The 144,179-nt window shown below is 46.6% G+C and overlaps 1 protein-coding gene across 2 annotated transcripts; it reads left to right on the plus strand.

Moving 5' to 3' along the window:
• The first annotated feature begins 20,080 nt into the window (after positions 1-20,080).
• LOC119972555 (polyribonucleotide nucleotidyltransferase 1, mitochondrial) lies at positions 20,081-116,337 on the plus strand. Of its 2 annotated transcripts, XM_038809446.1 has the most exons (29): positions 20,081-20,305; positions 36,568-36,713; positions 37,227-37,287; positions 38,321-38,395; positions 38,470-38,575; positions 40,709-40,758; positions 42,859-42,922; positions 46,471-46,518; positions 57,181-57,294; positions 58,343-58,529; positions 66,620-66,671; positions 66,762-66,819; positions 67,981-68,077; positions 70,586-70,688; positions 73,212-73,282; positions 82,995-83,031; positions 84,623-84,689; positions 84,792-84,881; positions 85,785-85,838; positions 87,625-87,734; positions 89,768-89,839; positions 92,410-92,473; positions 92,555-92,638; positions 94,143-94,226; positions 110,432-110,538; positions 110,640-110,695; positions 112,612-112,690; positions 112,862-112,909; positions 115,891-116,337. In XM_038809446.1, the coding sequence occupies exons 1-29, from the start codon at positions 20,216-20,218 to the stop codon at positions 116,044-116,046; spliced, it is 2,430 nt and encodes an 809-aa protein (XP_038665374.1). In that variant the 5' UTR covers positions 20,081-20,215; the 3' UTR covers positions 116,047-116,337. The 2 variants fall into 2 exon arrangements, with proteins under 2 accessions (XP_038665374.1, XP_038665384.1); XM_038809456.1 differs by lacking the exon at positions 36,568-36,713 and having other exon boundaries at positions 115,891-116,076.
• Positions 116,338-144,179: the final 27,842 nt, after the last annotated feature.

A 144,179-nucleotide genomic window follows, 5' to 3' on the forward strand; every position in this document is an offset into this window, starting at 1 on the left:
GTCTGCCGAAAGTAAAGATGGCGGCGCCCATGGATCGCACATGGAGGGTGGCGCGGCAGCTGGGGGTGGCCCCAACAGGCAGCGCTGCTGGGCCTAGAAGATTTGGGGGGGTGGGGGGTCGGGCCTGGCAGGCTTTTGCGAAGTGGCCCTTCTTCCCACAGCCGTTACAGGTTGCGTTCCGTGCCGGGCAGCATTGTCAGGGGTGATTACTCTGGCCGCAGAAGTAGCACCTCGGGCCTCCGGCATTGGCGGGCCTCTGCGTGGCGCAGGCTTGTGTTTCACCCGGGTCGGTTGATGGCTGCGCCCACGAGGCCCACGAGGGTGCTGCGCGGTCGGAGGTGTAGGCCCCCATGTTCTGGGAGGCCAGCTCCAGTGAGTTGGAGAGTTGGACTGTCTCTGGAAGGCCTGTTGTATTTTATATTTTCCCCGCGTCTTGACTGTGATAGAGAAATACAAACATGATTCATTAGGTAAGCAAAACTGAACTTTATTTCCGAATTTGAACTGACTGCTAGCAGTAAATGGCTGATACTTGGAGTCGGAAAGCAGTCAATTACAAACTGCTGAGTCCGTCCCAAGTCTGCGATATTACAGAAAAGAAGGCGATTCTTATACATTATAGGATCAAGATAACATGAATACAGCTTGGTCAGGAATTTGATTGAAAGTAAAACATGAGTAATAATCGTTACAATGGCGTCACCCTGCTGACCTTTAGGGGACTTGAGTTTCATATCATTATCTTGTCTTTGTTTTAAGAAAGGGAAGAAGTTGTTTAGGAACAGGAAGAAATAGTTGTTCAGCTTGTTATGTATTGAGACTACATTTAGGCTCATGATGAAAACACCTTATCTTAGAATTTTAGAGTCACTCGATTCTTAGGTCAAGTCGACCTCGGCTGTGTATATCTGTGTATTTTGAATCTGTGCCTTAGGTTAAATTCAATTGTACCAAGAAGACTTGACTAGTTTTCCCATCATGCCATTATTTGCTTCACACAATACCACAGCCGAGTATCCCCCCTTCTAATAATCGCTGGCGGATATAGTTCGAGTGCATGCCCGCGACGTAGGCGTTTCCTGATCAGCAGCTCTGTGTGCTGGGTAGCCGATATCGCCCGGCAGTCACAGTTCCGGCAGAGGATGCGCAAGGCACGCAGGAATTTCGCGAATGATTCCCCAGGGCATTGGCGTCTCTTGGCGAGGAGCTGCCTAGCATATACTGGTTAACAGATTTCACGAAATGTACTTTTAGCAGCGTTATTGCCTCCGCGTACAAGAGGGCGTCCCTGATGAGGTTAAAGACTCTTGGGCTCACCCGTGCCTGGAGGACCTGCTTCTTCTGGAGGTCTGTGAAGTCTTCATTGAAGGATGCGAGGTACGCCTCGAAGTAGCTGAGCCAGCGTAGTGTCTCTGTAGTGTCGGCTGCTTGTGGGTCCAGTTGCAAGCGATCAGGCTTGAGTGAGGAGTTCATCTTGAGTGAAGAGTCCATCTTTAGAAGTTTAATGTATTAAATTGATACACCATCAATAATAGACGACGAGTGATAAATGTAACTGAGGCTTTAATACACGAGACAGCAATCCTCCTACCTCTGGACCTGAACTGGGTCCAGAGGTGGAGACTTGCCACTTTTATACAGAAGCCCGAGGGGAGGAGCCACAGGCGGAGCCAGCCTGGACAAGCCCAGGCATGTATGATACAGTGCAATGTATATAATACAATAACGTGGTTTACCACAGGCCCATCCTCATTTCTAATCTCCTCCTGGCATATAACCTCCCAAGATGTCTGCACAGTTTTTATTCCAGCAGATTGAGCACCCCAATTTTAATCGGTCTACCAGTCTTCAAATGGGAACCTACTCGGTATACGGGTTCTGTATTCAACAACGAAACGTATCCATTGAGAGAAAAAGATGACTTATCTCGAGCCACAGCCTCACAATGTCACAAAGCATTTAATAATCAGTTAAGTAGACTTCCGGTGTCATCTATGAAGGAGTAAGTCGCACATTTGGTGGCTCCCGGTCTGGTCGGACTTTTGGACCTTTCCCCCGGACCTATTTCTGGTTTTAAATGGTAAATTCGACGGCTGAGGCAATTGGGAACCGTTTCCATGTATCGGTGTATGGAGAAAAGAACCAGAAGTGCACAAAAAGCCAGAAATAGAAAGGTGGGCAAGAGCTGTGCTGAAGCTGCAGCTGGAGTTAGCATGGCCGACGACCGGACCCCTGGGGTGTCGGCTTAGCGATCAACGGAGCAGTTGATGCAGGTCATCCAGGACGGCTTTGCCAAGCACAAACGGGACTGCCTGGACCCGATTAGAGTCAAGTGATGGGCTGGAGCACAGATTGGACGTCCAGGATCGGGAGATCCAGAAGGTTGAGAAGGCTGGGCTGAGCAGGAGGAACATCAACAGCGGTGGAGCTGGAGGTGGGGATGCTGCGGGACCAGCAGAAACGGCTTCTGGGGAAGGTGGAGGACCTAGAGAATAGGTCCCTTCAGCAGAACTTAAGAATTGGCGGGCACCCAGAGGGGTCTGAGGGAGCTGATGCTGGGGCATACGTAGGCGGTATGTTTGAAAAGCTGCTGGGGTAGGGGACATTCTCCCGACACTTGGAGGTGGACAGGGCATACAGAGCACTTGCGAGGAAACCGCGAACAGAGGACCCTCCAAGGGCAATGGTGGTGAGATTCCACAGGTTCCTGGACAAGGAATGAAGGGCCAAGCGAACGCAGAGCTATAAAGGACAACAGTATCCTGTGGGTGTACCAGGACCTGAGTGTGGAGGTGGCCAGGAAAGGTAGAGTATGAGAGTAAACTTGCTCAGAATATAAAAACAGACAGTAAAAGTTTTTAAAAATATATAAGACAAAAAAGAGGGGCTAAGGTAAATATTGGTCCTTTAGAGGATGAGAAGGGAGTTTTAATAATGGGAAATGAGGAAATGGCTGAGGAACTGAACAGGTTTTTTGGGTCGGTCTTCACAGTGGAAGACACAAATAACATGCCAGCGACTGATAGAAATGAGGCTATGACAGGTGAGGACCTTGAGAGGATTGTTATCACTAAGGAGGGAGTGATGGGCAAGCTAATGGGGCTAAAGGTAGACAAGTCTCCTGGCCCTGATGGAATGCATCCCAGAGTGCTAAAAGAGATGGCTAGGGAAATTGCAGATGCACTAGTGATAATTTACCGAAATTCACTAGACTCTGGGGTGGTCCCGGTGGATTGGAAATTAGCAAACGTGACGCCACTGTTTAAAAAAGGAGGTAGGCAGAAAGCAGGAAATTATAGGCCAGTGAGCTTAACTTTGGTAGTAGGGAAGATGCTGGAATCTATCATCAAGGAAGAAATTGCGAGGCATCTGTATGGAAATTGTCCCATTGGGCAGACGCAGCATGGGTTCGTAAAAGGCAGGTCATGCCTAACTAATTTAGTGGAATTTTTTGAGGACATTACCAGTGCAGTAGATAACGGGGAGCCAATGGATGTGGTATGTCTGGATTTCCAGAAAGCCTTTGACAAGGTGCCACACAAAAGGTCGCTGCATAAGATAAATATGCATGGCATTAAGGGTAAAGTAGTAGCATGGATAGAGGATTGGTTAATTAATAGAAAGCAAAGAGTTGGGATAAATGGGTGTTTCTCTGGTTGGCAATCAGTAGCTAGTGGTGTCCCTCAGGGATCCGTGTTGGGCCCACAATTGTTCACAATTTACATAGATGATTTGGAGTTGGGGACCAAGGACAATGTGTCCAAGTTTGCAGATGACACTAAGATGAGTGGTAAAGTGAAAAGTGCAGAGGATACTGGAAGTCTGCAGAGGGATTTGGATAGGTTAAGTGAATGGGCTAGGGTCTGGCAGATGGAATACAACGTTGACAAATGTGTGGTTATCCATTTTGGTAGGAATAACAGCAAACGGGATTATTATTTAAACGATAAAATATTAAAGCATGCCGCTGTTCAGAGAGACTTGGGTGTGCTAGTGCATGAGTCACAGAAGGTTGGTTTACAAGTGCAACAGGTGATTAAGAAGGCAAATGGAATTTTGTCCTTCATTGCTAGAGGGATGGAGTTTAAGACTAGGGAGGTTATGTTGCAATTGTATAAGGTGTTAGTGCGGCCACACCTGGAGTATTGTGTTCAGTTTTGGTCTCCTTACTTGAGAAAGGACGTACTGGCGCTGGAGGGTGTGCAGAGGAGATTCACTAGGTTAATCCCAGAGCTGAAGGGGTTGGATTATGAGGAGAGGTTGAGTAGACTGGGACTGTACTCGTTGGAATTTAGAAGGATGAGGGGGGATCTTATAGAAACATTTAAAATTATGAAGGGAATAGATAGGATAGATGCGGGCAGGTTGTTTCCACTGGCGGGTGACAGCAGAACTAGGGGACATAGCCTCAAAATAAGGGGAAGTAGATTTAGGACTGAGTTTAGGAGGAACTTCTTCACCCAAAGGGTTGTGAATCTATGGAATTCCTTGCCCAGTGAAGCAGTTGAGGCTCCTTCATTACATGTTTTTAAGGTAAAGATAGATAGTGTTTTGAAGAATAAAGGGATTAAGGGTTATGGTGTTCGGGCCGGAAAGTGGAGCTGAGTCCACAAAAGATCAGCCATGATCTAATTGAATGGCGGAGCAGGCTCGAGGGGCCAGATGGCCTACTCCTGCTCCTAGTTCTTATGTTCTTATGAAAAGGGCAGGCTTCAACCAAGTTAAGTCAATCTTCTTCAAGAAACAGGTGGAGTTTAGACTGCTGTATCCGGCTCATTTCTGGGTCACATATGAGGACCAGCATCATTATTTTGAGTCGCCCGAAGACGCGCTGGACTTCGCAAAAAGAAAAGGACTGGTGGGGGGCTGAGAACTCTTGAACTTTGATGCAACTTGTTGGCTTATATTGGGTCTCTTTTTTATTTTTTCTGTTCTGTTTTTAAGTTCTGTTCAAGAAGGGAGGGAAGTTTTTTCGTTTTCGGGTTTTCTTTTTGATGGATGTTGGCAATGTCTTTTTCTTTGATGTGCACTTTTATGGGATGGAGGTTTGGGTTTCGATGTTTGTTTTTTTTTCAGCTGGGTGATTGTGTGGGGATTGTTAGATGAGGGAATTTGTTTGTATGAGCGGGGGGGGGAGTGAGGGAACAATAGGTGGGAGACTTTTTGGCGCCGGGGGCGGGGGCCACCAAGCTAACTGGATAAGCTAGCTCACAGAAGCACAGTGGGGGGGTGTGCATAAGTTTAGTTTATTGAATGGGTTAGGTTTCAGAGTGGTGTTACTAGAGGGGGAAGTGGGGGTAGTTGTTCTGCTGATGAGGGAGGGACTTCGGTTGAGGGACAAAGAGGAGGTCGGTGGCGGTGCTGCTGGGGGGCGGGACGGAGGAGTCGCAGTGCATGGGCTGAAAGCGGGCCCAAGAAAGGGGATGGCTGATCGACGGAGGGGAGCCCCCCCGCCCCGGCCCCCCCCTCCCCCCCCCCCCGCAACTAGGCTGATCACCTGGAATGTTCGAGGATTGAATGGGCTGGTTAAGAAGGCACGTGTGTTCGCGGACCTGAGGGGACTGAAGGCAGACGTGGTAATGCTGCAGGAGACGCATCTAAGAGTAGTGGACCAGGTTAGATTGAGGAAAGGCTAGGTCAGTCATGTCTTCAACAGGCTGGATACAAAGACTAGAGGGGTTGCGATCTTGATTAATAAGCGGGTGATATTTGAGGTGGGTAGAATAGTTTCGGTTTTGGGGGATCGATATATTATGGTTAGTGGTAAGCTGGAGGGGATGAAGGTAGTGCTGGTTAATGTACATGCGCCAAATTGGGATGACGTGGAATTTATAAAGAGGATGTGGGGGAAGATGCCAGATCTGGACTCGCACAAGCTGATCATGGGAGGGGACTTTAATACAGTTATTGATCCCGGCCTGGATCGGTCATGCTCGAAAACGGACAGGGTGCCAACAATGGCAAAGGAACTGAAAGGGTTCATGGAGCAGGTAGGGTGGGTGGATCCATGGAGATTTAGGCAGCTGAGGGTGAAGGAGTTCTCCTTCTACTCCCACGTGCATAAGGTATACTCTCAGATGGATTTCTTTGTTTTGGGTAGGGCCTTGCTGGCAGGGGTGATGGACACGGGGTACTCACCCCGATCACAATCTCGGACTGTGCTCCACACTGGGTTGACCTGCAGGTTAGTAAAGATAGCAATCAGCGCCTGCAATGGAGGTTAGATGTAGGCTATTGGCGGACGAAGCGGTATGCGAGGGGCTGAGGAAATGCATATACAAATTTACCTGCAGGTAAATGATATGGGGGAGGTCTCAGCAGCAGTCGTCTGGGAAGCGCTGAAGGCAGTGGTGAGAGGAGAGCTGATCTCGATCTGGGCTCACAGGGACAGGACAGACAGGCCAGAGGTGGACCGACTGGTAAAGGAGATGCTACAAGTCGACAGGAGGTATGCGGAGACTCCAGAGATAAGGCTTTTAAGGGAACGGCTGAGGCTACAGGCGGAGTTTGGCTTGTTACATACAGGGAGGGCAGTGGAACAGCTCAGAAAGGCGAGGGAGGTGATCTACGAGCATGGTGAGAAGGCCAGCAGGATGCTTGTACAGCAGCTCAGAAAGGCGAGGGGGGTGATCTACGAGCATGGTGAGAAGGCCAGCAGGATGCTTGCACAGCAGCTCAGAAAGGCGAGGGGGGTGATCTACGAGCATGGTGAGAAGGCTAGCAGGATGCTTGCAGAACAGCTCAGAAAGAGGGAGTCAGCTAGAGAAATAGGGAAAGTTATTGACGGGGATGGGAACTTAGTTGGGGACTTGGCAGGGGTGAGTAAGGCATTTCGGGATTTTTACAGCAGGTTGTACAGGTCGGAACCCCCTGCGGAGCAGGAGGGGATGAGGAACTTCGTGGAGGGGCAGACTTTCCCGAAGGTGGACAGGGAGCTGGTAGAAGGACTGGGGGCCCCAATCAGGTTCGAAGTGATAGTGGAGGGCTTGAAGGCCATGCAGTCGGGTAAAACTCCGGGGCCGGATGGGTACCCAGTGGAGTTCTACACAAAGTTCTCCGGGATATTGGGACCGGTGCAGATGAAGGTGTTTAATGAGGCAAGGGAAAGAGGGGTTCTGCCCCAGACGATGTCACAGGCCACTATTTCGCTAATCCTGAAACGGGACAAGAACCTGGAGCTATGTGGGTCTCACAGGCCGATTTCCCTGTTGAACGTAGACATCAAACTGTTGGCCAAAATTTTGTCCTCCAGGATTGAGGATTGTGTATCATAAATTTACACTGCAGAAGGAGGCCATTCGGCCCATCGAGTCTGCACCGGCTGTTGGAAAGAGCACCCCATCCAAACCCACACCCCCACCTTATCCTTGTAACCCAGCAACCCCATCCTACACTAAGGGCAATTTTGGACACTAAGGGCAATTTAGCATGGCCAATCCACCTAACCTGCACATCTTTGGACTGTGGGAGGAAACCGGAGCACCCGGAGAAAACCCACACACACACGGGGAGAACGTGCAGACTCCGCACAGACAGTGACCCAAGCCGGCAATCGAACCAGGGACCCTGGCGCTGTGAAGCAATTGGGCTAATCACTATGCCATCGTGCTGCCCTCACTATGCCACTGTGCTGCCCATACCGAATGTCATTGTGGAGGATCAGACAGGGTCCGTTAAGGGCAGGCAGCTGGTGGCCAATGTAAGAAGGCTGTCAAACGTGATCATGATGCCACCAGAAGGTAGGGAGGCGGAGGTAGTGGTCGCGATGGAAGCGGAAAAAGCTTTTGACGAGATTGAGTGGGATTATTTATGGGAGGTTCTGGGGCGGTTCGGATTTGGGATGGGCTTTATTGACTGGGTCAGGTTGCTGTACCAGACTCCTGTGGCACGTGTATGGACGAACAGGACGGCTTCGGACTATTTTAGACTGCACAGGGGAAGAGACAGGGATGCCCCCTCTCCCCACTGTTGTTTGCGCTGGCTATAGAGCCGCTGGCAATTGCTCTGAGGGCCTCAAGGGGCTGGAAGGGGCTGGTCCGGGGGGGGTGGTGAAGCAGAGTCTCGCTGTATGCGGACGACCTGCTTCTGTATGTTTCAGATCCAATTGAGGGGATGGGAGAAATCATGAGACTTTTAGGGGAATTCGGCCGGTTTTCAGGGTATAAGCTTAATATGAGGAAGAGCGAGATGTTTGCGGTACAGGCGAGGGGTAAGGAGAGGCGACTGGGGGAACTGCCATTTGGATTGGTAGGGGACAGTTTCAGGTACCTAGGTATCGCGGTGGCGCGGGATTAGGACCGGCTATATAAATTGAACTTGGCCCGGTTGGTGGATCAGATGAAAGATGATTTCCGGAGATGGGATGCGCTCCCCTTGTCTCTAGCTGGTCGAGTCCAAACGGTGAAAATCTCGAGATTCCTGTTTGTATTTCAATGTCTCCCCATCTTCATTCCGTGGTCCTTTTTTAAGCGGGTCAATAAAGTTATAGCGGGCTTTGTATGGGGGGGGGGGGGGGGGGGGGGGGGGGGGGGGGGTGACAGGTCCCGGCAAGTGAGGAGGATAATGACTGGAATTGACTGGAAAAGATATAGTTCGAGTACATTAGATGGGTCGTTCTTTGTACAATGTGTGCAGGAGGGTTTCCTGACACAATATATTGACAGGCCAACAAGAGGCGAGGCCACATTGGATTTGGTTTTGGGTAATGAACCAAGCCAGGTGTTAGATCTGGAGGTAGGTGAGCACTTTGGAAACAGTGACCACAATTCGGTGACCTTTACGTTAGTGATGGAAAGGGATAAGTATACCCCGCAGGGCAAGAGTTATAGCTGGGGGAAGGGCAATTATGATGCCATTAGACATGACTTAGGATGTGTAGGTTGGAGAAGTAGGCTGCAAGGGTTGGGCACACTGGATATGTGGAGCTTGTTCAAGGAACAGCTATTGCATGTTCTTGATAAGTACGTACCAGTCAGGCAGGGAGGAAGGGGTCGAGCGAGGGAACCGTGGTTTACCAAAGAAGTGGAATCTCTTGTCAAGAGGAAGAAGGAGGCCTATGTGAAGATGAGGCGTGAAGTTTCAGTTGGGGCGCTTGGTAGTTACAAGGAAGCGAGGAAGGATCTAAAGAGAGAGCTGAGACGAGCAAGGAGGGGACATGAGAAGTCTTTGGCAGGTAGGATCAAGGAAAACCCAAAAGCTTTCTATAGGTATGTCAGGAATAAAAGAATGACTAGGGTAAGAGTAGGGCCAGTCAAGGACAGTGGTGGGAAGTTGTGTGTGGAGGCTGAGGAGATAAGCGAGATACTGAATGAATACTTTTCATCAGTATTCACTCAAGAAAAAGATAATATTGTGGAGGAGAATGCTGAGACCCAGGCTATTAGAATAGATGGCATTGAGGTGCGTAGGGAAGAAGTGTTGGCAATTCTGGACAAGGTGAAAATAGATAAGTCCCCGGGGCCTGATGGGATTTATCCTAGGATTCTCTGGGAAGCCAGGGAAGAGATTGCTGAGCCTTTGGCTTTGATTTTTAGGTCATCATTGGCTACAGGAATAGTGCCAGAGGACTGGAGGATAGCAAATGTGGTCCCTTTGTTTAAGAAGGGGAGTAGAGATAACCCCGGTAACTATAGGCCGGTGAGCCTAACGTCTGTGGTGGGTAAAGTCTTGGAGAGGATTATAAAAGATACGATTTATAATCATCTAGATAGGAATAATATGATTAGGGATAGTCAGCATGGTTTTGTGAAGGGTAGGTCATGCCTCACAAACCTTATCGAGTTCTTTGAGAAGGTGACTGAACAGGTAGACGAGGGTAGAGCAGTTGATGTGGTGTATATGGATTTCAGTAAAGCGTTTGATAAGGTTCCCCACGGTCGGCTATTAGTTATTACATGGTTATTGCAGAAAATACGGAGGCTGGGGATTGAGGGTGATTTAGAGATGTGGATCAGAAATTGGCTAGTTGAAAGAAGGCAGAGAGTGGTAGTTGATGGGAAATGTTCAGAATGGAGTTCAGTTATGAGTGGCGTACCACAAGGATCTGTTCTGGGGCCGTTGCTGTTTGTCATTTTTATAAATGACCTAGAGGAGGGCGCAGAAGGATGGGTGAGTAAATTTGCAGACGACACTAAAGTCGGTGGAGTTGTAGACAGTGCGGAAGGATGTTGCAGGTTACAGAGGGACATAGATAAGCTGCAGAGCTGGGCTGAGAGGTGGCAAATGGAGTTTAATGTGGAGAAGTGTGAGGTGATTCACTTTGGAAAGAATAACAGGAATGCGGAATATTTGGCTAATGGTAAAATTCTTGGTAGTGTGGATGAGCAGAGGATCTCGGTGTCCATGTACATAGATCCCTGAAAGTTGCCACCCAGGTTGATAGGGTTGTGAAGAAGGCCTATGGTGTGTTGGCCTTTATTGGTAGAGGGATTGAGTTCCGGAGCCATGAGGTCATGTTGCAGTTGTACAAAACTCTAGTACGGCCGCATTTGGAGTATTGCGTACAGTTCTGGTCGCCTCATTATAGGAAGGACGTGGAAGCTTGGAACGGGTGCAGAGGAGATTTACCAGGATGTTGCCTGGTATGGAGGGAAAATCTTATGAGGAAAGGCTGATGGACTTGAGGTTGTTTTCGTTAGAGAGAAGAAGGTTAAGAGGTGACTTAATAGAGGCATACAAAATGATCAGAGGGTTAGATAGGGTGGACAGCGAGAGCCTTCTCCCGCGGATGGAGGTGGCTAGCACGAGGGGACATAGCCTTAAATTGAGGGGTAATAGATATAGGACAGAGGTCAGAGGTGGGTTTTTTACACAAAGAGTGGTGAGGCCATGGAATGCCCTACCTGCAACAGTAGTGAACTCGCCAACATTGAGGGCATTTAAAAGTTTATTGGATAAGGATATGGATGATAATGGCATAGTGTAGGTTAGATGGCCTTTAGTTTTTTTCCATGTCGGTGCAACATCATGGGCCGAAGGGCCTGTACTGCGCTGTATCGTTCTATGTTCTATGTTCTAATGCTTGAGCGGAGTTGGGGAGAGGGAGGGCTGGTGCTGCCGAATTTTAGCAATGGTTACTGGGCGGCTAACATAGCCATGATTAGGAAGTGGCCGGTGGGGGTGTCGGCATGGGAGCATATGGAGGCGGCTTCATGCAGCGGCACAAGTCTGGGGGCGCTGGTAACTGCGCCTCTGCCATTCCCGCCGGCGCGGTACTCCACCAGCCCCGTGGTGGTGGCAGCCCTGAGAGTCTGGGGCCATGGAGGAGACATGTGGGAGCAGTGGGAGCATCGGCCTGGTCCCCAATCTGCGATAACCACCGGTTTTCCCTGGGGAGGATGGACGGAGTGTTCCGAATATGGCGGAGAGCGGGGATTGAGAGGATGGGGGAACTTGTTTATAGAGGGGACCTTTCCGAATATGAGGACGCTGGAGGATAGAGGGGACCTTTCCGAAAATGAGAGCGCTGAAGGAGAAGTTTGCATTGGCGGAGGGGGAATCGAATTTCGATATCTGCAGGTTGGGGACTTTCTGCGTAGACAGGTACCAACCTTCCCACTCCTGCCGCTAAGGGGAATTCAGGACAGGGTCGTTTCCAGACGATGGATAGGTGAGGGGAGCATTTCTGACATTTATAAGGAACTTATGGGATCAGAGGAGACGCAGGCCGAGGAGCTGAAGCGAAAGTGTGAGGAGGAGCTGGGGGGAGAGATAGAGGAGGGCCTTTGGGCAGACGCGTTGAGTAGAGTCAGATTAGCGTAGATTAGGGGGTTAATTAAGTTAATTAATGGTGGGACCTGTTGCGGAGGGAGGTGGTATTTCCACTATGTTTATATTTTCATGTACATTGTTTATATTGCTGCTGTTACAATGCCAAAAAATACCTCAATAAAATATTTATTTTAAAAAAATAATCAGTCAAGTAATTTTTGAAACATCATCACTGTTGTAACAAAGGAGAGCAAAGCAGTCAATTTGTCCATAGCAAGGTCAATAAACAGCAATGAGATTCATGAACGGTTTCTTCTTGAAGTGACATTAGTTGAGAAGAAATATTGTCCGAGATGCTGGGAGAAATCCCTGTTCTTCAAATACTGCCATGGGATGTTTTTTTTATGTTCAACAGAGGGCACAGTCCTGGTTTAATATCTCATCCAAAAAAGGCGCCTCCAGCAGTTCAGCACAATGATGGTACTGCACTGAAATGTCAGCCTAGATTTTACACTTAAATCACTGGCACTCCCACAACTTTCTGACTCAGAGGTTATAATGCTATCACTGAGAAATGCTTGACACCAAATTCAGCCCAATTATCATCTCATCCACATGCAAGTCATTTCCAGCAGGTCACAATTCCTGCTGTCCAAGCTGAGAGAAACCAGCAGTGAGCAGGGAACAAACCTAGAAGCTTGCTGATCTGTATGGTTCAGACCACATTATGTAATGAATTTATAGTCTGAGCAATCAGAAAGTCCTTTCCATTATTTATTTATTTTCAGGGTGCTAGTGGATGTTTTATGGCATTTCTCATGGGTGGTTTAGAATACAGTGGTGTTATTTTTAAAACTACTGCTCTTGATAGTCAAGTCCTGGTATCTCCAAGTACATATGGGCTCTGATGGGATAGAATCATTAATAGGAGTGGACCTGTTTTAAAAAATCCGACAAAAGACCACTTACCTCATTTTTCAAATCGAGGTAACTTATAATAATATAATAATCGTTATTGTCACAAGAAGGCTCACATTAACTGCAATGAAGTTACTGTGAAAAGCCTCTAGTCACCACATTCCGGCATCTGTTCGGGTACACGGAGGGAGAATTCAGAATGTCCAAATTACCTAACAAGCACGTCTTTCGGGACTTGTGGGAGGAAACTGGAGCACCCGGAGGAAACACACGCAGACACATGGAGAACGTGCAGACTCCGCACAGACAGTGACCCAAGCCAGGAATCGAACCTGGGGCCTTGGTGCTGTGAAGCAACAGTGCTACCCACTAACTTATTCGACACCTAGCCTTTGGTTTTGGTCATCCATCATTTTTTCTGGATTCATAAATCTTACTTTGGGGGACAAAATGTGGCAATACTTCAGCTATATCGTGGCCCGGGTATGTTGATCTGATAGTATCAGCAGGTGAATGCAATACCCTGATTGACAATTTGAGAGTGATGCAATCATTAAATCAACGGTGCCATAGTACAAACTTATTTACACAAGGAGTCACTGTTGATCAGACGGCCATTCCTACTGCGAGCAAATGTGAGTCACCATCAATAGTCTGAAGCAGAGGCTGGGGGGTAAGCCTACTGTAGTGATATGCCTGTAAGCAATATCATAGCTGGATGATGTAGCGGTGCAGACACACCATGCGGTCTCAAGACCGTGGTCATGTGACCATATAAGTGGAGAAACATTTGGCCATCAGCAGATGGTTGTAGGAGATGGTAGTAAAATATACAGCTGAAAAGTCATGCTAGGTGTAGTTCCAGAGGACTATAAAGAAACTCCATGATAACGTGTTCTGTAACAGATCGTTATCTTACCACGTGTAATAAAGATCCTGATTTGGACAAAGTGGTAGTCACCACTGATGTATTATATTGTATATATGGGTTTTACAGTAAGGCCCCTGTACTACAGGTATGGGGGTAGATCCCTGCCTGCTGGCTCCGCTTAGTAGGTGGAGTATAATATGTCTGCTCTCTGTAGAGCAGCCATTTCGTCAGCTGCTGTAGGAGGCCATACATCTCTGTGTAATAAAGCCTCAATTACATTCTACTCTCGTCTCAACGTAATTGATAGTGCATCAGACAAGTCGACATGTTTGGTGGAAGCCTTAGCAAGACACAGAAGACTAAACACAATATAGTACCAAGAGTGTTGAAGATTTAAAGATAATGACGGTAGTGACAGCGTTAGGCATTCGGCTGGAAGACCAAACTGGTGAACTGCAGCCTGAGGCGATTCAACGCGCTAGAAGATGCTGAAGCTCGAGATGAACAGACTGAGAGCCTCCTACCAGCTTCAGATGTCCAGTAATGTAGATGAGAACTGGTGGCTATTGAAGCAGCAGTTCAAACTTTATGTTTCGGCCCTAGGTCTACAGGCCCAGCCTGATGAAGAGAGAGAGAGAGAGAAATACAGCACAGAACAGGCCCTTAGGCCCACGATGTTGTGCCGAACTTTTATCCTAGGTTAATCATAGAATTTTGGACACTAAGAGCAATTTATCATGGCCAATCCACCCAACCTGCATATCTTTGGACTGTGGGAGGAAAGGCGACTTGCGTACTGTTAACGGTGGCAGGTCCACAAGCAATTGAACTGTATCACTTGTTTTTGTTCGATAATGAGGAGGATCGCAATAAATATGATGAAGTTGTGAGGCACTTCGATAAACATTGTTCCCCTAAAAAGAATGACACGTTTGAGCAATACATGTTCGGTATGTGTACCCAAAAACCTGGTGAATCATTTAACAGTTTTGACACTGATTTGAGACTGAAGGCCCAGTCATGCAACTTCAGCAACCTGAAATCTTTGTTGGTCCATGACCAAATTGTCTTTGGTGTAGCTGATGATAAGCTTCGAGAAAGGTTATTGCAGGAAGAAGATTTAGTGCTGGAACAGGCAGTGAACATTTGGCAGGCGACCGGGTTAGCTGCACAGAAAATAGACGCACTCTGCTTGAAAGATTTTGGCACCAACTCGGAAGAAGAAGTAAGCACTATTGATGCTGTGAAGCACGTCATGAAGAAATGTGTTCTCAGTGCAGACGGCCATTTTAAGCAGCCGACCAGGTGCCGCCGCCATCATCTAATTGGCGCTATCATCTAAAAGGGCTAAATTGCCCTTAGTGTCCTAAAAAATAAGGTTAATGGGGGTTGTTGGGTTACTGGTATAGGGTGGATACGTGGGCTTGAGTAGGGTGATCATTGCTCGGCACAACATCGAGGGCCGAAGGGCCTGTTCTGTGCTGTACTGTTCTAAAAAAAAAAAAAAATCTTGTGCCAAAGGTGTGGCACTCGAAATGCCCCACAGCAATGTCCGGCCTTTGGAAAAGTTTGCTCCAGATGCAGCCGCATTGGGTATTTTGCAAAACAATGTTTTGCGCGCTCTACAATGGACGATGCACGAGCGGTGCATGCAGTGTATGAGATAACTACTGAAGAACAGTTTTTCATCAATCTCATTGCAGCAAGGAACCAGAAGAGTCCAAACAAGAATGATGAAAACAAAATCTTAAGGAAGACTGAAGTTAGTAAGAACTTTCTGGAAACCTTTAAATCTAAATATAAATCGATGGTAGCACTAAACAATTCTCTAATACAATGTGACTTTGACCCTGATGCGACCATCAATTCACTCAAGACACGAGTAGAAGTAAACTGTGGCTTTAATCGACTTGCAACTGAGCCTGCCTGCGACCAGATGAACTGAAGGCAGACAAGTCCGGCGGGGGTGACGGGTCTATAAGTTGAGTCGGTCCGGTGCTCGAATCGTTCGCTGGGATCGGTGGAGCACCGGGGTTGCAGCCGCTTCGGATGGCTGTGTGCTGATGTCCGGTGTGAATCTGAGGGTGGACTCCGGGGGTGGTTCTTTCTGAGCTTCGTTCCTGACCGGTGTGACGGGTGAAAGGGGGCGCAGGAAACCTGTAGGCGCGGGGCGCAGGGCGTGGGGGGTCGGGTGGGGTGTAGTGTGAGGGGTACCTCGGCGGTGGTGGTGGTGGTGGATCCTGCAGGCGCCAGGTCCCGGAGGGAAACGGTGTCCTGCCGGCCGCCGGGGTGTTCGATAAATGCGTAGTGGGGGTTTGAATATAGTAGTAGGACCCTCTCTACCAGCGGGTCTGTTTTATGTGTCCGGACGTGCTTCCGAAGGAGGACAGGGCCCGGTGTCCTCAACCAGGATGGAAGCTAGGCCCCCGTAGTGGTACCCCCAGGGAAAACAAATAATCGCTCGTGAGGAGTCTGATTAGTGGCCGTACACAGGAGGGACCTAATTGCATGGAGCGCGTCGGGGAGGACCTCCTGCCAGTGGGAGGTCGGGAGATTCCTGGACCGTAGGGTCAGTAGGACGGACTTCCAGACCGTCGCTTTCTCCCTCTCCACCTGCCCGGTCCCCCTGGGGTTATAGCTGGTAGTCCTGCTCGAGGCGATGCCCTTGTCGAGCAGGTACTGACGCAGCTCGTCGCTCATGAAGGACAAACCCCTGTCGCTGTGGACATAGTTAGGGAAACCGAACAGGGTGAAGACACTGTGCAGGGCTCTGATGACTGTACGGGAGGTGATATCGGGGCACGGGATGGCAAACGGGGTAGCGAGAGAATTCATCTATGATGTTAAGGAAGTACACTTTACGGTTGGTCGAGGAAACGGGCCCTTTGAAATCGATACTCAGTCATTCAAAGGGCCGGGATGCCTTTACCAGGTGGGCCTTGTCTGGTCTATAGAAGTGCGGTTTACACTCCGCGCAGATCGGGCAATTCCTGGTGACAGCTTTAACCTCCTCGGTGGAGAAAGGCAGATTGCGGGCCTTGATGTAGTGGGCAAGCCGGGTGACCCCCGGGTTGCAGAGGTCATTGTGGATAGCCTGTAATCGGTCGTGCTGGCGCATGTGCCGCGGGACAGGGCATCTGGGGGCTCGTTGAGCTTCCCCAGACGATATACAATGTCATAATTATAGGTGGAGAGTTCGATCCTCCACCCCAAGATTTTGTCATTTTTAATTTTGCCCCGTTGCGAGTTGTCGAACATAAAGGCAACCGATCTCTGGTCGGTGATGAAGGTAAACCTCCTACCTGCGAGGTAGTGCCTCCAGTGCCGTACACCTTCCACAATGGCTTGAGCTTCTTTTTCGAATGAGGAGTGTCGAAGCGCCGAAGCGGAGAGGGTTCGGGAAAAGAAAGCTACTGGTCTCCCTGCCTGGTTTAGAGTGGCAGCGAGAGCGACCTCTGAGGCATCACTCTCCACTTGAAAGGGGACGGATTCATCCACCGCCCGCATGGCGGCTTTGGCGATGTCCTCCTTAATGCAGTTGAAGGCCTGGCGGGCCTCGGCTGACAGTGGAAAGAGTGTAGTCTTAAATAGTGGGTGGGCTTTGTCTGCATATTGGGGGACTCACTGGGCGTAGTAGGAGAAAATTCCAAGGCATCTCTTAAGGGCCCTGGGACGGTGAGGGAGAGGGAGTTGTAAGAGGGGGCGCATATGGTTAGGGTCAGGCCCTAGGAACCCGTTTTCCACGATGTAGACGAAGATGGCTAGTCTGGTTGTGCGGAAAACGCATTTCTCCTTATTGTATGTGAAGTTGAGATTTTGGGCGGTTTGGAGAAATTGGTGGAGGTTGGCATCGTGGTCCTGCTGGTCATGGCCGCAGATGGTGACATTATCCAAGTACGGAAACATGGCCCGCAGCCCGTACTGGTCCACCATTCGGTCCATTGCTCGTTGGAACACCGAGACCCCATTCGTGACGCCAAAGGGGACCCGGAGGAAATGGAAGAGGCGGCCATCCCTGAATCTAGTCGAGGCACAGAGCAAAAAGGAAGAAAAACAAGAGGCCGGAACATAAAACAGTCTTCGAAGATGTTAGCAACAGCTTGAGGAATGCACAATGATCTGTGCAAAGGAGACGGACACTGACCAAGCATATCATGTTTATGAACACCCTGGTAAAACTCATTCACTTTGTTAGGCAAATATCATGCTTGTTTAAAGTTAAAAGATCAATGTTGCTTGTAAACATATCTCAATGTTTTGTGAGGAATATGGTGATATGCCTGTAAGCAATATCATAGTTGGATGGTGTGCGACCTCCAAACAGCAGGTGGTGTTGCAGACACACCATGGGGGTCTCAAAACCATGGTCATGTGACCAGGGACTCTCATATAAGTGGAGACACATCCGCCATCGGCAGATGGTTGCAGGACATAGATCTGAACAGTCGTGCTAGATGTAGTTCCAGAGGAGTACAAAGAAACTCCATGATAACATACCCTGTAACAGGTCGCTATCTTACCATGTGTGATTCAATAAAGATCCTGGTTTGGACAATTCTGTGTGTTTGGTGGATTCCTTAACAAGGCATAGAAGACCAAACACAACATATGCCACTTTCCAGAAAGGTATGACTCCTATTTGCCTTAATGCCATACAAAGATAATTCAGCCATCAGTGACCTCCATGTCCAATACTTAAAAGAATTTTAAAACCACATAACAGCCATCTTGATGAATTCAGACTGCTGAATTACAATGATTTTATGCCACGCACATGTTCCTACAAGCTGAGGTACACTAAATATGCTTGTGATATGACTATTACAGAAAGCAGAAATGAGATGAAACTGTCATCTTTTTGGTCTAGCTGGATTCAGTTTAAATTCCAGAAATTAAAGGGTGATTTTCTAGTAAATCCTGCCAGCCCTAAAACTTTTGGGCTTGGTTAGTGCCATATCAGTCAGGTGAGTCAGCCTCCAAAGTGGCAAATCAGGGCTCAGCTTAGAAAGAGGAAATCTAACTCTTACTTTTGCCAGCTCCTTTCACACTCCTTTCATGGAGAAGTAAATTGGCAACACAACATGCAACGCATGCAAAAGGTTTCAAAGCCATTGCCCCTTGCTAACCCCTCCAGAAAAATTGTCAATTACTCAGGCACTGATTATAAAGAAATACAAAACCATAAAAATTCCTCGAAGGTATAACACAGAAATAGGCCATTCAGTGTTTGCCCTCCATGCAAGCAAACAATTCTTTTTTTTTAAATTTAGAGTACCCAATCTTTTATTTCCAATTAAGGGGCAATTTAGCATGGCCAATCCACCTACCCTGCACGTCTTTGGGTTGTGGGGGTGAGACGCACATGGACACGGGGAGAATGTGCAAACGCCAGACGGGCAGTGACCCAGGGCCGGGATTGAACCTGGGTCCTCGACTCTGTGAGGTAACAGTGCAAACCACTGCGCCTTTCTGCCCTCAAGCAAACAATTGTAACTCTATTTAGCACTGTATGCATACCAATGCAGTTCCAGTTCTGATGAAAAGTTACCAAAAACAAACGTGAACTCTCCCCCTCTCTCTCTCTCTCTCTCTCCAGATGCTGCCTGCCTTGCTGAGTATTTCCAAAATATTCTGCTTTTATTTTCTCACCCACAATTATCCTTCGTCCTCCTATCCAAACCAAATCTTGAATGTTGGCAGCTTTTGCTTGAATCACTAATAAAGTGTTTCACAATTCATAATAATAATCTTTATTAGTGTCACAAGTAGGCTTTCATTAATACTTGCAATGCAGTTACTGTGAAAATCCCTTAGTCGCCACACTCCGGCACTTGTTCAGGTACACTGAGGGAGAATTCAGAATGTCCAATTCACCTAACAAGCACGTCTTTCAGGACTTGTGGGAGGAAATCGGAGCACCCGGAGGAAACCCACACAGACACAGGGAGAACGTGCAGATTCCACACAGACAGTGACCCAAGCCGGAATCGAAGCTGGGACCCTGGCACTGTGAAGCAACAATGCTGACCACTGTGCTACCATGCAATGGGGAGTGAATATGCTCAGTGTGATGTTCTTTGCTTTCTTGGTAAAAGATAGCTTTGAGGTGTAGTGTTCAACAAAGAACATCAAGCTATGTTGATTAACAAAGCTAATTTATTAAAACTACTCATAATTAGATTCAAACATCTTATTAAGATACAAAGGTTTCTAAATAAACTAAACTATAATTCTATCCGCAGATCTCCTGAATACACAAGTACCTTCTATCCCACCTAATCCCAGAGTCAAGGTTGATCACCATCTGGTGGTTGGAGGCATTTATATAAAATTGTTAAACCTTCATTTACCATACAATAACCATATTGTAACACTCAGCAGCAACCACATCTCTATTGTTCTAAACCAAAAAACTGAAAGTTGCATTTTATCATTTCAGAAATGTATTTTTGTCTCGGAAAAAATACAAAGGAAGCAAATTAAATTACAGAGATGAGGAAATGGGAATTAGAAAATTAAAGAGAGAGTAGGGAGATGTTATCAGGGTTTCATTGGATGTGAGTGAGCCAATGGGAGGCGGGTTTATTGGGAGGTGTGTGTCATGGCGGCGCCCTGTGTTGGGGCCATGAAGTTGCTGAAGTTCTCGGGATTCTGCAGCTCGTCACCCTGGAGGCTGTCAGCGCTCAGGAGCCCCTTGCTCTGGAAGTCCAGCACGGGATGGAGACGGCAGCCGTTGAGGCGAACGCATCAGCATTTGTGGGCCAGCAACGCGGTCCAGGGCCGAGTCTCTGTGGATCAAGGCAGCAGGTGAGTGAGCCCGGCTGGGAAAGTCCGGCGCCTCAGTGCAACAGAGCGGTCAGTGTGAGGCACTGGGGACGATCCTGTTCAGGGCAGGATCTTTTAATAGAGAGGCGAGGTGGATGTATGGAGCAGGTAAGGAGCCGAGCAAGAACTGATCGAGCAGGCAGGTGAATGGACAGTGTTTGGGGAATACCTAATTGCAGGGATCATTGTAGTGGTCGATACTGGATATGTGATTCTTGCTGTTGTCGTGTCTGGCTCGGAAAAATCAAAAGTTAACAGTATGTGAGACTTTGTGCAAGGGAAAACCTGGGTGTGTATTTGGATATCAATGCTTATGGAAATATGATTTAGTATTTTGATAAATAAGAGGAAAGTTGAGCGGCTGCAGGACATTGGGTGTGTGTGGGGGGGGGGGGGGGGGGGGGGGTGAACAGCCAGCTGTCGTGGTGCACATAGGCACCAATGATATAGGTAAAAAACAGGTTGAGGTCCTACAAGCGGAATTCAGGGAGTTAGGAGTTAAACTAAAAAGTAGGACCTCAAAGGTAGTAATCTCAGGATTGCTACCAGTACCATGAGCTAGTCAGAGTAGGAATGTCAGGATAGATAGGATGAATGCGTGGCTCGAGAGATGGTGCAAGAGGGAGGGATTCAAATTCCTGGGGTATTGGGACCGGTTCTGGGGGAGGTGGGACCAGTACAAACCGGACGGTCTGCACCTGGGCAGGACTGGAACCGATGTCCAAGGGGGGGTGTTTTCTAGAGCTGTTGGGGAGGGTTTAAACTCATGTGGCAGGGGGATGGGAACCGATGCAGGAAGTTGGAAGGTAGTAAAACAGGGACAGAAGCAAAAGGAAGTAAGGGGAAAAGTGCAAGGCAGAGAAGACATAGTCAAAAATCAAAAAGGGCGACAGTACAAGGTACAGTGACTGAGGGGAGCTCAGTCAATAGGCCCAGTAATACTAAAAGGAATAAAACTGGAGATGTTAAGATTCAAAACAGAGGTAAAAAAACCCAACATAAGTGTACTTTACCTGAATGCTCGTAGTATTCGATATAAAGTAAATGAGTTGATGGCACAAATCATCGTGAATGACTATGATTTAGTGGCCATTACTGAAACATGGTTAAAGGATGGTCACAACTGGGAGTTAAATATCCGAGGGTATCAAACTATTCGGAAGGACAGAGTGGATGGGATTAATGGTTATGGTGTTCGGGCCGGAAAGTGGAGCTGAGTCCACAAAAGATCAGCCATGATCTCATTGAATGGCGGAGCAGGCTCGAGGGGCCAGATGGCCTACTCCTGCTCTTAGTTCTTATGTTCAATGTTCCAAGAATAAGAGTGCACTCCTGGTAACCAAAGGGATGTTGGATGGAAAGGTTATTGAGGGTTGAGGAGATGAGCTTGTGCTCCAAAGACCTTCGTCTGAGTGGGCTGGCATGGAGGTTGATGAGACGAAAAGAAAAGGTACATAGTATTTGGCGATTGTGATAGTTAGCTTAGTTCACTTGATAGAATACATACAATGCAGGAGGAGGCTATTCGCCCCATTGAGTCTGCACCGACCCTCTGAAAGAGCACCCTATCCCCGTAACCCCACCTAAACCACAAATCTTTGGACACTAAAGGGCAATCTTAGCTTTGCCAACCACCTAACCTGCATATCTTTGGATTGTGGGAGGAAACCGGAGCACCCTGAGGAAACCCTTGCAGATACAGAGAGAATATGCAAACTCTACATAGACAATCACCAAGCCGGTAATTGAACCTGGGTCAATGGTGCTTCGAAGCAGGAGTGCTACCACTGTGTTGCCCTGGCATGATGTTGTATTGAAGGTACCTTTTACCCTTTAGTAATTTTAAACACCTCTATCAAACCATCCCCTCCATCTCCGAATCTTCTCTAATAATAACAGCTTATATATTTAAAACTTCCTTCATATTTTTTATTCCGCTCACAAGGCAACATTTGAGTCTTCACTTGGAATCTAAAACAAAACTACTGAACAATCTCAGCAGGTCTGACAGCATCTTTGGAGAGAGAAAGGAGCTAATGTTTTGAGTCTGGATGACTTTTGTCAAAGCTCTTCCGCATGCTGATTGGATTTGGATTTATTGTCATGTGTGCTGTGGTACAGTGAAAAGTATTCTGCGTACAGTCGCGACAGATCATTCCATACATGAAAAACATAGGACACACGATAAATACACAAAGTAAATACATAGACATAAACATCGGGTGAAACATAGAGTAATGCTACTCAGTAGAGAAGATGCGTGGAGAGATCAGTTCAATCCATAAGAGGTTCATTCAGGAGTTTGGTAACAGCGGCATTGTTTTGCTGGCATTGAGAGAGAGATTGTTGTCGCTACACCACAACACTAGGGTTCTATCTGCATCTGCTGTGGACCGGTTGTGGTGGTATGCGAATTGCAGTGGACCAAAGCATTCTGGGAGTATGGAAGTGATGTGTCTCATGACCAACCTCTTGGTTCCAGGCCCAACCACATTCAGCTGCTTCATTAATGACCTTCCCTTCGTGGGGTCAAAATAGGGATGTTCGCTAATGATTGCATAGTGTTTAGTGCCATTCACCATTCCTCAGTCAACGAAGTAGTCCGTGCCCATGGACAGAAAGGCCTGGACAGGACTCCAGCTTGGGCTGAAAAGTGGCAAGTGATATTCATGCCAAACAAGTATCATGTCTCAAAGAAAACTTAGCAATCTCCTTTGACATTTAGTAGCAGTATCACCAGCATTGAGTCCCCACACCCAATATCCTGAGGATTTATTGTCAGAAACGTAACTGGACCAGCCACATAAATATTGTGGCTATGAGAACAGATCAGAGACTGGAAATTGTGTAGCTCCACAAAGCCAGCCCACCATCTACAAGTCAGGAGTATGATGAAATACTCCTCACTTGCCTGGATAACTGCAGCTCCAAGAAATTCTTTTTAAAAATTCTGTACCATTCAGGACAAAGCACCCCATCGATTGGCATCCCATTTACCATTTTAAACATTCATTTCCTCCACCACCAGTGCACCAGGACAGTAGAGTGTACTGCAGCAATTCCTCAAAGCTCCATCGATAGCACCTTCCAAAACATCGACCTTTACCACCTCGAGAGCAAGAGCAGCAGGCTTATGGGGACACCATCATTTACATGTCGTCGTTCCCCCCCCCACTACCCCCAAGTCACACATCATCCAGACTTGGAAATATATCGCCACCGTTCCTTCCTCAATACTGGATTGATACAGGGTGCCATCCTAAAAAATCCCCCTCTTATCCTAACTCTCCGTCTTTTATCAGTTAACCAGTCATTTATCAATGGCAAAATACTACCCATAACACCATGGGCTCTTATCTTATTATGTAGGCTTTTGTGCGGTACCTTATCAGATGCTTTTTGGAAATCCAAGTGTATTACATCGACTTGCTACCCTTCATCTACCCTGCTCGTTACCACCTCAAATAATTCTCATAAATTTGTCGGGCGCGATTTCCCCTTCATGAAGTCAAGCTGACTCTGCTTGATTATGTTATGCATTTCTAAATGCTCTGCTATTACATCCTTTATAACATATTCTAACATTTTCCCAAGGACACAAGCTAACTGACCTATTGTTAGTTTTTGTTTCTCCCTCCTTTTTTGAATAAAGGTGTTACATTGGCAGCTTTTCAATCCTCTGGGACTTTTCCAGAATTTAAGGATTCTTGGAAGATTACGACCAGTGCATCCACAATCTCTGTAGCCACTTCCTTTAATATCCTGGGATGCAACCCATCAGGTCCAGGAGAATTATCGGCCTTCAGACCCAATAGTGTCCCGAGTGATTTTTATTGCATTTATTTCCTCCTCCTCCTTCTTCTGGCCCTAGATTATTTATTTTTGGAATGTTATTGGTGTCTTCCACAATGTTCCACCACATTTCTCTAACTCCTCTGCCATTTTCCTGGTTCCCTGTTACTGTTTGCCCCAATCTCATTCTCTAAGGGGCCTATTTTCACTTTGGCCTTTCTTCCTTTTTATATATTTAAAGAAACTCTTGCCGTCCATTTTTATATTATTTGCTGGTTTCCCTTCATAGTTTAGCTTCTCCTTCCTTATTTTTTTTTGTTAATCTTTTGCTGATTTTTTTAACTTTTCTGGCTTACCACTAATCTTTGCCATATTTAATTTTTTTTCTTTCAGTTTAATACTATCCTTCACTTCTTGGTTAACCATAGTTGACTTATCCCCATCCTAAAATGCTTCTTCCTCACTGGGATGCATTTTTGTTGTGAGTCATGAAATATTTTCATAAATGTCTGCCATTGCTAGTCAACCGTCTTTCTTGCTAAACTCCTTTCCCAGTCCACTCTTGCCAACTCTGTCCTTATTCATTTATATTACCCTGATTTAAGTGTAGCACAGTTGTTTCTGACCCAGGTTTCTCACTCGCAAATTGAATGCTAAATTCTACCGTGTTACAATCGCTGCTTCCTTGGGGATCGTTTGCTCTCAGATTTTTTTATTAAACCTTTCTTATTGCACATTACCAAATCGAAAATAGCCTGATCCCTGGTTGAATCCACAACATATTGCTCTAGGATTATATAAAATGAGCTATGATCTGATTCAATGATGGAGCAGACTCAATGGGCTGAATGGCCTACTTCTGTTCCCACGTCTTATGGTTCAAGATGGCAGCTCGAGGCCACCTTGCTAAGCACAGTATGGCTAGCAATAACTGCTGGTTTTGCCGTCATCATCCTCAATAAATTACAATGCTTCCAATTTTAGTATCATCAGCATATTGTATTGGTAAACATTAGAAATGAGGTATAGTTTTAAATGGCTTTAAGTTAATGTTTTAGTGCCCAGAAGCGTAAACCTATAGTTAGATTCATGTTGAACAACGGTGTTTGTATGTATGGGAATTGGTTAAGTTCAAACTGTGTTTCTATTGCCTGGAGAGGACTACGCACGCAGAATAAATAAAAGACGGAAGCATGTGGGTGTTGCTTAGCAATTGGGACCTAGTAAGGTACATAGAACATACAGTGCAGAAGGAGGCCATTCGGCCCATCGAGTCTGCACTGACCCACTTAAGCCCTCACTTCCACCCTATCCTCGTTACCCAATAACCGCCCCTAACCTTTTTGGTCACTAAGGGTAATTTATCATGGCTAATCCACCTAACTTGCACGTCTTTGGACTGTGGAGGAAACCAGAGCACCCGGAGGAAACTCACGCAGACACTGGGAAACGTGCAGACTCCACACAGACAGTGACCCAGTGGAGAATCAAACCTGGGATCCTGGCGCTGTGAAGCCACAGTGCTATCCAGTTGTGCTGCCCCGAATCTTTTTAAGTTTTAGCTGAATTTGTGGCAGTTGTAGACAGGATTGAGGATGTTAGCATCTCTCAACTCTGTCCGAAGCTAAATCGGACAGGACAAGAGCTGCAAAGAGGCAGGCTTCCTAAAGTACAAGTTACAGTCCCGATAACCAGGGAATTGGGACTGGTTAAGACAACTGGAGTCAAGAAAACAGAGGCAATGGTATTGTTCAGAAGAATTCAAGGAAGAGTGAACAAAGTGTTCTGAGTTAAAGAGAGAATTGCAATGGCCAGATTTAAAGTGGTTCAGCAGTCTTCAAAGGGAAAAAAAGGCAGCAAGATGGCGCCGGAGCAAGGCGACTCTGCAAGCTCTCCCCCAATGCTTATGTAGTTACAGTGTATATCTTGTTATGCCCTATTATGTTTTCTCATGTATTTTCTTGAATTTTGTTTAATTCCCTTTTCTTCCATGTACTGAATGATCTGTTGAGCTGCTTGCAGAAAAATACTTTTCACTGTACCTCGGTACACGTGACAATAAACAAATCCAATCCAAAACAAATGTCTGATGCCATTTAAAGGCAGTCTGGGAATGGTGAATTAAAGCAATTGTGAGCAGTTTGCAAAGCAGTCAAGACAAAGGAACTGTAGTAATCCACGGGAGGCAGGAGTTCCGTCACCACACCAATATTTATTTACAATAACGATATTACAGGAGCAGCTACAAACAGTGCTCCTAGCAGTCCAGTCAACTTAAGACTGGCTCACAAAGCCTACACAGGTGATTATATGGGCCCCCTCAATGAGCTATCATTGAGGGAGCTCATACTCCAATGGCCAACAATAAAGCCAATTGGAGTTCATTACAGGAACCCTAAGGAGTTGGTGTGAAATCCTGGACTGGATTTTGTGTTCAAAGTGGAGTGGATGCTTTGCTTAAAAGTGTCATTTAGAGAACCTGGTCCAGATTTTGGAATGCAAATCGTTAAACGGAACCTTTTATGAGAGAAGATTTTAAAGTGTGTTTAGAAGAGGATGTAACTAGTCGAGTTGACGAGGGGGAGCCAGTGTATGTGGTACATCTGGACTTTCAGAAGGCTTTTGACAAGGTCCCACAGAAGTGATTAGTGTGTAAAATGATTTAAATGAGGGAATGTAATATGTCCAGATTTGCAGATGACACCATGTTGAGTGGGAGGGTAAACTGTGAGGAGAATGCAGCGATGCTTCAGTGTGATTTGGACAAGTTGAGTGAGTGGGCAAGGAATGACAGACGCAGTATAATTTGGAGAAATACTAGGCTATATACTTTGGTAGGAAAAATGTGAAGGCAGACTATTCTCTGAATGGCCAGAAATTAAGCGAGGAGAATGTGCCACGAGACCTGTGTGTCCTCATACACCTTGAAGGTAAACATGCAGGTACAGCAGCTGTAAAAAAGGCAAATAATGTGTTGGCCTTCATAGCAAGAGGATTCTAGTACAGGAGCAGGGATGTCTTGCTGCAATTATGCAGGGCCTTGCTGAGGCCACACCTGGGATATTGTGTGTAGTTTTGGTCTCCTTATCTGAGGAAGGATGTTCTTGTTGGAGAGGGAGTGTAGCGAAGGTTTACCAGACTGATTCCAGGATGGCCAGACTGGCGTATGAGGAGAGATTCATCAGTTAGGATTGTATTCACTGGAGTTCAGAATAATGAGAGTGGATCTTATAGAAACCTATAAAATTCTAACAGGGCTAGACAGGGTAGATGCAGGAAGGATGTTCCCGATGGCAGGTGTGTCCAGAACCAGGGGTCACAGTCTGAGGATAGGGGATATACCATTTTAGGAAAGAGATAAGGAGACATTTCTTCACCCCAAAATCAAAGGATATGGGGGGAAAGCGGGATTAGGCTATTGATTTGGATGATCATAATGAATGGCGGAGCAGGCTGGAAGGGCTGAATTGGCTCCTCCTGCTTCTATTTTCAATGTTTCTATTTTTTTGGAATGGACTTGGAAACGCTTACATGACAATCATCTGGGGGGATTCTGGGGAAGCATTCATTTGGGGTTCAGAGTGGAGAGGGTATTTGTCCACAGTCATCTTGTGTGCTTAAAAGGGACTTTGTGTTAATGAGACCATTGTAGATTAAAATGATTTAGTAATCTGTGTTAACCCTAAAACCTGTGTGTAATTGTTAAGCAAAGTGGGGGAGTAACCTGTGTGTAATTGTTAAGCAAAGGGGGAGTAAAGCATATTGTATCATCCAGATTTTTCATGTTTAATAATTTTTGGGGGGGGGGGGGTAAAACTCATATCATAGAATTTACAGTGCAGAAGGAGGCCATTCAGCCCATTTGAGTCTGCACTGGCCCTTTGGAAAGAGCACCCTACCTAAGCCCACACCTCCACCCTATCCCTGCAACTAGTAACCCCATCTAACCTTTATTTTTGGACAAAAAGAGCAATTTAACATGGTCAATCCACCTAGGCAGCAATGTGCACTACTGGAGCCATCTTATCAGCTCAGCAATTGCCCATTTTGAAAAGCACAGAAAGACAATTATAAAATCGTCCAGCTGACAAAAGATTTTTTTTTTCTTTTGAGCTTTGACAAAGGGTCATCTGGACTCAAAACGTTCGCTCTTTTCTCTCCCTACAGATGCTGTACGACCTGCTGAGATTTTCCAGCATTTTCTCTTTTGATTTCCAATTCCAGCGTCCGCAGTGATTTGCTTTTATATTTTTTTCTTCATATCTCAACTGTGACAGTGTGAAGTGGGCAGTACGGTAGCACAGTGTTGCGTTACAGTGCCAGGGCCCTAGGTTTGATTCCCGGTTTGGGTCACTGTGTGTGCGGAGTTCCATGTTCTCCCCATGTCTGCGTAGGTTTCCTCCGGGTGCTCCGGTTTCCTCCTACAAGTCCTGAAAGACGTGCTGTTAGGTAATTTGGACATTCTGAATTCTCCCTCGGTGTACCCGAACAGGTGCTGGAATGTGGTGACTAGGGGCTTTTCACATTAACTTCCACAGTAAGCCTACTTGTGACAATAATAAAGATTATTATAATGAGGACAGACAATATAAATTAAATGGTACAATTTTAAAGGGTATGCAGGAACAGAGAGATCTGGGGTGTATGTGCACAAACTTTGAAGGTGACGGGTCAGGGTGTGGAGGTTGTTTTTCAAAAATGGACTTGAGGGCCCAATCTAACCAAATTCATTCTAAGTGTGGTAGCGAACGAGAATTGTCGGGTGTTTCTCGACGACCGACCCGGTAAGGCTATCACTGGTGTCCAACATGAATTAGGCCACTTAACGATACCCCGTGGCTTTACACCGCAAATTTCTGTCCCGCCAGTTTATTTGCCAGGACTACACCCGGCAGGTCCTCGCGAACGGTGGGGAGCAGCATTTGAACCTTCCCTGCAGAGTAAACCCCAGACAGCACCCAGCCATGCCACTGCACAGACCAGTGCTGCAATTCTAGGATGCATCCCTGGCCAGGCTTATGAACACTGTGGAGTCCAGGAGGAATACCCTGTTCTCCCGAGGGGATCAGAGGGTCAGCCATAGGGCAGCCAGTGCTGCCTGGGAGATAGAGGCAGCGGCTGTCAGCCTGGGGAGTATGGCCAGTAGGACCGCCACCCAGTGCCACAAGAAGCTCAACGACCCCCACCGCATGGTTGAGTAGTCACTGGTCCCCTGGCATCAGTTCCGCCAGCAATCTTTTTTTTTCTTTTTTTTCCCCCACCCTCCCAACACAATGCTGCATCCATGCCCCAGCACACCATGGCACCCATCAGCACACCCCACCCATGCCGACAGTGCTGCACATATCTGTCCATTGCCATGCCCCTGCTCGCCCACGAAGCATGTAGCTTACAATGCCCACTATCTCTCTGTCCTCGTAGGAGAACTTGGCACACAATCAGCGGGAAAGGGCCCAATGGGCAGCAGGCTGCCGGACCTCCTCACCCCCTATGGGAGGTTGTTCATGCCAGTATGATGATCCTTCCCTCTCGCTGACGACATGTCCTTTCTCACACAGGATCTCCAGCTGGCAATACCGCCCCTTCCCTTCCCCATCTCCCAAGAGAACGGAGAAGAGACCCGGGGATGCCACCATCAATGCATCATGGCTGTCATCCCAACCCTCCACCAGCGCAGAGAGACACACCTCGGTGGGCGAAAGCAGTGGACTGGCTTCTGGGGCACATTCCGGCGAACACCTCACAGTTGCAGATGCACATTAGGTGGAGGCAGGAATGCCCAGGTGAGGCGGCACTCATCGGTCTGCTGGATCCCAGGATCCAGCTGAATCCCAGTCAGATGCTGAGCCTTTGGACCAGGCTATTCCGGAACTGATGCAGTCGATAGGGTGTAGCCGTGAGATTTAGAGAGGGATGTCAGCAACATTCCAGGTCCATAGCCGATTGAAAGTCCAAAAGGCTATGGGCGCAGGAGATAGCACCAGCAATGCATGGCACCGAGGCCAACATTGCTAGGGTGATGACCATAGTGGAGAGCTTGGAGCACGCGTCAGCAGCAGGAGTGGTGGTATCCAAGGCGATTTTCAGTCTGTGATGGTCATGGACGAGGGCCTCGACAGCATGCCCCGGATGCTGGGGGACGTCCCTGACACGGGTGGACATTTCTGAGGAGCTACGGAGCATGTATCAGTCTCCGGTGGGCAATGCCGAGGCACTGCAGAGCATGTTCCAGATACAGATGGACATTGGCGACGCGCTGCAGAGCACGGCCCGCTCACAGAGAGACATCGAGGAGGGCATTGGTACCATGGTGCAGACATTGAGGAGTCGCCAGGCCTAGCAGAGCCAGATGACGCAGGGGCATCTGGTGCTCAATCCAGCTGCTCTTCCATTCCGAGGTGACCCCTCCCCCCAGGGGCCTACCGGCACCGATCGGAAGGAGGAAGCGCTGGAGGTCGACCCAGAGCTTCCCTACATGGAGATGACGACAGCCGCCAGCTCTCCCAAGTCCAACCCCCCACCCTTGACAACAGTATATCTTGGGGTCAGTATGCAGAACAGGGTGGCACAGCCAGGCATGTGCCACCACTACTTCAGCCATGTCCCTCCAACCCCAGGCCATCAGGGGATGTCCAGTAGGGGCATTGAAGGCCACAGGATGTGGTAAGCACCAGGCTGCTTCCGCCCCTGATGTGCACCCTGGGGACACACCTATACGCAGTGGTAGAGCACAGTGGGCTAAACACATTGAGGATCACTGATAGGGCACAGGTTGGGAGGGAGGGGGGGGGGGGCACCATCAGAGGCTAGGGACAGTTGAGGTCACTATTGTACTGTACACCATTAAAACGGGTTACACCCGAGACATGTGAAGCCTCCGTCACGTTGTTCTGGCTACTCACTACCTCGGATCCCCACAGCAGCCGTTCCGCTGGTTTCACGTTTTTAAATTGCTGTGCTGAACGGTGCCCGTGTTACCACCCACTGTGGAGGCGGTTAGATCACACATGGCCATTCAATAGGGGGTCCTTCCCGGTAATAGTATTGGAATTGAATTTAATTGGTGATTATTAGTTCCTCACCACACCGCGGCAGCATCCTGATCTCGCCAACGGGAGCAGGCCAGTTAAACCGGAAACTATTGGCGCCTGGTGTGATTTCGGCCTCTCCCGCTATCCAGCCGGCTGCTGATTTTCGCACCTGGCACAATGAGGCTAGTCAATCGCGCCCTCTCGAGTGCTAAAGCAAGGAAATTATGCTTACATTTTGTAAACTACTGTTTCGTTTTGAGCTGGAATACTGTGTTCAGTTTTGGATGTCGTACTTTAGGCAGGATATCAAAGCCGTTGTTGTAGAAACATTTTACTTGAACGATGCAAGGGATGAGGGACTTCAGTTCAATGAAGAATTGGAGAAGCAGACAATGTTAAGAGGAGATTTTATACAGGTGGTCAAAATCATGAAAATTTTGATTGGTTAAATAAAGGGAGACCGTTTCCAGGAGGAGAATGGACTTAAAGTGATTCGTAAACAAACCCGTGGCAACTTGCATTAACCTTTTATTTTAAATAGCGAGCTATTAAGGTGTGGAAAGTACTTCCTGGAAACAGATGGAAACAGATTCAATAATGACTTTCATAAAGGAATTATATAAAACTTGAAGTGAAAGACTCTGTGCAGGGCTCTGGGTGGGGAAAGCAGAGGACAGGGTCTAATTAAATAGCTCGACCAAAGATCTGGCACAAAGGGCCCAATGGCTGCTACCTGTGCTGATACTATGGAGAGGATGTTTGAAGGAAAACATTTTAAAAAAAATCTTTTTAGAATTCTGAACTCCAAAAGACTCAAAATTCAACAAAGAATTTGCTTTCCAACAGTTACTTATAATTTTGGAACAGGAGTAGGCCACTCGGCCCCTCGAGCCTGTTCTGGCATTTAACAAAATCATCACTGATCTAATTGTAACCTCAGCTCCACTTCCGCACCTACCTCCTATAACTTTTTTCCCCCTTTCTTATAAAGAATTCATCTCCCTCTGCCTTAAAAATATTCAGACTCTGCTTCCACTTCCCTTTGAGGAAGAGAGTTTCAAAGACTCACAACCCTCTGAAAGAAAAATGTTTTCCTCATCTCTGTCTTAAATGGGCACGCCCTTATTTTTCAACCCTGGTTCTAGATTCTCCCACAAGAGGAAACATCCTCTCGACATCCACCCTGTCAAGACCCTACAGGGTCTTGAAGGTTTCAATCCAAGTTGCCTCTCCAGCGGATACATGCCTAGCCCATCCAACATTTCGTCATAAGACAGCTCACCCATTCCAGATATTAGCCTTGTAAACCTCTGAATTGGTTGCCATTGACATCCTTCATTAAATATGGAGGCCAACACTGTGCACAGTACTCCCGGCATGGTTTCGCAATGCCCTACATAAATTAAACTAGACTTTGCTACTTTTGCATTCAATTCCCCTCGCAATAAACTATAACATTCTGTTTGCTTTCATAATTACCTGCTGGATCTGCATACTGACCTGTGCATTCATTCACTAGACACCGAGATCTGCCTCTCCGAGCTCTGCAATCTCTCACAATGTTGATAGTATGCTTTATTTCTCCTGTTAAAATCGACAATTTCACATTCTATTCCATTTGCCAGATATTTGTCCACTCACTTAACCTATCTATAACCCCTTTGTGATAAAAGTAAAGCACCCCGGATGCTGAAAATCTGAAATATGAACAGAAAATGCTGGATGAACTCTGCTGGCCTGACAGCATCTGTGGAGAGAGAAACAAAGTTAATGTTTTGAGTCCATATGACTTCAAATCCATTTGTAGCCTCCTTATGTCCTTTTCACATCTTACTTTCCGACCTGCCTTTATGGCATCAGCAAATTTAGCAACTATACATTTGGTCCCTTCATCCAAGTAATTCCTGTCACTTTAGGGGAGCCGGTTTAGCTCACTTGGCTAGACAACTGGTTGGTGATGCAGAGCAAGGTAGAGCAGCACGGGTTCAATTCTCATACCGGCTGAGGTTATGTCTTCTCAACCTTGTCCCTCACCTGAGGCGTGGTGATCCTCAGGTTAAATCACCACCAGTCAGCTCTCCCCCTTCAAAGAGGAAAGGAGCCTATGGTCATCTGTGACTACTTTACCTATCATCCAAATCAGTATATATCAATTGTAAATTGAGACCTTAGCACTGTGGCACGCCACGCTTTACATCCTGCCAACCAGAAAAATACCCTTTGATGCCTACCCTTTGTATCCTGTTAGCTAATCTCCTTTCCATGCTAATATGTGACCTCTCGCACCATTAACTTTTAATTTCTGCAATAACTTTTGTTGAGGTACCTTGGGCTGGATTCACCAAAAATGGGGCTATGTCCCCACGCCAGCGTAAAAACGTGGGCGTTTCACTCTTGACTTTCCTTCAAATGGTCGAGAGCGATACTCCTAACTGAAAGGGGCTGGCAGGGCCCCAAAGTGCTTCTCGCAGCTCTAGCTATGGATACAGGCCCCACTTCCGGTCCGGAGTCCGCGCATACAATTGGCGGTGACCTGCAGCGGCCGCCCCTTGCACCATGGCGGACTCGGACCGCAGAGCGACATCCCAAATGTCGGCATCTCCGAGATGGTGCATGCCCGCGGATTTGAGCTGCCCGAATGCCGCCCCGGCCGCCCATGAGGCCCCCCCTCTGCTGCTTGATCGTCCCCCCCCCAACCAGGGAGGCCGCGGACTGAGTCCGCAGCTGCCACCCGATGTTCCCGACAGTTAAAATCACTGGTTAGAATCACGCCGTCGGGAACTCGCCCAGTTTTGCCCAAAGAATTGCTGGGGGGGGGGGGCCATCTGTCAATGGCCCCCCCAGCCCCGCCGCGTAATCCGTGCGCGGGCGATTCTCCGGCGCCGGCCACGATCTCCGCGTAAAATGGATTCTCCGCCCCTGCGCCAAACGCAATTTTGCACGGGATGCGGAGAATCCAGCCCCTTTTCTGAAAATCATCTTCTCAAAATCTAAATACAGTACATCCACCAGTTTCCCTTTATCCACAGTAAATTAGTTAAACTTGATTGCTTTTCACAAAACCATATTGACTTTGCCTGATTACCCTGATTGTTTTTTTCCAACTGCCCTGCTATAACACCTTTTATAATAGCTTCTAGCATTTTCCCTATGACAGATATTAAGCTAACTGGTCTTTAGTTGCCTACTTTTCTGTTTCCCTTTTCGAATAAGGGAGTTACATTCGCTATTTTCCAATCCCCAATTCTAGGAAATTTTGGAAAATTAAAACCAACACATCAGTTCTCTCTCTAGCCACTTCTTTTAAGACCCTCGGATGAAATCCATCAGGACCCGGGGAATTGTCAGCCTGCAGATCCAATTTTCCCAGTACCACTTCCTTAGTGATTGCATTTTTTCTGAGTTCCTCCCTCTGTTTACTTGCTATAAATATGGCGGTCAATATGGTCGCCTTCCTTAATCCTAATTATGTTTACTTTCAATCGCCAGGTATCTCTCGATACTGCCACAAGGTTCAACCCGAATACCGATCAAAGAGCCAATACACCAGTCAGTTAGTTCAAAGTCAATACTATTTATTTATACACACACAGTAAGATCTACTCATGCACAACAGTACTACAAACTAAACTATCGCCTACGCTAACGCCTATGCTTAACTTCGGGTGCCCACTCAGTCAGAGGAACAATAGCCATTGTTCCGATCTGAGGCTGTTGGGTTCGAAGAGCTAACAGGAGAACAGCTAAGGTCGTCCGTCTGGTAGCGAGCGTTGACCTTGAACTTACTTGCTTCTGGTGATGCTGGTGGATGGGTCTCTCCACTTGAGAGCCAAATCCAAGTGAGCAAATCTCTCGTGGGGGTTCTAGGTGGGCCTTAAACTTGGTCCCAATTAATTGGGCAGCTTCTTGATCATTGCCATCGATCTAAACTAATAAAGGGGTGGGTGCCCTGATGACTGGTCATGTCTTAAGTGGCCGTTGGCCTTGCTTTGTTTGTGTCTTTCGGTTGGGGTACTGGCGCCGGGATGTCTGCCACAATATCAACTACCTGAGTGTTAGTCCTTTGTTCCTCGGAGATGGGCCATCAATATGCTAATCGATCCATGGTTTCGATTCCGTCTGGTAACTGCTTCCCAAATATACATTCAGGCTCTGTCCTGCTGTTGTTTAGTATTGTCCACATTTCCCTAGAGTCTCTGTGAGCGTCCATTTTGTATTCTGAAAGTGGCCATCCCAGATGGCTACACCTCGCTTCCATTTCCTGATTTACAACTATTTCTGAGGTATTATTATATCCGCTTTAGTAAAGACCGTTGCAAATTACTTGTTCAGTTTATCTGCCATCTCCTTATTCAGTTCATCTGCCATCTCCTATTTTCTATTATTAATTCCCCAGACTCACCTTTTCTAGAAGCACTGCTCACTTCAACTCTTTTATCCCTATTTTAAATAGTAACTGTTTCTAGAAACTCTTACTGTCTGTCTTTGTTTTTAGCCAGCCTGTACTCTTGTAATTTTTCCTTCTTTATCAATCTTTTCATGGAAGCCCACCAAAGAATCGGTCACAGCCACCAATTCACCCCAGGGCAATATCCGGTCTCTCCCTCCAAGATCAATGGAGCTACCAAACATGAAACATTTTCCATGCCTGGGGAGCCACCTGTCCTCTAAGGCTGACATTAATGCGGAGATCCAATATCGTATCCAATCCTCGAGTACCTCCTTCGGATGCCCAAGGACGAGGGTTTTGACAACTGCGATATCTATGCTATCACCAAAATCCTTGTGTGCAAGACAATTATCCTCCCAACTCTTCTGTACGGCTCATCGAGTCTGCTCTGCCATTCAATCATGGCGAATAGGTTTTCATTCCCATACTCCTGCCTTCTCCCCATAACCCCCTTATTAATCAAGAATCTATCTATCTCTGTCTTAAAGACACTCCATGACTTGGCCTCCATAGCCTACTGTGGCAAAGAGTTCCACAGATTCACCACCTCTGGCTGAAGAAATTCCTCCTCATCTCTGTTTTAAAGGATCGTCCTTTCAGTCTGAGGCTGTGCCCTCGGGTTCTAGTTTCTCCTACCAGTGGAAACATCCTCTCCACATTCACTCTAGCTAGGCCACTCCGTATTCTCTAAGTTTCAATAAGATCCCCTCTCATCCTTCTAAACTCCATTGAGTACAGACCCAGAGTCCTCAATCGCTCTTCATATGACAAGTCCTTAATTCCAGGGATCATTCTTGTGAACCTCCTCTGGACCCGATCCAAGGCCAGCACATGTTTCCTTCGATACAAGCCCCAAAACTGCTCACAATATTGACCAGAGTCTTATACAGCCTCAACAGTACATTCCTGCTCTTGTATTCTAGCCCTCTCGACATGAATGCTAACAATACATTTGCCTTCCTTCTGTTCAGCTTTGGTCTCCTTATCTAAGAAGATATATACTTGCTACAGAGAGAGTGCAGCGAAGGTTCAGCCGGCTAATTCCTGGGATGGCAGGATTGTCGTACGAGGCGAGATTGGGTCGGCCGGACCTGTATTCACCGGTATCTAAAAAAATGTGAGAGGATCTCATTGAAACATATAAAACTCTGACAGAGCTGGACAGACTGCTTGCAGGGTTGATGTTCCCCCTGGTTAGGAGGCCTAGAACAAGGGGTAACAGTCTCAGGACATGGGGTAGGCCATTGAGATGAGGAGAAATGTCTTCACTCAGTGGGTGGTGAACCTGTGGAATTCTCTACTACAGAAGACCGTGGAGGCCAAGCCATTGAATATATTTAAGAAGACATTAGATTTCCAGACACGAAAGATGTATATGGTATATGGAGAGTATATGGAGAGTATATGGAGAGAACGCATGCGTATGCTGTTAACATATAGAATGAGCCATGATCATATTGAATGATGAAGCAGGTTTGAGGGGCTGAATGGCCTACTTTCTATGGGGCCTATTTTCTGTGAGAATGAGTGAAACGTTTCCGTGACCTGAAAGATTATCCCAATTAATTTTGTAATAAACTAAAGATAAATACTGCTTTGTTTACTGTATTTCATCCTTTTGTTACAACAGAAAGCTTGAAATCTCCACAGGGAAGCTTGCCAGGTTTGCAGATGGCTGTGCTATGGTGCAGGTAAACTAATCTTTAGAATTTCTGTATAGAGTTAAATTAATTTGGTTCTGACCAGTAGGAGTTGAAGCATTGCAATTTCATAAGCACTGCTGGTTACATTTGTTAATTTGTGGTGAATTGTGATGTTTAATTGAGAAATATCACAATAGAGTGTACAATTGCTACTATGTTTCAGCAATAAAGTGAACAGTTTGAAAAATCCTTGCTCTATTGATCTGTTCAAAATTTGGCGAACAGAGAAAAATTGAAGGAAAATGTAACAAGGTTCCAATTGTATTGGCAATTTCTTTTTTTTTATAAATTTAGAGTACCCAATTCTTTTCTTTCCAATTAATGGGCAATTTAGCGTGGCCAATCCACCTACCCTGCACATCTTTGAGTTGTGGGGTGAGATCCATGCAGTCACAGGGAGAATGTTCAAATTCCAAGCGGACAGTGACCGGGGCCAGGATCGAACCCGGATCCTCAGTGCTAACCACTGTGCCACCCAGTATTAGCAACCGATAGATCGGTTTTTAATTAGTAGTGGGATGAAGGGTTGTGGGGAACGGGCAGGAAGTTGGCAATGAGGCCAAGATGAGATCAGTCATGATTGTATTGAATGCGGATCAGGCTCAAGGAGCTGAATTGCCTACCCCTGCTCTTAGTTCTTATGTTCTTACGTTATCATGTAAGGTTTTGGTTTGAAATCCATTAGTGAAGTGTCTGCTTTGCAAAAAGCTGGCTGTAGGTTCAAATTAATCACTCACTATTGCCACTTAGGGCTCAGCTAAGCTGATTGATGAAGGATATTGTATCAACTTGTCCAAGTGCTCAGCTTTCTGATGGCCAAGAAACGCCAAATTGTGCAGTCCAGAACAATTAAGAATAAGTAAAGCAAATGATTGGCAATAAAATTGAGAGAAGTTGCAATTAATATGAAGTTTGAAAGGAGCCTCTAACCGACGTATGATAATATTTGTTTGCTTCGTTGACAATCTGGAAAAGCGTTCAGATTATAAGTTGGTGATTTTTTTTCTTTCTCACTTTGAAGTTAGGAGACACATCAGTGATGGTTACAGCTGTCAGTAAAACAAAGCCTACTTCATCCCAATTTATGCCATTGGTGGTAAGTTTTCATAATATTTTGTATTTGGTTGATATTGCAGAATGTGCTGGAGACTAACTCATTTTTCTTATCAGGTTGATTACCGTCAGAAAGCTGCTGCAGCAGGAAGAATACCAACAACCTATTTACGAAGAGAAATAGGCTACACGGATAATGAGATTTTGACCAGCAGAGTAATTGGTAAGATTACCTAATATAGAGTAGGCTTATTGCAGCAATATTTTCAAGTATATTTCTACAAATCATTTGTACTTACAGTGACAGTTTTACATTTTTGTATCCAATGAACGCAAAGAATTAACATTTTATAGATATGTATTTTCTGAAATGTTTATATTTCTAATGCTTCGTTTTCCAAATGAAAATTATTTCTAAATGTCGAAACATATTTTATTACTGAAATTTGTTGGGTACATTTTGTGGACTTCAGCAAAACAAAATTGGATTGAACTACAAAAATGCTGGATTTGATAATAATTACCTCTATCAGTGAACCCAGTGATCCCAATAGAATAACTACGGTTCCACTTTTAACTACCTACAGTCAGTTGCTCTACATGGGTTAGCTTTTATGATTTTAGTTAGCACTTTTGAGAGCAGAGGAAAAGACAGATAATTTGAGTAGAAAGCGGCTGCAAGGTGTGTGCCAAAGGCAGATACAAAGCAGCACTTACAGTAGCAGTTAGTGAAATCTTTGGCACATTCCAGACTATTTTCCCAGATTTACCCAGTGGGAGGAAGAGCATGAAGGTTTAGTAAAGCAGGAAGATAGGACCAAATGTAAGATTTATTTTAGAACATAGAACATAGAACACTACAGCGCAGTACGGGCCCTTCGGCCCTCGATGTTGCGCCGACCTGTGAAACCATCTGAAGCCTATCTGACCTACACTATTCCATTTTCATCCATATGTCTATCCAGTGACCACTTAAATACCCTTAAAGTTGGCGAGGTCTACTACTATTGCAGGCAGGGCGTTCCACACCCCTACTACTCTCTGAGTAAAGAAACTGCCTCTGACATCTGTCCTATATCTCTCACCCCTCAATTTAAAGCTATGTCCCCCTCGTGTTGGTCATCACCATCCGAGGAAAAAGACTCTCACTGTCCACCCTATCTAACCCTCTGACTATCTTATATGTCTCTATTAAGTCACCTCTCAGCCTTCTCCTCTCTAACGAAAACAACCTCAATTCCCTGAGCCTTTCCTCGTAAGACCTTCCCTCCATACCAGGCAACATCCTAGTAAATCTCCTCTGAACCCTTTCCAATGCTTCCACATCCTTCCTATAATGTGGTGACCAGAACTGCACGCAGTACTCCAGGTGTGGCCGCACCAGAGTTATGTACAGCTGCAGCATGACCTTGTGGTTCCGAAACTCAATCCCCCTGCTTATAAAGGCTAGCACACCATATGCCTTCTTAACAGCCCTATTAACCTGGGTGGCAACTTTCAGGGATTTATGTACCTGGATGCCGAGATCTCTCTGTTCATCTACACTACCAAGAATCTTGCCATTAGCCCAGTACTCTGCATTCCTGTTACTCCTTCCAAAGTGAACCACCTCACACTTTTCCGCATTAAACTCCATCTGCCACCTCTCAGCCCAGCTCTGCAGCTTATCTATGTCCCTCTGTATCCTATAACATCCTTCAGCACTATCCACAACTCCACCGACCTTCGTGTCATCTGCAAATTTACTAACCCATCCTTCTACACCCTCTTCCAGGTCATTTATAAAAATTACAAACAGCAGTGGCCCCAAAACAGATCCTTGCGGTACACCACTAGTAACTGAACTCCAGGATGAACATTGCCATCAACCACCACCCTCTGTCTTCTTTCAGCTAGCCAATACTGATCCAAACCGCTAAATCACCTTCAATTCCATACTTCCTTATTTTCTGCAATAGCCTACCGTGGGGAACCTTATCAAACGCCTTACTGAAATCCATATACACCACATCAACAGCTTGACCCTGATCCACCTGTTTGGTCACCTTCTCAAAAAACTCAATAAGGTTTGTGAGACATGACCTACCCTTCACAAAACCGTGTTGAGTATCGCTAATCAACTTGTTCTTTTCAAGATGATTATAAACCCTATCTCTTATAACCTTTTCCAACATTTTACCCACAACCGAAGTAAGGCTCACAGGTCTATAATTACCAGGGTGTGTTCTCTTACCATCAGAATTATTATCCCATTTTAAATAATTCCAGCAGCGAGGTTTTTGTGAATTTTCAAGGCTGTCTTAATTTACGATATTGAAAACATTACCAATTATTTGTTTTCTGTTGCATTCTTCAGACCGTTCAATCAGACCACTATTTCCTTCAGGCTACTTTTATGATACACAGGTAAGTTGTGGATAAAATTAATAGTTTTGCCATATTGTTAGGCTAGACTACTTTGAAACTGCCAGGGGCAGAAATATTTGTGCTTTCATACTGCCCGTGATTATTATTATCAGGTGTGTTTTGTATGTAACGAGTGTGTGTTCTCTTACCATCAGAATTATTATCCCATTTTAAATAATTCCAGCAGCGAGGTTTTTGTGAATTTAAAAGTAAATAAGTACTGTTATTTATTATCACATACTTGCCTGTTTTAAAATAAAATGTGACATTTCACTAAATCATCTCTCCAACACTGTCACTCACAAAGATTAGAGACAGATGAGGATAAAAACAGTACATTTACACATTAAGATTGTCTCAGTCTTGAGGACGGCACAGTGGCGCAGTGGTTAGCACTGCTGCCTACGGCACTGAGGACCCGGGTTCGATCACGGTGCCAGTCACTGTCTGTGGAGTTTGCAAATTCTCCCCATGTCTGCGTGGGCTTCACCCCCATAACCCAAAGATGTGCAGGTTAGGTGGGATTGGCCATGCTAAATTGCCCCTTAATTGGAAAAAAATGATTGTCTCAGTCTCTTTTGCGTCAGGCCTGTAGTTTCTTTGTTGAGTTGATGCTTTGGTTGAAGTGAGGGACCTTATGGAGTTTTTACACCTCGAGAAAGTGTTCACCGTGAGGGGTGCAATTGAAGGGTTCAACAAAAGATGGCAGTTGTTAATTTTTGTACTTCTAAAGAGCTGGTCACCGTCAACTGTTAGGAAGAGTGGGCTAGTGTTTTGGGGGTGTTGTGGGTACAGACAGTATTGTTTTTCTTTGTTTTTCTGTTTTAGTGTTATGTACTTGTCAAAAAGGATGAAATTATATATTTTTTTTTAATGGTTTGTTTATCGCCGTGGCTGCTTAGTTGACCTGCAGCTAGTTCAATGGTTGTCTGATGGATTTCCGTCCATCCAGAAGAAATATGTTCAGCATATTTATAAAAATATTTTGTATATATTTTACATATTCCAATAACAGTTAAGAAAATCTTAGCTCAGGTTTGTCCTAAAGGGCAGGAATGCAGCGCTTAATTAATCCTACACAAACTCTGTAAATTCTACCATTCAATCACACAAATATTGCTCACACTGGGACCAAAAGAGCACTTTAAAAAAATATATATATTGTTGTCTTTCCTCCATCGTTCTGGGAGAGGTACTGTAGACCAGGTAAACTAGGCTGAAATGTTTATTACCAGCAGGGCAAACAAACCCCCAACATAAGTACATTCACTTCGCATTCACTCCAAAAATTGAGAAGCAGCAGCATCTTAACTCTAAAGGTCACCCTTCTGCCCCTCTTCAACAACAATACATATAGGAATTATTTGCCAACAGTAAATGATGTGTTGGCTGGACCTGACCATGTGGATTCCCTACCTACAGACATACCCACTGGCCTAACCGCCAAAGGAACAAATAGACTTCCCACTCACACAAGATTAAAATGTCAGTGCTGCCTAATATCTGACAAAACATTTAATACTTCCTCCTCCCTCACCCGTGACCCAGGGAGCTGACTAGGAATCATTGTTGCCCTTCATTGTCGATCCTCATGTATTCAATGTCTGTATCCAAATATTCTGATTCCTACCACGCAAGCTTCAATATGTTGCTCTGAATTCTACAGTGGCCTGAGAAATTATATAAATTCCAGTACCGTTCAATAAATCTTTCTGACTCAAATCATATTAAAATAATCTTCAGTGCTGTTGTAATATGTTTGTCACGCTGCCCAATTTAATGGATTAACTAAAGCTTTTCTACATTGCAAAGGTGCCAGAGAAGAGTTTCAATTCAAAGTAAAGTGCCTTTGTATAAAAAAAAGGAAAACTTATTGACTTTTTTAATAAATGGCAATGCCAAACTTAATCACATTTGCACAAGTTCTTCAGATGATATTTTAAAACATTGAAATGTATACTTGAAGTACCCCTGTACTTGCTTGCAGCCTCCTTGGAATTGCCTGTTACTGCACATACAAAGCATAAACATTTATTTGCAGAAATGTCACTAGTCAGAGGTCTAAGAACGTAACCATTCATGTTTCTTTCTTTGTGTCAGATTGTTTGTAACCTGCTCGCTGTGGATGGTGTCAATGATCCTGACATACTTGCAATAAATGGAGGTAAGTAAGAACGTACTTGGGAGTAGTTACTTCTATTTGTTATTGTTCAGGTGGGAGAAGGCTTATTAAACAAACTACTCAGAAATAGGAAAGCTGAACAAATGGTGAAATCTTGCATTCCTGCACTGTCAGCCAATGTTTCTGTAAGTGACCCTTGGAGCAAAAACACTGTACCAGTAAAGAGTACCAAAGGTGACAGGACTTTACCACCCTATATGCATCGCTGATGATGATAAATGTTGAAGACACTTCCTTTAAAGTCTCTTATGTCAAGGTCTAACAAAGCAATTTGAAATGAAGTATTACATAGCAATTTTAATGTATGTCAGACTTTGTGCTATGAACTTGTAAACACTAAGAACTTGATATAGTTTGGTACAGTGCTGAGAATGTTGAACATACCACTATATAGAGTGGTTGTGGTGAATAGCATCGATCCATTTCAGAAGAAGCTAGGTAAGTACATGAGGGGTTGACTGTGCCCTGTCTTCGACCACCTAGGGGTCTCTCTTCTCCTCCACCCCCCCCCCCCCCCCCCCCTCCCCCCCCCCCGGTGCCCTGTCCTTCGACCATCTAGGGGTCCCCTCCCGCCCAGGTGCTGTTATGCAGTGCCTGGTCTAGACCTTGCTGGCGTGGCCATTAGTTCCTGAGCCCCGGGACAATACGGCGCATGCATACTTAAATGAGCGGTATGGCTCATTTAAATATGTTAATCTGGATCCAGTTCACGAGGTTTGGATGAATCTCACGAGACATCTCGAGCTTTGAGAATCTCGCAAGAGGCCTCTTGCAAAATTCATCGGCCTCCTTCCGCCACCAGGTTGGGAGCAAAGAGACCGTTTAATCACACCCATTGTTTTTTCCCTTTGAAGGATGTATGATATATGAGCGTGAGGGTCACCTGTCATCCTGGTTTGGCAAAATCCATATTGAGTCAGTAATGTGACATTTGATTTTTGCATAGACTTATCCTTTTTTGTGCTATAATCCTTGCAGTTATGAGGAGGGAGTGCATTTTAAACAATTCTTACCTCGTTTATAAAGAAGATGAGCCGAGCCACGGCAGGATGGTGGGTGGATGGGTTTGTGTGGTGGTGGGTGATAGGGTTAGATAAGGCTTCACTTGGATTGAGGAAAGCCTCCAGTTCTAGCTATCTGTGTTTGGTTTTTACTTTGCATTTTTATTATTGAGAATCCGTGCTTATCTTCTGAGAAAGCCCGGACAGGCCACGTATTCAAGAGAGGGCTGCGTTCCCTGTGATTCTTCTTTGTTGTTGGCATCTCTGGAGTTGTTGGAGCAGAGAAAAATGAGTGGTGACACGTCCTGGGTGTTGTCGATTGATCCGTGCTCAATTTGTCTGTGTGAGAGCCTCTATGCTGTGGATCTGCGTTGCTGGAGCCCTTCTTTGTTTTGAGGGTAGGCTTAATGGGGGAGATAGGTGCCCTCCTCCAAGTGGTCTTGTATGGTGGCTTCCTGAATGTTCACCTCATTGTAGTCGGGCCTTCCATGGGGAGGCTGTGTTTTTATCTCTGTTGAGGAAGTGCTGCTCTTGTTGCTACAATTGGAGATGGCCGTGACCGGGGCACCAGGCCCAAGAGAGGACGAACATGTGGCGAACTCTTCTTCTTATGCTTAGGGTTTTCGCGCTCTTTTGGGCAGTCCTTCAGTTTGGGCCCCACTAATTGTGAGATCCCCGATCACTGTGTTCGATTCCTAACCAATAAGTGGGCGGGGATCTGGATGGCTGGGTGTGTCCCAAGTGGTCACTGACCCCGTATTTTGGGTTTCCCTTGAACAGGGAGTGGCGCCCAAATGTCTGGGACTGTACCGGTCGCTCGAGTACCAATCCTTTGTTTTGGTGAAGATGGGCCATCAAATGTTAATCGGCCCCACTAAAATGCTAATTGGTCAGAGTTTCGATATCGTCTGGACTTCTTGCTTGCAAATATGCATTTCAGGCTCTGAGCCTGCCTGAGTCTTGCCTTGTCCATTTTACCCGTCAGGCTTTGCGAGTTTCTCTGTACCTAGTTGTAAGTGGCCATCCCAAATGGCTACAGTATCCTGTTACCTCGTTATGTTTGGGGCGTTCCTTCTTAGCCGGGATGTTACAAGAAGCTGAATGAGGTTTGAACAAGCAGATTTTTCTCTTCATTGTCTTATGGTGAGGGACGTGCCATGGAGCATCATGGGTTGGTGGCTGTGTCCTTGTCATTTTTATCCTGAGATCCTCAGCTCCTGGTAGTTTTCCTTTTTTATCCTGTCTCGGTCCGTTTGGTGGGAGGGGCTGACCTCACTGACTATAATCCAAACCTATTGCATGAATATTTGCTGATTCTGAAATATGTGGAATGATGATCGCTCTGTACTGCGCCTGCGTTTGGGGCTTTGTTGCGTTGTGGGGCATTATGTATAATAACCTTTTCGAACTATTGTTCTCGTGAATTTTCCCTGGATTTTTTTTTCTGTTATTGTGGGGTTCAAGAATCAGTGATGGGCTCTTACAAGGGCACAAATAGGCCTGATATGCAAGTGGATGATATTACAGCATGTTATTGGTGCCTCTGGTATTGCTGGATTTGAGAGAGGTATGTTCTGGTGCACGCCTGACCATGGCACGTAGGTCTTATCCTGAATTCACATGGTCATTGTGCGCAATCGCTGCATGGGAAGGTGTGCACCATTTTGCCATGTTTCCATGACCTTATCTTTCTCCTCCCTTGTTCTCTAGTAATACATATAGGGGCACCAATTTGAGTCCAATGATTGTACTGGGCCGGGGGCAGCACGTTGGGGCAGTGGTTAGCACTGGGACTACGGTGATGAGGACCCGGGTTCGAAACCCGGCCCTGGGTCACTGTTTCTTATGGAGTTTGCACATTCTCCCCCTGTCTGCGTGGGTTTCATCCCCACAACCCAATGATGTGCTGGTTAGGTGGATTGACCACACTAAATTGCCCCTTAATTGGAAAACAAATAATTGGGTATTCTAAATTTGAGAAAAAAATGATTGCACTGGGCCAACTGCATTGCTGTGCTCTGCTCCCCTGTGTCAATGTGTGTTGAGTCATTTTTGCTGTGCTGTACCGTTCCTTTGGTTTAGTTGCGTTATTTGGTAAAATGGAAAAACGTCAATAAAAATACTTCTTTAAAAAATCCAGTTCGATCGGGCAGATTTCTTTCAGATTTTTGTTGGCTGCTACGCAAATTAGTTTAGCGGAAACGCTTTTCATGAAGGACAGTTTGTGCTGGAATCATCAATCGTGCTCAAAGTAAAAACTCTGCATCTCTGTAATTTTCACTTAAAATTTCTCACACTACCAGTCGCGCCTGTGAATTCTACGGTTATAAAGCCAAAAATAAGCTCTGTGTCATAGCCCAAGTTTTGAAGAGAAAAATTATCTTTGCACTGCTTTTCATTTTTGCAGCAGCCCTGATAATACTGAAATATAAATAATTAGTTGATTGGTTTCATGTTATTTTTAATGCAGCCAAGAGGTTTTTTCCAGATATGCCATTCTCAAACTTCTTCCATTCTTTGTTTTGACAGCCTCTGCAGCCTTGGCATTGTCTGACATACCGTGGAATGGTCCCATAGGTGGGTAAACTTTTAAACAGGCGCTTGTGAGTTCGACCTGCATTCATGGAATACCATATTGATGGACATGCCATTGTGTTATAAGATGATGAGATGCTGCATAATGTTTGCAATTACCCCATGAAGCAAATTCCAATTCTCATCAAAAACTCAGTGAAGAAAAGTTTGCAAATTGTCCAATTGAAGTACAGAATATAGACCTTAAGATAATCTGATGGCCAATTGATTGCAAAATTGGCAGAGTTTTAGGATCAGGTTGTTTATCCATTTCTCAGCAAACAAAGCTTGGAAAGCTAGTTGAATGTATAGTGTTCTGCCACCCAACTAAAATGGGGACTTCCTGTAAACCAAGCCAAAAACTTCTCAGGACAAAAACAGTAGGTCCTGGTAAATGGGTGTTTTTCAAACTGAAGGTTGGTAGACAATGGCGTTCCCCAAGTTTCAGGGCTAAGACCACTGCTTTTTAAGAAATATGTATGTTACTTGGATGTTGGAATATGGGGCGGGATTCTCCGTTGCCCGTCGTAACGCGGGTTTCCGGCGAGAAAAATCGGTGTTAATGACTCCGGCGTCGGGGCCTTCTTTAAGGCCGCTATTCTCCGTTCCCGGAGGGGCTAGCAGCTGACTGACGCGATACGCGTCAGTTTCACCAGCTGCGGAAGTGGTGAGACCCGGCGTTTTTTGGAGGATAAAGAGGAGAGAGACAGACCCGGCATTTGGGGGGGGTGAGGGGGGGTGTGTGTTCCGCATTTGGGGGGGGGGGTGTGTTCCGGCATTTGGGGGGGGGGGGTTGTGTTCCGGCATTTGGGGGGGGGGGGGGTTGTTCCGGCATTTGGGGGGGGGGGGTGTGTTCCGGCATTTGGGGGGGGGGGGGGGGTGTGTTCCGGCATTTGGGGGGGGGGGGGGGCGGTGGTGTGTGTGTTTCCGGCATTTGGGGGGGGGGTGTGTGTGTTCCGGCATTTGGGGGGGGGGTGGGTGTGTGTGTTCCGGCATTGGGGGGGGGGGGGTGGGTGTGTGTGTTCCGGCATTGGGGGGGGGGGGGGTGTTCCGGCATTGGGGGGGGGGGGGGGGTGTTCCGGCATTGGGGGGGGGGGGGGGGGGGGGGTGTTCCGGCATTGGGGGGGGGGGGGGTGTTCCGGCATTGGGGGGGGGGGGGTGTGTTCCGGCATTTTGGGGGGGGGGGGGTGTGTTCTGGCATTTTGGGGGGGGGGGTGTGTTCTGGCATTTTGGGGGGGGGGGGTGTGTTCTGGCATTTTGGGGGGGGGGGGGTTGTTCTGGCATTTTGGGGGGGGGGGGGTGTTCTGGCATTTTGGGGGGGGGGGTTGTTCTGGCATTTTGGGGGGGGGGTGTGTTCTGGCATTTTGGGGGGGGGGTGTGTTCTGGCATTTTGGGGGGGGGGTGTGTTCTGGCATTTTGGGGGGGGGGGTGTTCTGGCATTTTGGGGGGGGGTGTGTTCTGGCATTTGGGGGGGGTGTGTTCTGGCATTTGGGGGGGGGTGTGTTCTGGCATTTGGGGGGGGGGTGTGTTCTGGCATTTGGGGGGGGGGGGTGTGTTCCGGCATTTGGGGGGGGGGGTGTGTTCCGGCATTGGGGGGGGGGGGGTGTTCCGGCATTGGGGGGGGTGTGTTCCGGCATTGGGGGGGGGGGTGTTCCAGCATTGGGGGGGGGGTGTGTTCCGGCATTTGGGGGGGGGGTTTGGGGGCAGCGGCGGGCAGAGAGGGGGGGCGACGGATGCCCGGGGCCAACGCACCGTCGCCCCCCCCCCCCCCTCTGTACGCCGCTGCCCCTACCCCAACCCCCTCCCCTCACCACCCCTACCCCCTTCACCACCCCTACCCCACTCCAACGCCGCACCCACCCCCCACTAACGCCGCACCCCCCCCCCCCCCACTAACGGAGGAAGGAAGGGGGGGAGGAGGAAGGAAGGGGGGGAGGAGGGGGGAGGAGGAAGGAAGGGGGGAGGAGGAAGGAAGGGGGGAGGAGGAGGAGAGGGGGGGGGAGGAGGAGAGAGGGGGGGGGTGTGGGTACCGGCCTTCAGAGGGAGGGGGACGGGGTGTGGGTTGCGGCGTTGAGGGTGGGGGGTTGCGGCGTTGAAGGGGGGGGGACCCGGCGTTGAGGGGGGGGGGGGACCCGGCATTAAGGGGGGGGGGTTGCGGCGTTGCGAGAGATGGGGGGCGGCGTTGGAGGGGGGTAGGGGTGGTGGGTAGGGGCGTTGGAGGGAGGTAGGGGTGGTGAGGGGGGGGGTGGTTAGGGTAGGGGGCAGCGGCGTACAGAGGGGGGGGGGCGACGGTGCGTTGGCCCCGGGCATCCGTCGCCCCCCCCCCTCTGCCCGCCGCTGCCCCCAAAACCCCCCGATGCCGCAACCCACCCCGCCCCGATGGCCGCAACCCACCCCCCCCAATGGCCGCAACCCCCGATGGCCGCACTCCCCCGATGGCCGCAACCCCCCCGATGGCCGCAACCCCCCCGATGGCCGCAACCCCCCGATGGCCACAACCCACCCCCCCGATGGCCGCAACCCACTCCCCCGATGGCCGCAACCCCCCGATGGCCGCAACCCACCCCCCCCGATGGCCGCAACCCCCCGATGGCCGCAACCCACCCCCCCGATGGCCGCAACCCACCCCCCCGATGGCCGCAACCCACCCCCCCGATGGCCGCAACCCACCCCCCCGATGGCCGCAACCCCCCGATGGCCGCACTCCCCCGATGGCCGCAACCCCCCCGATGGCCGCAACCCCCCGATGGCCGCAACCCACCCCCCCGATGGCCGCAACCCCCCGATGGCCGCAACCCCCCCCGATGGCCACACCCCACCCCCCCGATGGCCACAACCCACCCCCCCGATGGCCGCAACCCCCCGATGGCCGCAACCCACCCCCCCGATGGCCGCAACCCCCCCGATGGCCGCAACCCCCCGATGGCCGCAACCCACTCCCCCGATGGCCGCAACCCCCCCCGATGGCCGCAACCCCCCGATGGCCGCAACCCACTCCCCCGATGGCCGCAACCCACCGATGGCCGCAACACCCCCGATGGCCGCAACCCCCCGATGGCCGCAACACCCCCCCCCCCATGCCGCAACCCACCCCCCCCCCCCCCCCCCCCCCCCCCCCCATGCCGCAACCCACCCCCGACACTGAACGGCGTCAACCATCATCAATGGTTGACGCCGTTTTAAATCAACTGTGATTTTCGCCGACGTGACCCGTGGCCACGTCGGCGGGACTTCGGCCCATCCGGGCCGGAGATTTAAGGTCAGTGCAAATAAAATGAAATCCCGCCGGCGCCAGCTGTTTTCACAGGCTGCCGGCGGGATTTGCACAACGCCGGTTTTTTACCGGCGGGAGAATTCGAAAACCTGCGGGAGCGGAAATAACGCCGCTTCCCGCCAATTCTCCGACCCTGCGTGGGGTCGGAGAATCCCGCCCATGGTGTGAAGTCTAAAAGTTTTCCAATGATACCAAACTTGGAAGTGTTGCAGACAGTGAGGAAAATACCAACTGCAACAGGACATAGATGGGTTAGCAGAATGGTAGGCAAGTGGCAGATGGAATTTGATGCAAGGAGGTGTGAGGTAATGTACTTTGCAGAAGGAATAGGGGCAGGTAAATGACAGTTCTATAGAGTGTACAGGAATGGAAGGACTTTGAGGTTCAAGTGCATGGATCTTTTATTGAGCGAGTAATTAGCAAAACATGAGGGGCGGGATTCTCCTTCCCAACCAGCCCCATTGTCCAATGCAGCACGCCCCCACCGGCAGCGGGATTCTCCGTTCCCGCAGCCAGCCCCATTGTCCAATGCAGCACGCCCCCCACCGGCAGCGGGATTCTCCTTCCCAGCCAGCCCCATTGTCCAATACAGCACGCCCCCCCACCGGCAGCGGGATTCTCCTTCCAAGCCAGCCCCATTGTCCAATACAGCACGCCCCCCCACCGGCAGCGGGATTCTCCTTCCCAGCCAGCCCCATTGTCCAATGCAGCACACCCCCCACCGGCAGCGGGATTCTGCTTCCCAGCCAGCCCCATTGTCCAATACAGCACGCCCCCCACCGGCAGCGGGATTCTCCTTCCCAGCCAGCCCCATTGTCCAATACAGCACGCCCCCACCGGCAGCGGGATTCTCCGTTCCCGCAGCCAGCCCCATTGTCCAATGCAGCACGCCCCCCACCAGCAGCGGGATTCTCCTTCCCAACCAGCCCCATTGTCCAATGCAGCACGCCCCCCACCGGCAGCGGGATTCTCCGTTCCCGCAGCCAGCCCCATTGTCCAATGCAGCACGCCCCCCACCAGCAGCGGGATTCTCCTTCCCAACCAGCCCCATTGTCCAATACAGCACGCCCCCACCGGCAGCGGGATTCTCCTTCCCAGCCAGCCCCATTGTCCAATGCAGCACGCCCCCCACCGGCAGCGGGATTCTCCTTCCCAGCCAGCCCCATTGTCCAATACAGCACACCCCCCACCGGCAGCGGGATTCTCCTTCCCAGCCAGCCCCATTGTCCAATACAGCACGCCCCCCACCGGCAGCGGGATTCTCCTTCCCAGCCAGCCCCATTGTCCAATACAGCACGCCCCCACCGGCAGCGGGATTCTCCTTCCCAGCCAGCCCCATTGTCCAATGCAGCACGCCCCCACCGGCAGCGGGATTCTCCGTTCCCGCAGCCAGCCCCATTGTCCAATGCAGCACGCCCCCACCGGCAGCGGGATTCTCCTTCCCAGCCAGCCCCATTGTCCAATGCAGCACGCCCCCCACCGGCAGCGGGATTCTCCTTCCCAGCCAGCCCCATTGTCCAATGCAGCACACCCCCCACCGGCAGCGGGATTCTCCTTCCCAGCCAGCCCCATTGTCCAATGCAGCACGCCCCCACCGGCAGCGGGATTCTCCTTCCCAGCCAGCCCCATTGTCCAATGCAGCACGCCCCCCATCGGCAGCGGGATTCTCCGTTCCCGCAGCCAGCCCCATTGTCCAATGCAGCACGCCACCACCGGCAGCGGGATTCTCCTTCCCAGCCAGCCCCATTGTCCAATACAGCACGCCCCCACCGGCAGCGGGATTCTCCGTTCCCGCAGCCAGCCCCATTGTCCAATGCAGCACGGCCCCCACCGGCAGCGGGATTCTCCTTCCCAGCCAGCCCCATTGTCCAATGCAGCACGCCCCCCACCGGCAGCGGGATTCTCCTTCCCAGCCAGCCCCATTGTCCAATGCAGCACGCCCCCACCGGCAGCGGGATTCTCCTTCCCAACCAGCCCCATTGTCCAATGCAGCACGCCCCCACCGGCAGCGGGATTCTCCGTTCCCGCAGCCAGCCCCATTGTCCAATGCAGCACGCCCCCCACCGGCAGCGGGATTCTCCTTCCCAGCCAACCCCATTGTCCAATGCAGCACGCCCCCCACCGGCAGCGGGATTCTCCGTTCCCGCAGCCAGCCCCATTGTCCAATGCAGCACGGCCCCACCGGCAGCGGGATTCTCCTTCCCAGCCAGCCCCATTGTCCAATGCAGCACGCCCCCACCGGCAGCGGGATTCTCCTTCCCAGCCAGCCCCATTGTCCAATACAGCACGCCCCCCACCGACAGCGGGATTCTCCTTCCCAGCCATCCCCATTGTCCAATGCAGCACGCCCCCACCGGCAGCGGGATTCTCCTTCCCAACCAGCCCCATTGTCCAATGCAGCACGCCCCCACCGGCAGCGGGATTCTCCTTCCCAGCCAGCCCCATTGTCCAATGCAGCACGCCCCCACCGGCAGCGGGATTCTCCGTTCCCGCAGCCAGCCCCATTGTCCAATGCAGCACGCCCCCCCACCGGCAGCGGGATTCTCCTTCCCAACCAGCCCCATTGTCCAATGCAGCACGGCCCCACCGGCAGCGGGATTCTCCTTCCCAGCCAGCCCCATTGTCCAATACAGCACGCCCCCACCGGCAGCGGGATTCTCCTTCCCAGCCAGCCCCATTGTCCAATGCAGCACGCCCCTACCGGCAGCGGGATTCTCCTTCCCAGCCAGCCCCATTATCCAATGCAGCACGCCCCCCACCGGCAGCGGGATTCTCCTTCCCAGCCAACCCCATTGTCCAATACAGCACGCCCCCACCGGCAGCGGGATTCTCCTTCCCAGCCAGCCCCATTGTCCAATGCAGCACGGCCCCACCGGCAGCGGGATTCTCCTTCCCAACCAGCCCCATTGTCCAATACAGCACGCCCCCACCGGCAGCGGGATTCTCCGTTCCCGCAGCCAGCCCCATTGTCCAATGCAGCACGGCCCCACCGGCAGCGGGATTCTCCGTTCCCGCAGCCAGCCCCATTGTCCAATGCAGCACGCCCCCACCGGCAGCGGGATTCTCCTTCCCAGCCAGCCCCATTGTCCAATACAGCACGCCCCCACCGGCAGCGGGATTCTCCGTTCCCGCAGCCAGCCCCATTGTCCAATGCAGCACGCCCCCCACCAGCAGCGGGATTCTCCTTCCCAACCAGCCCCATTGTCCAATGCAGCACGCCCCCACCGGCAGCGGGATTCTCCTTCCCAGCCAGCCCCATTGTCCAATGCAGCACGCCCCCCACCGGCAGCGGGATTCTCCTTCCCAGCCAGCCCCATTGTCCAATACAGCACACCCCCCACCGGCAGCGGGATTCTCCTTCCCAGCCAGCCCCATTGTCCAATGCAGCACACCCCCCACCGGCAGCGGGATTCTCCTTCCCAGCCAGCCCCATTGTCCAATACAGCACGCCCCCCACCGGCAGCGGGATTCTCCTTCCCAGCCAGCCCCATTGTCCAATACAGCACGCCCCCACCGGCAGCGGGATTCTCCTTCCCAGCCAGCCCCATTGTCCAATGCAGCACGCCCCCACCGGCAGCGGGATTCTCCGTTCCCGCAGCCAGCCCCATTGTCCAATGCAGCACGCCCCCACCGGCAGCGGGATTCTCCTTCCCAGCCAGCCCCATTGTCCAATGCAGCACGCCCCCCACCGGCAGCGGGATTCTCCTTCCCAGCCAGCCCCATTGTCCAATGCAGCACACCCCCCACCGGCAGCGGGATTCTCCTTCCCAGCCAGCCCCATTGTCCAATGCAGCACGCCCCCACCGGCAACGGGATTCTCCTTCCCAGCCAGCCCCATTGTCCAATGCAGCACGCCACCACCGGCAGCGGGATTCTCCTTCCCAGCCAGCCCCATTGTCCAATGCAGCACGCCCCCCACCGGCAGCGGGATTCTCCTTCCCAACCAGCCCCATTGTCCAATGCAGCACGCCCCCACAGGCAGCGGGATTCTCCGTTCCCGCAGCCAGCCCCATTGTCCAATGCAGCACGCCCCCCACCGGCAGCGGGATTCTCCTTCCCAGCCAGCCCCATTGTCCAATGCAGCACGCCCCCACCGGCAGCGGGATTCTCCTTCCCAACCAGCCCCATTGTCCAATGCAGCACGCCCCCACCGGCAGCGGGATTCTCCGTTCCCGCAGCCAGCCCCATTATCCAATGCAGCACGCCCCCACCGGCAGCGGGATTCTCCGTTCCCGCAGCCAGCCCCATTATCCAATGCAGCACGGCCCCCACCGGCAGCGGGATTCTCCTTCCCAGCCAGCCCCATTGTCCAATGCAGCACGCCCCCACCGGCAGCGGGATTCTCCTTCCCAGCCAGCCCCATTATCCAATGCAGCACGCCCCCACAGGCAGCGGGATTCTCCTTCCCAGCCAGCCCCATTGTCCAATGCAGCACGCCCCCACCGGCAGCGGGATTCTCCTTCCCAACCAGCCCCATTGTCCAATGCAGCACGCCCCCACCGGCAGCGGGATTCTCCTTCCCAACCAGCCCCATTGTCCAATACAGCACGCCCCCACCGGCAGCGGGATTCTCCTTCCCAACCAGCCCCATTGTCCAATGCAGCACACCCCCCACCGGCAGCGGGATTCTCCGTTCCCGCAGCCAGCCCCATTGTCCAATGCAGCACGCCCCCCACCGGCAGCGGGATTCTCCTTCCCAGCCAACCCCATTGTCTAATGCAGCACGCCCCCCACCGGCAGCGGGATTCTCCTTCCCAGCCAACCCCATTGTCTAATGCAGCACGCCCCCCACCGGCAGCGGGATTCTCCTTCCCAGCCAGCCCCATTGTCCAATGCAGCACGCCCCCACCGGCAGCGGGATTCTCCTTCCCAGCCAGCCCCATTGTCCAATGCAGCACGCCCCCACCGGCAGCGGGATTCTCCTTCCCAGCCAGCCCCATTGTCCAATGCAGCACGCCCCCACCGGCAGCGGGATTCTCCGTTCCCGCAGCCAGCCCCATTGTCCAATGCAGCACGCCCCCACCGGCAGCGGGATTCTCCGTTCCCGCAGCCAGCCCCATTGTCCAATGCAGCACGCCCCCCCACCGGCAGCGGGATTCTCCTTCCCAGCCAGCCCCATTGTCCAATGCAGCACACCCCCACCGGCAGCGGGATTTTCCGTTCCCGCAGCCAGCCCCATTATCCAATGCAGCACGCCCCCCACCGGCAGCGGGATTCTCCATTCCCGCAGCCAGCCCCATTGTCCAATGCAGCACGCCCCCACCGGCAGCGGGATTCTCCTTCCCAACCAGCCCCATTGTCCAATGCAGCACGCCCCCACCGGCAGCGGGATTCTCCGTTCCCGCAGCCAGCCCCATTGTCCAATGCAGCACGCCCCCACAGGCAGCGGGATTCTCCTTCCCAGCCAGCCCCATTGTCCAATGCAGCACGCCCCCCACCGGCAGCGGGATTCTCCTTCCCAACCAGCCCCATTGTCCAATGCAGCACGGCCCCACCGGCAGCGGGATTCTCCTTCCCAGCCAGCCCCATTGTCCAATACAGCACGCCCCTACCGGCAGCGGGATTCTCCTTCCCAGCCAGCCCCATTGTCCAATACAGCACGCCCCCACCGGCAGCGGGATTCTCCTTCCCAGCCAGCCCCATTGTCCAATGCAGCACGCCCCTACCGGCAGCGGGATTCTCCTTCCCAGCCAGCCCCATTATCCAATGCAGCACGCCCCCCACCGGCAGCGGGATTCTCCTTCCCAGCCAACCCCATTGTCCAATACAGCACGCCCCCACCGGCAGCGGGATTCTCCTTCCCAGCCAGCCCCATTGTCCAATGCAGCACGGCCCCACCGGCAGCGGGATTCTCCTTCCCAACCAGCCCCATTGTCCAATACAGCACGCCCCCCACCGGCAGCGGGATTCTCCGTTCCCGCAGCCAGCCCCATTGTCCAATGCAGCACGGCCCCACCGGCAGCGGGATTCTCCGTTCCCGCAGCCAGCCCCATTGTCCAATGCAGCACGCCCCCACCGGCAGCGGGATTCTCCTTCCCAGCCAGCCCCATTGTCCAATGCAGCACGCCCCCACCGGCAGCGGGATTCTCCGTTCCCGCAGCCAGCCAATGGGGTTTCCCGTTGTGTCCACCCCACGCTGTCGGAAAACCCGTGGGTGTAGGTGTACTGTCGGCGAAGTAGAGAATCCCACCAATGAAGAACCCTGCAGGAGATCTTTGGCTTTGTTAATAACGTTTTTTGAGTACAAAAATAGGAAAGGTTATGCTGCACTTTTATAAAACTCTGGTTGGAACCACAACTAGAATATTGAATCCAGTCCTGCTCACCACACTTTAGGAAGGATGTGAAAGGCATTTAGATAGTACAGAGGAAATTTTCCAGAATGATTCTGGGGATGAGAGATTTTAGTTTCAGGGTTAGGTTGGAGAAGTTGGTGTCGGTCTCCTGAGAGTGAAGGAGATTTGATAGCGGCCGAGTAGATTATGCCAGGGTTAGATAAGGTGGACAAAAAAAAGTTGTTCACATCAGCTGATGGTACAAGGACTAACGGGCAAATATTTAAGGTTTTGTGCAAGAAATGCTCAAAGGGATGTGAGAAAGACATTTTACGCAGTGATTGGTAATGACCTGGAATTTGCTGCATATAAGAGTGATGAAAGCAGCAATGATAAATTATTTCAAAAGGAAATTAAATGGGTATTTGAGGAAAAGAAACTTGCAGGGTCACAGGGTAGAATGGGACTGATTTAATTGCTCTTCAGAAAGCCGGCATGATTTGATTGGTCTACAGAGAGCCAGCATGGACTCAATGGGCTAAATGGCGGCCTCCTGTGCAGTTATGACAATGAATTTGGATTTCAAGTTCCAGTGATTTTTTTTTTTCAAGTTTTTATTTTAGGGTAGCACTGTTGTTTCACAGCGCCAGGGTCCCAGGTTCGATTCCCGGCTTGGGTCACTGTCTGTGCGGAGTCTGCACGTTCTCCCTGTGTCTGCCTGGGTTTCCTCCAGGTGCTCCGGTTTCCTCCCACAAATCCCGAAAGACATGCTGTTGGGTATTTTGGACATTCTGAATTCTCCCTCCATGTACCCGAGCAGAATGTGGGAACTAGGGGCTTTTCACAGTAACTTTATTGCAGTGTTAATGTAAGCCTATTTGTGACACTAATAAAGATTAGTATTATTATTATAAGTTGTCAATAAGCCAACACCTACAAGCTTTGAATATAGCTGCTTGGGAAACTAATATGCATTCACTGAAATATTTACTTTGCGAGTAATTTTCATTAATACTATATCGGCATTTATTGCCATTACTATTAACTTTACTTTGCACATAACATCTGCAGTGGGTTGTTTAAAAGTGACACTGTATTCTGCAACATCTCTTGCAGGTGCTGTGAGAGTTGGTCTTGTAGATGGAGAAGTTGTAATTAACCCAACTCAAAAAGAGATGACGTTAAGCACTTTAAACCTGGTGCTGACTGGTGGACTTCACAACCAAGTTGGTAAGCATTTGATCTTTTTTAGGCACTTGTTGTCTGCTAATAAAAATTGTATATGCAGTAAAATAATTGCACCCTTTTAGGCTTTCTAACTACATAAAAATTGTATTGCTCTGTTTTGAAAGTCCGAATGGATGGTGAGAGATTTGAGGTTGCGTTTTATGGCATTTAGTGCGTTTTTAAATCATTATAAAATCTGGCAGCACTGTGCACTTAATATTCCATTTATTAGTTTGACTGTTTTTATTTTATTTTTTTAAATGTACTATTTTGTTACATCCATTAAGTGAGGAGGAGATTTTAATTGCAAATGTAGTACACAAGAAAAAATGCTAAGCAGTATTGTAATATTTATGCAATTTAAAATTAGTCCTAAGCAGTGAACTTGGATAGTGTAGAGCATTTATGTACTAACATGAAGCGCTATAGAGTGTGTAGGAGTTCACTATCTTGTTTTTCTACTTGATAAATCTCAAATCTCCCCCACATTTTTGGGGTGATTAGTTGCTTTCTCCATAGAAAGAATTAAGGGGGAGAAAAAGCAGCCAAATCATCTGGGTTATGCAGTTTGACTCAGTTTTCTCATTGGTGGATAAATTGCCTTTCAGTCCAGTCATTTTGGGCAGGATGCATGGTGGAATGATCGCATAAATCTAAAAATGTTAACAGTTATGCGATTGACTGTATACTCTATACACCATTCTGACGTGATTTTGAATCCTGCATGCAGTGCAGGAAATATTTTGGGGCACTTCATCAGTGCATAATGTCAGAATACAACTATTCATTTTGTTTTAAAGTCCTGCAAAGCACCAAAATACTTTGACTCTCCACCATACAGAGTTCAATTTGTTTGTTCAGTTTTGATTGCCTAAACCTTATGCAAATCCAATTACACATTCTTGTATATTGGCAGTAGTGTTTGATACTTCAAATAATTTTGAAAACCTGTTGAAGAAATAATGATATTTCCTATGTTTGCCATTCTGACCTTCTCCAATACATAAATAAATCAAATAAAGTTTCAAATCATTTTCTCCCCCTTTGCCAGTCATGATGGAGGCAGCAGCAGAAAATGTGTTGCAACAGGACTTTTGCCACGCTGTCAAAATGGGCATCAAACACACGCAACAAATCATACTGGCCATTCAGCAACTAGTAAGCGAGCACGGAAATCCCAAAAGGACACCGCAGAAGATGTTTGTCCCTTCTACGGAAATAGTGGAAATTGCAAGGCAGTAAGTTCTGGGATTCTGAAAATGAAATGAAATGAAAATCACTTATTTTCCCGAGTAGGCTTCAATGAAGTTACTGTGAAAGCCCCTAGTCGTCACATTCCGGCCCCTGTTCGGGGAGGCTGTTACGGGAATCGAACCGTGCTGCTGGCCTGCCTTGGTCTGCTTTCAAGGCCAGCGATTTAGCCCAGTGTGCTTGAAAATTGCAATACTTCATGAATGTGAATGACCTATATCCACAGAATTGCAGACACAAGTTGTCAGGGTATTTTGCACCAGTTAAGGAATGTTCTGACCATTACTACTGAGTGACTCCAACCTGAAGCACCAAATACTGCGAGGAACTGTTAAATGTAATAATAATAATCGTTATTGTCACAAGTAGACTTACAGTTACACTGAAATGAAGTTACTGTGAAAAGCCCCTAGTTGCCACATTCCTGCGCCTGTTCGGGTACACAGAGGGAGAATTCAGAAATCCAATTCACCTGACAAAACGTCTTTCGGGACTTGTGGGAGGAAACTGGAAAACCCGGAGGAAATCCACGCAGACACAGGGAAAATGTGCAAACTCCACACAGACAGTGGCCCAAGCCGGGAATCGAACCCGGGGCCCTGGAGCTGTGAAGCAACAGTGCTACCCACTGTGCTACCTTGCTGCCCAGTGAAATAATTAATGTGAAGATATAATCATGTTCAGACACGAGCAGCATTATGGTCTTGAAAACAGAATGTAACTATCCATACCACCTTATTATCGAAACAAAATGAAACCATCTTTTGAAAATTTGTTATTTTTACTTTTGTGGAGGATTCTGCTTCCATTTTTCTGTGTTTGGTCAACATCCTTGGAAGAACTGTTTTAGAGGAGTGAATGTAGACCCTTGAGCAGAATATCATAATGGTGTTGCAACCGATTGTACCATGGATTAGTGGCCTCTGAGTTTGTGCCTGAAATCCCTGATACTGCTCATCAGAGAAGTACCAAATATCAACCAGTTGCTTTGCCATAGAAAATAGGAACATTTGCATGGTGCTTTTGCACTCAATAGTTCATGAGCAAAGGTGCCTTCAAGTTGGCATCCGAGGATACGGTGTATTCATAAATGTGAGGCGTCACCACAGTTCTGAAATCCAGGGTGCAACTGCACAAAGCAACTTCTGCATTCATTTTCCTGGAGGAGACTGTCTTAACCTGTGGGCAATTTTGTAGTTGTACGTATATCTCTTGCAGGTTCTGCTGTTTATACTTGGGAATCTATCCAATAGAGGTTTCCAAAGTCAGTTGTTCTCCTGAATGCAGAAGCAATAAAAGAGGAAGAGTTGTCAGTGGGTTATTCTTGCATACCTCTTAGTAGGACATGGAGATCTATGAGGGAATGAGAAAGTAATCAGGAAGTAATGCACCACATATACTGAACAAACATTTGTGCTTGAAATGAGAAAATTGTCAAAGTCTGTTAACTATCTGATGGGAAGTTACCTCCTGTACATTGATAGGCTGAACAACACAGTTTGCCCCCTTGTTACCTGCCCTTGTAGTTTTGTGCAAGAATTATTTAAAAACATAAAGGGACAGTGATCTTTGCATAGGATTGCTGTTTTAACCAAAAATGCAGGGAAACCTACCCTCAGACAACATTTTGAACAGTAACTATAGTTTATTCCTTTGCCTCCACTCCATAAATATTGTTTATTTTTCTTTTATACTTATCCACAAATCTGCTCATCAATGTGAGGAGCTGATTTGCGTGACATTTTGTAGTTCTGTGTATTCATTTTTACCAGTTGGATTGATGCAACCTCCCTAACAACACAGTTCGCTCCCTTGTTACCTGCACTTGTAGTTTATGCAAGAATTATTTTAAAACATAACCATAATGAAGTTTATGATGAAGCTGATGAAGTTTAAATGTTTACAAAGCGGAATGTAAAATAGTACAATGTTACATAATATGAGCTTTTTAAATTAATAATTTTCGATATTTGTAGACAATTTATTCTCCATTGATGCCAAAAACACAAAATACTAGACGATCTCAGCAGATCTGACATCATCTGTGGAGAGAGAAGGGAGCAAACGTTTTGACCCCCCCTTTTTTTTGTTATTCGGGCTCCATCTTGGGCCCTTTCTTCCATCATATATGTTGCAGTCTCTTGTTTTGCCCCATTGCTTTTTTGGAGGGGTGCCCTCTGACTCCCCTCCTCACTCTTTTCCCATGTCTCCTCCTGATATTTTCCTGGGTTCCTTCCTTGCTGCCCCCCTCCTTTGTTCCTATGGGCTCTGTGTGGTCCTGTCTGCCCCCAGTGCCCCCCCACCCGCTCCCCCTTCCCTTCCTATCCACTATTGGCCTCTAACATGTCTTGCAGCAGGCTGATGAATAGCCCCCATGCATTGTGGAAGTCCTCGTCCGACCCTCAGATGGTGTATTTGATCTTCTCCAGGTGGAGAAATTCCAACAAGTTTGTCAGCCAGTCTGCAGTTGTGGGTGGTGCTGCTGATCGGCAGCCGAGCAGGATTCTCCAGCGTGCGATTAAGGAAGCAAAAGCAAGGGTATCTGCCCTGTTCCCCAAATGTTGTCCTGGCTGGTCTGATACCCCGAAGACTAACACTCTCGGGCACGGCTTCACCCTCACCCCCACAACTTTGGACCTCGCCTCAAATAAAGCTGCCCAGAACCCGACAAGTCTGGGTCAGGCCCAGAACATATGGGTGTGGTTGGCCGGGCCTCCGTGGCATCGTTCACACTTGTCCTCCACCTCCGGGAAGAACCTGTTCTTTCGGGTTCTGGTTAGGTGAACTCTGTGCACCACTTTAAACTGCATGAGGCTTAGCCTTGTGCAGGAGGAGATGGAGTTAGCCCCACTTAGTGCTTCGTTCTAGAGTCTCCACCCTACTTCCGTCCCTAGTTCGGCTTCCCATTTCTGTCTTGCTCCGTCTAGTGGTGTTCCCGCCCTTTCTAAAAGTCGTCAGTAAATGTCCCCTTCTTCTCCATACTGCCTGCTTCAAGCAGCTCCTCCAGCACTGTGTCTCTTTGGCCCTAGGGTACCTTGTCGTCTTCCTGTGGAGAAAGGTTTTAATTTGTAAGTGTTGGAGCTCCTGTCTATTCGATAGTTCCAGTCTCTCCGTCAGCTCGTCTGGGGTTGCGAGTTTGTCTTCCATGTAAAAGTCCCTGATTGCTAGCGCCACCCCATCCTGTCTCCACTCTTAAAAGTGGCGTCCAGCATGGCCGGTGGCAATTTGTGGTTACTGTAAATGAGGGCCATGGTGGACACCTCAGTTCAGCCAAAATGTTGTCTCATCTGGTTCCAGGTTTTTAGCATGGCTACCACCACTGGACTGGACGTGTACTTTGACGGTGGGGAATGGGAGGGCTTGGAGGAATTGTTCCTGTGCAGGAAGACACCTTCATTTTCACCCATTCTTTGCTCGGCTCCCTTACCCATCCCTTCACTCTCTCAGCTGTGGCTGCCTAGTGGTAGTATTGCAGGTTCGGATGGGCTAGGACAGCCGCGTTTGTTCTCCTCTGCAGTGTTGTCTTGGGTATGGGGATTCATGGATTCTTCCTTTTCCCCACCCCACACACGCGTGCACACACATACACTCAAACGGCATAATCATTTTATCTGGTGATGAAGATTGGTATGGATCTAAAGGAACCTTAGCACTACGTTCATCTTGATCGTCTACACCTTCCCTGCCGGGGAGAGTGAGGGTGCATCCCATCTCTGTAGGTCCTTTTGTCTTCCTCCACCAGACTGGTCAGTTTCCACTTGTGGATCCGTATCCAGTCATGGATCCCAAGGTAGCGTAATTTATTTTAGGCTAGTTTGAAAGGTAGACCCTCCAGCTCTGTCCCTCCCCCGTTCGGGTTCATCGGGAATACCTCACTCTTACCCAGGTTGAGTTTGTAGCCCAAGAAGGCCCTGAACTCTTCCAGAAGCTTCATGGTTTCCTTTGAGCCGTTTTGCAGATCTGAGACATAGAGGAGCAAGTCATCCATATAGAGTGAAACTCAGCTCTCTGCCTCCTCTTTAAATGCTCTTCCAGACTCTCGCATCTCGCAGAGTGATCTCCAGGGGTTCACCGACCAAATGGAACAGGAGTGGGGACAGCGGGCATCCCTGCCTTGTGTCTCTGTGCAACTGGAAGTATTCAGAGCTGGGGGCGTTGTACAGGAGTTTCACCCATGAGGTGAACATTGTCCCTAGCCCAAACTACTCCAGTACCTCTATGAGGTACTTTTCAAAGGCCTTTTCTGTGTCCAGAGAGACGATCGCCTCTGGTGTTCTCTCCTCAGATGGGGTCAGTATCACATTCAGCTGCCGTCTGATGTTCGCAATTAGATGTCTAGCCTTGACAAAACCAGTCTGGTCCTCTGCAACCACTTCTGGTACACAGTTCTCTAGTCTCTTGGCCAGGACTTTCATAGGTATTTTTGCATCTACGTTAAGCAGCGAAATGAGTGGACTGCACGGTGGTGCAGTGGTTAGCACTGCTGTCTATTGCGCTGAGGACCCGGGTTCGATCCCAGCCCCGGGACACTGTCATGTGGAGTTTGAACATTCTCCCCTTGTCTGCGAGGGTCTCACCCCCACAACCCAAAAATGTGCAGGTTAGGTGGATTGGCCACACTAAATTGCCCCATAATTGGGTAGTCTAAAAAAAATTTTTAATGAGCAAAATGGGTCTATATGAGCCGCATTCCGTCGGGTCTTTGTGTATCTACGCAGCACGGTAGTACAGTGGTTAGCACAGTTGATTCACAGCTCCAGGGTCCCAGGTTCGATTCCCGGCTTGGGTCACTGTCTGTGCGGAGTCCGCACGTTCTCCCCGTGTGTGCGTGGGTTTCCTCCGGGTGCTCCGGTTTCCTCCCACAGTCCAAAGATGTGCCGGTTAGGTGGATTGGCCATTCTAAATTGCCCTTCGTGTCCAAAATATGTTAAGTGGAGGTTACGGGGATAAGGGAGATACGTGGGCTACAGTAGGGTGCTCTTTGTCAGGGCCAGTGCAGAATCGATGGATCGCATGGCCCCCTTCTGCACTATAAATTCTATATGGTGGCCTGTGTTAGCGGAGGAGACTGGGTGCTCCTTGCTAGTGAGGCTGCGAACATCTCCCTTAGGTGAGAGGCCAGAGTTGGAACAAATTTTTCATAGAAGTCCGCCAGGAACCTGTCTGGTCCCAGCGACTTCTCCACCAGAATGGTGTTGATGCCCTGTATGATCTCTCCCAGTCCTATTGGTGCTTCCAGTTCCCTCTGTCTATCGTCTCCCACAACTGGCATGTCCAATCGATCGAGGAACCGTTTCATCCCGAGTTCCCGTCGGGGGTGCTCAGAGGTGAACAGTCCCCTGTAGAAGGCCTCAAATGCTTGGTTTTCCTTTTTTGGTTCGGTTACCAGACCGCATCTGCTATCCTTTTACCTGGGCTTTCTCCCTCGTGGCTGCCTGCTTTCTCAGTTGGTGAGCCAACAGGTGGCTAGCCTTCCCTCTGTGTTTATAAAAGATTCCCTGTGTCTGGCAGAGTTGGTGCACTGCTTTCCTGGTGGAATCGGGTTAAAGTCCTTTTGTAGCTTTTTTTTCTCCGCCAGAAGCTCTACGGTCGGGGTCTCGGAATATCCACTGTCGACCTTCAGGATGGAGTCGATCAGTTGCTATCTGGCTTCCCTCTCTTCCCTGTCTCTATGAGCTATGTAGGCAATAATCTCTCCCCTAATCACCACCTTCAGTGCCTCCCAGAACGTGGAAGGTGAGACTTCCCCATTCTGGTGGTAATGTACTAGCCTATGGCCTATGGTGTTTTCTGGCAAAAGACCTTGTTGGCGAAAAGGTCCATGTCCAACCTCCATGTGGGGCGCTGGGCACGGTCCGTCTCCAACCTTGCATCCATGTAATGTGGAGCGTGGTTGGAGATGACTATCGCGGAGTATTCCACTCTTACTATTTCTGGAAGCACAGATTTCCCCACACAAGAAGTCGATACGGGTATATACCTTGTGTACCGGTAAAAAGAACGAGAATTCCTTCTCACCGGGGTGTAGGAAACACCATTGGTCCATTGTCCCCATCTGCTCCATGAATGCTCCCAGTCCCATGACCATACCTGTCTTTTTCTCTGTTCTGGGGTTTGATCAGTCCGGCAATGCCCCCCCCCCCAAAATGATCGGTCGGTGTGTGCTGATGTCTGGGATTTCCGCCATGGTCTTCTTTATAAAATCCGTGTCGTCCCCTTTGGGTAGGTACACGTTTACCAGGACTACGCTGACCATGATGTATCGTCCCCCTAGATCAGGAACCGTCCTCTTGCTAATCAGGGTAACTACCCCCCACCACCCTCGTCCCGTAATATGAATGGTACATCTGTCCCACCCAGCTGTTCCTCACCTGCAGTCGGTCCTTCTCCCTCGAGTGCGTCTCTTGGAGGAAGATTATGTCGGCTTTCAAACTTCTCAAATGGGCGAAGACTTTGGATCTTTTCACTGAGCCCTAAGTCCCTTAATATTGCAGGTGATAATCCTGGCGTGGAGGTTTCTGTCCCCTCCCCGCGAGATCAACCATACTTACCTGGTGGAGGCGCCACTGCACTCCGGGGTTTCCCTTTGTTCTGAGGCTGTCCAAAATGGCTGCAGTCAGCATTCTCACCATGAGGCCGGGTCCCCTGCGCTCAGGAATTTACCTTTGTCCGGGGGCACCCAATGTGGCCGCCAACTCTGTACACACGTGGGTGTGCCCCTGCTCTCTGGGGTTTCCCTTTGCTCAGAGACTCCCCAACGTGGTTGCTTGCGACGCCATCTTGTTCCCTCAACCTGCACCTTACCTGATGAAGCCAATCTGAGAAACATCCCTTTCTTATCCTTGTGATTCCCCTTCTCTCCTTTGATCCCCATCCTTGTCCCTGTGTTTCCCCCCTCCCCCCTTGCCAGAAGCGCTGCAACCCGCCCCTTGCTTTTGTGCTTCTTAGCGCTGGCTTTCTCCATTGTATGTTGACCCCCATCCCGGGGCTGATCTTGCTCCTTTCCAATGCCCGCTAATTAGCTGTTCCCTCTGTCTCCTCTTCACCCTCTCCTGCTTTCCGCTGCCCTCGCCCTTCCCTCTGGTCTGACGTTTCTGTTCAGAGCGAGGCAGTGCTGTCCCACATGATCATAGTGTATGTCCATCATAGTTCTTTTGCCCTTTTTCCTCCTCAGCTTCGTCCTCTATGCTGCCTTTCCTGCCCCTTGTCCAGGCCATTCATCTGAACAAATGCGTCACCTCTGCCAGGCTGTTGAATAGTGTTCTTTGTTTTGGAACGTGACCCAGAGCCTGGCAAGGAACAGCATTCCAAATTTCACTCTGCTCTTGTACAGGGCCGATTTCGCCAGGTTGAAATCGGCCCTGCGCTTTGCCAGGTCTGTCCCAGGTAGACCCGGATTCTATGTCCTTCCCAGCTGCTTACCTTCGTCTGCCTTGCCCACTGCAGGATCCTCTCCTGATCCTGGTAATGAGGTAGTTTAGCAATTATCGCCCTTGGATCCTCTCCCTTTCTTAATTGTGGGTGAGATAAGTGCGAATTTTCAAGCTAATTTCGACTAAAAATGCCTATCTTCTTGTGGTCTGGAGGAGAGCCACCTGATGTGTGACTGCTCAACACGTCACCGTTGCCGGAAGTCGTAACTCCGTAAACATTGATCTCTGGGTGGGTTTGCGGAGAGATCTGTGGGATCCGTCTTGGTCCATCTGCCATTCAGTGTGCAGTGTTGACCACAGATTACTTGTTAATTCACATTTACCTCATGTTAACCCTGAATGTTAGCAAATAAGATAGATATTGTAAATTATTTTATTTTTCTGACCATGTATAGTAAAGTTTATTTTCTTTGTTAAAAAACTGGAATCTTATGGCTTTATTCTCTTGGCCAGTGTCTTGAATCTTAAATTTTGTCCACTTTAAACAAAAAGTTTTGGTTCTTAATTGGATTGAACCAAAAGCTTTGGGCAGCCTAGTCCAGGATCGTAACAGTGTATTCCAATTAAAAATAAGTTACAGTGAGGTTTATCATTCATGAAATATTATAGCAAAGGCTGTAAAATAATTTGCTTCTGTTCTTCAGGCTTGCTTCTGAGAAGGTCCGTGGAGTATTTTCAGATTTCACTCATGACAAAGTGAGTCACTCTTCACTTGTAATGCTAAGTGTTAATTTTAACTACCTAACTTGGTTTTTAAAATTAAAATGATTTTACTTTATAATTAAGGTTTCAAGAGATGATGCCATTAATAAAGTCAGGCTTGAGACAGAAGAACAGTTAAGAGGTATGATTTTGCTTGTAATCAGAAAAGCCAACAATTTATTGAGCACTGTTTTAGCATAATAGAATGATAATTGTTGTACAATGTTCTATTTAAAATCGCAGCAATAGTCTGCAACAAACCCAGATATGATATGAGGACTGGGGACGATATGTAGTGGTAATGTTACTGGACTTCAAACCCAGCTGTGGCAGTTAGGGAGCATTTAAATTTATTTAAGACCCCAAGACTCTTCAGACAGCACCTTCCAAACCTACAACCACTGCCATCTACAAGGACAAGTGCAGCAGACGTATGGGGACACCACCACCTGGTATTTCCCGCCCAAACCAAACATCATCCTAACTTGAGACTATATTGCCATTCCTTAAGTGTCGCTAGGTCAAAATCCCTTAAAGCACTGTGGGTGTTCCTACACCGCATGAACTGTGGCGGTTCAAGAAGGTAGCTTGCCGCCACCACCTTGAGGGCAAATTAGGATGGGTATGCAATAAATGCTGGCCCAGGCAACGACACCCACGTCCCATTAATTAATACATATATCTGGAATAAAATATTAGTCTCATATGAGACTATCGGATTGTCATAAATCCCACCTGATTCACATATCCTACAAGGAGCAAATCTCTCATCCTGACCCATACATGTGATTTCAGACCAATATGGTTGACTTAAATCTCCTCTGCAGTGGCCTAGCGAGCCACTCGGGTGGAGTTGACTCACCACCACCTGCTGAAAAATGAAATGAAATGAAAATCTCTTATTGTCACGAGTAGGCTTCAATGAAGTTACTGTGAAAAGCCCCTAGTCGCCACATTCCGGCGCCTGTCCGGGGAGGCTCAAGGTCCATTCGGGATAGACAATGAATGCTGGCTTTGCCAACGATGCACACATCCCAAAAACAAAGTTTTAAAATAATCCCAAGGGTGGAAAGCATTAAGTTGGCGACCAAAATCCCATTGCCTCCATTAAATACCACCAATGGTGCACATTATCTAATTCCTTTCATAATTCGAAACAGCAATCATGTTATTTCCATGAAACATTTGCATTACCAATTTACATTTTAAGGACTATTTTTCTACTTTAAGCTTTGGGTTTTGAACTATTCCCTGATCTAATAATAGCCTTGTAATATGTTGCTAAATCCATTTTCTCTTCCAGATAAATTTTCTGAGGCAGAACCGTATGAAGTAATGGAGGCATTTAATGTAGTTTCCAGAGAAGTTTTTCGAAATATTATTATGAATGAATATCTAAGGTAAAACATTTCTTTGGTTATTTTACTAAGGTAAAACATTTTTAATGGTTATTTTACTACATTATAATATGTTCAAAAGAACAATAGTTTTTGGGCATTAAAATACATTTTAAAGGAACAGTTCACCACTCTCCCACTGGTCTGTTCGGGGCTTCTTCGTATTTGCCTTTTTATAGCAGCAAAGTGTTGATTGAAGTATGGTGTATTTCAACTTTAAAGTATTGTCATATAAATGAGTAATGCTTGAAGATTGTTCTATAATTATGATATAAGCAAGAAAACATATAAATCCACTTAACAACAAATCTGGTGCCGAACACTAAAATACAGCTTCGTAGATATGTAATTTGTCACAAAAATTGAGTTACTCCTTAACGTAATAACTGGCTGTCATTCAGATAGTAATTATGTGATTCATGCTAAATTTAATTTGTTTTTAACTCTAGGCTCATTGCTCATTCACTAAAACTTAAGGTTTGAAAAAAATCTTACTAAATCCATCAATTGGTTGAGTGAGATAATTGCTCAAAATTTGCAACTTCAGGTACCCAAATGTGTTTTGGACTGTCAGCAGCAAACACACTGAACAGAGATAAGGAGCGGGATTCTCCAATAATGGGGCTATGTCCCCATGCACGCGGACAAATGCGCGTGAATCACTCTGGACTTACCTGGAATAAGTCCAGGGTGATTCTGCGATTTGCAAGGGGCTAGCAGGGCCCCGGAGTGCTCCTCGCAGCTGTGGCTGTCGATACTGGGCCCTGCACTTCCGGTCGGGGTCCGCTCATGGGTGCGCCGCCACGCACGACATGGCCGACCCACACCGCAGTCCGGCACCAAGAAGATAGGCCCCCTCCAGATCGCACGCACCCGTGGATCAGTGCCTCCCGATCAACAGCCTGGCCGTCCTGGAGGCCCCCCCCCAGTGAATGATCCCCCCTCGCCCCACCAGGGCTGCCGCGGACTGAGTCCGCAGCTGCCATGCCGGGTGGAACCATGAGAGAACCACGCCGGCGGGAACTCGGCCAGCTGCACCTGGAGAATCGCTGCGGGGGCCTCTTTCAATGGCCCCCGACCGGAATCACGGGAGCAGTGTCGGACCCGATCACGGGTCTGACGCCCATTCTCCGTCCCCACGCCGAGTGCGATTTCGGCTTGGAGAATCCCGCCGAAGGTGTTACACCTTCGGATGAACAGATAGAACTTTTTTTTTTGCACATCTTCTGCCAAATAATCTTAAAATAGCATTGCATGTGACTTGGAAGGTAATCTGCTTTTGCACTTGGCTTTGTTATAATGAACGGGCACTGGCAATTTTTCCATTATTTCATTTTTACGGGATGTGGGCATCGCTGGCTCGGCCAGCTTTTGTTGCCCATCCCTAATTTCTCTTGAGATAGTGGTGGTGGTAAGCTGCTTCCTGAACCACTACAGTCCGTGTGGTGTAGGTACACCCACTGTGCTTTAGAGGGAATTCCAGGATTTTGACCGAGCGACGGTGAAGAATCGGCGAATAAATTTCCAAGTCAGAAAGGTGAATGACTTGGAGGGGAACATCCAGGTGGCGGGGTTCCCACCTGCTCTTGTAGCCACAGCATTTATATGGCTAGTCCAGTTCAGTTTTTGGTCAATGGCAACCCTCAGGATGTTGATAGTGGGGGATTCAATGCTGGTAATGTCATTGAATGTCAAGGGCCAATGATTTAATTATCTCTTATTGGTGATGGTTATTGCCCAGCACTTGTGTGGCACAAATGTTACTTGCCACATGCCAGCTCAAGCATGGGTATTGTCCAAGTGGCTGTGTTACTGGGCTAGCAATCCCACATTGACATGTTGAAAATTTGAATTAAATTAATCTGGCACCAGGAACAGGGCAAGGAAATATGATGGATTCTGTGGGGAAAAGAAAACGGAAGGAAACGTGATCCCAGTTCCACATTACATGATTGACTCTTAATGTCCTCGGGCCCACAGCCCAAAATCAAAGAAAAGAGAACAATAATTTAAAAAGAAAAACAAGAATTCTATTACTAGGTAGAATATTAATTGTTGTTTGATGTTCATCAAATTACTACTTTGACATTAAGAGATTAATTCTCCTGTCAACACCGTAAAAAACTGTTTGGAAGTACACATGAGTAACACGAGACCTTAGGCGATTGTTTTATCTGGAATGAATTTCAACCTGCGTTCCATAGTTGAAAGCACAGTTTGTACATTGTACCACACCCACTCTCTTTAAACTGCTGCTCATTACTGACTGGCTTGGTTAACCCTTTGGGTTCATGGCATAAAGTCGATTTTATCAGAAAGGAGTTGTGTATTTTATAATATAACAGGTCAAAAATTATTCTGCGCTTAAATGAATGTTGTCAGATATAATTAGAAAAAATATAAAGAACTGATTCATAATAACCTTAGAAAATTTCTATGTTGTAACCTTATTTTTAATATTAAAATGTTGTTTAAATCTCCAAAGGCTTAGCACTTTCCATTGTATTGCAGATGTGATGGTAGAGACTTGAGATCGCTTAGGAACATCAGTTGTGAAGTTGATATGTATAAACCTCTTCATGGATCTGCACTGTTTCAGAGGGGACAGACACAGGTATTAAATAAACTAAAATTCTATCCAGGAGAAAAATGTACCTTTGCCAACATGTGCATGCCAATATTTGATCTTGTTAGGAAAACAAAGGTAGTTTAAATTGGTAAACATTAGAAACAAGGTATAGTTTTAAATGGCTTTAATTTAATGTTTCAGTGCCTGGAAGGGTGAAATCTATAGTTAGATTCTTGTTAAACAGAGGTGTTTGTATGTGTGGGCGGTTGGTTAAGTTCCAACTGTGTTCTATTGTGCTTGGAGAGGGCTTTGGCATGAAGAATAAATAAAAGGCATAAGCACATGGGGTTGCTTAGCAACTGGAGGTCATTGTAAGCATTTAAAAAAGTTTTTTGTTTTAGTTTTAACTGAATTTGTGGGCAGTTGGAGACAGGATCTTGGGGAGTGAACGTCTCTCAACTCTACCAGAAGGAAGACTGGACAGGACAGGAGTTGCAAAGAGGTTGGCTTCCTAAAGTACAAGTTACAGTCCAGATAACCAGGAAATTGGGACAGAAAAAGTAGTTAAGACGACTGAAGTTAAGTAAACAGAGAACAAGATATTGTTCAGAAGAATTCAAGGCAGAGTAAATAAAGTGTTCTTGATTAAAGAGAGAATTGCAGTGGCCAGATTTAAAGTGGGACAGCAGCCTTCAAAGGTAAAACAAACGTCTGATGCCATTTCATGGCAGTCTGGAAATCAAGAGTTAAAGTAATTGTGAACAGTTTGCACAGCAGTCAAGACAACAAAATTCTAAAGGGGTTGGTGTGAAATCCTGGACTGGATTAGCTGTTAAAAGTGGAGTGGAATCTTTGTTTGAAAGTGTAATTTGAAAAACCTGGTCCGGAATTTAGGATGTAAACCGCTAAGGGAAGGCATACTTATGAAAGAAGATTTTTGTGTGTTTTTGGGAGTGGGTTCGGAAACTCTCACATGACAATCATCTGGGGGAATTCTGAGTGGACATCCACAAACATTCACTTGACATTCAGAGTGGGGAGCATATTTGCCCACAGCCATCTTGTGTGCTTAAAAGACCCTTTGTGTTAACAAGACCATTGTAAACTAAGATGTACTTTGTAATAAGTGTTAATCCTAAAAACTGTGTGTAATTGGTAAGCAAAAAGGGGAGAAAAGGCCTCTTGCATCATAATCCATGTTTTTCAGGCTCAATAAATGTTTCTATCTTCTTAAAACTAATTAACAATCCTACAACTCTGCTCCTCCATGTTTTATTTGGGAAAAAAAGTAAAAGTTACGATCTTTTGAGCCATGGTTCCATTCTGGGATCTTCCCGTGCAGTTAAAAAGCCAACTGGGATCGTAACAGTTTTAATGTACCCTCTATTCCTCAAAGTTAGTTTGGACTGTCTGACTTGAAAGTTTCAATTTTCTGAGTACAATATTTCCACATTGCTGTTCTACTTGGGCTAATTTGAATTTGTGCATAAGTTGAGTTTTACGGTGCAAAAAACATTTTTTTTAAAAACATTTAAATTATTGAAAGTAAACCCATATACAAGATTATGCTATAGGTATTGTCGAATCTATGCTGTTACTAAATATTTTTACTAACTTGCGCAAATGTTTTCTTACATAATAATTTAGCCAAATCAACGATATGGTATTGGCTTGTCACAATCAATAAAAATTTTAGGAGGAAATATTATTTTTTTAAATTGCAGGTGGTATCTTTGAAGTGTAAGATAGCATTATTTTGATTCTTCATGGCTCAGTGCCCTCATGCAGATTGGCTATACCATAAATGCTATGTGACTTCCAGGTTTGCTCCCCAGTTTGTGTCGAGGTCAGTGGAGAGCATGTCCCATTGGGATTAGCTTCAAATGCAGGGAATTAACAATCAGCCAGTATCATACTCTGGATAGCTATTTTGGGCAGCATGGCAGCACAGTAGTTAGCATGTTGCTTCACAGCGCCAGGGTCCCAGGTTCGATCCCGGCTTGGGTCACTGTCTGTGCGGAGTCTGCACATTCTCCCTGTCTCTGCGTGGGTTTCCTCTGGGTGCTCCGGTTTCCTCCCACAAGTCTCGAAAGATGTGTTGTTAGGTGACTTGGGCATTCTGAATTCTCACTCCGTGTACCCGAACAGGTGTATGAATGTGGCGACTAGGGGATTTTCACAGTAACTTCATTGCAGTGTTAATGTAAGCCTACTTGTGACAATAAAGATTATACTATCATTAATAACTCCTGCTACTCATGTGGGTGTTTGGAAATAACAGTTTCAGGCTTAACTGTGATATATTCTCTAATAGAGTGGACTCCTAAAACTCTCACATGAAGAATGGGCTTTTTTTAGATGAGATAGCAGAGAGCTGCGAGCACCTCTTGAACCCTGTACCCCAGCAAGCATTTCAAATCTTCAGGATAGAAGGGTAGAAAATTGGGTAGAGAAAGAACAACTTGTGTGCAGAAATTTCATCAAAATATATTTATTGCATTATTTTTACAAAAGGTTTATTTTGGGTACCACAAACAATGTCTTCAAATTATTTACCTTTCCTTCTAGGTTCTTTGCACAGTAGCCTTCGATTCTGTGGAATCAAGTATTAAAACTGATCTTATCACCACTCTTATAAGGTGAGCTTTGCAGGCACATCTCAGTGTATTTTGCTTCCCTGCTATTGAAAATAATTGCATTGTACCTAGCTATTTATTTATAAAATGTGCAATGTGTTAGATTCAGAAATTACAAAACACCTTAGCCAGGTTACTATATAAAAATAATTCACTGAAACATTTTTGGTGAAGGGGTCATGGCAGGATTTTATTAGCTGTTTTAATCCCTCACTGAAATGGATTCTGCAAAAAACAACACCCAGTTGTTCCAGACTTGTTCCACTCTAGCATTTACCATAATTTTATTCAAAACCTGGTGCTTCTCGGTCCCAAATGTAGGAGGGAAAGAATATCAGTCAAGAATCTTGCAGAAAGCTGTTAACGTTGAAATGTGGGACCAACTGAGAAGTATATTTACATATTTCTGATTCAGTCCTGAGCCTGTGTAAACTGTTAACGTTGACTGATCCTAGCAATCACATTTCAGAGCCTTGGTCTGGATCGTAAATGTAAACTTGCCAATCCTCTTTGCATGGGTACAGCAGACCATTCAATAGCGAGAGCACGTTCTGCCTTTCAATGAGATCATGGCTGATCTGTAATTTAATTCCATCTGCCTGCCTTTGATCTCTATCCCTTGATATCCTTACTTTGCAAAAATCTATCAAGCAAGTGAGACCCCATTGAGTTGCAGTTCCTCATGGCATGTGCGTCACCACCACCACCGCTCCACCTCCACCCACATAGACCACCAACCCTTCAACCCCCCCCCCCCCCACACTACCCTCTTCACTCCCATACTGCCACCTCTACCCCCACACGGCCCCCTCCACCCCCACGCCCTCCCCACGCTGCCTCCTCTACCACCCCGTGGAGCACGGTATCAAATCCTATCTTGACTTTCAATTGACCCAGCATCCACAGTCACTTTAGGGAGAGACTTCCATATTTCTATTACCTTTGTTTGAAGAAGTGCTTCCTGATTTCACTGTTGAATGTCCTTGCTCTAATTTTAGGAATTTCCCTCCTTTTCCGGATTAAGCACAGAGGAAATATCTATACCTTCTCTATCAAATTCTTTTGACACTTTCAACACCTCAATATCATCACCACTCAAACTTCTATACTCTAGGAAATGCAAGCCAAGCTTATGCAGCCTGTTTTTAACCCTGTAAGTCGTGGTATCATTCTGGTGCACCTGTGCTGTACTCCCTGCAAGGCATATATATCCTGTTATGACCAGGTGAGAAGGGGTGAAATGACTCAACTCTATTCAGTTTCAGTTGATCACAACAATGGTATAGGTTTCTTTTTCACTGTTTAAACTAAGCGATAAGGAGCCAATCAAAAAAGATTTACTGAAGTCACAAAAAGAGCAAATTTATTAACCACTAAACCCGATGCCATGCACATATGTATCAGATAAAGGAAATTAAGAGTCAGTAAAAATAATATATTGTTAAATGTCCTTTGATTGTCCCGGAGGCATAGATTTTTAAATATTGGAGCTGATCTGGATTAGTTGGTTTCGTAGATATGGTCAGATGTAGAGGATGATGCAATTATTAAGAGATCTCGGTTTGGTGGTAGATTTATAGTAAAGTTGGCTTCTGAACTGGCTAATTCACTTGTTCCAAAAGAGAGACACCAGCTTTCAAGCTATTTCTGTTGCTGCCAACTTTCTTGCAATCTCACTGCAGCCTGGCCTGAAAAACTTCATCCAATTGGTATTTTCAAGGAGTCTGTTTGTGGCAGCCATTGTTTCAATATCCAGCACTTTGTCTAAGGTAAAGGCATTAAAATGCAATGACAAGTTTTGATGGATCTCTGAATTAGAGGTAATGTGTCCCCCTTCACACTCTCCTGAGAGTATTTTTTTTTAATTTTTCACCTCCATCTTAGAAGGTGGGTTTGCATTTTTAAGTAGCTTGTTCTGCCTCGTTTTCAAAGTGCAAAATTTCCAGTCAGTTGAAAGTCGGAAAATCATCTTTTCCAAATTAAAGGGGTGTGGCCTCATGGCGATCCATCCTGAGGCGCAGTCCCAAAACTGAATGAAAATACTCCAGACTGGTCTATCGAGGCTCTGTATAACTGAAGCACAACCTCCTCCCCAATGTATTCCAGACCTCTTGAAAGTAAAGCCAACCTCCATTTGTCTTTTCTTTAATTATTTTTGGATCTGTCTACAAGCTATTAGTGATCTGTGTGCATGTACACTCAAATCATATTGCCCTTCCACAATTCTGATTTTCTCACCCTTAAAAAAAAAATGAATCTGATTACATTGAATAAATTCCAGAGCAGATGGCCTCACACTTACCCACACTGATCGCCATATGTAGGTTTACCACCACACCCCCCAACCTCGCATCCACTTAATCTGTCTATGTTCCTTTGTAATTTTCTGTTCTCATCTGCACAACTTCCTGCTTCTCAACCTAATATCAATCTACAAACTTGGATGTTCAAATCTCCATTCCTTCAAGTCTGTGATATATATATATGATGAAAAGCTGAGGTCCCAGTACTATTAAGATTTTAATGTAACAATTTCTATTGCCCTTTTGTTTTCAATCTGTTTGTAAATCAGCTTCAAATTAACTCACTTTTTAATTTACTTTTGTTCATACGAGACTTAATGAATTAAGGCAAGACAGTTCTCTTTGTGATGAAATAAATTCAGAAAGTTTATTAAAGAAAGATATATTATCAAACCTTTGGGCAACTTCTTTTACGATGCCAATCAGTTGCGTAATCCCTTTGAAATGCTGGTTACTACCGCAATCCCTCTGGTGCATGGTTTTTGCTCTTTAATTGACTTGTGGAAATTGTCACAAAGTAAGTACTCCTGAGTCTCCAATCGTGGCTTACAATGAACCCTTACAGGATCCCATTTTTATCCCTTTTAATACTGCTCTCGGTCAGGCACCTGTTAGCTTATTGATTGGTTCTCGCCGTTGTTACGTTAATTTAGTTAATCTTTAATTACACCTTCTATTGGTAACACCTCAGTTCAAAAGGACATCCATGGAATGCAATAGCTTCCTTATTTACTAACAATCAGATTATGAACAATGCACTTTATTCTTGAGGCAGTCATTGACAGGCTGTGGCGTCCTGTAACTTGTTAAAAGTTAGAAAGATTCCGTTGCCTGAACAGTTTCTGATAGTAGCATGTTGCAGAAACATTCACATTTATAGTGTAGTTATCTTTGAAGAAAAATTCCATCTTTCCGATGTACTTATTAATTACATAAATTCACTAATAACTTAGTCAAGATTCATTACTTTTTAATCATCTGTTTCATGAGTCACCTCATTGTCATTTTACTTTCACATCTAATTAGTGACTGCAGATGAGATGGTCATGCGCATGACTTCAGTATTTAGCAGGACACTCCAACCAGCTAAGTTTTTTTTTATAAATGTTTTTATTCAGTTTTCATATTTTATATTGAACAAATTACAAATTGTTAGGAGAGAGAAAAAAAAAAAAACAAACACGCAAAAATTAACATACATATTTACAGGTAAGCATCTTCGTAGTAGTAACTGCGCCCCCCCCCCCCTCAACATGTTTATTTAGTTTGGTTTTGGGCCTTAGCTAGCCATCGAACCCCCGTAACGAACCTGTAGCCCCCCCCCCCCCCCTCCCGCTACCTTCCCCCGACTATTCTTCCTCTTGTACATTGGCCACAAATAGGTCCCGGAACAGTTGCATGAATGGCTCCCACGTTCTGTGGAAGCCGTCGTCCGACCCTCGGATGGCAAATTTGATTTTCTCCATTTGGAGAGATTCCGAGAGGTCGGACAGCCAGTCCGCAGCTCTGGGCGGTGCTGCTGACCGCCAGCCAAACAGGATTCTACGGCGGGCGATCAGGGAGGCAAAGGCAAGGGCGTCCGCCCTCCTCCCCAGGAATAGATCTGGCTGTTCTGAAACCCCGAAGACCGCCACTATCGGGCATGGCTCCACCCTCACTCCCACCACTTTGGACATAACCTCGAAGAAGGCTGTCCAGTACTCCACGAGTCTGGGGCAAGACCAGAACATGTGGGCGTGGTTGGCCGGGCCTCTTTGGCACCGTTCACATCTGTCTTCCACCTCCGGGAAGAACCTACTCATACGGGTTCTTGTTAAGTGGGCTCTATGTACCACTTTTAGTTGCGTCAGGCTGAGCCTTGCGCACGTGGAGGTGGAGTTGACCCTATGCAGTGCTTCGCTCCAGAGTCCCCACCCGATCTCCATCCCCAGGTCGTCCTCCCATTTCCTCCTTGTTGCGTCCAGTACGGTGTCGTCCCTATCTACCAGTCGGTCATACATGTCACTACAGTTCCCTTTCTCTAGGATACTTGCGTCCAGTAGGTCTTCCAGTAGTGTCTGTCGTGGCGGTTGTGGGTACGTCCTTGTCTCCTTTCGTAGGAAGTTTTTGAGCTGCAGGTACCGTAGCTCGTTCCCCCCAGCTAGCTGAAATTTCTCTGTCAGTTCGTCCAGTGTTGCGATCCTGTCGTCCGTGTATAGGTCCCTGACTGTCAGTGTCCCCCCGTCCTGCCTCCACCTTTTGAAGGTGGCGTCGGTCAGTGCTGGTTTGAACCTATGGTTGTTGCAGATGGGAGCCCTGTTCGACATTTTGGTCAGGCCAAGTTGCTGCCGCAGTTGGTTCCAGGATTGGAGGGTGGCTGTCATCACTGGGCTGCTGGAGTGTTTTTTGGGTGGGGATGGGAGTGCTGCCGTGGCGAGGGCCCGGAGGGAGGTTCCCATGCAGGAGGCCTCCTCCGCACGCACCCACTCAGCTTCTGGCTCCTGGATCTATCCCCTTACTCGCTCGGCTGTTGCTGCCCAGTGGTAGAATTGTAGATTCGGGAGGGCTAACCCTCCCCTGGTTTTTGTTTTTTGTAAGACCTTCTTTGGGATCCTAGCATTTTTACCCCCCCATACGAACGCCATGATGAGTTTGTCCAGCGCTTTGAAAAAGGCCTTGGGGATGTAGATCGGAATGGATCTAAGCAGGAAGAGGAACCTGGGCAGTACGTTCATTTTGATCGTCTGAACTCTCCCCGCGAGGGAGAGCGGGAGTGTGTTCCATCTTTGCAGGTCCTTTTTAACTTCCTCCGTCAGGCTGGTGAGGTTCCATTTGTGGATCCCTTTCCAGTCATGGGCTATTTGGATCCCCAGGTAGCGGAATTTATGTCGGGCTTGTTTGAACGGCAGCCCCTTTAGTGCTGCTGCCCCCCCCCTTGCGGGTGTACTGGGAAGATCTCACTTTTGCTCATGTTGAGTTTGTAGCCCGAGAAGGCTCCAAACTCTTTCAGGAGCGCGATGATTCCGTCCATGCTGCTTTGTGGGTCCGAGATATAGAGGAGCAGATCATCCGCATAGAGTGAGACTCTGTGCTCTCTACCTCCCCTTCGGATCCCCCTCCAATTTTTTGCTGCCCTGAGCGCGATTGCTAGCGGTTCAATTGCTAGTGCGAACAGCAGCGGGGACAGTGGGCATCCTTGTCTGGTGCCCCTGTGCAGCTGGAAGTATTGGGAGTTGGTATTGTTGGTCTGTACACTCGCCATGGGGGCGTTGTACAGGAGCTTTACCCAAGCGGTGAACCCTGTTCCAAGCCCGAACCGCTCCAGTACCTCTATGAGGTATTTCCACTCGACTCTGTCGAAGGCCTTTTCTGCGTCCAGGGAGACGATCACCTCTTGTGTTCTCTCCCCGGAGGGGGTCATTATCACGTTCAGCAGGCGCCTGATGTTTGCGGTCAGCTGTCTACCTTTGACAAAGCCCGTCTGGTCCTCTGTGACCACCTCAGGTACACAGTCTTCTAGCCTTTTGGCTAGGATTTTGGCCAGTATTTTGGCGTCTGCATTCAGCAGAGATATGGGTCTGTATGACCCACATTCCGTTGGGTCTTTGTCTTTCTTAGGTATCAGCGAGATTGAGGCCTGTGCTAACGTGGGTGGCAAAGTGCCCCTAGCTAGCGAGTCTGTGAACATCTCCCGCAGGTGCGGGGCCAGCGCTGTCGCAAATTCTTTGTAGAAGTCCGCCGGGAATCCGTCCGGTCCCGGCGCCTTCCCCGCCTGCATGGAGCTAATGCTCTCCATGATCTCTCCCAGTGCTAGTGGTGCTCCCAGATCCCGTTTTCTGCCCTCTCCCACAACTGGTATGTTCAGTCCGTCAAGAAACCGGTTCATCCCAGCCTTCCCCGTTGGGGGCTCTGAGGTGTACAGCTCTTGGTAGAAGGCCTTGAAGGTTTTGTTAATCCTCTCTGGTTCTGTTTCCAACGTGCCTCTGGTATCTCTGATTTGCGCAATTTCTCTGCTGGCTGCCTGCTTTCTCAGCTGGTGGGCCAACAGGCGGCTGGCTTTGTCTCCGTGTTCGTATAGGGCCCCGCGTGCCTGGCGGAGTTGGTGTACTGCTTTCCTGGTGGAGAGCAGGTCAAAGTTCCTTTGTAATTCTTTTCTCTCCGCCAGGAGTTCTACAGTCGGGGCCTCGGAGTATTTATGGTCTACCTCCAGTATGGAGTCGACCAGCTTCTGCCTAGCCACCCTTTCCTCCCTATCTCTTTGCGCTTTGTAGGCTATGATTTCCCCTCTTAGTACGGCCTTAAGCGCTTCCCAGAACGTGGAGGGTGAGACCTCCCCGTTTTGGTTGATCTCAGTGTACTCCGCTATGGCCTGCGCTATCCTTTCGCTGAAGGCCTTGTCAGCTAGTAAGGCACCGTCCAACCTCCATTTGGGGCGCTGGGCCCTTCCCGTCTCTAGCCGCACATCCATGTAGTGTGGAGCGTGGTCTGATATCACAATTGCGGAGTATTCCACCTTGTCTATCTCTGGAAGCACCGTTTTCCCCACCACAAAGAAGTCAATTCTGGTGTACACGTTGTGTACTGGGGAGAAGAAAGAGAATTCTTTCTCCCCCGGGTGGGCGAATCTCCAGGGGTCTACTGCTCCCATCTGCTCCATATAGTGGCTGAGTTCCCTTGCCATGTTTGAGGTTTTCCCCGTTCTGGGGTTTGATCTGTCCGTCGTTGGGTCCTGTACACAGTTGAAGTCCCCCCCCATGATTAGTCGGTGCGTCGCTATGTCCGGGATTTCTGCCATGGTCTTTTGGATGAAGCTCGTGTCGTCCCAGTTGGGCGCGTACACGTTAACTAGAACTACCGGCGCCCCATCCAGGGCCCCGCTGACCATGACATACCGTCCCCCTGGGTCCGTAACCGTCTTTGTCGCCCTAAACATTGTCCTCTTGCCAATCAGGATCGCCACCCCCCTGGCCCTTGCCCCATAACAGGAATGATAGGTTTGTCCCACCCAGCCCTTTCTTACCCGCAGTTGGTCCTGCTCCCTCAAGTGCGTCTCTTGGAGGAAGACTATGTCGGCCCTCATGTTTCTAAGGTGGGTGAGGACTCTAGATCTCTTCACTGGGCCGTTAAGTCCCCTTACGTTCCAGGTGACTATTCTGGTGGGGGGCTTCTGCCCCCTTGCTCCTGTGGGGTTAACCATATTTGTCCGGTGGACGCGCCCCTGCCCTCTGGGGTTTCCCTTTGTTAGGGGGCCGTCCAGGATGTCCACTATCACTGCTCTCCCCATGCGGTCGGGTCCCTGCGCTCCGGGGTTCCCCCTTGTCCCGGGGACACCCGCCATGGCCGTCCACTGTGTGTCCGCCACGCGGGTAGTCCCCTGCACTCCGGGGGGCCCCTTCACCCACAGACCGTACTGGGTGGGTGCTTGCAGCAGTTCCCTGTTTCGAGCACTTGTCTGTGGCACTTTGTGGCCCTATTCCCTTACTGGCCTCTTTTGTCCCTTCGTCCCTGCATTTCCCCTCCCTGGTCTCTCGCCCCCCGAGTGCCCCCCCCCCCCCCCCCCCCCCCCCGCTCTATCCCTTTCGGGGATACCCCTGTATACCCCTCCATTGCCCCTCTCTCCCCCATTCCTGTCCCCATTTGCTCTCCCACCTTTGATGGGTGATCCCCCCCCCTCCCCTGCCTGGCGCCTTCCCCCCTGTTGGGGGTGCGCTGTGGCCCTGCTCTGTTGCGCGCCCCCTTCGCTAGCTTTCCTGCTAGCACGGTGGCTCCCCTCTCGGAGGTTGCTGTCCCGCTTCCCCTCTCCCCTCTCCAGTACTCCCGTTCCCTCGTGCCGGGGCCTGGCCTCCCACCTGGAGCGGGCCCTTGGGCATTGGGTTGTTTTTCGTTCTGGGTGTTCCTGCCAGGGGGGAGGGGGCTGGCTTTGCCTCGCCCCTCCCCACCCCCCCGTCGGCATGACGTATCTCCTTGCCATGGGCCCCTCGTCCCTACTTCCCATGGCGTTTTTCCAGCCCGTGCTCCTCGACGAATCTATTCGCCTCGGCAGGGGCTGTAAAGAAATATTCCTTGTGTTGGTATGTGACCCAGAGTTTTGCTGGGTACAGCATACCAAAACGTAAATAAGCCCCCCTGTCGCTGCCTCTCCTCTGCCGTCGCCGCTCCGCTGCCGCTCCTCCGCTCCGGCTCCTCCGCTGCCGCTCCGGCTCCTCCGCTGCCGCTCCGGCTCCTCCGCTCCCGCTCCGGCTCCTCCGCTCCGGCTCCTCCGCTGCCGTCCGGCCTGTCGGGGGGGGGGGGGGTGTTCTCCTTGTTTGGCGCTTGCGGGAGCCCCTCTCCCTGCGACCTCCTTGCTCGCCGCCCGGCCGAGTTCCCAACCAGCTAAGTTGAAGGAGTTTAGAATTGTCATTGCAGCCACTGACCTATTCCTGTGGATTTGAGATGGGCTTATTTCTGCAGCACCTCTTTAGATGTGTTGTTGGGGGCTGCAAGAGCCTGGAGGCAATGGTCTTCCCTTATGATAGCGGAAGATACCAACTGGGCCAAAGCAGGTGTAGTTGGAGATTGCTGAGGTGTAAACAGCAGGACCGTTGTACTGTACTCTTGGGTCCAGTGCAGTGAGCATTTTGTGAAGTCCACAGGGCAAGAAAGGTAAGTACAGTGGCGTATTGTCTTGCATCCAAGGTGTGTATCACTTCCAATCCCCTAATTTTTCCTTCTTGAGCTTAGTCCAGCTCATTATTCTTCGCACAAACTTATTTTAGGAGGTATCCATCCCCCTCTGGTAAGGGTTAATGTGGACATGCCGAATTTCCTTAGTTTCCTGAGGAAGTATAGGTGCTGTTGTGCTTTCTTGGTGATAGCGTCGACGTGGGTGGACCAGGACAGATTTTTGGAGATGTGCACCCCTAGGCATTTGAAACTGCTAACCATCTCCACCTCGGCCCCGTTGATGCTGACAGGGGTGTGTACAGCACTTTGCTTCCTGAAGTCAATGACCAGCTCTTTAGTTTTGCTGGCATTGAGGGAGAGATTGCCTGGTTTCACAGTGGTGGCCTGGCTATTGAGCCCACTTTTTCATTAAAATTTGGAGAGAGGGTGCCTGCATCTTTGAGCTCCCACTTTCTCATTTACCTGAAAAGGCCAACTCCTCCTCCTTTAGTGTTGGAGGGCTTCTTATCGATCAGCCAGCTTCAAGAACCTGCCCGCCATTCATCATTGGATGACAAGCCCATCCTCTGGCCATTAATTGGCCAAGTTGGAGTAAACACAACCGAGAGGTTGTTCCCCACATGCATTGGGCTTCTAATTCTACCATGGTGGTAGGTTTCTGAAGCCCACAGAGAAAATCCTGACTTGTGTCTGCAGATTGTGAGTTTCAAATTTTCCTGATAAATTGTTATGCTTTACCCAAACTAATGTTTTACTTTTTACTTCCACAGTGGGGTGAAAGAAAAAAATTTCATGCTGCACTATGAGGTATTGTCACCTTCTTCAACGTTCAAGATTACTGCAATAGATTTTAATTTGTTTCAATCATAAAGTACAGTTGAACTTTCACTGGATGTGATCGATCAGTGCTCTGTTTTGTTAAAGCAAACTCTAATATTTGTAACCTGCACCATATCCATAGATTCATACCCTGACATTTGTTTGCATAATTTTTCCCTGTAAGTTTCCTATAGATAGCAGATTTCCCAGTGTAAATGCATTTGCATTTAGAGATATGTACACAAAAGAAATCCATTCCTCATCGGACAAGTTAGCAAAAGATTTTAAATGGAGGGACATCTTTCAACTGATTCCACTGAGCAACAGTGAGAAGTTGGTAATGCAGATCTCACTTCTGCTTCAATAAAAACAGGAAATGCTGGAAAGTCTCAGCAGATTGGGCAGCTTCTTTGGAGACAAAGAGTTGACCCCTCGGGTCAAGGATCCCTCATTTCTGCTTTCTTTGGTTAAAATCCAACATAGTGAATAAAATGGCTGAAACCTATTTAGTGACTTTGTTATACCATTCCGTATCCAGCCTCTGCAACAAATGTTTATTTGAATAAAAATATTTGCCCATCTTACAAATCCTATGTATTATATACATATTTCATATTTTCAGCAGTTGTTTAATAATAATCTTTATTAGTGTCACAAGTAGGCTTACATTAACACTGCAATGCAGTTTCTGTGAAAATCCCCTAGTTGCCACATTCCGGCACCTGTTCGGGTACACTGAGGGAGAATTCAGAATGTCCATTTCACCTAACAAGCACATCTTTTGGGACTTGTGGGAGGAAACCGGAGCTGGCCTTGTTCTGCATCACAAACCAGCTGTCTAGCCCACTGAGCGAAACCGGCCCCCGGATTGACAGCAAATTGTTGGTACTTGCTGTTATTACCCCTCTAAAACAAATCGCATCTTCAGAATATAGGAATGTTTTGTATGTGCAGATAAGTGCAGAAGCCTGCAGTTGCAGTCTGTCACTCAGGGTTCCTATGACATTGCCTCTATCCAGCACATCCCCAACCCCAGTTGTTTTTTTGTTTCCCAGTTTGCGGGGGTGTTTAAAGCCCTTCCATGTAATTCACTGTTGAGCAGCCTGGTGACATCATGACTACTCCATGCTGTGAATGTCCAGTAAAGAAAGTTGCAGTACCACAACACAAGAGAGAGATGAAATTCTCACGAGAGTGGCAATATATACTTCATGGTTATTAGTAAATCACCCTCACCGCCACAGACTGCAAATTCCTGCCATTAACATATGCATGTGGCGAAAAGAGGATAATACCAAATTTCTAGTGATTTGTAGTCGGTAGTTAGGGAGAGCTACGGTGATCTACGTGCTTGCCACTTAATTTGGCAGGCCTTCCTGAAAAGAGACAATGTGAGCTCCCACCAGCTCTTCAGCTGGCAGACAAGACCCCCATCACCTCTTCAGTATCATCCAAGAGTGGGAAAAATGCATTAATGTTTGTTTTTGATATGCTTGCTTTGAATGCAATTATGCAAGTTTGTAATGTCCTTGTGAAGCATGTTTGTCCTATTCTAATAGCATCGTATTTGTTATTTCAGTTTCCGCCTTATGCAACTAATGAAATCGGAAAATTAGTTGGTCAGAATAGGAGGGAGCTAGGCCATGGTGAGAATGAAACATTCCATTTAATTCACAGAATTACTTTTTAAAATTTATTGTACGCCTTTATTAAAATATTTATTTCTATTAAAATTCTTATTGAATTAGGTGCTCTTGCAGAAAAAGCGTTGAAATCTGTGGTTCCAAAGGAATATCCATTTACAATAAGAGTAACTGCAGAAGTACTAGAATCTAATGGTAAGTTATTAAATGGATTGGCCATAAATTCAAACAATAACACCCTGTTTTCTTTAAACCCTTTTATTTAAATCCCTTTATTTATCTAATGGAACAATGTTCATAAACCTCTGTTTTGTTTTACATAGATGAGAGTTGTAAGTCTGTTGTATTGAAGACTGAAATAGTCAAGGCTTGCTCTTCTGTGCTGTGATTGATGTAACGGTGTCTGGAGAAACTGAACACCATCCCACACCCTGGAGATGGCGTTTCAGAGTCCGGGGAGGGGGGAACAAGAGATTTTGTAGTCCGGAGAAGAGAGACTGGAGATGGGTTTTTGAGTCTATGGAAGGGAGACTGGGGTTTCGGAGTCCACAATGGGGAGATTGGGGGTTTCAGAATCTGGAGAGAGGAGACTGGGGGACTCCGGGATGGGGAGACGGGGGAATTTGGAGGCAGGAACTAGAGGTCTGGATTGGGAGGGGGGCTCTGGGTAGGGATGACGGGCAAGGAGGTGCTGTGGAGGAGGTCGGAGGGCAGTGAGGGGAGAGTGTCATTAAGGCCACAATCTGGTTAGCATAATTTTATTGAATTGCGGAGTAGCTCAGTGGGCAAAATAGCCCTCACTTCTTGATATTATAATTTTTCACTTAAGGAATGTTTGGAACCTTAGAAAGTTCCTGATTTCCTTAAAACTGTAACATCACTAAGTACTCTGTTCTGACAAGGCATCATTGGCATGAAACATCGACTCTTTTTCAGTGTGCATATATACAGCTTAAAGTATTTGCAGTATTTTCTGTTTTTTCACATTTCCAGCAGACATAGTACTTTAATCTTGTCTTTGCGGTTGTGGTGTTTGGAGTTGGAATTAGGAGTCTAGTGGTCTGTTGAATCGTTAGCTTTGTCTTTTTTAATGTTTAGGTTCATCTTCCATGGCATCAGTATGTGCAGGAAGCATGGCCTTGATGGATGCAGGTAAAGTTCTTAATATCTTCATTTTAAGCTGAACTGAATGTTTCTTTTCTGCAGTAAATACTGCTAGAATATACAAAAGACTAGTGACTTTAAAGGTGGGATTTTCCTCAAAAGTGACTAACTCATTTTGGACACGGAAAATTGATGCAAATGCCATGATTCATAGTACAGCACAGAACAGGCCCTTCGGCCCTCGATGTTGTGCCGAGCAATGATCACCCTACTCAAACCCACGTATCCACCCTATACCTGTAACCCAACAAACCCCCCCCCCCCCAACCTTACTTTTTAGGACACTACGGGCAATTTAGCATGGCCAATCCACCTAACCCGCACATCTTTGGACTGTGGGAGGAAACCGGAGCACCCGGAGGAAACCCACGCACACACGGGGAGGACGTGCAGACTCCGCACAGACAGTGACCCAGCCGGTAATCGACCCTGGAGCTGTGAAGCATTTATGCTAACCACCATGCTACCGTGCTTCCATTCACAATCTTCCCACACTTGGTCATTTTTTTGGAGGGGGGCATGATTTCCCCAGCATTGTGATGGCGGGGCCCAAACACACCAACAAACCTGACTTCAGGGCGCCCTGTTCTCAAGATGATGTTGAAGACCCCCCCCCCCCCCCCCCCCCCCCCCCCCGCACCACCATCACAGACATCAGGATCCCGCAATACCCCCATCCATCAATGTTTACCAGTATCAACCCCTTCTCTTCCCCCGCCTCACCCCAGCCAAGAATTACTGGTGTTGTGGTTCTCCCAATAGGACACAGCCCTTCAGCACTGCGACTGCCAAGGGGCTACAATGACCTCCGAGCCGCCTTCGGTGATACCAGGTGTGCATTTGAGGAAGTTTTTCAAGCAAGCCACAGAGCTCTGTCATAATGGAGAGTCAAAGAAACTGAGGTCAGCCAGGCCTCAGGTGTGCAATCGAGGCAGCCCTTGAGAGTTAATGGGGCGTAAATAAACAATCTCTATAGGTCCTATGAAGCAGGCAGCAGCTGGCTAAACCAAAGGGTCCCCTAAAAATTAAAAATCAATGGGGTGTGAAATTGAATGTAAACAAGCAAGTACAAAGGGATAAAAGCAGACATACCGACAACATTGAAACTACAGAGTCCATTGGAGTGAAAAGCTTCTCCAAGAGACATGCTGCTGTGTCCTATGAGAGGCTTTTAGGACAGACAGGCTGCAACTGTGCTTTGCACTGTTATGGGATGTTAAACATAAAAGAAAGCAGGCTGCACAGATCCACTGCTATCCCATCCCGAGTGAGACCCCTGACCGTGCTCACTTGAAGGACCCCCCTTTCCCATGACATCTGGCCAGTAGCTGTTGTACTCTTGTGCTCCCTGGAAGTAAGTGGAGAGGGGTTCTCCTCCTTCCTCCCTCTTGTAGTCCATCGCATCTGGTCCATGTTTGTAAGGACCAGTTTTAATTGGCGCCCAGCTGGCATCCTGCTGGTGGGCGGGAAAGTTGTGCAAGGCCAGAAGATCTAACTTCAACCTTGTTAATGAGATTGAAATTCATTCAAATACATTTAAATCTGCTTCTCGCCATTTCTGGGTGTGATCCCATTCCCGCCAGCAGGAAGAACCCTGGGAGATTGTAAACTGTTTTGCGCCTGGTGCGAATCATTAGTCTACGCCAAATTTTCCCGACATAGAGGGATTTGCGCCAGGCGCAACGTGGCTGGAAAATTGGCCCCTAAGTATTTGTTTTGCACTTGGGTGGGGGTCACAATCTAATTTCGTTTTGTCGTTCTATTTATCCGACAGGTGTTCCGATTTCAGCTCCTGTGGCTGGTGTGGCTGTCGGCCTTATCACAAAGAAAAATCTAGACAAACCTACTGAAATCGAAGATTACCGTCTCCTGACTGATATTTTGGTTTGTTTTTTCTTAAGAATTGTTACAACATTTGCTTTATGACCCATATTGACTTGCATCTTTTTTTTGGAAATGGTTTTTATTATAATTTTTAACCATTTTTGTACAAAGCGTACAATAACACAGAATAACAACCAAACAGTAAGAACCTCCCCCTTCCCCTTGCAACATTATAACCTTGTTTTAATAGAAATTTAGAGTGCCCAATTATTTGTTTTCCAAATAAGGGACAATTTAGCGCGGCGATCCATCTAACCTGCACTTCTTTGGGTTGTGGGGGTGAAACCCACGCAGACATAGGGAGAATGTGCAAACTCCACACGGACAGTGACCCGGGGCCGAGATTGAACCCAGGTCCTTAGCACCTTAGGCAGCAGTGCTAGCCACTGTGCCACCATGCCGCCTCAACATTATAACTTCATCACTAAACCACCCCACCCCCCCACTCCTGAATAGTTGACAGTGGCCAACTCTTTAATATACATCATAATCTTTATTGTCACAAGTAGGCTTACATTAACACAGCAATTAAGTTACTGTGAAAATCCCCCAGTCGCCACAGTCCAGCACCTGTTCGGGTGCACAGCGGGAGAATTCAGAATGTCCAAATTACCTAACAGCACGTCTTTCGGGACTTGTGGGAGGAAACCAGAACATCCTGAGAAAACAAACGGCCACCATCCATGGTAAAACCTTTCCACCGGCCCTCTGACGGTAAACGTAACCTTCTCGAGGTGCAGAAACGCCAAGGCGTATGGCGGTGTAGCCGACCTCCAGCTCAAGAGGATCTGCCTCCATGCCACAAGTGAGGCAAAGGCCAAGACGTCTTCGCCTGCCCCTATCCGGAGCTCCAGCACATCCAAAACCCCAAAAATCGCCACCAGTGGACAAGGCTCGAATCCAATGCCCAAAATTGCTGACATGGTATCAAAAAAGACTTTCAGAAATCCAACAGCTTTGAGCACAATCAAAACATGTGAATGTGGTGCACTGGCCCCCTCAAACACCAGTCACATCTATCCTCCTCCACATCGAAAAAACTACTAATTCTGGCCTTTGTGAAGTGTGCTTAAAACACTACAAGACAAGGTCACATTCACCCTCCTCAGTGCCTTACTCCAAGGCTCCTCTCGAAGAACAGCTCCAGATCCTCTGCCCGCCTTGCCTTCACACCCTCAACCGAGCACATCTCTCCCCCCGCCCACTATCCACTGGTATATACCGAAGTACTGGCCACCTTTGACGCTGAGGAAGTTAAACTCCGCTCGAGCAAGAGAGTCTGCTGATTCACTGAAAAGGCTGGAAAATGCTTTTTGACCCAACTACGTACCTGGAGATACCTGAACCCATCAGCCCTTATTTCTGCTTCGGTTCTCCCAGGCTAGCAAACCAACCCTCAAAAACAAATCTCCCACCTCTTTTCCTTCCACTCCCTAAAGTTCACATCTGACCGGGCAGGCTCGAATAACTGATTTGCACAAATGGGAGTGAGCCTTAAGGCAGCTTTCAAACTGAAATGTTGACGGAATTGCCTCTAAATTTTTAATGTGGCTATAACCACCGGGTTGGTCAAGTGTTTCTTCAGCACCCGGGAGTGGAGCCGTTACCAACACTCCCAGGCGTGCACCTCTCTCAGACTCCGCTGCCACCCGGACCCACCGCTCCTCCGAATCCCAACACCACTCTAGCACTTTTTCAGCATTGTCCGCCCAATATTAAATTGAAAGTTTGGCACGGTCAAACCCCCTACTTGTCTCTCCCTCTGGAGTACCGTCCTCTTGATCCTCAGGCCCTCACCCGCTTAAATAAACCCAGTCGCAAGCTGGTTGATCTCTCTGAAGAATGCTTTAGGCAGGAACACCGGGAAATCTCAGCAAGATATTCATCTTAACCGATTGACTCGGCCACCAGGGATAGTGGGAGACTGTCCCACCTTTGCAGGTCGTCTTTAACCTTCCCCACCAGACACGTGTAGTTATTGACTTATATCTATGCCCATTCAACAACATTTTTCAAAAACATGACTCTTGCAGGGTATTGAGGATTATAATGGAGATATGGACTTCAAGATGGCGGGCACAAACAAAGGAATAACTGCTTTACAGGTAATTGTAGCATTTGCTCTACTGTTGATCATTTTAAATTGATGACCCCATGTCACAGTCCAGAGGAAATACACTATCTGTTTGCTTCATCATAGCTCTGAATCTTGGGGAAAAAAACTATGGAATCTCTTTTTAGCCTTCTCTGTCCCAATAAAAATCATCCAGTTTATCATTGCTGGTTCAGTGTCAATCTACACTGTGTGTTTTCTATAGTTTTAATGTCCTTTCCGTAATGTGCTCAAAACTGTAAATAGTGCTTCAACTATGACCTAACAATTACTTGTATCTCTTGATTTTATTTTTGCTATTGCTTTATGTTCTAATTTATAAGTTCAAAAGCCATTTTTTAGCAGCTTTAACTGCATTATATATAATGTGCTTGCGCTCCAAGGGCAGAAATTAATGCACCTTGCTCTGGCAGTTCAGTGATGGGTGGCTCACCATTTGGGGAAAACAGCAACCGAACCATCATGGGATTGCTTGCGGGTTTCTGTAGAGTTGGGGACAGCAAGGGGGGGGTCCTTTATTCAGAGGCACTCGGAGGAACCTGGCATGGGGAAGGGGGCGCGCTGAGAGCCAGCCCTTGCTACTAAACCCCCATCTCCCACCGCCACCCGCAATGACCCCTGTCCTACCATCACTCATCTGTGTCCTGGGATCCAGCAACGATACCGGACCTGGGTGGAAGTTGTAATGACAGCTGCTACCACCTCCTCAGGAGCACTATCATTCAATAGCTTTGCTGGCCTGTAATACATTAACAGTCCTCTGTGGGCTTAGGCCCCAAGGTCATTGTTCACGAGGAAGGGCAGATGCATGTCACTTAATACGGTGGGCCTTCCCTAAAAGAGGCTACAAAAAACTTTCACCAGCTTTCCATTAAATACCACGCCAGGTCCCTGTCCCTCCACACCTTTTGGGATATTTCCACTGTTATGCTCTCTCAAATTGTATTTCATCCCAGAGTACACTACCTCATGGTCTTGCACCTTAAATTCAAGCTAAGAAAAAAGATGAAAGGAACTTGCATTTGCATAACACCTTTCACCTTCACAACAAGATGCCCCAAAACACTTCAAAGTTGTATTTTAGGGAACACAGCAACCAATTTGCTTCCAGAATAATCCTGCAAACATTAGTGAAATATCATAGCTGGCAATTTTTGTTTCAGTGATGATGGTTGAGAGATAAAATCAATCCGATAACTGAAGATAATCTCTCGGTTGCTCTTCATATAATGTCATATGATCTTTTACGAAAGGGCTCGTGGAATCTACGTGTCATGTCTTCTCCGATGATACAAAACTGCCTCAGTTCTGCACTGAAATATCATCCTGCAATATGCGCACAAACCCCTGGAGCAAAATTCACAACTCTCTGGTTTTGAGGCAACAGCACTCCTGCTGAGCCAAAGCTGTCATTCACTTGCCCGAGATCATTTTTTCCAGTCCTATCAATACATGGCTCTTTCTGATTAAGTGCTTTAGAACCTTCTTTATTCCAAGTAATAATTGCCCTAACTCTGTATTTCCTATCCATCCATCATCCAAATTTCCATCTATGCTGCTAATTTTCCCTTGTACTGCTGAATTTTGTAACAAGCTGAGACACCTTATCAATGTTACTGAATGTTGAGTTGGGATACAAGAATGATTTTGGGATAATGTCACCTATATTTGTTTTAACCCTTTTAGAAATCAATGAAACACTGTGTAGCAGTCAAAGAAAGAAAGTTGAAAAATTTCTGTGGTAGCGTGGCTGTTTAAGAGGGGACTCCACAGACCATGTGACTGTCTCAAGTCTAATCGCGCGGGGAGAGCACAAACCACAGCCAATAGGGAGTTTGAGCAGGGCCCTGGGAGCAAGACTTCGGTTAGTGCGGACCAAGGAGCGAAGTGTTAATACCTGTTTAGTATTCTGTACCTGCTATCTATCTGCCTTTGCCTTTCATCAATAAATCCCTTTGTTAACTGCTGGTAGCCTCCAGGGTATGTCTCAAGCCACCACATTGGTGACAAAGTAAAAATTTTTGATCACTGCCGACAGTTGTTGTGACTGAGGGGGGACGGAAGGAACAATTGAGAAAGTAGTGAAGCTCCAGCAAGAGTTGGAATCATTTAAATTGTGAGTGAAAATGCTTATAATTGATAAATTCGACTCATTTGACTTGAGGGTTGACAATTGGAGTCAGTAGTACATTGAATCTTTTTTTACCACGAGCGAGATCACGGGCAAGATCAAGCAGAAGGTGATACTTCTGACAGCTTGCATGTCCCAAACGTATAATTTGATGAGGAATCTCACATCCCCAGAGACACCCGATTGGAAGATCCTTGACCAGACAGTAAAATTGGTTAAAGAAATTTCAACCCAAAGCCCTCGGTTATCCTCCAACATTATAAGTTTAACTTGGCAGTGAGGGACCATGGCAGTGAGGGCGGCACGGTAGCTCTCAGTGGTTAGCACTGTTACTTGACAGTGGCAGGGCTCCAGGTTCGATTCCTCCCCTGTGGATTTGATTCTTATAGTTTTTAGTGCTCCACTGAAAAATGTCATTTATTTTTCCTTAGGCAGACATTAAAATAGCAGGACTGCCATTGAAAATTATAATGGAAGCTATCCAACAAGCTTCAGGTAAACCTGCCATTCATCTCACAATATAACTGGTTTTAATTGCAATTTGCATTGTTCTAATATTGTTGCTTTTTCAACTAGTTGCCAAGAAGGAGATTTTGAGCATAATGAGTAAAGCAATTACTAAACCCAGAGAAAAAAGAAAAGAAAATGGACCCGTTGTAGGTAAGTTTATAACTCTCACTTTCAATACAAAATTACCTTTCTGTTTTATCATCTGTTAATGTGATTATTAGGTGCAATAGTATAATTTTTAAAGTGTGTTTTTAAAAGGATGTTCATACCTACAAAATGGTATCTAGCTGCAAAATAAAAATAAATATCTAACTTGGTCAACATGTGATGCTTTGAAGAATACTTCCTTTTTCATATAATTCTGACCGTAAGTCAAAAAACATTTAGTCGCGTGCATTTGAGATTTATGAAATTAACATCTAATTTTTAAAGTAAAATATTAGTTATACATCGATTAATTTTGTTCGGGATTGAACATTCTCCATTTTGCATTTATTTCTAATCTTCTGATTTTAAGATTAAACTCAAGAATTCTCTAAAAATTGAAAGAAATTAGGCTTAATTCTGGTGAAACATGTCAATGTTGGCATATGCAACTCTGTTGTGCCACATCCAGCTGTTTTTCCTGTTTTGCGCGAAGAGCACTTCATCTGTCAAGAATAAGGGGCAGCATCAACAGGGCACACCTCCAGTCATCTGCATTGCATCCAAGTGACTATACACTCGAATACAAGTAATAGGAGTAGACTATACGACCATTCAATATGATCATAGTTGACCTTGGGCTTCCATTTTCCTGACCACTTGCCATATCCCTTGATCCCTTGAAATACGAAAAATCAGTCCATCCCAGCTTAAATACTGTCAACGATGGAGCACCCATAGTCCTCCGGAGGTAGAGAATTCCAAAGTTTCACAACCCTTTAAGTGAATAAATCTCTCCTCATTGCAATCCAGAGTAGGCTCGAGGGGCTGAATCATTCCTAGTTTTTATATTCTTAGATTCACCAGCCAGTGGCAACAACCTGTGTCTACCTGTCAAACCCTTTAAGGATCCTCTAAGTTTCACTGAGATAATTCTCGTCCTTCTAAATTCCAAAGAAAATAGACCCAATTTATTCAGCCCCTCATCATAGGCCAACCCTCTCATCCCAATAACCAATCTGTTGTATTGCCTCCAGTGCAAGTATATCCTTTCTTTAGTATGGAGACAACTACTACACAGGTGTGGTCTCACCAAAGCCCTGTAAAATTATATCAAGACTTCCAATTCCTATACTCCAATCTGCTGGCAAGTAAGACCTATTTGCCTTCCAATTATTCAATATCTGAACATCAACGTTTATAGGTTTTATTTCTTTTAACAAAGGTCCATATGGCAAAAGGTCATCAGAATGCAGCTAAAGACCTACATTCACTTTCTTGACCATTAGACTTTGTGAGGACAACTATTTACCTTAAAATTATTTCATTTGTTCCTTCCAAAATTGTTTTGCTGATTAAATGTAAGGATTTGTAACAACCTTTTGTTTCAGTTTTATTCCAAAAAGCATGTACTTGCTTTTTGTCTGATTTTTGCCAGTTTTCTTTGGACTTCAATTCAGGAAAAAGTAAAACTTGAAAATCAGGAGGTGCATTTATTTGTATTTTTCAGAAACAGTGACAGTGCCAGTGTCAAAAAGAGCTAGGTTTGTTGGCCCAGGTGGTTACAACCTAAGAAAACTTCAGGCTCAAACTGGTAAGAATTAAGTTATGTCATGTGTTTACACAATGTTCCAAAGCACTTCACAGAATAATGGGTCAACTATAGTAACACCGAGCCAAGTGAGAGATTTAGAAGAATGACAAAAGGCTTGAGCATGGAAATAAGTTTTGAGAAGGTTTCTTACTCCGAAAAATAGGAAGACAGATTTAGAGAGGGCATTACAGAGGGCGGGGCTAAGCCACCCTAAAATGCCACGAAGGAGGGTACAAGAGTCCAGACAAAATGGAGTAGGAAGGGAGTAAAGTTTGTCGAAGGATGCAGAGTTAGGGTGGAGTAAGGCCATGGAGAGATTTTGCAACAAAAGATTCAAAATGTAATGCATTGGAGAATGATCAGAAAGCTGTGCGAGGTTGGCCCTTGGAGCAAATGGAAGTACAACAACAGCTCCTTTTTTGGATAAATTCAGATTTTGGAAAGGTGGCTAAAAGAAGGCCACCAGAGAAAGCATTAGAATAATCAAGGCTGGGAATGACTAAAACATGGTATGCATTTTGGGATTAAGCAGAAGTAGAAATTTTGGCCACAATTCCTTACAATCTTTCTTGGATATGTGGGTGATCCCAGAGGACAAAACAATTGCAATTGCTACAACCATGTTTTAAAAAAGCGGAGAGGAAGGAATAAAGCGAGTAATGTCGATGATGGGAAATATTTAAAGACAATAATCTGGGACAAAATTAATTGGCATTTGGAAAATTGTGGGCTGATAACTGAAAGCCAGCATATATTTGCCAGAGGAATAGCACAAATTCTTTGATGGATTAAAGGAGAGGTAGTTATTTGACAAAATAGACTTGTTAGTAAAAAAATTTAAATATGTTTTTATTTTATTTTTATTAATTTATAACAAACATAATATCAACACAGGGCAGCATGGTGATGCAGTGGTTAACATTGCTGCCTCAATGCGCGGCGGACCCAGTTTCAATCCCGGCCCCAGGTCACTGTCCGTGTGGAATTTGCACATTCTCTCCACGTCTGCTTGGGTCTCACCCCCACAACCCAAAAAGATGTGCAGAGTAGGTGAATTGGCCACGCCATATTGTCCCTTAATTGGAAAAAAGGAATTGGGTACTCTAAATTTATTTTAAAAAACACTAGCAACACAGAAAGCACATGCTACATAATGCAATATAAGAAAAACACAACCAGCCATGTAAATTCCACCCAACAGCGAAACACCCTTTCCGCAACAATAAGAACTAATTCCCCCCCCCCCCCCCCCCCCCCCCCGACCAACTCCATGATGGTGTACTTGACCTTCTCCGGATGTAGAAATTCCAAGAGGTCACCCAAGCAGACCATGAGAATGAAAATGAAATGAAAATTGCTTATTGTCACAAGTAGCCTTCAAATGAAGTTACCGTGAAAAGCCCCTAGTCGCCACATTCCGGCGCCTGTTCGGGGAGGACGGTACACTGCACTGGGCAGAGCTGCAGATCTCCATCCCAGCAGAACTCGCTTGCAGGCTAGTAACGAGGCAAACGCAAGAATATCTGCCTTCACCCCTGTCTGCAACCCCGGCAGGTCTGATAACCTGAAAATGGCCATCAAAGGACAAGGCTCCAGATAAATATTAAAAATAGCTGGCAAAGGGCAAGCACAGTGGCGCAGAGGGTTAGCACTGTTGCCTCACAGCGCAGAGGTCCCAGGTTCGATCCCTGCTCTGGGTCACTTTCTGTGTGGAGTTTGCACATTCTCCCCGTGTTTGCGTGGGTTTCGCCCCCACAACCCAAAGATGTGCAGGGTAGGTGGATTGGCCACGCTAAATTGCCCCTTAATTGGAAAATATTAATTGTGCACTCTAAATTTATTTAAAAAAAGAATAGCTGGCATGTTGCTAAAGAAGGAGATCCAAAAGCTTACCATCTTGGGACACGACCAATACATATGGGTGAGATTAGCTGGCCCCAGAGAACACTGTCCTCCACTCCCGAACAGAAACCACCACCACCGGGTTCAAAGAATACTTTACTGGAGAGAAGTGAAACCCTTAAGCTAGAGCCCCTCGAAAAGCTCGCCTCCACCTGTCCCCATATGGATCTCGGCTCCCCAATCTACTCCAGCACCTTCGCAATTTTGGCCACCAAATTGTAAAAGAGCAAGTTGGGTACTACTAACCCCCATCCCTCCCGACTGTTGTTCCCTCGGAAGGAATGCCCTTCCAATTCCAATTCTTGGCATCTTCCCAGCCCAAATGAAGGAGGCCACTAATTTATTAATCCTAGCAAAAGCAGATTTAGGGAGAAAAATATGGAGACACTGAAAAATAAATAAAAACTTTGGGAGGATATTCATTTTCATAGTCTGGATCATGCCTGCCAAGAACAGAGGGAGGTTATCCCACTGCTGCAAGTCGGATCTCGCCCTGCTCACTAGTCTAGTGAAATTTAATCTATGGAGTGATGGCCAATCATGGCCCACCTGGATACCCAAATAACAAAAGCTACCTCTGGCAAGATAAAAAGGTAATACCCCCAGATTGATTCCCCTCGTCAGGAGTTAACCGGAAAATATTCACTCTGCTCCAGGTTCGGCTTGTACTCCGAAAAGGAGCCAAAGCTCCTGAGTAACTTCATTATTTCATCCTTAGAGGAGACTGGATTCCTAATATACAGAAACAGGTCATCGGCATATGAAAACATCCTATGTTCCATCCAATCGCAGCACCAACGCCATAGCTAGAAGTTTGGCATCAGCATTCAAAAGAAATGTGGGTCGATACAGAATTGGCAACTAGGACGGATTTTCCGTACTTTATACAGAAAATCCATTCAAATATGGAAGTACGCTTTCTGTCATTGAAATAGGCAGAAGGAGGACTTCCGGTGGTGGCATGTAGAGGGGAAGAGAAGTCGCATGCTGAGCCGTGTTTTTAGGCATTTTAATGTCCGGTCCTGGGGGAAATTTGCAAATGATTGGGTGTAGGAAGGTATAACGAAGGCAAAGAATGTCAAAAAGTCAAAGGAAAACAGCCGAGAAGAAGGGAGGGAGTGAGGATCCACCATCGAGTGAGAGGGCCAGCCTGGGAGCTGGCAAGATGGCGGAGGCTGGACTGCTGGGTGGGGCCCCACTGCTTACGGTGGAGACGATGACTGACGTGATGTCCTTGGAGTCGGAGAAGCAATTCGCAAAACATATGGAGGTGTTGAGAAATGAGATGGTGGTGGCTTTAAAGGCATTGGTGGAGGAGGCAATTGCCCCGGTGAGGATGGCTGTGGCGAAGACATCGGCCAAGGTGAGGGAGCAGGGCAAGATGATGAAGGGAGTGGAGAAGGCCATGTCGCAGCACAGCGATCAGCTCACCTCGAAGGGGGGTGAGCTGCGGAGTGTAGTTGAGGCCAATAAGGGGATGCAAGCAAAGCTGGAGGACTTGGAGAACCGCTCGAGGCGGCAAAATACGAGGATTGTGGGCCTGCCCGAGGGGATGGAGGGCTCAAGGTCGACTGAGTACTTCGCCAAGAAGTTGACGGAACTGATGGGGGAGGGAGAGGAACCCTCTCAGTATGAACTGGACCAAGCTCATCGGTCGCTGAGGCCTATGTCAAAGTTGAATGACTTTGGCAAAGCAGAAGCGGGAGGTGCAGTGGGCTGGTGCTGATGTTCGCATTTGTCAGAACTTGATGGTGGAACTGGCAAAGAGGCGAGCGGCTTTCGGCCGAGTGAAGACGGCATTGTACAACAGTGGGGTGTGGTTTGGAGTAGTGTTCCCAGCGAAGCTGAGGGTGACCTACAACACCAGAGACTTCTATTTCGAGGCGGCAGAGGCATTTGTGAAGGCAGAAGGCTTGGGGCAGAAGTGAAGGATGTGACTGAAGAGGGGTGTGGACTGTGAAAGGGGAGTTGGGAGAGTGCATAAATGCAGTTTTGATCTATATTGTTACTTTTACTTCACGCTGTTATAGAGGTTAAGTTTTTAGTGTTATTCTTTGTTGCAATGTTTTTTTTTGCTGAGATGTTTGTGTTTGATTATTTTTCTTGGGACTGGATGGTGGGGGAGGGAAGGGAGATCCTGGGCTAGGACTCCCGTAGTAGCAAACTTAAGTGAACGGAGGTGTGGTGGGAGGAGGGGCTGCGGACATTGGAGCCTGACGAACAGGTTTCAGTGGCCTAGGAGGTGTGAAAAGATGGGGAGGGAGGGGATCGATACTGCGTGAGGATTTTTCGAAAGGAAGTGTTGGGGGGGTTTCTTGGAGGGGGCAGGGCCCGGAGTTATGATGATGCTGGATAGGAAGGAGGGGGTGAGAGACTCCTGGTTAGGATAGTTACGTGGAATGTGAGGGGGGTTGGGAGGCCCCATCAAAAGATTGAGGGTGCTGGCGCATCTGAAAGGTTTGAAGGCTGATGTGGCGAAGCTGCAGGAGATTCACTTGAAGGTGAAGGATCAGGTGAAGCTTAGAAAGGGCTAGGTTAGTCAGGTGTTTCACTCGGGATTTGATGGCAGGGTGCGGGAGGTAGCAGTCCTGGTTAGTAAAAGAGTGAGATTCCAGATGGAGAAAGTGGTAGCGGACCAAGGAGGTAGGTGTGTGATAGTGATAGGGGCATTGTAGGGGAGGTTGGTGGCGCTGGTAAGCATGTATGGTCCCAACTGGGATAATGTAGGGTTTGTAAAGAAGGTGTATGGGACCACCCCGACTTGGATTCGCATGAATTAATAGTGGGTGGAGTCTGGAACTTGATGCAAAAGGGGTGCAAAGGCGTTGGTTGGTCTAATAGTGGAAATGGGAGGAATGGACCCTTGGAGGTTTTTGCACCTGGGGAAGTGAGAGTATTAATTTTTCTCTTTGGTTCATAAGGTCTATTCATGGATTGACTTCTTTGTGGGGGGGAAGGCACTGTTGTCTGGGGTCAAGAGGTCGGAATATTCGGCAATTGCAATATCGAATCATGCACCGCATTGAGTGGATATGGTGTTGGAGAAGGGGGCAGTGCAGAGGCCGGGGTGGCGATTAGATGTGGGGCTGTTGGGGTTCGAGGGTTTTGTGATAAGATTGGGAAAGTCATTGTGGAGTTTAATTATACAAGGGAGGTTTCGCAGGCGGTGGTATAGGAAGCTCTAAAGGCGGTGGTGAGGGGGAAGGTGGTTTTGTTTAAGGCAAAGGTGGATAAGGAGGAGAGGGTGGAACGGCAAAGGTTAATAGATGAGATGTTGGAAGTGGATAAGAGGGCGGCACGGTAGAACAAGTGGATAGCACTGTGTCTTCACAGCGCCAGGGTCCCAGGTTCGATTCCCTGCTGGGTCACTGTCTGTGCGGGGTCTGTACGTTCTTCCCGTGTCTGCGTGGGCTTCCTCCGGGTGCTCCGGTTTCCTCCCACAGTCCAAAGACGTGCAGATTAGGTGGATTGGCCATGCTAAATTGCCCTTAGTGTCCAAAAAGGTTAGGAGGCGTTATTGGGTTACGGGGATAGGGTGGAAGTGGGGGCTTAAGTGAGTCGGTGCAGACTCGATGGACCTAATGGCCTCCTTCTGCACTGTAAATTCTATGATTGCACATTATTAAGTTTCAGCAGGATTTGGTTCATAAATCCATGTTTTACTTGTGGAAGCTGCGCTTTTTGCTGTGAGCATGAAACAAAAATGCTGAAAAAGTAAACCTGAATCATCATGCATCTATTTAACCATACCTTCTGCTTTCTACTTTTTGTGGCCATTCTTTTCTTTGTGCTCTTTTACCTTACTATCATAAACTCTAATTTGAACATCAAATCTGTTAGTGCAACTTCATGAAAATATTTTTTGAAAGAAAGAAATGCTGGGTTCCTTTTGCCTGTGTAGTTTCTTGTAAGAATTCAATCATGTTAATCAAGCGTTCAGGACAATTTTGAACTTCATGTAAAAAGGCGAAAGTTTTGTTCACATTTTCATTCTCAGATTTGCTGAATGTTTGAAACTTAATTTGAAAACACCCACTCATGATGGTATACATGTATGAAGCATTGGATTTTCATTTTCCATTTGTATTTTAGATTTGTGGAATAAAGGTGTAAAGCTGTACTTCAGGTTGGAGGGCAATTTTCCGTTGAAATGAAAATCCGTATTTTACTGCCAAAATACTGATTTTTGGTATCTGGAATACTGATTTATTTTGGGAAAAGTTGGCAGCTCTGTCTGGTGATCCACATTCCGTGGGGTCCTTGTCCTTCAAAATGAGAGATATAGAGGCCTGTAAAAGTGTGGCAGGTGAGAAACCCCGTGACAAGGAACCATTAAAAATGTCCATTATTAATGGCGCCAACTGGCTTGCAAACTTCTTGTAAAATTCGATGGGAAGCTCAAAAGGGCCGGGGCTGTTTGCATCATTCCAATACCCTTCAGTACTTCCTCAGGACTCGATGGGGCCTCTAGCTCCTCACCTCTCTCTCGGAAAGGACAACCCATCTAGGAACGCCGACAGGATCGAACAATAAACTTTGTGCACATGGGAGAAGAACAAAAAATCCTTGGGTGAAAAAACTGCCATGGATCTCCCCCCCCCCCCCCCCCCCCCCCCCCCCCCCCTCTCCCATATACTCCAGTGCATTGGCTACCCCTGAGAGAGCCACCGACTTAGACATGGATCAGGAAGGGAAGCAACAGTCTCCTAATAAATGCCATATCCTCCCAATTTGGCGTGTAGACATTTTACCAGTTCCACCAATGTACCCGCCAAAGACCCACTGACCATCACAAATCTGCCGCACCATGGGCCCTTCCATCAAAGCCCAAATGGCTATCCATTCCTTCTGCAGTCTCACGATAGCACAGTGGGGCAGGGGTCGTGCAACGCTTCCTGAAGTCAATAATCAGTTCCTTGGTTTTGCCAACATTTAGGGAGAGGTTGTTTTCTGCACACCATGCAAGCAGAAGCTCCCTTCTGTGGTCTGATTCGTCGTCGTTTGAGATATTACCCACCGCAGTCACAGTCATATCATCCGCAAACTTATAGATCGAATTGGAGTTGAATCTTGCCACACAGTCGTGTGTGTATAGGGAGTACAGTAGAGGACAGAGCACACATCCTTGCGGAACCCCAATGTTGAGGACTATTGTTGCCTATCCTGACAGATTGCGGTCTGTTGGTGAGGAAGTCAAGGATCCAGCTGCATAGGGTGGGGTGAAATCCAAGATTGCAGAGTTTGGTTATTAGTCTTGTCGGGATAATGGTGTTGAAGGCGGTCCTTTAGTCTATGAGTAGCAGGCTGATGTAAGTGCCCTTGTTGTCGAGGTGTTTGAGTGTTGATTGTAGGGCCAGGGAAATAGCAACTGCTGTGGACCGGTTGTGGTGATAGGCAAACTGCAGTGGATCAAGACCTTCTGGGAGGCCGGCATTGATCCGTCTCATGACTAGCCGCTCGAAGCATTTCATGAGGCAGTCTACCTTGTTCTTCTTTGGTACTGGTATTATGGTAGTCTTCTTGAAGGAGGTGGGGACCTCGGAGCAGAGGAGTGAGGTGTTGAAGATGTCTGCGGATACAATCGCCAGCTGGTCTGCGCAGGATCTGAGTGCTCACCCAGGGACTCTGTCATGGCCTGTCACTTTCTGCGGGTTCACTTTCAAGAAGGCAGCTCTTGCCTCTTGAGGCTGTAATAGTGGGTATGGGTGTGTCCAGGGCTGTTGGGGCAGGTGGCACTGATGTATTGGCTATCTGTTCAAAGCGGGTATAGAACGTGTTCAGTTCATTGGGGAGGGATACTCCAGCCCCAGAAATTCCACCTGGCCTTGCATTGTGGCCCGTAATCCCATGTACGCCCTGCCGTAGACAGCGTTTTATTAGTGCTGCGCTCATCCAAGCAAGTGCAGAGTATTCCAACAGACTCCTGACTTATGCCTAGTGGGCAGGCTTTGAGGACGGGGATGAATTACTCATTGTAGAATTCCCAGCCTCTGACCTGCTCTCATAGCCACAATATTAATATGCTGGTCCAGTTCAGTTTCTGTTCAATGGTAACCCACAGGATACCTAAGCTTCCTTTTCTGCATCTTAAGCATCTCTTAAGTATAGCTGCCCAATCCCATTTGTCAATCTAATTGTCACCCTTGTCATTTCAACAACTATCACAGAATGTAAAATATATACCAAACTGTGAGTTGACACAGTGTGTGCCTGTGATGATACCTTGAATGACATATAATTTTGGGACATTTGCCTTTATCCATCATCCATCCATCCCATCTCTCTCTCTCTCTCTCTTTCCCCCCCCCCCCCCCCCCCCCCCCCCCCCGGTGTAATCTATTTATATCAGGTATCATCTTTCAATGAATAGTGAATGAGAACAGGAGGCCTAGCAGGCTTATATGTCTCTTTCCTCAGACTGAAGACTGCTTAAAGAGTGCCTGCACCACACTAGCTCAGCTGAACTAACTTGCTATTAAACCTCGGGCCTTTCTGGTTTGGATGGATCTATTCCAAAGCCTGAGAAATGAATCATTTGAAATAAATATAGAATGACTTGCGTTTATACAGCTCTTGTCGTGATCTTGAACAGCCCAAAGAGCTCCACAGTCAACTAAGTATCTTTTGGAAGTGTAGTGAATGTTGATGCAAATGGTTTTTCTGTTTGTGCTGATATAAGCAAATGCCATTTTTTAAGTGGTTGTTTTTAGTGGGTATTATCGTAGTGCCTGCTGCTTATGCTAATTACATGTTTTCCAAAGATCTGATTTCACAGAAAGACGGAAATATATTCCTGACAAATCTCATGGAAGTCAAATGTCGCATGTGTCATACGATGGCAGAGGAAATTAAATCCCTATCAATTTTGTGGCTGTAGGTCAAGGTGACAAATAATTCCAGAACTTACTCTAGTAGAGGTGGCAATTATTTCAAAGAAGAATCCTTGTTCTCCCAGGAGGAGCACATTTAAATTTGTTCAATTAGCAATGTGCTTCTGAGTTGGCTCCTCAGGAGCAAGGGTTCGAAAATCATAGAATCGTAGAATTTACAGTGCAGGAGGCCTTTTGGCCCATCAAGTCTGCACCGGCCCTTAGAAAGAGCACCCTACTTAAGCCCACACTTCCACCCCATCCCTGTAACCCCAACTATCCTTTTTGGACACTAATGGCAATTTTAACACGGCCTATTGAACAACCTGCGCATCTTTGAACTGTGGGAGGAAACCGGAGCACCCGGAGGCAACCCATGCAGACATGGGGAGAACATGCAGACTACGCACAGACAGTGACCCAAGCCAGGAATCGAACCTGGGACCCTGGAGCTGAGAAGCAATAATGCTATCCACTGTGCTACCGTGCTGCCCATGTAGAAGGTCTGCTCCTGAAACAGGTTGATGGGATCATTCCCAGTTGAGGACCAGTAAGATAATTTTAGTGCTCTTTGTGAGAAAGCACATCTGTCCTAACTAAACCATGACTCCGAACTCTGCACTGCACACAAGTGTCACAAGATGTCCGATGTCCCTGGAGAGGAACAAACTTACAACATGTACTAGTATATTTGAGATCTTCTGTGACAGTACGCACCAGAGGCACTGGAGTATAAAATCTGTGTGGCCAACAACATTTCGATTTAATTTGATGAATTTTTTTGTTTGCTTGGACCCTTTTAAAAGGGGATAGTTTCAGTTAAATTGAAAGTTAATTGATGACACTGTCATCTTTGTTGACAATTAGAAAGAGAAGTATCGTTAATCATCATGTTCTATGCATGGGCATTGCTTTGCAAATCTGAGGACAAGAATTTTAACAGTATCAGCAAAAACTTCTGCTGCTGGACAAGCTCCTCTCTCTTCAGAGGCTTCCAGTTTTCTTCCAAAGAGTAGAAACTGACTTTCTTGTGTTTCTCAATTTCAAAGCAGCAATTAAGGCAGTCTCTAAGCTTGTACATGCTGCATCTGATTGAATAGGCAACACATCAGCAAAAATTTGACCCTTCCATGGTATCAAAACAGTTGACTTCGATTTAGGCATGCACTCCTACATGGCATCTATACATCATTCACACTGTGCCCCATTGAGTTGAGTGGCCTTTCCCACCCAAATGTGTTTCAGCATCTCCATTTCAAGGAATCTGCATGCAGATCTTCATCCTTTGCAATATAGGAATGGCAATAGGCGGTGTAGATTTTAACAATCGGTTAGTAATAAAAGTAATGTGCCTTTGATGTAAACTGCAAAACAACATTGTTATTGCAAAGGAGAGGCAGAATGAGCAGTTATCATTGCCCATTGAATATTTCAACAACACAAAGGATATCAATTATTAAATAGGATTGGACTTGAAAGCATCTTCCTTAAATCTTATGGGTTTTAATTTAATTTTACTAACATTTTAAATACATTTCATTACAGATTGGAGAAAAATGTATTTCATGGGGATCAGAATAGAACTAGTGAAAGTAAACTGGGAAATAATTGACAGAATAGCGGTAAGAAATAGCCAAAAAGGTGATCAGTAGAAATCAAGAGTAAGTATTTCACTCAGCAAGGACAAACTGAGAAAAAAATAAAACTCCATGGATGAATGGACATGAGGGTAAATTGAAACTAAAGAAAAACAAGTTACATCAAGTACATAGCTAACAGACGGGAGAACAAAGGGGATTATGAAGAGGTTAGGAAAGAAATTTAAAAAACAAATAGGTAGACACAGCGAGTCTACAAAATTAAACCATCAAAGAATGTTTTTTTAAAAAATAATTTATATTGAAAATGTTTTAATTTACACAACAACATCAAACCATACTAAAATACCAACGTATTAACAACAACTTAAGTTAACCCATTGTTAAGTTACACACCCGTAGCAAAAAACAATATAGAAACTATAGTTAGGAACACCCTTGGGTTGCTGCTGTTATTGACCAAGATACCTATCTTTGAGCCAGGAAGTCCAGAAAAGGCTGCCACCGTTTATAGAACCCTTGTACTGATCCCCTCAGGGCAAATTTAACCCTTTCCAACTTTATAAATCCCGCCATGTCATTGACCCAGGTCTCCACACTTGGGGGCCTCGCATCCTTCCATTGTAGCAAGATCCTCCGCCGGGCTACTATGGACGCAAAGGCCAGAACACCGGCCTCTTTCGCCTCCTGCACTCCCGGCTCCACCGCAACTCCAAAAATCGCGAGTCCTCACCCTGGTTTGACCCTGGATCCCACCACCCTCGACACCGTCCCTGCCACCCCCTTCCAGAATTCTTCCAGTGCCGGACATGCCCAGAACATATGGGCATGATTCGCTGGACTCCCCGAACATCTGGTGTACCTGTCCTCACCCCCAAAGAACCTACTCATCCTAGTCCCGGACATGTGGGCCCGGTGCAGCACCTTAAATTGGATGAGGCTAAGCCTCGCACATGAAGAGGAAGAGTTGACTCTCTCCAAGGCATCCGCCCAAGTCCCGTCCTCTATCTGCTCCCCAAGTTCCCCCTCCCATTTAGCCTTCAGCTCCTCCACTGACGACTCCTCCACCTCCTGCATTACCTTATAGATATCAGACACCTTCCCCTCTCCGACCCACACCCCCAAAAGCACTCTGTCCATCGTCCCCCGCGAGGGCAGCAAAGGGAATCCCTCTACCTGTCGCCTAGCAAACGCCTTTACCTGCAAGTATCTGAACATGTTCCCTCGGGGAAGCCCAAATTTATCTTCCAGTTCCCCCAGGCCCGCAAACCTCCCGCCAATAAACAGGTCCCTCAATTTACTGATGCCCACCCTTTGCCACCCCCTAAATCCCCCATCCTTGTTCCCCGGGATGAACCGATGATTGCCACCCAGTGGAGCCTCCATCGAGCCCCCTGTTTCCCCCCTATGCCGTCTCCACTGTCCCCAGATTCTTAGGGTCGCCGCCACCACTGGGCTCGTGGTAAACCTCTTAGGGGAGAGCGGCAGCGGCGCCGTTACCATGGCACCGAGGCACGTACCTCTACATGACGCCATCCCCATTCTTTTCCACGCCGTCCCTCCCCCCTCCATCACCCATTTACGCACCATTGACACGTTGGCCGCCCAATAGTACCCCGAAAGGTTGGGCAGCGCCAACCCGCCTCTATCCCTCCCTCGCTCCAGGAAAACTCTCTTCACTCTCTGAGTCCGATGTGCCCACACAAAGCTCAAGATACTGCTAGTCACTCTCCTAAAGAAGGCCCTGGGGATAAAGATGGCCAGGCACTGAAAGAGGAACAAGAACCTCGGAAGCACCGTCATTTTGACAGTACTGCACCCTCCCCGCCAACAACAATGGCAATATGTCCCACCTCTTGAACTCCTCCTCCATTTGATCTACAAGTCTGGTGAAATTATGTTTGTGAAGAGTCCCTCAGTCCCTGGCCACCTGCACCCCCAGGTACCTAAAACTCTCCCCTGCCCGCCTAAGCGGGAGCTTACCAATTCCTTCCTCCTGGTCTCCAGGGTGCACCACAAACACCTCACTCTTGCCTAAATTTAGTTTATAACCTGAAAAGGTTCCAAACTCAGCTAGCAGCTCCATCACCCCCGGCATTCCTCCCACCGGGTCCGCCACATACAGTAACAGGTCATCGGCATACAACGACACCCTATGTTCCTCCCCACCTCGCACTAAACCTCTCCGCCTCTCTGAATCCCTCAACGCCATCACCAGTGGCTCGTTTGCCAATGCAAACAACAAGGGGGACAGGGGGCAACCCTGCCTGGTCCCTCGGTAAAGCCGGAAGTACTCCGACCTCCTCCCATTTGTGACCACGCACGCCATCGGGGCCTCATATAGCAGCCTCACCCATCTAATAAACCCTTCACCAAATCCAAACCTCCCCAACACCTCCCATAAGTACCCCCACTCCACTCTATCGAAGGCCTTCTCCGCATCCAGCGCCACCACTATCTCTGCCTCCCCCTCAATCGCCGGCATCATGATGACATTCAACAATCTCCGCACATTCGTGTTCAGCTGCCTTCCCTTCACAAAACCTGTCTGGTCCTCGTGTACAATCTCTGGCACACAGTCCTCTATCCTGGTGGCCAGGATTTTTGCCAGCACCTTGGCATCTACGTTGAGGAGAGATATGGGCCTGTATGAACCGCACTGCTGGGGGTCCTTGTCCCTCTTTAAGATTAACGAGATCAGCGCCCGCGACATCGTCGGGGGGCAAAGTTCAAAGAATATTTTTTAACAGTCTCCTACGGACATACAAATAACAAGAGGAAGGATTAGAGCAACTGGGGGATTCACAAGAAAAACTGACAGCTGACCATGAAATGGCAGAAGTATTGAATAATTCCTTTGCCTCAGGGAGATTAACAGTGAGCATGAGATCGGAAGAAGAGATTAAGGGTGGCACGGTGGCGCAGTGGTTAGCACTGCTGTCTCATAGCGCCGAGGACCCGAGTTTGATCCCAGTCCCGGGTCACTGTCCTTGTGGAGTTTGCACATACTCCCCCTGTGTGCGTGGGTCTCATCCCCACAACCAAAAAAATATGCAGGGTAGATGGATTAACCACGCTAAATTGCCCCTTAGAATCATAGAATTTACAGTGCAAAAGGAGGTCATTTGGCCCATCGAGTCTGCAGTGACGAAAGAGAAAATGCTGGAAAATCTCAGCAGGTCTGGCAGCATCTGTAGGGAGAGAAAAGCGCTAATGTTTCGATTCTGATGACTCTTTGTCAAAGCTGGAGTCTGCATTGGCACTTGGAAAGAGCACCCGACTTAAGTCCACACCTCCACCCTATCCCGTAACCCCACCTAACCTTTTTTTGGACATTAAGGGCAATTTAACATAGCCAATCCACCTAACCTGCAAATCTTTAGACGGGGGGAGGGCAACACGGTAGCGCAGTGGTTAGCATTGCTGCCTCACGGCGCCGAGGTTGCAGGTTCGATCCCGGCTCTGGGTAATTGACCGTGTGAAGTTTGCACATTCTCCCCCTGTTTGCGTGGGTTTCGCCCCCACAATCCAAAGATGTGCAGGTTAGGGGATTGGCCACACTAAATTGCCCCTTAATTGGACAAAATGAAATGGGTACTCTAAATTTACTTATTTTTTTCAATCTTTGGACAGTGGGAGGAAACCGGAGCACTGGAGGAAACCCACGCAGACACGGGGAGAACATGCAGACTCCACACAGACAGTGACCCAAGCCGGAAATCGAACCGGGACCCTGGAGCTGTAAAGCGACAGTGCTAACCACTGTGCTACCGTGCCGCCTTAATTGGAAAATAATAATTGGGTACTCTAAATTTTAAAAAAAGAAAAGATCAAAAAGTATATGAAGACATACAAGGTAGAATGGGAAGATAATTGCTCAATCCTCTTAAGTTCTTCTAGTTCCATGCCTGACCCAGGTAGATTGCATCCATATAAGATACTAAAATATACTAGAGAAGAGATGGAACAGATAATAGGAAAGGGAATAATGTTTGTTTTCATGAAAAGTTTTTCCTCATGTCTACTCTGATTCTTGTAGCAATCACCTTAAATCTGTTGCCTCTGTTTACCAACCAGTTTCTCTTATTTACAGCCTCTAAACACTCATGTTTTGAACAACCCGTTTTCCAGTCTATGCACATAACTTTAATCCTTCATGCCTGGAACTATTATGATAAATTTCTTCTGTACTCTGTCAAAGCCTTCATGCCATTCCTAAAGTGTGGCATTCAGAATTGGACACAGTGCTGCCGTTGGGGTAAAACCTGTGTTTTATATAGGTTTAGCATTCTTTACTGAATTTTGTACCCTGCCTCTGTGCATTAAATGCAGGATCCTATATATGCTTCCACTTTCTTAATCTGTCAAAGGATTTGTGGACCAGCACTTCCACTCAATTTCTTCTTGCATAACATTTTAAAATTGTATCATTTAGCTTGTATTGCCTCTTTATATCATAATACATCACTTCACTTTTTCGGCGTTGAATTCATCTGGCAAGAGACACAAAAACAGAAAATGCTGGACAATCTCAGCAGGCCTGACAGTATCTGAGGAGAGAAAACGAGCTAAAATTTTCGAGTCCAAATCACACTTTGTCAAAGTCATCCAGACTTGAAAAGTTAGCTCCATTCTCCCTCCACAGATGCTCCACATCTTGCATCTCCTCCGGCATCCTCCATTCTTCTGACTGGCATTTTCGTCATTCCCTTCTCGATTTTCCCCGCCTATGATTGCAGAATCTTTCAGACATTTTGACACCACTCTGAAATTCCGCCATAAACCTCTTTGCCTCTCTTCTCTACTCACATTTTAATAACCTTCTCAAAACCATATTTTCCAACAGACTTTCAGTCACGCCTCTTGATCTCTTGAGGACCAGCATTCATTTCCTTTGTGTATTTTATTTTCTCCCCTCTCATCAAAGTAATTTGGGCTGGTTTCTATTTTGGCCAAAGTTCCACTCATTACCCAATGTTATTTTTCATTTTCAAATCACTGAGACCAATTGTAATGTTCAAACTTAGTGTCATCAACACCAACAATGGGCGGCACAGTCGCAGTGGTTAGCACTGCTGCCTACAGCGCTGAGGACCCGGGTTCGATTCTGGCCCCAGGTCACTGTCTGTGTGGAGTTTGCACATTCTGCCCATGTCTGCGTGGGTTTCACTCCCACAACCCAAAGATGTGCAGGTTAGGTTGATTGGCCACTCTAAATTGGCCCTTAATTGGAAAAAAAAATAATTGAGTACTTTTTTAAAAAATTTTAAACACCAACCACTTATATAGCACCTTAATGTGATAAACATCACCAGTGACTTCACAGGTGCACTACAAAATAAAATTGACACTGGACCAGATAAGGAGATACTGGGGCAGACGTCTGAAAGCTTAGTTGAAGAGCCAGGCATTTGTGAGCTTCTTAAAAGAGTAACAAAAAGTTTAGGGAGGCTTGCAGAGCTAAGGGCCTCAGCAGCTGAAGACATGGCCACCTGTAATGGAGTGATTAAATCTGGGATGTTCAAGGAATAGAGATATCTGATGGTTGTGGAGCTTGAGGAGATTACAGAGATGGGGAGGATATGGAAGGATTTGAAATTAAGGATGACAAAAATGGCAGCCAGCATCAGGTCAGTGAGTAGAGTAGTGAGCACAGGCAGCAGAGTTTTGGATGACCTCAAGTTACAAAGAATAGAAGCTGGGAGGCCAGCCAGGAATGTATCGTAGTCTGCATGACTCAACTATTCAATTTTTCCAGCAGAACCATGAGAGCCTTCCATTACTACTTTAAATGTATTGTTTATCAAACAAAATTGTTTTTCTGTTCCTTTAAAAGGAGTTACAGTATCCCAAGTAGATGAAGAAACATTCTCAGTATTTGCACCAACTCCACATGCTATGCATGAAGCTAGCGAGTTTATAAGTGAACTCTGCAAGGACGATGTAAGTCTAATAATTAATTTGTATTTTAGCCTGATGGTATATTTATTTATTTTGTATTAAAACAAATTGGGACTAATTTTTTCCATTGATTTATTCCACAGCAAGAACAGCAACTTGAATTTGGTGCAGTTTACACTGCCACCATAACTGAAATACGGTAAATTTATCAAATAAAATCCATGTTAAATACTGTTATGAGTAGAGCCTATAACCCATAGCTATGAGAAAAACTCTAGATTTCATATTAAAATGTATGTCTGTGTTTCAGAGAATTCTGTTGCAAAAGATGATCTGTTAACAAAAATGAATAGAATTCCCAAAGGCATAAATATAAACTCTGGATCAGTGACTAGTGAAGCTACCAATCATGGATATAATGCATGTAGTTGGTTTCTGTGCATTTAGATTTGTATGTTCCATTACTGACTGGCCTGTTTTTGGCCAGGTCCCCAGCAATAGTATCCTGTGATGTTGGAATACTACTGTAGAGGCAGAAAATTAATATCAGACTCTTGAATGCATGGCTCTTATTAGGTACTCCCAGATCAGCATTAGCAAAATGAATGATAGAAATGTCAACAGGTAGGATTGTCCAATTCTTCTGCTGCAGGAGAGTATGGCCAGCTGCAAAACAAAGCTCTATTCCAGCATTGTAATTTAATCTGTACCCTCAGAGCAGCACTTCTTCTCTATTTTCTATTTCGTCTTCTATAACAGCTTTATTGAGTGAGACTGCCAGTTCCGTGTTCAATGAAGTGGCAGATGGAATACAATGTGGAAAAGTGTGAGGTTATGCACTTTGGAAGGAGGAATTTAGGCATAGACTATTTTCTAAATGGGGAAATGCTTAGGAAATCTGAAGCACAAAAGAACTTGGGAGTATTTTGAGCAGTTTTGGGCCCTGTATCTAAGGAAGGATGTGCTGGCCTTGGAAAGGGTCCAGAGGAGGTTCACAAGAGTGATCCCTGGAATGAAGAACTTGTCGTATGTGGAAAGGTTGAGGACTCTGGGTCTGTACTTGTTGGAGTTTAGAAGGATGAGGGGGGACCTTATTAAAACTTGCAGGATACTGCGAGGCCTGGGTAGAGTGGACATGGAGAGGATGTTTCCACTTCTAGGAAAAGCTAGAACCAGAGGACACCATCTCAGACTAAAGGGACGATCCTTTAAAACTGAGATGAGGAGGAATTTCTTCAGCCAGAGTGGTGAAACTGTGGAACTCTTTACCGCAGAAGGCTGTGGAGGCCAAGTCATTGAATGTCTTGAAGACAGACTTAGATAGGTTCTTGATTAATAAGGGGATCAGGGGTTATGGGGAGAAGGCAGGAGAAGGGGGATGAGAAAATAACAGCCACGATTGAATGGCGGAGCAGACTCGATGGGCCGAATGGCCTAATTCTGCTCCTATGTCTTATGGGTCTGCATCAGCTTTTGATCCTACTTTGAAATAAAACAGGAAATTCTGGAAGTACTCAGGCGGTCTGGCAGCATCTGTGGAGAGAGAAACAACGTTAATATCTGAGTCAAATATGACGCCTCTTCAGAACAGAGGGATGGTAGAAATGTGATGGGTTTTATACCGTTGAAAGGGAGAAGAGTGGGGACAATAAAAGGGAAAATCTGCGTTAGCATCGAGGGCAGGAAAGATTACATGACAAAGAAACAGTAGGTGTGTGTGTGTCTGACTGTCAGTCTGACAGATTCTGACCGAGGCGTTGATCCTCTTGCTTGTGTTGACCTTGTCTGCAGTGGGGTAAGGACAGAAATGTGCACATGTGCACAAGGTAGTGAATGAAATTAAAATGACAAGCCACTAGAAGCTTGGCCTCATACTTGTGGACTGAGTGAAGGAGTTCTGTAAAGCAGTCACCCAATCTGCATTTGGTCTCCAGGGTGGAGGAGACGGCATTCTGGGCGGCAAATACAGTAAACTAAATGGAAGCAAGTACAAGTAAATTGGTTCACCTCATCCTACTTTAAGCTGCCCCACCTAATTTCACACCGGTATTTTACAGTAAGTAATGTAATTCTTGTTATAACGAAGTTGACTATGTATATTTTTTGTTTATTTAGGGAAATTGGAGTTATGGTGAAGCTGTATCCCAACATGACTGCAGTTTTACTACATAATTCACAACTTGACCACAGAAGGGTAAGAAAAATCACAACTGAATACAATCCACATAATAAGATCAAGTAAATATGGAGTGTACACATGATCTCAACAAGTATTTAACAGTTCATGAATTCCATGAAAATCTGTTTAATTTAAGCAAATGTCTGTTATTTTAGTGTCCAAAGATTTTATTTTTCTTTCTAATAGGTAAGACATCCAAGTGCCATTGGACTGGAAGTTGGACAACAGATTCAGGTATTGTTGTCTTAGGAATATAAGAAATGGGAGCAGACCTCGGGCTGGATCCTCCGCACCCCAACACCGAAATCGCAGCCGGCGCCGGGGCGGAGAATGCAGTTTCTCGCATGGAATCGGGGCCGGCACCGGTTCCCCAAGTAGTGGCATACTCAGAGAGTACACCGCGATGAGTATCGCCTACCTGCGGCCATTGCTGGAGGCCGCCCCACCATTCGCCGCCCCCGACCGGCGGAGGTCCCAACGGCATGGATCTAACCTGGTCCTGCCGGTCGGGATACTAGCGTGGCGGCTGCGGACTCAGCCCGTGGCCGCAATGGTCGGGGGCGGGCTGATCGGAGGGCCGGGGGGGGGCCTTGTATGGCAGCGCACTAATTTTGGGCGGGTGATCTGGGTCGGGCGTGCAGCCGGTCAGAGGCACTATGTTCAGGGTCCAGCAGGGCAGCACGGTGGCCTAGTGGTTAGCACAACCGCCTCACGGCGCTGAGGTCCCAGGTTCGATCCCGGCTCTGGGTCACTGTCCGTGTGGAGTTTGCACATTCTCCCCGTGTCTGCGTGGGTTTCGCCCCCACAACCCAAAAATGTGTAGAGTAGGTGGATTGGCCACGCTAAATTGCCCCTTAATTGGAAAAAATAATTGGGCGATCTCAATTTTTATTTTTTTTTAAAATGTTTATGGTCCAGCTCCGTGGTCTGAGTCCGCCATGGAACACCGCGCGGCTACTGGAGGCTATGCACATGCGTGGCCTCCGACCCGGAAGTGCGAGGGGCCTGTATCTGCAGAAAAAGCTGCTAGCTTTACGATGGTTTACTACTAGCCCCCTGCAGGGCTATGAATATGCGGCCCTTTCACACCAGATAAACTGGCGTGAAAGGCCACAGTTTTTACGGCGGTGTGGGGACATAGTCCCAAAAACAGAGAATCCAGCCCCTTGCGTCCCTTGTCATTCAGTATGATCTCCTGCCCCAACGCTACTTTCCTACCTGCTTGCCATTGTCCTTGGTTACCCAAGAAACCAAAAATCTGTCAACTCAACTTTAAATATACTCAAGGAAGGAGTATTCACAACTGTCCGAGTGAAGAAAGTTCCTAACCAGGAGAAACAACCTCCTGTGTCTCCCCTGTCAAGCCAATTCAGAATCTTTTATTTGTCAATGGGATGTCGTTTGGTAGAAAAGTTAATTTAGAATTTCAGTGCTTTTTAATGCATCATTTACTCTCACTCGTGTTGTTTCTCAGCCACGTTTGCTATACTTTTGAATTTTAAATGTATATTATTTTTAAATGCTTTGTCATAAAGTCTGATTCCCATGGTATTGAACATGAGAGGTCAGTCAAGACCAAGTGAAATATTGAAGTCAAATAAAATGAAGGTATTGTGTGGAGAGGAAAGGGGGAACAGAGGGACATCCGAGGTCGTCAAGCTGACTGAGATATGTCATGGCTAGAAACATTCCATGATGCTAGGATTGAGATACTGTTCAGTGGGGATTGACGGACAGCTAAAACAAACCTTAACAGCCATTTGGCTACAGGGGCAAGGTTACCACAAAACTATTCATTAGAATATGTTGAATTTAATATATCGTGAGATCTGATGCTCTAATGACAAGCAAACCTGATACTAGAATGAAACCTGAAACTAGCCCTCCAATTCAAATCCCAAAATTGGCATTAAACATCATTTCAAAAATTGGAAATGCTAATGTACTGCAGTTCTAGTGTAACACAAACAGCCACTACAACTACAAGGAGCATGTCGCCTTTTCTCGATACCAATGGAAACATCAACCATGTCCATTTTCAGCTTTCTGTTATTTAGAGAGGGCTAAAGGCAGTTGAATGTGTGAACAACTGTAAAGGATGCAGCTAATGCTTGTGACAACTTATTTTAGTATATTTTATGGCGATAGTTTTATTTGTTCCTTCCAAAATCATGTTGTTGATTAAACCTAATAATTTGTGATGGCCACAGGCCCGGGAGAATTGGAAGGAAGTACCCACATTAAATTCCCAGCATCGGGAAAACTGTCCCCAATTAAATTGGGGGGCAGCAGGATGTTATTTAGGCTCATTAATAAGCTACACCTGTTGCCTGGTTCGGGGGCTCATTGCCTAAATCAGTCGAGAGACCCAACATTGGGAAGGGGTGGAGGGGAGCTGACCTCCCTGGCCTTGCTCCTGAATGCACTGCTCCTCCTATCCAGCAACCCATTTCCCGTGACCTCCATCCTGTCCCACTCACTTGTGCCCAGGGGCCAGTGGCGATCCCTCAGTCTGGGCCTCAGAAAATTGTCTGCAGCAGCCTCTACTTTTGTAACGCTGTTGTTAATGGAGAATGACAACTTCTGGCTGGCTAGCAGCTCTCGAGGATGGGATTGCCACCATACTAGGGACTTAACTTCATGGAATGTTGACGTTGGCCAATTAAGTACCTCGGGGCACTTAACTGGCATCCGATCTCCCCCTTCCGGTGAGATGGGGCCCCACTGGTGAGGGGGGATCCCTGCCGCTAAAACCAAATCCCGGTTATTATGGTGGGGGGGGGGGGGGGGGGGGGGGGGCTTTATCCAAAAAGCACATATTGTTTGCAGCTGACGATTTGTTATATTTCTCTTCCAAACTCAAGAAAAATGACGCCATGCAAAACAGAGTGCCTGATTCTAAAGCTATTCAAATGTTCTCAAAGTTGTTCATTGATTTCAGTAGATGTTAATATTGAGACAGATATGGAATTGAAACTTTGCATATATCCTTATAACTGTGCTACTGTCACAATAATTTTGTCAGATGCCAGGTGGAAGTTAGTTCTCATAAACAACCTAAGCATTTAATCTTTAACTTTGGTTTCAAACATTTTTTGTTTGCTGAGGCTTGTAAATTCGCAGACATAAAATCTAGGTGAAGAGTTTTAATGAATGAGAATGTTGAAGTGCAATGAAAGCATTAACATGGAGAAACATTTTTCTTTGAAAAACAGGTGAAATATTTTGGCCGTGATCCCACAGATGGAAGGATGAGGCTTTCTCGCAAAGTACTGCAATCTCCAGCTGCAACAGTAGTTAAGAACCTGAGTGACAAAAGTAGTATTGTAATAGGAACAAGAGATTCGGCAGCATCCAGTGCTTCCTCGTAACCATGCCGAAACTGTCAGACCAAATGGTAAACATTTACATAAGGAAGCTTAAATGACTCTTCCAGCTAAATGGACATTTATTTTAACATAGCAGGCTAAACATTATTGTAATATATATTTTCTATACATACTAGTGCTATATAAATTCATTTTATATGTTCTCCTCCATTGGTATTGTAATTGTCAATAATGTCTTTGGTGTAATAAAAGGTTGATACAAGGAACATTGAGCTCCCTTATGCACAAGTATTTCCAAAATACCAAGAAAATAGATGAAAATGAAGCAGAAAATATTTGTGTTCAGTATTATTTATATACTTAAAAGCTGTTTCTGGGGGTCTGGGTTCTTTTCTGACATTTCTGGTTAATTCTACAAGCAAAAGCAGAAATTGGTAGGGTGGCCAGAACTGGGCAAGCAGTGGGATCTGCAAAATCTACATGATTTTCAGCTGAGTAAAAGCCAGCAGTACCCTTTATACATTTGGAGAAGGAAAGGGTTGGGAAGAAATCAGTCCCTAACTATCTTGGCCTTGGATCTGCCGGCATAAACTCTGAAGTTGGCTAGGCGAACTTGCTAGGACTTCCGCAGGTATAGATTTCTCAGTCATTTGGTCAGACGATTTCTAAACATGGTGATAAGCTTTCGCACATGTCCAAAGGAAACTGTTTTCTCTCTGTGTATTCATGGTGCTTCGCAGCTAGCCATTTTGCCTGCCTGTTCAACCCAAATAGATCCTGGCACAGTTGCCAACCTGACTAGAGAACCTCCTAACCTTCCTTTTCGCTTGCTCACCCACCCCTGCTGCCCCCCACCTGCCAGTCCCTGGGTTTTTTTTTGCCCATTTGACTTCGTCCTTCTCAACATATTGAGACATGAAAGAAGAGAGTGGAAGAGTGAATTGTAAGAATTGAGGGAGAGTGAGACGTGAAGATAAATGAAAAATGAAGCAAGAGCAAGTAAGAGGCATGTATGTGGAGAAGAAAGGTCTTTTACACAATCACAATGAGATGCGGACAAGGATTAAGAATTTTTCTTTAGGCTCAACCAAAAATGAATTGAGAGCGATCGAATTAGATTATATTTAGTAATGTTACTCTTGAGAATACATTCATGCCACCTGTGATTGAAACTTTCTTTGCTACTCACATTACAATATGGCATTATTAAGCATGCTCAGGATGGTTGCCATGCTCTGCGTGGGTTTCATCCGGCTGCTCTGGTTTGCTCCCACAGTCCAAAGATACGCAGGTTAGGTCGATTGGCCGTGATAAATTGCCCCTTAAGTGTCCAGGGATATGCAGGTCAGGTTATGGGGATAGGATGGAGTGGACATGGGTAAAGTGCCCTTTCGATGGGTCAGTGCAGACTGATGGGCCGAATGGCCTCCTTCTGCAATGTAGGGCCTCTATGATTCTATGAGCATTAATATGAGTCTGTAAATTCACATGTTAAGTGCAAAGTAGCCAGCCAAAATTTTAAACAGTGCACTTTGTCTCCTGTTACCTGACAGCTTGTTTAGGTCAACAAACATTATACCAGTGTTGACATGAGTCTGACCCTGGAAATTTTCAGTTTTGGTTCTCATGGCAAGGGATGGATGTGGATTGTGCTCCACTACGAACGGTGGGGCTCACAACTGAGTGCAAAATTCAGGCGTGTGCGGGTCCCTCCCTTTCTCACTGACTGTCCATTAGTTTCTGTTTTATATTCTTGTTTCTCTCTTTCTAACTGAACAAGTCTACATCTTTATCCCTTACACTGTATATGTTCTTGCTCCCTTTCAAATACTGTATTCACTGACCAGCTGTATGTGTATATCTGACCTGTTTTTACTTCTCTATTTGGCTTTCTGCTTGCCTTCCAGCCATTAATTCTTTCGATTTAAAAAGAAACAGTGGCCAATTTCAGAGAAAGAATCCATAGACTAGTGCAGCACAGAAGGAGGCCATTCAGCCCATCAAGTCTGCACCAGCTCTTTCGAAGAGCAATCCAGGGAGTCCTATTCATCTCTTTCCCGTATACCTACAATTTTTCTCCTTCAATATTTATCAAATTCTCTTTTGAATTGATCTATATCCACCACCCTAGCAAGCAGTGATCACTCAATGCGCAAAAGAGTTTTTCCACATGTCGCCTCTGGCTCTTTTGCCAATCGCCTTAAATCAGTGCCCTCTTCTTATTGACCCTTCAGCAATTGGAAACAGCTTCTCTTTACTTGCTCTGAAGCCTTAGTGATTTTAAACACCTTTATTAGATCTCCTCTTATCCTTGTCTGCTCTAAGGGGAAGTACCTAGCTTCTACAATCTTCTATCCTTGAAATCTCTTTTAGACACTCTCCAAAGGATTTCTTTGCTTCCTAAAGTATGATACACAGAATTAAGACAATATTTCTGTTGGGCCAAACTCATGTTTTAAACAAGTTCAGCATAATTTTCACACTTTTGTACTTTATCACCCTATAATAGAGCCCAGGATCCCATATGCTTTGTTCTGCCACCTTCAAAACATTTTTGTACAGTCATCCCACGGTCTCTTTGTTCTAACACCCGTTTCAAAAGTGTACCATTTACAGTAGCTTGCATTGTCTTGTCTCATTGTTTCTCCAAATTTAATGGCAAAGCAAAATTTTCACAAGCCGGGAGCACTTTTGAACCTCTTCATACTTTCAGCAATTTTGAGTCCCCTGTATAAAGCAGTCTTTCACATAATGGGTTTTGGGTTTTTAGTGCCCTGTAAAAATCTACAGGAAACATTTTCCAGGTCATCAATAAACAACTTTAGAACAAAATTATGGTATTTTATTCAATATAAATATGCACAATTCGAAGATTGATTGCAATGTAACATGTATCAATTCAATAATCTATCTAAAAATGTGGAAACATAACAATTATAATAACAAAAATAGACCAACATATTCGACAACGAACAAGAAAATGGTGTCCGGGACATTAAGAAGGAATATTGAATTAAAATTATGAAACAATACACCATTCCTACATTACAGGCATTGAGGTACATATAAATTTAATCATTTATCACTTTGTTGAGGACCCAGATCATATAAGCTACATCAGTACTTTTTTGACCCTGCATCTTGTGGTGATGAACTTCTCAGTTTTCCCGATTGCTCTGGGAGTAGTGGTGGTAACCAGTTCAGAAATTGGGTAGATTGCTTAAGGGATTTTCCAAATAAATATTGACTGCAAAGTTTAAAGCTTTTGGCATGAGGTTATTGTCCAACTGGTATTGAGGGACTAAATAAAATGAAACATCTGAAAAATTCTTCTCTGATTCTGAAAGGCAAACAAAACTGTTCTGTGAGGCAATGGCCATCCATGATATACCCTAAATATAGATATTTAGCTAATGCTCTCCTCTCCCAGCATTTCCCAATTTCCAATGTACAGGATCAGAAAAAGCCATTCCTGTCCATCAGGCTAAAAGGTTTCAAATTTGATAACCCACCTTTACTTTTCATATCCTTAAGTAGTCCGCTTGATATTTTTGACATTCTCCATTTTTATGGCACTTTTAAGTAGGATTTTCTAAGGTGAAAAATGTATTTCTTTATTGTGTATTCATCTTTCTATTTCTAAGTTTGAATCATGTATCCTTTTCTTGGAACTTAAAGATATATCTCGGATCAGATTCTTTTATATCTTGGAGATCTAACAGCTCAATATGGCAGCACGGTAGCATTGTGGATAGCACAATTGCTTCACAGCTCCAGGGTCCCAGGTTCTATTCCGGCTTGGGTCACTGTCTGTGCGGATTCTGCGCATCCTCCCCGTGTGTGCGTGGGTTTCCTCTGGGTGCTCCGGTTTCCTCCCATTTCCAAAGATGTGCAGTTTAGGTGGATTGGCCATGATAAATTGCCCTTGGTGTCTCAAATTGCCCTTAGTGTTGGGTGGGGTTACTGGGTTATGGGAATAGGGTGGAGGTGTTGACCTTGGGTAGGGTGCTCTTTCCAAGAGCTGGTGCAGACTCGATGGGCCGAATGGCCTCCTTCTGCACTGTAAATTCTAGGATATGGTCATATTTTAGCTTTATCGCCATTATAACAACCGCATAATTATTTGTCAGCTTGGTTGTAATTCTTTGCAGTTAATATATATTCTATGAAATTGTTAACAAACAGTGCAGAGATACGGTATCTCGTAGTGATGATTGCTTAAATTGTATACACCATTTAAGACACTTTCTTCCATTTCTCTTTTTAGCCCCATTTTCTCTCCTGCAGGAGCTTATTTCAGGCTGGCATACGGTTTCATTGGAGTCATGTTGCTCTAGTATGGTGCCCTATTGGCCAATCATCAGTTGAATGTCTGGGCAATGAGTGTCCTTTGGTTATCTCACCTGCTGACAGATCATCACAGCTGAACCCAATCCTGTTCACATCCGATTGTTTTCAATGCTGGAGAACAGAAGCCCCAGTGGACATTTCCTTTTCCCCTGCTCAGACAAAAGGCTACTTAAAGGGTACCAACAGCCACTTTAGCTCAGACCAGCCAATTCACTGTTAGTCCTGGGCCTTTTTGTTTGGATGAACCTATTTCGATTTTTAAATGATGCATCATTTCAAAAAATGGCAGAATGGCTTGTTTTTATATAACACCTTTCCTGATCTCAGGACATCCCAATGTGCTTCATAGTCAATTCAGTACTTTTTAATGTTTGATCACAATTGCAATGGAAGAAACATGCAAGCCAATTTGTGCATAGCACAATCTCACAAACCGCAATGTGACAATGACCAGATCGTTTATTTTTTCAGTGCAGCAGGTGAGAGGTAAATATTGGCATGGTCCCCGAGGTAATTCTCTGCTCTTGTTTGAAGTAATGTCAAGGAATTTTTTGCACACACCTGATGGGCAGAATGTGCCTTAATTTAATGTCTCATCCAAAAAAACAACCTCTGACAGCCTAGAGCCCAGTGTCTGTAGGTGGCAGGTTTCTCCTTGATATGTTGGTCTTTATGAAAGATGTTACTGTACAAACATTTGTGTAACAGCCCATTGTTGTGATAAGCGCGAGGTTTTCATATAGCAATCATATGCTGCAATTGAGAAGTTTAGCTGCTTTTATTACAAGCTGCACTACATGCCAGGGAAGGACCCAAAAGTCTTTAAGAAGTCCCTCTAATTTTTATTTTAGAAAAAAGATTGGTTCTTGAAACGTCTGAAGGTGGCACAATTGGGGTGCTCTCTCTTTGGCAGCCAAAATATCGAGTCTCATGGAGCAAGTAGGCACCGAATGCATGCATAATGGGACCTACCCCATCATTTATAGAGGATGTATTTGTGTGAACATTTAGTCAGTTATAGAAGATGGTCAGCATTACGTGATTAGTGCCACTCTTACCCTGACTGCAGTCATCGGAAATTTGAAGGAGCAGGACAGCCACTTAAACAACCCAAACACCTAATTAGGCTACTAAATTTCAGCTGTTGAGCATGAAGCATGAAGTATTAATTTTGTTACTTTTAAAAATATGTTTATTATTATGCACTCATTTAATATTACAGATGAATGAACGTACCTCAGCTTGCCCAAAATAAAGCTGCTACATTGAATTTATATTGATGCAAATGGTTATTGTCTTTTAGCCAATAAAAGCTCCTGCCCAATCTAAATGTGTTCGTTTTTGGTAGTGGGTGTAATGATATGTATAATACAAGTGTAGTAAAGGGTTAACAACAGAAACTATGTGTAACTCAACACTAGATGGCGTTACTAAGTTATTGTATATAAGGCAGCATCTCTAGGAATTCTGGGAGAAGATGATGAGAAGCTGATGAGAAAGCAGAGGGAGATTTCATTGTAGAAACATAGCTCGAGGTTGAGTTAGAGGTTAACTCCTCATAGATTTCTCATAGAATTTACAGTGCATAAGGAGGCCATTCAGCCCATAGTCTACACTGGCTCTTGGAAAGAGCACCCTACCCAAGCCCACACCTCCACCCTATCCCCATAACCCAGTAACCCCAGCCAACACTGAGGGCAATTTAGCATGGCCAATCCACCTAACCTGCACATCTTTGGACTGTGGGAGGAAACCGGAGGAAACCCACGCACACATTGGGAGAACGTGCAGACTCCGCACAGACAGTGACCCAAGCCGGGAATTGAACCTGGGACCCTGGAGCTGTGAAGCAATTGTGCTAACCACTATGCTACCATGCTGCCCAATTTAGTTTAATAGTTATAGAGAATATTGATTACTACTACGGATTCAGTATTATTAGTTTAGTATCTGTTACTCAGTATAGTGTGCGAACCTAATCACGTTTAGTAGCGTAAAATAAATTTGTTTTGATTTAAACTTCTTATTTTTATATTCTTTGTCAACACTACATATCTGGCTATCTTGGAGAACAAGGCAAGGAATATCAAATTTTTCAATAACATTATATTTAGTTTTATCATCTTCCGTTGAGATTTGAAGGGAGATATACAATTCAATAGCCCGTGGTCCAGCCATTGTTAAGAATAATGCGAGTTTTCTATTATCACTGTCATTGTCTAAATCAGATTTGATCTGCAATGCAGGACTCAAATAAATGAAACATATGAAAGATTTATCTTTGAGAAAGGATGCAAAAAGATGGGGAATCTATTGATTGCTTCATAACAGATTTAAAACTCAAAGCTCAAACCTGGAAATTCTCTATATTGTCAGATTCTATGATCAGAGATCAAATCGTTTTTGGTATCATAGATGAAAAACTGAGAACATTTATTAAGGCAAAAAGATCTGAAGTTAGAAGACGCTATTGAAATCGAGTGAATGAATTGTCTAAAAGCCAGTACTCTGAGATTCTGAAAAAAGAAAAGGGTGGAAAACGAGCCTCAAGACCAACTGCGTTGGATCTGTGACGCAGTTCAGAAAAATGCGCGTTTCGGATGGCAGCCACATTGCGCATGCACAAAGACAATTTCCGTGTGACAAAATTAACGTCATGAGGTGTGGACGTTGTGGACACATCCACCCACATAAATGCCCAGCACTTGGAAAAACTTGCTCAAAATGTTGCAAACTCAATCACTGCTGTGCAGTGCAGAACTTCACTTAAAGGAAAACAATTTAAATCTTCAAATCTACGGAAGACACACATTAATATAAGAAGTGTTGACACAACTGCAGGAACCTCTAAAATTGACAACACTGATAATGATCTTGATGTTTATAGCTTAGAAGATTCCTTCTTTGTAGGAATTATTGAGAAGTTCGACGCTACTGCAAATAATACTTCTAATCTTCAAATAGTACAATCTGAATGGAACACACCGCTACAAGTAAATGGTTCCAAAATCATCTTCAAGTTGGACACAAGAGCTTCCGCGAACTTGATAAACACTCATGACCTTTCCCAACTTAGTCAAAGTCTCAAGATACAGAAAACAGATTGTCAATTGCATGATTTTAAGGCAAAGCAATTACCTCATTGGGATCTTGGTATCTTGTATTGACAAATCACAGCACCGTGATATCCTTACGATTCAAGATTGTTGATCCAATCGATCTTCGCTACTAGGTGCACCAGCCTGTCAGGATCTTCACCTGGTTCAAAGAATCTATAACGCCAGTAAACTTCTTCCACCTGTACAGGAACCTATTCAGGGGATTCTTAATCAATTTCCTCACATCTTTGAAGGTATGGGTACTCTTCCTGGTTTAGCACACTGGGCTAAATCGCTGGTTTTTAAAGCAGACCAGGGAGGCCAGCAGCATGGTTCAATTCCCGTACCAGCCTCCCCAAACAGGCGCTGGAATGTGATGACTAGGGGCTTTTCACAGTATCTTCATTTGAAGCCTACTTGTGATTTTCATTTCATTTCATTTCTTCCGTTTCAATACAAGATTCAATTGAAACAAAATGCCAAACCAGTGGTTCACCCTCCTAGAAGAGTTCCTGCTCCACTACGTGAACAATTAAAGCAAGAACTTGCACGCATGCAGAAGCTTGGAATCATCTCCAAGATAACATCACTGACTGATTGGGTCAGTTCGTCAAGAAATCAACTGGAGAATTGAGAATCTGTATTGATCCGAAAGATCTAAACAAGAATATAAAGTGCGAACATTTTCCAATACCCAAGTGTGAAGAGATTACCAGCGAAATGGCAAATACAAAAATTTCTCCAAACTGGACGCCTCCAAAGGATTTTGACAAATGCAGCTGGATGACGAGCAAGAAATTGTGTACGTTCAACACACCGTTTGGTCAATACTGTTTCAACAGAATGCCATTTGACATAATCTCAGCATCGGAGATATTTCATCGTGCAATGGAACAAATGACTGAAGGCATCGATGGAGTACGAGCTTACATTGATGACATCATCGTTTGGTCATCTACGCGTGAAGAGCATAATGCAAGGCTACTGCAAGTCTTCCAGAGGTTACACAAATTTGGCTTGAAGCTAAATAGAGCCAAATGCAAGTTTGGTATTTCAGTTTTAAAATTCCCGGTTGATCAAATCTCAGAACATGGTGTGCAACCAGACGATGAGAAGATGACTACCATTCAGAAGATGACAGTCCCAGAGGACAAGAAGGCAATGTTGAGATTCCTAGGCATTGTAAATTTCCTTGGAAAGTTCAGACCAGAGCATTAACATTAGGCTCCCAGAAATTGGTTACCACAATCGTACTGCTTAACTATCTACATGTTAGGGGTAGCACAATGGTTAGCACTGCTGCCTCATGGTGCCGAGGTCCCAGGTTTGATCCCAGCCCTGAGTCACTGTCCGTGTGGAGTTTGCACATTCTCTGTGTATTTCCGTGGGTTTCGCCCCCACAACCCAAAGATGTGCAGGTTAGGTGGATTGGCCATGCTAAATTGCCCTTAATTGGAAAAAATTAATTGGGTACTCTAAAGATTTTTTTAAAAACCTATCTACATATTGCCACCATATTAAAACATACCAGAGGCATGTTTGAGGCCACCAAGGCGTATCCTGTTGTTTGCTGTGGCCACACCCATGGCTTTTTCTTTCCCCTGGTTCCCTTTGGTTCCTCTGCCCTACTCCCCCTGTATGAGGGGCCGGAAGCACTGTGGGTAGCACTGTTGCTTCACAGCTCCAGGGTCCCAGGTTCGATTCCTGGCTTGGGTACTCCCTGTGTCTGCATGGGTTTGCTCTGGGTGCTACAGTTTCCTCCCACAAGTCCCAAAAGACGTGCTTGTTAGGTGATTTGGACATTCGGAATTCTCCCTCTGTGTACCCGAACAGGTGCCAGAGTGTGGCGACTAGGGGATTTTCGCAGTAACTTCATTGCAGTGTTAATGTAAACCTACATATGACCATAATAAAGATTATTATTATATGTTCTGTGTACATCATTACAACGGTTACATCACAGAACACACCAAGGACAAGTGGACAACTCACCTGTTCCACCTCCCACTGAAAAAGTGTAAAACCCAGCCCCATATTTCCAAGTGGCCTTTTGCGCCTGGAGATCACCAAACTTAACAATTTGTGAGGAAATGGTGGTGTAGTGGTAAATGTAGTGGTAATATCACTGGTCCAGTAATCCCAAGGTCCAGGCTACTGCTGTGGGACATGAATTGAATTCCCAGTCTGGAATATAATAATAGAGCAATTTGACCATGACAACTATAGTCAGTTCTGGTAAAAACACATTGGGTTCCCCAATATCCTTTAGGGAATTGATTCTGCCATCCTTATCTGCTCTGGCCTACATATGACTCCTGATCCTTGTAGTTAACTCTTAACTATCCTCTAAATGGCGTAGCAAGCCTCTCAATTAGGGATGGGCAACAATTGCTGGCCTTCCAAACAACGCCCACATCCCATGAAAGAATAAAGAAAAAAACACTATGTACTTACACATGCACTCCAAATATAATTTAAACAGATTGAAATTTTCTGTGATCCCAGATTTAGTATTTCTAACCGTCTCCCAGTATATTGTTCATCTTGTTTCTACTTTCTACTAAATGATGCAGAATCGTCTGATAAGTTGTCAGAGTGTCGGTTTCAGCAGGAAAATCAGATTGTACCTCTCCAGCTGCACAGTCGAGTTTTCTCTTCAGATTCTCAGGTACGCTGTGCACAGAGAATCTGGGGCATGGTTTCTGCTGGCAGGGCAGGGCCTGATAGTGTTCCACAGATCAGGACGCCATCTTTATAGGGTGCCTTGATTTCGGTTCAAAAGAAACACCCCATCCCCCACAAGCATCAGGGCAACCCATCCCGCACACCCCTACACAAGCACCAAGACAACATCCTCCCCCCACCCTCACACACACACACACAAGCAATGGTGCACCCCCCTCCCCCAACCACACAAGCAACAGGGCAACGCCCACAAGCAATGGGCCAAAACCCCCCTTCTCTCCCCCTCCCCACCAAACACGAGCACTGGGCAATCTCCCAATGGGGCTCCCCAGAGGGCCAACCCCTGGCACAGCTCCCTGGCAAAATCACCCTGGCACTCCCAGGTTGACACTGCCAGGCTGGCAGTGCTAGGGGTTGGCACATTGGGGAATGTCCCTCTCCCCCCAGGGGCTAAACTTAACCTTTACAACCTGGCGAGTTACTCTCGACAGTTGTTGTACTTCACATCGGCGAGTGGGGAATTCTCTACCGGGGGGAGCATATGACGGGGAAGCTGTTTAAAAACATTTAAATTTATGAACGGCAGCTGAAAATCCCCCCCTCTCCCCCCATATCTTTGTGCTCAAACCCTACAAAATTAGTTCACATTACTAATTAACTTGCAAAAAGGATATTGTCCCCAAACCTGATGAGGTATAACCTTTCCATCTTGAAGGCGTCCCTCCTGAAATAGAAATGGGCCAAATGTCCCAGGAATCAGATGGCCGCCTTCCTCTCCCATACCTCTAACCACGCAATAATCTGTCATATCTGTCAATTTCTATTTGTACTGGCCTGTGTTGCTGGGAGTAATTTACATATTATTCCATTTTGAGGCCCTGTTTTTAACTTCATTCATAACTCCTTAAACTCTAAATACCGGTTCTCAGCCCTCTCCCTTCTTTATGCAACATGGACAACCTCTGACTTTTTGATATTCCTCCACAGGATCTTCAATACCTGTTTTAATGTCCCTGATCCTGGCACTAGGGAGACGACATATTTTCTAGCATGCCACCTAATTCCATAATATTTCTAATTCTGCCTTTCTTAATGCCCTGTGTATCTTGGTTCAACATGTTAATACATATCATGGTGCCTAAACCTTGGCTGAATTAGTTTAATACCTCCCCCGCAGCTTAAATTAACATGTCCACAAGGGTATTGGTCCGAAATCTGTTCTGGGGCAATCCATGTTGTATAGGTCCAAATGTTTTCTTTCCTGTCTCATGTTTGTAGCCACACATGTTTAATACATATACCATATGCTCATATTTCTATTCTCATCTGGCACATGGCAGCAGGAGTGATCTTTTGAGGTCCCACTTAATTCCCTACCTAACTCGTTAAACTTTAATTCCATGACCCCAACCCTCTTTTTGTCTCATTATTTAAAACATAGACGATGAATTTTGGCCCACTCTACTTGCCCACAGAATGTTCTACATTCTCTTACCCTGGCATCAGGAAGGCAATGCACCGTTTGGGACAATAGCAGAATACTGCGGATGCTGTAAATCTGAAATAAAAGCTGAAAATGCTGAAAATAGTCAACAGGTATGGCAGCAGGTGGGAAGTAAGAAACCAAGTTAACATTTCAGGACATTCTGATGAAACGTCATTGACCTGAAATGCTAACTTTGGCTCCTATATATCTGTTCCCCTAGCTATCAAATCCCCAATTACATTCTCCCCGTGTCTGCATGGATATCACCCCCACAACCCAAAGATGTACAGGGTAGGTGGATTGACCATTCTAAAATTGCCCTTAACTGGATTTTTTTTTTTTTCCAATGTCCAATCACCATTCCATTCCTTCACCAGTGTAGTCCTTTGCCTCACAATGCCAGGCTTAGGACTGCACTCCTTCAATGTGTTGTCAGAGCCACTGGTATTCACTAGAATGCAGCTTTGGAATGCAGCTCCCAGAGGAGTTTATACCCCAGAAAACATTCAACCACCCATATGCCCTTCAGTGAATACTGCAGCGCCTCGAGCTTGTGTAAGGAACCTCTTGTAAATCCTTGTTTGATCCTGGTTTCCTTTTTAATGCCTGTCCTGCTGGCTGTTTTTAAAACTTCAGACTTTTGGTTTTGAACTTAACCACCCCACACTTCCTCCTCCACCTCCCCTCCCCCCCCCTCCCCTCCCCTCCCCTCCCCTCCCCTCCCCTCCCCTCCCCTCCCCTCCCCCCCCCCCCCCCCCCCCACTTTCCAGCTGCAAGCTGCTATTTGAACTGGCCAGGCACACCCCTTGAGACAGTATGCTCTGTGGTAGAGCTCGTGCTATGCTTTTGACAGACCAGCAGCCAATCTCCTCTTCTCGCACTTTTGTTTTCAATTGAGGTTTGTGGGTAGAGCCTTTCAGAAGATTCTGGAGCAGAAGGCAGATTCTGTTTTTCCTTTCAGTTTCATTCTGAGAAGGAGCTGGGCAGAAACCTGTTAAATATCTCCCAGAAAAGCTGAAACTACTCTTTCTGACATCTCCGATGGAGTGAGCTGGTCTGGGCACTCTATCGGTCTTGTAAAGGTTTAACTCTTGATTTAAATGTTGCACGCATTCTTTCCACCTTAGCCTGTGCAAATCAAATCTCTGTGAGAAAGGCTGGGAAAAGTCCAGGCTGATATCTCTCCTCAGAATTCAAAAAGCATCCTGAAGTCCAGGACCTTTTTTCTCTCTATACCGCAGCCGGAAACCCTGCACAAAGACCGGACAAGCAGCTGAAAGGCAGAGTGAACGGTGAGCCTGCTTTAAACTCTCAGGTAGAGAAATTTGATACTATCTCAGTGAGACTGAGTGGCAATCTGGTGGAGGCCTTTACAAGTGAAGGTGACTCATCAGAGGAATTCCTACAGCCTGCGAGGTCTAATTGAAGGCAGATTCTAAGAGATCCAAACCAAACGATGATTTCAAGATCGTTGACTGCAAAGCCTACCACCTCAACAGCAAAGATCCATCTCAACCCTTTTATTCCCTGTTATTTTCAATCCTTTCCTTCTCACCCACCGTATGCCTGTCTTTTGTGTGTCTGCATGGAGGGTGGGATGGGGTTTGGGGAATAGTTAGATTAATAGACTATTGTTCTATTATTTCCATTACATATTTATCTCTACTCTTGTTATAAATAAAGTTATTTTAATGTTTTACTTACAAATCTGGTGTCTATAATTCATTGGAGCAGTCAAGGGTCAAAAATCTCAGGGAAATATACAAATTATTGGTTAATTCCCTAATGTTGGGGCTCCAGGGTCGTTTGGGTCTGGAATTGACCACGCACTCACCCAGGGTGTCATAACACTTGGGAAACCGCAACTTGACTTTGAGCAGTTGGAGGCACTTCCTGAAATTAGGAGCCTCCAATACACATTAAGCATCCTGAAGTTCCTACATGGTTCAGGAATCGGAGGCTACTGCTTCCACTTCTCCCTCCAATCTAACTGGAAACTTAAAAAATACTCCTTGGACATATTCATATAATTGCAGTTATCCATGTTTAAAGCATTTTGAGGTATGAAACTACACTGCTTTTTTTCTATTTGCCCCTCAAAGCAAAATAGCACAAGACGAACAATAACCACTAAGATCACTAAATAAAAAGCAAGTTGGTACTTAACCTAGATAGGAACAAAGGGACAGGAGTAGGCCAATCAGCCCCTTGAGCCTGCCCCGTGATTCAATGAGATAACATTATCACAAGTAGGCTTACATTGCAATGAAGTTACTGTGAAAAGCCCCTAGTCGCCACATCCCAGCACCTGTTCGGGTACATAGAGGAAGAATTCAGAACGTCCAAATTACCTAACAGCACATCTTTCGGGACAAGTGGGAGGAAACCGGAGCACCCGGAGGAAACCCACGCAGATGCGTGGAGAATGTGAAGACTCCGCACAGACAGTGACCCAGCCGGTAATCGAGCCTGGGACCCTGGTGCTGTGAAGCCACAGTGCTAATCACTGTACTACTGTGCTGCCCATCATGGCTGATCTGTGACCTAACTCCACAAACCTGCATTTGGCCCTTATCCCTCAATATTTTTCCTTAACAAAATCCTATCTATCTCAGATTTAAAATTAACAACTGATCTACCTTCAACTGCTGTTTGTGGGGGAGAATTCCAAACCTCTATCACCCTTTGAGTGAAGAAGTTCTTCCTAACATCTCTTCTGAACAGTCTACCCCTAATTCTTAGACTCTGTCCCCCTAGTTTTAGAATTTCCAACTAGTGGAAATAGTTTATCTTAATTTACCCTGTCTTTCCCTGTTAATATGTTGAACATTTCGATCGGATCGCCCCTTTGACTTCTAAATTCTAGCGAAAATAGGTCTAATTTGAGTAATCGCCCCTCATAACTCAACCCCTGTAATCCAAGTATCATTTTTGTAAACCTACATTGCACTCCTTCCAAGGCCAAAATATCCTTCATTAGTTGTGGTGCCTAGAACTGCTCACAGCCTTCCAAGTGGGGTCTCACCGGGGTTTTGTATAGCTTCAGGATAACCTCTGGGTCTTTATACTCCAGTCCTCTAGATATAAAGGCTGGCATTCAATTAGCCATTTTGATTATTTTCTGCACTTGTTCCTGGACCAATGCACATGAACCCCCAAATATCTTTGAACATCCACTGAACCTAATCTCTTTCCGTTTAGAAAGTACTCTGCTCTATCCTTTTTTGGTCCAAAATGGATAACCTCAAACTTGCTTACATTAAATTCTATCTGCCACAATTTTGCTGATTTATCTAGTCTGGCAATAGCTCTTTATGCTATCATCTAGGCTATCTACAATGCCACCTAACTTTGTATCATCTGAAAATTTGAACATATGACCTTCTATGCCATCATCCAAGTCATTAATGAATAGTGTGAATAATTGAGGACCCAACACAGATCCCTGTAGTACACCACTAGTCACCCCTACCAACTTGAGTAATTACCCATTATCCCGACTCTCTGTCGCCTGCCATTCAACCTGTTTCCTAACGATGTCAATAATTTGCCCCTAACTCCGTGGACTTCCACCTTAGTTAACAGTCTTTTGTTTGGGACTTTATCAAAAGCCTTCAAAGGGCCGGTTTAGCTCAGTGGGCTGGACAGTTGGCTTGTAATGCAGAACAAGGCCAGCAGCGCGGGTTCAATTCCTGTACCAGCCTACCCGAACAGGCACTGGAATGTTGTGACTAGGGGCTTTTCACAGTAACTTCATACTTGTGACAATAAAGGATTATTATTATTATGGAAGTCCATATAAATTACATCCATCGACATTCCCCTGTCCACTACCTTAGTCACCTCCTCAAAACATTCAATAAGATTTGTCAGGTTGATCTTCCCTTAACGAATCCATGCTGGCTCTCCCTGATTGACTGAAATTTACTTTGAAGGTGTTCCGTTACCCCATCCTTGATTATAGACTCCAGCAAGCCTCCCCACCACAGACGTTAGACTAATTAATCTGTAATTCCCTGGTTTCCCCTTTCATCCTTCTTAAAAAGAGGAGTGACATGTGCAATTTCCAATCCAGAGGGACTACTCTTGAATCTAGGGAACTCTGGAAGATTATAGTTAGGGCATCTACAATATGCTGCCCTCCTTCCTTTAACACCCTCGAATGGAAACCGTCAGGTCCTGGGGATTTGTCACTCTTTAGTTCCATTAATTTCCTAGTTATTGATGCTGTACTTACGTTAATTGTATTAAATCCCTGTCCTCTATTGACTATTCATTTTTTGGGGACAGAGGAGGTATCAATTTTGGGGTACCAATTGAGGGTCGGGGGTGGCGGCTCCCTGTGGGGGTGCTCGAGGAAGCGAAGGGGGCGGGCTCGAGGTTGGCCAAGAAAATGGCTAGTAGGCGGTTGGGGCCCCGTCCAGGCTGGTCATGTGGAATGAGAGGGTGTTGAATGGGCCGGTCAAAAGAGCGCACGTGTCCGCGCATCTAAAGGGGTTAAAGGCAGATGTAGCAATGCTTCAGGAGGCACATTTAAAGCTCGCAGATCACACGAGATTGAGAAAGGGATGGGTAGGCCAGGTGTTCCATTCAGGGCTGGATTAGAAGACCAGGGGGGTAGCAATTCTGATCCGTAAGGGTGTGGTATTCGAGGCTGGGAGAATTGTGGCAGATAAGGGGGGCAGGTATAAAATGGTGAGTGGAAAGTGGGAGGGGGTCCGGGTGGTGTTTGTGAACATCTACGCTCCGAATTGGGATGATGTGGAATTTATGAGACGCATGCTAGGCAAAATCCTGGACTTAGAGTCACACCACCTGATCATGGGGGAAGACTTTAACACAGTCATCGCCCCCGAGCTGGACCAGTCAAAGACCAGGACAGGGAAGCGACCAGCAGTGGCTAAGGAACTGAAGGGTTTTATGGAGCAGATAGGGGGGGTGGATCCCTGAAGGTTCGCACGGCCGAGAGTGAAGGAGTTCTCTTTTTTTTCTCCCACGTTCATAAGGTTTATTCCCGCATAGACTTCTTTGTCTTGAGCAGGGCGTTAATCCCAAAGGCGGGGACAGAATACTCAACAGTCACAGTCTCGGACCATGCCCCACACTGGGTGGACCTGCGGCTTAGTGAGGAGAGAGGGCAGCACCCACTCTGGAGACAGGATGTGGGGCTGCTGGCGGACGAAGAGGTTTGCGGGCGGATTAGCAGGAACATCCAGGATTACCTGGAAACAAACGATACAAGTGAGGTAGCAGCGGCAACGTTCTGGGAGGCTCTGAAGGCAGTTGTTAGAGGGGAACTCATCTCAATTCGATCCCATAGGGAAAAGAGAGAAATAGTGGAGAGGGAGAGACTGGTGGAGGAGATACTCCGAGTGGACAGGAGATACGCGGAGGCCCCCAAGACAGGGCTACTGAGGGAGTGGCGGAGTCTGCAGGTGGAGTTTGAACTGCTGACCACAGGGAAAGCGGTAGCACGGCTGAGGAAGGCAAGGGGGGCAGTCTATGAGTACAGGGAGAAAGCAAGTAGAATGCTGGCACACCAACTGAGAAAGAGGGAGGCGGCCAGGGAAATCGGGGGAGTAAAGAATAAGGAGGATAACACGGTCTTGGATCGGGGGGGGGGGGGGGGGGTGAATGGAGTCTTTAATGAATTCTATAGTAAACTATACAAGTCTGAGCCCCTGACGGGAGGGGAAGGGATGAGGCAATTTTTGGACCAGTTGCGGTTTCCAAAGGTGGAAGAGGACCTGGTGGAGGGGCTGGGGGCCCCGATTGAATTGGAGGAGATTGTCAAGGGTATAGAGGGCATGCAAACGGGTAAAGCCCCGGGGCCGGATGGTTACCAGGTAGAATTCTAGAAGAAATTTCCGGAAATATTGAGCCCACTCCTGATGACGACCTTCAATGAGGCTAGAGAGAAAGGAACCCTCCCCTCAACAATGTCACAGGCCTTGATCTCACTCATTCTTAAACGAGGGAAGGACCCAGAACATTGTGGGTCATTCAGGCCGATTTCGCTTTTAAACGTGGATGCCAAATTGCTAGCAACTGGCCACAAGAATTGAGGATTGCTTCCCAGATGTGAAAGAGGAAGACCAGACTGGGTTTGTTAAAGGCAGAGAACTCAATACCAATGTCCGGAGACTTTTGAATATTATTATGATGCCCTCAGAGGGAGGGGAGGCGGAGGTGGTAACAGCGATGGACGCAGAGAAAGCCTTTAACTGGGTGGAGTGGGAGTACCTGTGGGAAACGCTGGGGAGGTTCGGGTTTGGTGAGGGCTTTATTGGCTGGGTGAAATTGCTGTACCAGGCGCCTGTAGCAAGTGTATGTACAAACCGGCTGAGGTCGGGGTACTTCGAGCTTCACCGGGGAATGAGGCAGGGGTGTCCCCTCTCCCTGTTACTATTTGCCCTAGCTATAGAACCACTAGCTATGGCGCTGAGAGCCTCGAGGAACTGGCGGGGACTGGTTCGGGGGTGGGGTGTGGGGGGGGGGGGGGGGGGGGGTGGAACATTGGGTCTCGCTATACGTGGATGATTTGCTCCTGTACATTTCGGACCTTGTGGAGGGGATGGGGGAGGTTCTGCGGATCCTGAGGGATTTTGGTATTTTTCAGGGTATAAACTGAACATGGGAAAGAGCGAGTTGTTTGTGATTCAGGCCAAGGGGCAGGAGGAGAGCCTGAAAGAGCTGACGCTCAGGATGGGAGAGAAACGTTTTCATTACCTGGGTATACAGGTGGCCAGGAAATGAGATGCCCTGCACAGGCTCAACCTGACCCGGTTGGTGGAGCAAATGGAAGGGGACTTTAAAAGGTGGGACATGCTCCCGCTGTCACTGGCAGGAAGGGTGCAGACCGTGAAAATGACTGTCCTCCCCAGATTTTTGTTTGCCTTTCAGTGCCTCCCCATCTTCATCCCTAAGGCCTTTTTTAAGTGGGTGAGTAGGATCATTACGGGTTTTGTGTGGGCGAGTAAGACCCCGTGAGTAAGGAGATTGCCGTTGGAGTGCAGTGGGGGGGGTTGGTGCTGCCGAACTTTCGCAACTACTACTGGGTGGCCAATATAGCTATGATTAGGAAGTGGGCGATGGGGGGCGGCGGCGTGGGAGCAGTTGGAGGCGGTGTCATGTAAAGGTACTAGTCTGGGAGCTGTAATAACAGTTCTTTTGCCGTTCTCGCCGACCTGTTACTCCACAAGTTCGGTGGTGGCGGCGACACTGCGGTTCTGGGGACAGTGGAGAAGGTACAAGACGGTAGAGGGAGCTTCAGTCTGGACCCCCATATGCAACAATCACAGGTTTGTCCCGGGTAGGATGGATGGTGGGTTACAGAGCTGGCAGACGGCAGGCATCAGAAGGATGGGGGATCTGTTCATAGATGGAAGCTTTCCCAGTTTGAAGGCACTAGAGGACAAATTTAATCTGCCGCCAGGAAATGCCTTTAAATATCTGCAAGTACGAGTCTTCCTGAAAAAACAGGTAGTGGCTTTTCCGACGCTGCCGCCACTGAGGATACAGGACAGGGTGGTCTCTGGCACCTGGGTGGGGGAGGGGAAGGTGTTGGATATCTACCAGGAACTACAGGAGGCGGAGGAAACTCCGGTGGAGGAGCTCAAGGGCAAGTGGGAAGAGGAACTAGGTGAGGAGTTGGAAGCGGGTCTGTGGGCAGAGGTCCTGGGCAGGGTTAATTCCTCCTCATCATGTGCCAGGCTCAGTCTAATTCAATTTAAGGTGGTCCACCGGTGCACATGACGGCAACAAGAATGAGCAAGTTTTTTGGGGTAGAAGACAGCTGTATGAGGTGCAAGGGCAGCCCTGCAAACCTTGTCCACATGTTTTGGGCATGCCCGGAGCTTAGAGTGTTCTGGCAAGGGTTCGCGAGGGCAATGTCCAAGGTGCTTAACACACGGGTGGTGACGAGCCCAGAGATAGCGATCTTTGGAGTGTCAGAAGACCCGGAGTTCAGGGGGCGAAAGAGGCGACGTCTTGGCCTTATCCTCCCTAGTAGCCCGGAGACGGATTTTATTAATGTGGAGGGACTCAAAGCCCCGAGTGTAGAGATTTGGGTTACCAACATGGCTGGGTTTGCCTCAAGAAAATAAAGTTTGCCTTAAGAGGGTCTACGCTAGGGTTCTCTCGGAGGTGGCAGCCGCTCGTCGACTTTCTCGGGGAAAATTAAAATGTCAGCAGCAGCAATCCGTAGGGGGTGGGGGGGGGGGGCAGGGGGCGGTGAGTGCTTCATTGGGATGGTGTGGGAAGACTGGGTCGTGTGAGGTAATGTCTATTTAATTAACATAGAACATAGAACAGTACAGCACAGAACAGGCCCTTCGGCCCTCGATGTTGTGCCGAATAATGATCACCCCACTTAAACCCACGTAACCCGTATACCCGTAACCCAACAATCCCCCCATTAACCTTACACTATGGGCAATTTAGCATGGCCAATCCACCTAACCCGCACATCTTTGGACTGTGGGAGGAAACCGGAGCACCCGGAGGAAACCCACGCACACACGGGGAGGACGTGCAGACTCCACACAGACAGTGACCCAGCCGGGAATCGAACCTGGGACCCTGGAGCTGTGAAGCATTGATGCTAACCACCATGCTACCGTGAGGCCCCAATAACAATAATAATTGTTATTGTATATTCTCTTTTTACACTATGTTAATGTTCACTCTAGTTTGTTTTGTTATTATGGTTACTGCTGTTGTATTATGAAAAATTCTGCAAAACCTTAATAAAAATACTTTTTTTTTAAATTACTTTGAGGGGGACTTCTGGCAAGTTATCCTCCTCTTCTACATGTCTGCCATTTCCCATTATCACTGACAATATCTCCATTTTCAGCTTTTAGTGGGCCCACATTGCTCTTCACCACCCTGCTTTCCCTTTATATAACTATAAAATCTCTTCTGCCTGATTTGATGAGCTTTGTAATTTTCCTTTCATAATCCCTTTTTGTAGCTCTTGTAAGCTGTTTTGTGACCCTATTCTGGTCTTTGTATCTATTCCATTTGTCCAGATCTGTGCTATGTCTTGCATTTTTGTAAGCCCTTTCTTTTAGTTTTATGCTGTCCCTCGCCTCTTTAGTTGTCCATGGCTTTTCTTTTTGTTAAGTGGAACCTTTTCCTCTCGGGGGTATATACTCGCTCTGTATCTCGTTAAATATTTCTTTGAATATTTTCCACTGATCTTCAGTCGTTTGACCTATTAACAGATCTTCCCAGTTCACTGTGGAGAACTGCAGCCTTTTCCCATTAAAGTCATTACTAAATCTAATAGTGCCTGTCCCCTTGTTTCATCAAGAACATATAGCTGTAGGAAACTATCCCCGACACATTCAACAAATTCACTACCTTTCTGACAGCTGCTTGTCTGCCTCTCCCAATCTATGTGTAAGTTAAAATCCCTGATTAATATTACATGGCCTTTGCCACACACTTGCCTTTATACAATCTAGTACCTCAGAAGTGCTCCCAGGGGTTGGATACACAACACCTACTGCAGTTGTAGATCCTTTTTTGTTCCTCAGTTCCACTGGATGCTTTCCCCTCATTATATCCTCCCTCACCATTGAAGTGTTAGTATTTCTTCTCAGTCAGGTTACTCCTCCCCTTTTGCCATATTCTCTGTCTCTCCTGTAAACTTTATAATCAGGTATATTTAGTTCCCAGTTCCGATCATTCTGCAGCCATGTCTCTGTAATAGCTACAACATCATATTCTTCAACTTGCATTAGCACCTGCAATTCATCTATTTTATTCCTTCCACTCCATGCATTTATATATAGAACTCTTAATTGGACGATTCCCCCGACCTGTTCCTCATCACTGATGATTTATTTGCTTGTTTATCATTTTTCACTTCATCTTAGAGTCGTTTTGTTCTGCAGCTCCATTTATTTTTAGTTGGACATGAAGAACAGCCTTCCTACTCTCCTCCGAATTCCTATCAACATCAAATTCTCAGAATGTTCTCCACTCCAATTGTGATTCATGCAGCTCTCTCTCTCTCTCCAAGCACTGTGCTTCTGAAACAGCCCTGCTTTCTGTTTTCTAGCCAGCTTTCTATCCATTTTCTACTGAGCTTTGGTAACTATAGACCAGATTTTTTTAATGTCAGTAGTAGGAAAGATAATGGAATCATTACTCAATAATATAATTGAAAAATATATGGAAACCAAAAATATGATGAAGTATAATCAGTTTGCTTTTATAATAAAAATATTTATTAGTGTCACAAGTAGGCTTGCATTAAACACCGCAATGAAGTTACTGTGAAAATTCCTTCGTCGCCACATTCCGGCACCTATTCGGGTACACAGAGGGAGAATTTAGAATGTCCAATTCACCTAACAATCACGTCTTTCTGGACTTGTGGGAGGAAACCGGAGCACCCGGAGGAAACCCACGCAGACACAGTGAGAACGTGTAAACTCCACACAGACAGTGACCCAAGCCGGGAATCGAGCCCAGGTCTCTGGCGCTGTGCTACAGTGCAGCTCTAAGGGAAAGGTAACCTTGGCCAACCTTATTGAATTCTTTGAAGAAGCAATGTAATAAGTATATAACGGTAATGTAGTAAATGTAATATACTTGGATTTTCAAAAGATACTGCATCAGGTCAGAGCAGGCAGAGTCGAAGAACATGTGGAAAATGGATTATAACTCTACAGGAGGCCCAGGGATCTGCAACCACAGAGTCCATGTGCCCTCACCTGAGACGCTTTCCCCAGCTTCGGTGGCAGGGCTATGCCTCCTTTTCCCAGGACTGTTGGGACATAAATACCCCAGCCCGGGTTTGGGCCGGGTGTGGGAGACCCTCGGGGAGTAGGAGGGGTAAATAGTAAGGAGAATAAATCAAAACTTTTCTCCAGTCACTGCTTCCGAGTGGTCGCTTGCCTGAGACTTTACAGATAGAAAAGTAGGAAAGATAATGGAATCATTACTCAATAATATAATTGAAAAATATATGGAAACCAAAAATATGATGAAGTATAATCAGTTTGCTTTTATAATAAAAATATTTATTAGTGTCACAAGTAGGCTTGCATTAAACACCGCAATGAAGTTACTGTGAAAATTCCTTCGTCGCCACATTCCGGCACCTATTCGGGTACACAGAGGGAGAATTTGACATTTAAAGGGATATTTTGTAGTTCTCAACTGAGATATATTTCATTGGGAAAGGACTCTATGAGAAGGATGCACCATCCATGGTTAATTAAGGAAGCTAAGGATGGTAACAAATTGAAATAAAAGGTGTACAATGCTGCAAAGATTAATGGTAGGCCTGAGGTTTGGGAATATTTAGAAACCAGCAAACAATGACCAAAAATAGAATTTAAAAAAGAGAATTTAGAATATGAGAGTAAGCTTGCTGGAAATATAAAAAACGGCAGTCGTGGCTGGCTTCTCTAAGGCCACAAAAATGAAAAGATGAGTTTAAAGTCATTGTTATTCCCTTAGAGGATGAGACTGGGTATTAGTAATGAGGAACAGGCGAGCAGCATGGTGGCCCAGTGGTTAGCCCTGCTGCCTCATGGCGCCAAGGTCCCAGGTTCGATCCTGGCTCTGGGTCACTGTCCGTGTGGAATTTACACATTCTCCCCGTGTTTGCGTGGGTTTCGCCCCCACAACCCAAAGGATGTGCAGGGTAGGTGGATCGGCCATGCTAAATTGCCCCTTAATTGGAAAAAATGAATTGGGTACTCTAAATTTTAAAAAAAGTAATGACGAACAGGGATGAAGAACAGGAAATGACAGATATTTGGAACAAGTATTTTGTATCTGTCTCCATGGTGAAAGAAACAAAAAACATACCAGGAACAGTAGAAAATCAAAGGGCAAAAGAGAGGAAGGAACTTAAAGCAATCATGATCACTAGAGAATAAGTACTAGGTAAACTAATGGGACTAAGGGCTCACAAGTCTCCAGGACCTGATGGTCTGCATCCTAGAGTCTCCAAATAAGTGGCTGCAGAGTTAGTAGATGTATCTATCAGTTGTAATCTTCCAAAAAATCCCTTGTCTGGAAAGGTCCAAGCAGATTGGAAAACCAACTGAAATAGACAGATTTTTTATTAGTAAGGGTAACAAGGGTAATGGGGATGAGACTGGAAAGTCGAGTTGAAGATTATCATATCAGATCAGTCATGATCTCATTGAATGGCAGAGCAGAATCGATGGGCTGAATGGCCTACTTCTGCTCCTACGTCTTTATGGTCTTATGGCCTAACCGCACGTGTAACAGCTCTATTTAAGAAAGGAGGGAGATGAAAATAAACAGTGAGGAGGAAAGCCTTAGAACATAGAACATAGAACGATACAGCGCAGTACAGGCCCTTCGGCCCTCGATGTTGCACCGACATGGAAAAAATCTAAAGGCCATCTAACCTACACTATGCCCTTATCATCCATATGCTTATCCAATAAATTTTTAAATGCCCTCAATGTTGGCGTGTTCACTACTGTTGCAGGTAGGGCATTCCACGGCCTCACCACTCTTTGCGTAAAAAACCCACCTCTGACCTCTGTCCTATATCTATTACCCCTCAATTTAAGGCTATGTCCCCTCGTGCTAGCCACCTCCATCCGCGGGAGAAGGCTCTCGCTGTCCACCCTATCTAACCCTCTGATCATTTTGTATGCCTCTATTAAGTCACCTCTTAACCTTCTTCTCTCTAACGAAAACAACCTCAAGTCCATCAGCCTTTCCTCATAAGATTTTCCCTCCATACCAGGCAACATCCTGGTAAATCTCCTCTGCACCCGTTCCAAAGCTTCCACGTCCTTCCTATAATGAGGCGACCAGAACTGTACGCAATACTCCAAATGCGGCCGTACTAGAGTTTTGTACAACTGCAACATGACCTCATGGCTCCGGAACTCAATCCCTCTACCAATAAAGGCCAACACACCATAGGCCTTCTTCACAACCATATCAACCTGGGTGGCAACTTTCAGGGATCTATGTACATGGACACCGAGATCCCTCTGCTCAGCCACACTACCAAGAATTTTACCATTAGCCAAATATTCCGCATTTCTGTTATTCTTTCCAAAGTGAATCACCTCACACTTCTCCACATTAAACTCCATTTGCCACCTCTCAGCCCAGCTCTGCAGCTTATCTATGTCCCTCTGTAACCTGCAACATCCTTCCGCACTGTCTACAACTCCACCGACTTTAGTGTCGTCTGCAAATTTAGTCACCCATCCTTCTGCGCCCTCCTCTAGGTCATTTATAAAAATGACAAACAGCAACGGCCCCAGAACAGATCCTTGTGGTACGCCACTCGTAACTGAACTCCATTCTGAACATTTCCCATCAACTACCACTCTCTGTCTTCTTTCAACTAGCCAATTTCTGATCCACATCTCTAAATCACCCTCAATCCCCAGCCTCCGTATTTTCTGCAATAGCCGACCGTGGGGAACCTTATCAAACGCTTTACTGAAATCCATATACACCACATCAACTGCTCTACCCTCGTCTACCTGTTCAGTCACCTTCTCAAAGAACTCGATAAGGTTTGTGAGGCATGACCTACCCTTCACAAAACCATGCTGACTGTCCCTAATCATATTATTCCTATCTAGATGATTATAAATCGTATCTTTTATAATCCTCTCCAAGACTTTACCCACCACAGACGTTAGGCTCACCGGCCTATAGTTACCGGGGTTATCTCTACTCCCCTTCTTGAACAAAGGGACCACATTTGCTATCCTCCAGTCCTCTGGCACTATTCCTGTAGCCAATGATGACCTAAAAATCAAAGCCAAAGGCTCAGCAATCTCTTCCCTGGCTTCCCAGAGAATCCTAGGATAAATCCCATCCGGCCCCGGGGACTTATCTATTTTCACCTTGTCCAGAATTGCCAACACTTCTTCCCTACGCACCTCAATGCCATCTATTCTAATAGCCTGGGTCTCAGCATTCTCCTCCACAATATTATCTTTTTCTTGAGTGAAGACTGACGAAAAGTATTCATTTAGTATCTCGCTTATCTCCTCAGCCTCCACACACAACTTCCCACCACTGTCCTTGACTGGCCCTACTCTTACCCTAGTCATTCTTTTATTCCTGACATACCTATAGAAAGCTTTTGGGTTTTCCTTGATCCTACCTGCCAAAGACTTCTCATGTCCCCTCCTTGCTCGTCTCAGCTCTCTCTTTAGATCCTTCCTCGCTTCCTTGTAACTATCAAGCGCCTCATCTTCACATAGGCCTCCTTCTTCCTCTTAACAAGAGATTCCACTTCTTTGGTAAACCACGGTTCCCTCGCTCGACCCCTTCCTCCCTGCCTGACTGGTACGTACTTATCAAGAACATGCAATAGCTGTTCCTTGAACAAGCTCCACATATCCAGTGTGCCCAACCCTTGCAGCCTACTTCTCCAACCAACACATCCTAAGTCATGTCTAATGGCATCATAATTGCCCTTCCCCCAGCTATAACTCTTGCCCTGCGGGGTATACTTATCCCTTTCCATCACTAACGTAAAGGTCACCGAATTGTGGTCACTATTTCCAAAGTGCTCACCTACCTCCAGATCTAACACCTGGCCTGGTTCATTACCCAAAACCAAATCCAATGTGGCCTCGCCTCTTGTTGGCCTGTCAACATATTGTGTCAGGAAACCCTCCTGCACACATTGTACAAAGAACGACCCATCTAATGTACTCGAACTATATCTTTTCCAGTCAATATTTGGAAAGTTAAAGTCTCCCATAACAACTACCCTGTTACTTTCGCTCTTTTCCAGAATCATCTTCGCCATCCTTTCCTCTACATCCCTAGAACTATTAGGTGGCCTATAGAAAACTCCCAACAGGGTGACCTCTCCTTTCCTGTTTCTAACCTCAGCCCATACTACCTCGGAAGAAGAGTCCCCATCTAGCATCCTTTCCGCCACCGTAATACTGTCCTTGACTAGCAGCGCCACACCTCCCCCTCTTTTGCCCCCTTCTCTGAGCTTACTAAAACACCTAAACCCCGGAACCTGCAACAACCATTCCTGTCCCTGCTCTATCCATGTCTCTGAAATGGCCACAACATCGAAGTCCCAGGTACCAACCCATGCTGCCAGTTCCCCAACCTTATTTCGTATACTCCTGGCATTGAAGTAGACACACTTCAAACCACCGACCTGAACACTGGCACCCTCCTGCGAAGTCAAATCTGTGCTCCTGACCTCTATACTCTCAATCTCCCGTACCCCAAAACTACAATCCAGGTTCCCATGCCCCTGCTGAATTAGTTTAAACCCCCCCAAAGAGCACTAACAAATCTCCCCCCCAGGATATTGGTGCCCCTCAGGTTCAGATGTAGACCATCCTGTCTATAGAGGTCCCACCTTCCCCAGAAAGAGCCCCAGTTATCCAGAAATCTGAATCCCTCCTGCCTGCACCATCCCTGTAGCCACGTGTTTAATTGCTCTCTCTCCCTATTCCTCATCTCACTATCACGTGGCACGGGCAACAACCCAGAGATAACAACTCTGTTTGTTCTCGCTCTGAGCTTCCATCCTAGCTCCCTAAAGGCCTGCCTGACATCCTTGTCCCCTTTCCTACCTATGTCGTTAGTGCCAATGTGGACTACGACTTGGGGCTGCTCCCCTTCCCCCTTAAGGACCCGGAAAACACGATCCGAGACATCACTTACCCTTGCACCTGGGAGGCAACATACCAAACGTGAGTCTCTCTCGCTCCCACAAAATCTCCTATCTGTGCCCCTGACTATTGAGTCCCCAATTACTAATGTTCTACTCCTTTCCCCCCTTCCCTTCTGAGCAACAGGGACAGACTCCGTGCCAGAGGCCCGTACCTCATGGCTTACCCCTGGTAAGTCGTCCCCCCCACAAGTATCCAAAACGGTATACTTGTTACTCAGGGGAACGACCGCAGGGGGTCCCTGCACTGACTGCTTCTTCCCAGTCCCTCTTACAGTTACCCATCTATCTCCAATCTTTGGTGTAACTACGTCCCTGAAGCTCCTATCTATGACCCCCTCTGCCTCCCGAATGATCCGAAGTTCATCCAGCTCAAGCTCCAGGTCCCTAACACGGTTTTTGAGGAGCTGGAGTTGGGTGCACTTCCCACAGATGAAATCAGCAGGGACACTGACGGCGTCCCTCACCTCAAACATTCTGCAGGAGGAGCATTGTACTGCCTTCCCTGACATCACCTCTAGATTTATAAAAAAAACAAGAAAAAGAAAGGAAGAGCTTACCTGATATTACCTCAAACCCTGCTCCCGCTGAAAGGTAAGCAAATTTAAAGGCACTCACTCACCTTCACGACAGGCCCCTGCTCCCGCTTCCCAACCACCGTGGGGTGGGGGGGGTTGGTTAGAGGAGGAGGTAGGGTGGGAAACACTCACAAAGTGTTTCGGGTTTAACTGTCACTTGCCAACAGCCTCTCCACAGACCACCTTCAACTTAGGCTGACCGCACTGCACGTATGCAAATTTCCCCAGAACAGCTGATCAGTAGCTCTGCTCTGCTGCCCTCTGCTGGATGATTGCCTTCACTCAAACTCCTC

The sequence above is a fragment of the Scyliorhinus canicula genome, chromosome 1 (genome assembly GCF_902713615.1).
Source record: "Scyliorhinus canicula chromosome 1, sScyCan1.1, whole genome shotgun sequence".
NCBI classification, from domain to species: Eukaryota; Metazoa; Chordata; class Chondrichthyes; order Carcharhiniformes; family Scyliorhinidae; genus Scyliorhinus; species Scyliorhinus canicula.

Coding starts and splice junctions, on each gene's coding strand:
- LOC119972555 (XM_038809446.1), top strand. CDS start 20,216: ATGGAGACGGCAGCCGTTGAGGCGAACGCATCAGCATTTGTGGGCCAG. Junction 57,295..58,342: donor TGGACTTCACAACCAAGTTG/GTAAGCATTTGA, acceptor CCCCTTTGCCAG/TCATGATGGAGGCAGCAGCA. Junction 73,283..82,994: donor CTTATCACCACTCTTATAAG/GTGAGCTTTGCA, acceptor TTACTTCCACAG/TGGGGTGAAAGAAAAAAATT.